Below are 144,179 nucleotides of genomic sequence, written 5' to 3'. Positions count from 1 at the left end.
GAGACCCTGGGCAAGTCACTCAACCCCAATTGCCTTGCAAAAAATAAAAATAATTTACCAGATTTAGAATGGGAAAATCTCAGAACCATCTAGTACAATCTAACCCTACAGCATTTTACACATGAGGAAAAAGGGTCAGGGATATAAAATGATATGATCAGATTGCATAGGTAGTAAGTGTCTGAGGTAAGATTTGAGTCCAGGTCCTCTAACTCCAGAATTAGGACTTTTTCATCCACATCCCTCTGACTCCTCCATGATGTCTTGCCTGTTTAATAGGAACTACTACTATTTGTGCTCTGTTGGTATAGCTTGTAAGAATTCAGAGTTCTTTCTGTGCCATGAAGAAACACTGAAAGAGGAAGTCAGTGATGAATCATAATTTATTATTCATTTTAAGTCATCAGAGTCCTTTTGCTGGCACAACAAAGTGATTATTGCTGTGCTCATCGGTGCTTGCTATGGGATTCTAGCATTGTCTGCATAAACCCAGAGAAAATCTTAGAAAGAATCCATGTGCAATGGGAAGATAAAGGATTAATTTACAACTTGACAGATCACCTTGAAATAAATGCTGGAAATTCTCCTCTTTTTAAAACAAGTTTGGCATTGCTTTTCAACTTTCCTATCCTTTTGTCAAGGCTCTGCCTCTTCCAGAAACATTTTTTATCAGTACAATCTACTAATGAAGAATGTCAGCTCTGTGACTAAATAGGAGGTATAAAGAACAGATCAGGGATAGAAATTAAACAGGCCTCTCTGAAGTAGGGTCAGTATCTGGCAACATCCCAGAAATAGATATTAGGCAGGGTAGGAGCCTCACAGGGAATGGGCAGAAGGCAAGAGTTCCATGCAAAGAGATAATCAGTTTAGGGAGGTCTGGCATCAGGTTATAAGGAAATAAATACAGACTCTACGGTTTATAGACAGAATTTTACTCTGCAGGATGGTGAGTGAAAATAAGGTAAAGTTTACAAGAAACTGGAGTCTAATGCTATTCTCCCTGCTCAAAAATGTATAGTGGCTATGCCCTTATTTGGAATGTAAGGATTTGGCTTTCACAACTGGCATCTAAACTACTTTTGCAGTTTTAATTCATGTTTCCCCTTCTAAAGAATGTAAATTCAATGAGAGTAGACACTGTTTCATTTTTAAACTTATGTTTCTACTATTTATCACAGTGTCTGCATGACCTCTTTGGAGTTTTCTTGATTAAGATACTGGAATGGTATGCCATTTCCTTCTCTGGCTTATTTTTAGATAAGAAAACTGAAGCAAATAGGGTTAAGTGACTTGTTCAGGGTCTACAACACTTATTAAATATCTAAGGCCATATTTGAACTCAGATCTTCCCAACTACAAGCTCAGTTCCATTCATTATACCACTTAGCTTCTGGCACATAGTAGTCATTTACTATATACTTATTTATTGATTCACACATTCTAAGCTCCAACACAAATGAGGGTCATCAATGGTTTACAGATGTGAATGAAAGAATGTTTTTGATAAAGGTGTGCAAAGAAAAGGATTGATACCCATTCCAAAGTTTGATCATGTCTTTTTCCATATTCATGTATTTATCCATGGAGTCTGTCATATCTTTCAGTCAGTTAGCAAGCATTTATTAAGTGCTTACAATATTGGGGTGTGGGGAGTATTTAAGGAAGAGTAGCTTCTCTGGGTTTAAGGCTTGCTGAGACCTTTTCAGGGTTGTTCATCCACTTCTGGTACCCACTAATCATCTAACTCTCATCTATTTATTACAAAGACTGCAAGTCCTTTTATCATCTTGGTGCTTGTTTTTAGTTACTACTAAATACATAATCACATCCTAGCCTATAGTAGATACATGATTCTCTACAGGAAGCTACACGTAGATATGTTGTGTGCATTCCTTTCCTAATTAGGATATTCAAGGTACTCCCTTCCAAGGTCCGGCACACCTCTCCTGGGAACTGCTGTGTCGCTCCTTTGTGTGGGACCCCCTTCCTCCCAGTGCCATCTTGTTCACCCTTACAAGGCTACCCCCAGATTACCTGAGCCGTGCCTATGTGATGTCCAAGGCTGGCGGGAGGGGGGGGGGGTTGCCCAGCCCTCTTACACTCTACCTTTTTTAAATCCAATTCACACAGAATGGAATGGATTGGAATGTCATCATCCTGTGATGTCATTGCTCCTCTTAGAAAATGAAGAATCTATAATAACAATTGTATTCCAGGGACTCTAATAAGCATCAGGGATACAAATACAAGTAAAATGAAATAGTCCTTTCCTTCAAGGAACTTCACTCTAATGGGGCAAAGCAACCCTAAAAAGGGAGCTGAAAACATGGTGGGGAAAGAAAAAGAGAAACAAGCATGGGAGAGTAATGGTTAAATCCAGAGATTCAAGGACAGCAGATCTTGGGCCCATCCTCAAAATGGAAGTTCCAGGAAGAACTCCTCTATGGAAGAAGGGGCATCCAGGAACTGAGTCAGGAGGCAGCTGAAATAGTCCTCCTCTAATGTCTAGTGGATTTCTTTCCAACCGTCAAGGCAGGCTCAGGTGTCATCTCAATGAAATCTTTCCTTGTCCCTTGAGCTAGAAGTGTTCCTCTTCTGCCCAAATCTTTCACAGAATTATGAAAGATTAAGTCTCTCATAGATTTAGAGCTGAGAAGGGATCTTGGAGGACATCAGTTTCAGCTCTCATTTTACAGATGAAGAATGACATCAAGGTGGAGTATTAAGTAGCTATCAAGCTATCAAGCTATTAAGTAGTATCAAAGTCACAGGATCTCTGACTTCAAACTCTCTCTCTGTGTGTTTGATTTTTCCTATGAACTTATATATTCCAATCTGTATTATTTTTATTTTAATTCAATTCAATAAATTCAAATAATATAAATAATAATCAATATAAATCAAATAATGAAAATCAAAATAAAATTTAAAAATAAGTACCTATTAAGTGTAAGGCATTGTGCTTATACAGATCTCATCCATCTCTATAACTATAAGCCCCTTAGAGAAAGACACTGTATAAATTTTCATCTATGGTTACACAGGGCACATGATAGGCACTTAATAAATAAAGGTATATGTGATAAAGACAGGGTTGGTCTCAAAGTACAAGGCAAAAGAGCCCATTTGTTAGAATCAGGTTGTAGGATCAAACTCCAAATTGAATTGGTACTGATCCCTAGAGCTACATAGATCTTGGGGGCTTTATTTATTGCTTGCTTGGGAACATATGTAAAACTGAATTAATTTAGCATTTTTCAGTAGTGTTTGACCCTTCATGACCCCATTTGGAATTTTCTTGACAAAGATATTGGAGTGATTTGCATTCCTTCTCCAGCTCATTTTACAGATGAGAAACTGAGGCAAACAGGGTTAAGTGACTTGCCCAGGATCACACAACTACTAAGTGTCTGAAGCTACATTTGAACTCAGTAAGATGTCTTCCTAACTTCAGGATCTGTCACTATGTCATTTAGCTGCCCTAACAAGAGATTGCAGAAGGAACCCTGGGAATAGAAGCCAAGAGGTTTCAGTTCAACATTCAAAAACCTTTCCACTTTAGTTCTAAATTACTTTTACCAGCTTTATCTTCCCAGTATTATCTTTATGCATTGGACCCTCTAGTCAAACTGAACTATCCTCTTATTTTGTTGATGCTGTACATCCTCCTCTAGTGGACTCCCATCTGGTCCCATTTTATCTGTTAAAATCATCATTCTCCCCCCCTCACAAACCAGCCCATGATTCTTTCCTTGACCTGCTGAGATGAATTCATTTTTTTCCTTGTTAGCTTTTTCATAGTTCTTTTCTAAACATCTCCTTTCTACTCATTTCATTTCCCCTTGGGGCAATCTTTTATGTACATATATTTCCCTTCTTTAGATTCTAAACTCTTTGAGAACATGACTTCTATATCTTTGTATGCCAGCTCAAGACCTTATACGTTGTACACATTTAATAAATGTTTGTCGAGATGAATTGGATCTTACTTCTACAAAGGACTTGGTAGAATCATTGACCCATTAAAAAGTCAGAGCCAGAAGGGACTTAAGAACTATAGACCCATTAGAAGCACAGAACAAAAAAGGATTTCATAGATCAGGAGTTCCTAACCTGTTACCCATGGATCCCTCAATTTATAGACAGATTTCAGGGAGATCATGAATTTGGATAAGAATTAACACCTTCATTTTCATTCACCTCTAACTGAAATCGAGCAATTCCTCCAATTTAAAAGATTAAAAAAAGCCCACACTATTCTAAGAAGGAGGTCATAGACTTTACCAGACTGTTGAGAAAAAAAAAGTTTAAGGATCCCTGCCATAGATCACCCATTCTGACCTTTTACTACACGAAAGAGATGCTAGTTGCCTTCCACAGTAAAGGAGGATCTGTAGCCTTGGTTTCACATGTCCTTCTAGGCTATACCATTCCCTAGGAAACCTAGCTGGGTGACCTACAAGATTGAAGGGAGAACTGGGTTGGAACACTGGCAGCTCCATAGCTCTCTGCCTTGGGCCCTCCTAAATACTCCAAATGCCTGTCAGTGTTAGCATCATTGCTAAGGAACCAGTATTAGAAGGAAAAAAAAAAACAGAGTTGGGAGTTTAGATGAAACAGGGAATCTGTGACCAAGAAAGTAAGTGAAAATTCTAAGTGCATATGAATTTTGGGAGCCAGGAAGTGAATAGGCAAACAGTTCAGGGCTCTACCACTGGTGGGATGAATCATTAAGTATATGGCAAATAGAATTTATAATAATAATTATAATAATAATAGTAATAAAATCCTTTACTAAAATCCTACTACAATGCTTCATTGTAGTGTGGAGTAATCCTGGATTCTCTGCAGCTATAAAGTCTTTGAAAATAGAGGTCTGTCTTTGAGGATTCTGAACAGCTAAACTGAGAGTGACATCACTAGAAGGGAGGTTAAAGGTGGTAATTTTATTCTTCAACTGTTACTTACAAGGACTATTCGCCAAGGCATGGAGGAATTATGATGAAAGGACCACTCACACCAAAGTAATTTGTTGTTGTTCAGTTATGTTTTCAGTTATTATTTTCACGTCTGACTTTTCTGTGACCCCAATGGGGGTTTTCTTGGCAAAGATACTGGAGTGGTTGGCCATTTCCTTCTCCAGCTCATTTTTACAGATGGGGAAACTGAGGAAAACAGGGTTAAATAACTTGCTTAGAGTCATGCAGGTAATGTGAATCTGAGGCCAGATTTGAACTCAGGAAGATGAGTCTTCCTGACTCCATAAAGATGAGACTTCTGGTTTTCAGTACTCTATTCCCTGTGCCACCTAGCTATACCTCCCTCATTCTGCAGATCTGGCATTCCCCTACTGCTTAATCCATGCAGATTTAGACCTTTTCTTACAGGCTGAACTACTTTGATGAATATAAAACTTCTTTAAAACTCATTTAAGCTGTTGTATTAAACCTATTATTCACAACTTTCCAGCTAGCAGCCTACATTGAATATTTTGCCATATTCCTTTTCCTCTCTCCCCTGCATCCTCTTCACCCCCAATTTTTTTCCTTCTGCCTGCTCTGGGAACATTAGTCAAATCAGTGCTATCATTGCTTTTGGAAAGGATATGGCAGTCAAGTTTACAGATTCACTACTGTGACTGCTGAGACCAAAATGACCTTTCCTGGCTTATAGTCAAATATTTGACTGTTGTCTTCCATCATTAGAATGTAAATTACTAGTAATCAACTGTGAAAGACTTAACTACTCAGATCAAAAGAACGATCCAAGACAATTCTGAAGGATTCTGGGTTTAAAAATGTATCCACTCCAGAGAGAGAACTTTGAATCCATGTTGAAATATATTTTTTCACTTAAATTTTTTTCTTTCTTTCTTTCTTTTTTTTTTTTGGCAACATGGTTAATGTGGAAATGTTTTGAATCACTTCATATATATAATGGAGTGTAGAAAGGGAAAGAATTTGGAATTAAAAATAAAAATGAAAAAATGTAAATTACTTAAAGGCAGGGAATATTTCACTTTTTAATATCATCCTCAGCATTTAGCAGAGTTCCTGTTGCATAATAGGCATTGAATAAATGTTTGTTTACTCATTCATTTAAAAATATTTTTTGTTTTTTATATCGCCAGGATTTTCTCAGTTTTTCTCCCCCTTCTCCTCCCAAAGAGCTATCCAATATAGCAAATAATATTCTTTAAGAAAAAAAAAAAAAGAAAAGGAAGAGTCCTCCCCTCCCCCAATCAGTAAAACTGCCCAATACATTGAAAAAGTTTGAAAATATTTACTAGACATCACATTTAAACACCTCCTACTTTTGCAAAAGAATGGGATCAGTCTTCTCATATCTCTTCCTTGGTGTCACTCTTGTTCTTTATAATGTTGTAACATTCACTTTTGATTGCTTTGTGGTTATTCTTTTTATTGACATCGTTATAGTCATTGTGTATATTGTTTTCATGTCTCTGCTTACTTCATTCTGCATAGGATTATTTTCTATATTTCTCTGTATCCATCATATATCCACCAAAACAGTAATTTACTATTATATTCATTTACATAATTTCTGTAACCATACCTTAATGGGTAAGTGCTTATTTGTTTCCAATTCTTTACTACCACAAGAAGAGTTACTACAAATATTAGCTACACATGGGGATTTTTTTTTTTTTCTTATCAATGACCTCCTTGGGGTAAAACCTGCTGGTGGAATTTTTGTGTCAAGGTACATGACTATTTTAGTCACTTTATTTGCATAATTTGAAATTTCTTTTTAAAGCAGTTGTATTAATTCAAAGTATTTTGAATGTATTACTGCACCTGTCTTCATATAACTCCTGCAATATTTATTCCCATCTTTTGTCATCTTTGTCAATTTGCTAGTTGTTTAGTGAAATCTCAGAGTTATTTTGATTTGCATTTCTCTTACTATTTGTGATTTGAAGAATTCTTTCATATAGTTGCTAATCATTTGAAATTTTTGTTTTGAGATCAAATTGTTTTTATCTTTTGACAGCTTACCAATTGGGGAATGACTTTTGTTCCTGTAGATATACACATGCATAGTCTGTTAGTTGTCTATATATCTTAGGATAGCAAATGCTTATTTGAGAGCTTTATTACAAAGATCTTTTTATCTCTGTCCTTTTGTTGTATTTTTCAGTCTTTTTCTGCATCTAATTAAGATAATCATAGTTTTGGATATTTTTCTTTTTAACATGATTAGCTATATTGCTTGCCCCATCCAATAAATGTTGAATGATTGATCAACCACTATCTTTTTCAGTTTCCTCAACTATAAAATGGAGATAGTAATAGCTATATCACTGGCTTATTATAAGGATCAAATGTGATAAAAGTTGTAAAGCATTTAGTAGTTTTGGGGCACATAGTAAATGCTTGATAAATGCTTGTTTCCTTTCTTTCTTTGAAAGTTTGATAGATTTATCATGTAAATCCATTAGTACTTGGAATTGTTTTTGTCTATCCTCTCCGCCCCCCCCCCCCCATTGGTAATTCCTTTGTAGCTAACTCTATTTCCTTTTCTGAAATTTTATTTAAGATTTTTATTTCATCTTCTATTGGTTTATATATTTTATATTTTTGAAGATATTCCTCTATTTCTTTTGTATTCTCAGTTTTGTTAATATACAATGATACATAATAGGTTCCAATAATTATTTTAATTTCTACTGATTTCTACTTATTTTATTTCTACTGATATTCTACTGATTCCAACTTGTTCATTTTCTGTTTTGTTGGTTTGATATTCTTCTCTGTTCTTATTAATCAAGTTGGTTAAGGTTTATCTAGTCATTTTCAAAGGACCAGATTTTAAATTTTTAAATTCTTTTTGGTTTTAGTTTATCTGTTTGTAGTCAATCTCTCTCCTGTCAGGCTTATTTTATGCTTGTTTGTTTGCTGGCTTTCGATTTTTTAAAAAAAGGAATATTAATTTCACTAATTTTCTCCTTTGCTATTTTGTTAATATATGTTTTGGAGTCATAATTTTCCTCATCACTACTTTAGCTGCATTCTGGACATTTTTAACATGTTATTGTTTCAGCAATACTATTTTCTTTCAGATTATTACTTTCTATTATTTATTCTTTGACCCATTCATTTTTAGGTTTCATTATTACATCTTCAAGTTTGGATTGCCCCTTGTTTGGGTTCCCTGAACTAGCTATATTAAATTTTTTTTTTACTTTATTTTATTAAGGATTTATTATTTCTGTCATTTTAAATTTGTTTTCAATATTTCTGTATTCCAATACATGGTCAATTTTTGCATAAGTTCCACGTGATACTGAGAAATATGTATGTTCTTTATTGACATCATAAAAAAAAATGTGATCACAAATTGTATTAATCATAAGATATAGTCCAGAATAAAGAAGGTAGCAGTCTCACTACATTCTATCTCAGTTAATCCACATATGGAACATTATGATTAATTATGAACTGTGCAGTTAGGGAAGGACTTTAATAAACTATAATGCCTCCAGAGGAAGGCAACAAGGATGTTTAGGGGATGAGAAATAATGTTATTCAAAAATTCATTGAAAAAAACAGGCATGTTTATGTTTTAAAATTTTATTTTACTTGGTTACATGTAAAACACTATTTTTCCATTTATTTTTAAAACTTTGAATTCAAGATTCTCCTCCTTCCTCTCCCAAAATTGAAAAGGCCCATGTGAAATTGTGCAAAACATTTCCATAAAAGTCATATTGCAAAAGAAAACATAGATCTCCCCCCGCCATTAAAAAAGCCCTCAAGAAGAAAAAAAAAGTTTTAAAAAAATATGCCTCAGTCTGTATTCAGCCACAATCAGTTCTTTCCCTGAGTATAGACAGCGTTTTTCATCATAAGTCCTTCAGAATAGTGTTGGATCATTGCATGGCTGAGAATGGCAAAGTCATTCACAACTGATTATCCCACAACTTTCTTTTTATTATGTACACAATACATTTCACTTTGTCCGAGCTCATGGAGGACTTTCCAAGTTTTTCTAATAGGATAACTAGGTATGTTTAATCTGGAGAAGAGAAAATTTAGGGAAATTCAATTGACTAATAGAATTTTTGAATCCTAGCAATCAGCTAGCTCTAAGTCCATCTAAATATACCAATATCTATTTTACATAGTTCCATGTTATTCTCAAGAATATCATTTTAAACCTTTGAAGGTTATAGAATTGATGTGAAGCAGGAACTTTAATCAGTCCATTCTACCAGAACTTTAATCATCTATTCCATTATACACAATACATACAAAGACTGAATCCTTCAGATGCTCTTGTTAGCATATCTAAAGCATACCCTACTTTATTCTGTCTCACCATGCAGTTGCTCATGTAAATTGGCCTCCAGTCCCCCTTCCCCCTTGAACCTTTAAAAATCCATTTCACTCACAGCCTGTTGCTTAATCATTTTGATTACATCCATGAGCTTTTTCACATCAATATAGGGCATTCTATGTAACTATGATAAATGTCTATTGTGAATTCTTCTAATTTCAAATCACTCTCCTACAACCTGGTACTTCATTATATGCACCTGTTATTTCTTCATAATTACATAAACCATAAGACTCATAGCCAAGAAATTAAGTGATGTGCCCAAAGTTTTGTAGATAGTAAGGTCAGGGTCAAAATGCTTTTTTGAAATCTGTTCTATGAGGAAATCCTCAATGAGTAAATAGATTATTTTCATTAAGATTTTCTAGAGGGGCAATGCAGTAGATAGAGCACCAGCCCTGCAGTCAGGAGGAATTGAGTTCAAATCTGACCTCAAACACTTAGCACTTCCTGGCTGTGTGACCTTGGGCAGGTCACTTAACCCTAATTGCCTCAGCAAAAAAGAAAAAAAAAGATTTTTCTAGAGAGCATATATCCTGGAAATATTTTGATTCCCTCCCCCCCAATGATTTATTCTAGGGTTTTCATGGCCATGTTTTATGTAATTGCAAAACAAAATAAACAAACAAAAAACAACAATAACAACCTAATAACTTGAAGCAACTTGAGTGTCGCAAATAGAGTGTTATTAATTAATAAATTGTAATTAATTAATTAGGGATATTTTAATATAATTAAGATAAACAAGTTTAAGGAATACAAAGAAATCTGGAAAGATCTTTATGAGATAATCCAAAGTAAAAAAAAAAAAAAAAATGGAACCAGAAGAAATATATACTATGATCAAAGAAGAGGAAAAGTGAATGAGAATAAATGAATGAATAAAATATTCCAAGAGGGACTTAGAAGTCACTAAATCATTTATATGATAATTTATGTATTGAAATTAATTAATCAAAATTTAAAAGCCAGATTGGATTAATGTTCAAGTAAGTTTTTAGTGGGATAGCTAGAGGGTATAAATGATAAGAGTGCTGGAAGTAAAGTCAGGAAGATTCATTTTTCTGAGTAGAAATTTGGCCTCAAATCTTAATGTGTGACCCTGGGAAAGTCCCTTCACCCTATGTGCTTCATTTTCCTCATCTGAAAAATGAGTTGGAACAGGAAATGGCAAACCGTTCCAGTATCTTTGCCAAGAAAACCCTAAATGGGGTCACAGAAGAATCAGACATGACTGAAAAATGACTGAACAACAATGAAAATGTAAACATGACTAAATAAAAACAAAAAGTTTCATAAAAATGTATCTTTAAAATGATAAATATCTTTAAAAAAACTAAATAGTCACAAGGCTTGTTATTATAGTTGCTGATATCTTCTTAGTTTTCTTTTAGGGTGAGTATGAAAGCATAGACTACCATTCTATTATTTTTGAATCTTCCCCACTTTTAGTTACCTTGAAAATTGATCTGTGTGTACATTGATATTTGTGTAGCCTCCAGCATTGACTTCTTCTGTATGTATTTAATTAAGTCTAGCTACTTTCCTCAATATAATCTCCTTATCTGTCATAGTGGAAAGAACAATGCATTGAAAGCCTTACAAAGCACAATTCAAGTCTTAGTTCTGTTATATAACTGTTTGACTTAGCCATGTCATTTATACCTGTGAGTTCCAGTTTTCTTATCTGTAGAATGACAGTTAAAGTAGAGCAGTAAGATTATCTTCCAGTTCTGATATTTTGTGATTCCATGATGTCTATAATATTCCTTTGATCTACTGGACAAGGAAAAGTTTGCCCTGTTCTTAATGAACACTCCTTCCTTTTCTAAATATTTACAAACCATTGCCTTAATAATGTCTAATTGGTGAAAGGGTCATGCTTATCCTTTACTTCCATCTTCATGCCCAGAGCATGCTCCATCCATGGTTCTTATCTTAGGTTGGCTTTTTTTCCCCTAAAGCAATCTAGGGTTAGGTGACTTGCCCAGGGTCACAAAACTAGTAGGTTGGCCTTTTTTGTAAAACGTTCAAACACTGCTGTACCCATAAAGCCTATATATAATGATATGAAAAACACTGAAGAACGTAGGGTCCCAGTGTTCCTAAGGGAGGGTCTAGACTGACAGGTGGAGGCAAAACATAGCTAAACATTTGACTACAATAATAGCTAATAGCCAACTTTATATAATATTCATCAGGTGTCAGACACAGTGCTAAGCATTTTACAATTATTATTTCAATTGATCCTTAAAACTCCCACTTTACAAGTGAGGAAACTGAGTCAAATAGAGTTAAGTGACTTGCCCAGGGTCACAATAATAAGTGTCTGGTGCCAGATTTGAACTTAGATTTTCCTGACTCCAAGCCTGGGGCTTTATACACTGGGCCACTTTTGTTTTCCAATTATTATAGTCATGTCTGACACTTCTGTGACCCAATTTAGGGTTTTCTTGGAAAAGATACTGAAGTGGTTTGCCATTTAGTTCTTTCTCCAGCTCATTTTACAGATGAGGAAACAGATAAACAGGGTTAAATGATCTGCCCAAGGTCATAAAACTAGTATCTGAAGTCAAATTTGAACTCAGAAAGATGAGTTTTTCTGACTCCATCTAGCCACTCTTATCCACTATGTCACCTAGATGCCCCAGTAGAAATGCAGAATTTTGAAAAATAATTAAAGTTTACTGGTCTATAGCTTAAAGAATTTCTCTTTCCCTTCCTTCTCTTTCTTCCTCTCCTCTCCCTTCTTTAGATAATATTTACTTATCTCTAAATTTCGCTATTTTCCAACAGTTTTAAAAGTTTATTTGTAATTGCTTTGAATCATAATTGTACGTTTGTTCAAAGTTCCAGGACACCATTGATCCATACCTGATGACTTGAATTCATAACAAGTAGTAAGATGTTCCCTATACCACTGCCTACCTTATCCTGATTTTAATTCTTGTTAAACATTTTTTGTTTTATCTTTTCTAGTCTTAAAATCAACCTTTTTGGTACAGAAAGCAAAAACAAAACGAGAACTGAATGGGTTTTTTTTCTGCATTGTCTATTATCTCTCTCTATAGGTCTCTTTTATTTTTTTAAACATTCTTTTTGTTATCTTTTATCATTCATTGCAAACCTCCTCTCATTATGAACTTCATAGGATCATGCCAATCTTTGGTATTCACTCTCAAATACTTGATCTTTCTTGTATCTACTGTACCTGCTTTTGTGTGTGTGTGTGTGTGTGTGTGTGTGTGTGTGTGTGTGTTTTGAACAATGTAAGTTAGTGTAGAAAAAGATAATGATAAATGTTAAGGGAATGTAGGGAAAATGGGACACTAATGCATTGTTGGTAGATTTCTGAAATGATCCACCCATTCTGTAGAGCAATTTGGAACTATGCCCAAAGGGCTATAAAACTATGCAGAGGGGCAGCTAGTTGATATAGTGGATAGAATACTAGCCCTGAAGTCAGGAGGACCTGAGTTCAAATTTGGTCACAGACACTTAACACTTCCTAACTGTGTGACCCTGAGCAAGTCACTTAATCCCCAATACCTCAGCAAAATAACCAAAACAAAACAAAAACATCTATACATAATACCCTTTGATCCAGCAGTATCTATACTGGATCTGTATCCCAAGGAGATCACAAAAGAGGGGAAAGGACACACATATGCAAAAAAATGTTTGTAGCAGCCCTTTTGGTAGTGGAAAGGAACTAGAAATTTAGTGGATGCCCATCAGTTGGGAAATGGCTGAATAAGTTATGGTATATGAATGTAATAGAATATTATTTTTCTATAAGAAATGATCAGCCGGCCAATTTCAGAAAAGTTTGTAAAATTTGGAAAGATTAAAAGAACTGATGATAAATGAAGTAAGCAGAATCAAAAAAACATTGTACACAGTAACAACAAGATTATGTGCTGATCAATAGTGATGAACTTGGCTCTTGTCAACAATAAGGTGATTCAAGGCAATTCCAATAGACTTGGGATGAAAAATGCATTCAGAGTGAGAACTAATATCATATTGAATGTGGATCAAAGCATAGTATTTTCACTTTTTTGTTGTTGTGCTGTTTGTTTCCTTGGGATTTTTCATTCCCCTGTTTTTTCCCTTTTTATTTTTCTTGCATAGCATGACAAATATGGAAATATGGTTAGAAAAATTGCACATGTTTAATTTATGTTGGCTTGCTTGATGTCTTGGGGAGAGGGAAGGAAGGAGAAAGGGAGAAAAGTTTGGAACACAATGTTTGCAAAAATGAATGTTGAAAATTATCTTTGCATATATTTGGAAAAATGAAATACTATTAATAAAAAACAAAACAAAAACCCAATGTAAGTCAGTCAAGTTATTTATGAATAACAGCAAAAACTGATACTTGTAAAAAACATTTTAAAGTTTGCAAAGCTCTTTAATCAGTTATTTCACCTGAATCACAATTATCTCTGTTTTAAAGAGGAGAAAACTCAAGTTAATAGAGGCTCATAGAGGTTGAACAACTAGTTCATATTCAATATGTCAGTATTAGACATAGATCTGGAAATCTTTCCAACTGTACCTGTGATGCCACAAGTTTTTTTTTCTTCAGTTTCTACATTAGATTGCCGAAATTTAGAAAGGTGAGAAATTTGTCTAGCTAGTAAACAGCAATGGCAGAATACCTCAGGGTCTTTTGATTATATTCTTTCTCTTACCCATCATGCAAAAGGGAGAAAATCAGAAAAAAGTCCCATTAAATCCTGTAAGGCAGACAGTTGTCAAGGGGAAAGTTTGCATCAGATAAGGCAGATGTCTTAAGCCCATTGACAGTTGGAGTCTGATAATGGTCAACAGATGGCAGCCCAAGCAGTTAGTAGATCATTATTAATATCTGGCTGAGGTCATAGGAGTCTAGCTGGAAACATGGGGGGATTTTTCATTATATTCATTAGAGTCCAAATGCCCTTGATAGTATTTAAGGATTGGCCCTGAACTACAAGCTCTAAGGGAAGCTTAATATCAAAGACACCCAGAAATGAAATGAATCTTGATAAAAAGAAATAGGTATGGTATAAGATAGACGAGGGAAGATGCACTAGGCAAGTGCAACAGGAAAGCAGGGGATAGAGATGAAATAAGAGGATATCTGAATAATGAGTTCTCCATGGCCAAAGGCAGATACATAGGGGTAGTTATTCAGATGAAGAGAGAAAAAGGATTTGAAATGAAGGAAAGAAGGTTAGCAGGTCAGAGGTGAAGCAGAGGTGAGGTGGTACCTATTTCTTTTGCCTTAACTTGCACTTAGTGTATACTTTATAAATGCTCATTGAGTTGAACTGAATTATGGATGGTATTTAATGCTATGTTATAAGGATCAATAGAAAGCTGAATTGGGGAATCATGGTCACTCCCTTGATGAAGTCCTATATAGAGAATAAATAAAACTGTGTCAAATACTTGGACCCGAATTTGCTTGAGTTATTCTATTTCCTGCATGGGGTTGGAATAGTAATAACTCCAGGGAAGAAGATAAAGAACAATCAGCCTCAGACTTTATGATGGAGGCTGGAAATTGTCCAAAGAAGGGGAACTAAGATAATAAAGAGAATTCTAAACCAAAGCTTCTGAATCTGTCAAGTTGCAACCCCATATAGGGTCACATAACTGAATGTGGGGGTCTTGAAAAAATTATCAACAGCAAAAGGTATCAAATATTCTGCCAATATTTAATTCTTTATGTGAAAATGAAACAAGTACATTCATCTCATTAGTATGCAAATTTGTTGTCATTTTAATAAATGGTAAAATTATATGTATATCAAAGAATAGTTTTAAAATAAATTTCTTTGTGATTTATTATCATTAAATACTTGATTTGTGTCTCTATTTTATATATCTATATACAAGGGGTCACATAAATATTTCTCAGGCAAAAAGAAGTTGGGAGTGGAAAAAGTTTGAGAAGCCCTACTCTAAACAATACCAAACAAGGATCAAGGAAATAAGCTGTAAGAAAGTTAGAGGAGATATGATAGCTGTCTCAGATTAGCTAAAAAATTCATATAAGAAAGGATTAGGATTATTTTGTTTGGTTTAATCAGTGACTTAAGACATTCTCTATCCCCTGAATTTCTGGATGGAGGTGAGGAAGGGTCTTCATCTAGCCCCTCATAAAAGGGAATAGCTCCTCAGTTGTTCAATTGTACTGAATCTTTGTGACCTCATTTGGGGTTTTCTTGGCAAAGATACTGAAGTAGTTTGCTATTTCCTTCTCTGGTTCATTTTATAGATGAAGAAACCCAGTCAAACAGGACTAAGTGATTTGTTCAGGACCACTTAGCTAGTAAGTCTCTGCAGTCACATTTGAACTCAGGACGATGAGTCTTTCTGATTCCAGGCCCAGCACTATTATCCACTGCACCACCTAATTCTTCTAGCCCCTCAATAGAGGCCTTTTAAGGCACAAGGATTTGATATCATCCCTTTGATGAGGCTCCTGTTTAGGGGAGGCTGCTTGGGAAATATTCAATGGATGTTCCAGTATTTACTCCAATCTTGGGAAGAGATTATAGGCAAAAAGCTTTGTAGTTACCTTTCTAGGCATAACCCTGACAATAATTGGGATGGCTGAGGGGTTAAGTTGAGATTCATCACTGGCACTATGATCTTTATATTCCTGGTTCCACTCCTGTTCATTATCATCGTTTTGTATCAGGAGTCATGAACTCCTTTTGATATTACTCCCATTGCATGAACTGAACTTTTTTAAAAGAGAATTTTAAATTGCTTTGTGTTTTTGTGTCTCATTTGTATTGTTTCTCCTCCAGTGCTACCTATACTAGGCTTCTTCCTTGGTCAAGGGTCTCAAGACTATTTAAGTAGTTGAAGGTGCCCTGGAGGAGTTGGGAGGACCTTGCCACCAAAGTGGGGGATGTGGTAAGAATAGAATCTGCTTCCATAGACTGGGTTTGTCCCTGTAAGAGGAAAGAAGCCTGTCCTTAGATTCTGTTTGTCTGGCTCTAGAGGACTAAGACTAGAAGCCCTGTGCAGCTTTCTTGTTGCCTGAAGCACAAGATATTATTTCAGAGTTTTGGCAGAGTTCTTACTGCTCCCTCTGGGTCTTTCTGACCCAGGTTTGCCTGCTTGGCAAATGTGGAAATGGAGGGGAGCAGTGTCTACATTTATTGAATTGTTTATTCCCCTATTATAAGTAAACATATTTATTGAATTTGGTGGTTCATGAGTATTTCATCATATTCCAATCCTGCTGCATTAACCTGAGCTAACCTTGGCCCAGAAATATATCCTTTCCTTTATGTAAGCAGCTAGATGGCATAGTCAATAGCATGCTGGGTTTAATTTAGGAAGATCTAAGCCTTCAGTTTAGGAAAATAGTATTTGTGTGACCCTGGAAAATTCACTTAAACTTTTTGGAGTCTCAGTTACTTAATCTATAAAATGGGCATGATAGTGACATTTATCTTACAAAGTTGTTGTGGGAATCAAACTGAACAATACATATGTTATGGATATAAATGTACATAAACACATGCATATGTTCATAGTATTTTGTAAACCTAAAAACTGTTAGTCACTATAGTTAGAGTTCCTAATTTGTTTTGGAAGCATCCTGCTCACACCCACCATATGCTTCTCCCTTGTCCTGTTATTCATTTTAAATTCTTCAGAGATTGTAGTGATCCAAGGCCTCTGGTGAGAAGGGACTCATGACCTTCCAAGGCAGACTATTCTTCCACCTTCCATATCTGTGCTTTTGAAGAGGTTGTACTCCAAGCCTGCAAAATCTTCCCTTTTCACCCTCTTAGAGTCCCTGATTCTCTTTAAAGTTCAGCTTCAGGGTCACATCCTACTGGCAGTCTACCTCGATGTTCCCATTAGTGGTTTCCCTTTCTCCAAGATATTACAAAAGAAAAAGGAAGAAATTAAGGAAGGAAGAAAGAAAAGGAGGAAGGAAAGAAAAAGGGAAGCAAGAAGAGAAAGAGGAAGGGAATCATTAAAGAAGATTTGAAGTTTCCCAGAGGCAATACATTCTGTTCTCTTCCTATATAAATGATTTAGGCAATGGCAAGAATAGAGGGATACTAATAGGTGGGGTGTGAGGTACTAGGTCTGGCAAAAATATAATTTGTCATTTTCACAAGTTTCCCCATCCTTAGCATGATGCAGTGGAAATACCACTGAACTAAGCTTCTGAGGATCTAGGTTTGATTCCTATCTCTGTCACTAATGGGTCTTCAGTAATTCTAGGTTCGATGTTTATGCACTTCTATTCTAAGAGTTTATTTAGAATTATGGAAATCCTCAACCGTGTGCCTTTGCCTCAGAGAGAATCTCTTTGTATGTGCCTTTATCATCTTTCAACAGCACTGAGAAAATATTTAAGGGAGAAAAAACTCTTGAGGTTTTCTGAATCCATTTTTTTTATGCTCCTGATTGCTTTTTGTCTATTAAAAGTTTCACACTACATCTGATTCAAAATAATGACTTTGTAATTTCAGTATTTTATTTTCTTTCTTTCCATTTCCACCCCCCCCTTTTTTTTTTGGAAATGTGTCAGGGAAATACAGACTGGTTGCTGTTGAATGTTGGCTATGGAAGCTCAAAGGAAATAGCACAAGGGCAGAGTCTAGAGAAATGAGGTCTAGTTGTGAGTCTGTCACTAACTTACTATGTGACCTTGAGTAAGCAATTTATTTCCCGCATTGGGATCTAATTTTCCACATCTGTAAAGCAAAGGAAATAATCATAAGAACTAGAATGTAGAGCTGAAAGGGTTGTTGGAGATGACCTAATCCAACCCTCTGGTTTTATGATGAGGAAATTGGGGCTTTCAAAAGGCTGAGGGACTACACTTGGTCATGGGGATAATTAAATAAAAGACTACCTTTCTAATGAGGTCGTTGTGAAGATAAAATGACAGAACAGATATGAAGTGACTTCTTAAAGTTAAAATTATACAAAATCATTCAACAAACATTTTCTGAACATCTGCCTATTATGTGCTAGCCATCCAGTGCTAGCCACTCACAGGGAAATAAAAATTAAGACCAGCTATTCCTGAGGTCCAGGCTGTCCTTTATTGACTGTACCTTCAGTTGCTTAGGGGAGAAAGTGCCAGACCCAGTGCTAGGAAGAGTCGTGTTCCTGAGTTTAAATCTGCCTCAAAGACTTACTAACTGTGTGATCCTGGGCAACTCATTTAATTCTGATTACCTCAGTTTCCTCATCTGTAAAATAAGCTGAAGAAGGAAATGGTAAACCACTCCAGTGCCTTTGCCAAGAAAACCCCAATAGGCTCACAAAGATGTGCCTAAAAAATGACTGAACAACACTTTGCTCAGATTGTAGAATACTCTAGAGAACTGAGATACTTTGGCTTTTTTCCCATGCTCAGTCTTCTAACTCACAGTAAATCCTTACCCTTAAAAAGATCTGTGGCTGCTCTGAATAAGTGTGTTCTAATTTATATATGCAAAAAATTTTTAAGTCCACAAAACTAATAATAAAAACCAAAGATTTTGTCTTTTTTTTTTTTTTTTTTGAAGACTAGTTCTGCCTAGCTTGACCAGTCAGTGGAAGCTCACAGGCCCAATTCCATTACTGGTCACTATGGAAGCTTTGACCCCCTCAGTTGCTGTCCTGGACAAGTCTGTCCCACCTTAGGAAGTTTGCTGGCTCCTGATCCTGAGGGCTCACCATACTGGTGGCAAACTCGATGCTGACACCAATCAACTTTTGCCTTACTGCAGCTCAGAACTCCTGAGCTCAATAATTTACCAGCCTTAGCCACAGCCTCCTCAGCAGCAGAGATAGCAGCATGTACTGTAATATCTGATTAAAAATTTTACTTTTTAAAAGCTATTTGCTTTTAAAATTGATCCTTTCTCCTAGCATTCTACCTAGGTCTTGTTGTTCCCAAAGCAATAACAAACAAACAAAAAAAATAACTACAGATGATGGAACAAAAGTGTCTGGCAGAGGAAGGAGGTATTTTACCAGTCTATAAGTTTGATTTGTGAATCCTGCTTTAAAAGAGTATTGTGTGCAACTATCAAAATAACAAGCATTGATAACTTAGTCAAGTTGACACAAAAAAGAAACAAAACAGAGAGCTAACAATTATATCTCCCATTTCTATGGTGCTTTTGGTCTTTTTACAGAAGCTGTCTCAGATGAAGGAAATTAGTATGGAAGAAAGAGAGAGAGAATAAGGAAAATGCCTACTACATGCCAAGTCCTGGGCTAAATAAGCCCTTTACAAATATTATCTCATTTGACCTTTGTAATAACCCTGAGAGGTAAGTACTATTATTATCTCCATTTTACAGATGAGGAAACTGAGGCTGACAGTTATTAAATGACTTGCCTAGGATCATACAACTAGAAAGTATCTGTATCTGTATTTGGATTTGGATCTTTCTGACCCCACTCTATCTACTGTGCCTACTGTGCTACTTAGCTACTTTAGCATCAAGAGTTACTGGTCACTTTTGGAAAGTCTTTCACTTCTTTGATTGACAGCACCCATTTCTGTCAAACAGGGCTATTAATCCCTCCCATCTCCTTCACAGAATTGATGTGAGACTCCAGTAGAATAATGGATATAAAATGCTATAGAGATGTCACCTATGATTTTCAGAAAGAGAGTAGAATGACTGGTGGTAAGCATACCAGATCCTCTCACAACAAAAGTAACAGCTATATCAATAAACACAACAGAATTGCCCGGTGAGGGGAAAGAATAACTAAAATACTTAAGGTGAAAATCACCAGAAACCAGCTGAAGTGGCACACAACTGTAAACTTTGCTACTAGGAAGACTGAGGCTGACAGATCTCTTGAGAGGAGAGAAAGATGAAAGGAGCAATGAAGGGAGGGAGGGAGGGAAGGAAGAAGGAAAAAGGTGGAAAGGAAGGGAGGAAAGAGGGAAGGAAGGGAAGGCGAAGGAAAAGAAGAGGGTGAAGAGAGGGAGGGAAAGAGGGAAAGAAGGAAGAGAGGAAGAAGGGAGAGAGGAAGGGAGGAAGGAAAGAAAGGAGAAAGGGAAGGAAGGAAGGGAGAGAGGGAGAAAAGAATGAAGGGAGGAAGAAGGGAAAGAGAAAGAAGAAAGGAAGAGAGGAAGGAGGGAGGGAAGGAAGGGAGAAGTGAGAGAAGGAAGGAAGGAGAGAGGGAAGGAAGGAAGAAAGGAGAGAAGGAAAAAGAATGAAGGGAAGAAGAAAGGAAGGAGAAAGAAGAAAGGAAGAGAGGAAGGAGGGAGGGAAGGAAGGGAGAAGAGAGGGAAAGAAGGAAAGAGAGAGGAAAGAAGGAGGGAAGAAAGAAACAAAGAAGATTAAGGGTCAAGCTAAAAAAGCAAAGATGATAATTCTGCATTATTTAGTAATTTTCTCAAGAAGCACAAGATCCTATGGTTTAAGAGTTGGAAAAGAATGTCAGAGATCACTCCATTCAATCTTATTTCAAAGATGAGGAAACTGAGATCCACAGGGGGTAAGTGGCTTGCCAGTCACAAAGGAAATAAAGGACAGATCTGGGAATAAAATCAGGCAACATGATACTAAACTTAATTCTCTTTCCATTATTCCATACCAAACAATATTCTATTTTATTAGTTATATAGTATCTTATTCACTGTCAACATAGAATAAATATTAAATATGAATTATTTTGATAGTAAAAAATCCTATTAACCTATCTGGCTTAAGGATTACAACATTTTAGACAAATTTTGTATATAATCAAAATCTGTTAAAAGTAGAATAAAGATTAGACAATCATTCTAAATACTTGACTTTTGTTGAATTTACCAGATCTTACAATGTCATTATTGAAAAGCAGTTTTATGTACTTATACTGAAAAACATTTTCATAATTGCTAGAAATGTGTCTATACATACATACATATGCATACACACACATATATATTTACATATATTCACATATATACACATACCTGTAATTTCATTGCAACAACTGGGCTTTGTCACTTACCTAATAACCTACGCTCCTGTTAATGTTTTATTCTCTATTCAGATGAAAGATCCTTGAGGTATAGATTTGCTTTTGTATTTATGTCTCTGGGAGCAGTGTGCTGGTCCTGGAGTCTGAAAAACTCATCTCTTTTATTTTAAATCCAGCCTCAGACATTAGCTATGTGATATTGGGTATGTCACTTAATCCTGTTTGCCTCAGTTTCCTGATCTGAAAAATGTACTGGAAAAGGAAATGGCAAATCACTCCAATATCTCTTCCAGGAAAACTCCAAATGGGGACAGGAAGAATCAGACATTGAACCAAGTAGACAACAACAAAAATATATATCTCTAGCACTTAGCATAAATGGTTGGCATATAGTAAATATTCAATAAACGCCTTTTCATTCATTGCATCCATTTAGGAATTTGCAATGTAGAAATTCCCTATACTAAAGCAGATCAATGACTCCCTGTAATTTCTGAAATGTTGTTTAGGAATACTGAGTGGCTAAGTTCTTTGCTCTTATCACATATTAAAAGAACTCCAAGATTGTATCTACCCAACATTGTACCCATTGTACCCAAATTGACAAAGACAGTAAATGTGGATAAAATTCAAAACTTATGCTTCTGGAAAAACATTGCTTGTGAAGCTCTGAATTTATTCCATCTTTTTGGAAAGCATTATGGAATTTTACAGTAAGAGTTAGAAAAATGTCCATACCCTCTCACCCAGTGATCCCACCCTAGGATTATCTCCTAAATCTCATACTTCTGGCATATGAATTTAATGGCTGATTATAGCATTATAAGAAAGGACAGATATGACTTATTCAGAGAAATATGAAATGATCAAGGTTGAAGAAAAAAGAAAAGAACAAGTAACTAAATAAGACAATAACAGCAGTCAAAATAAATACACAGGCAAGTACAAAAGAAGTTACAGAAACCCAAAAAGTTGATTTTGTTACTTTCATTAGTCTAGAAATCTTTGTTCAACAAACTGTTAATAAGTGGAGATTTTGTTACATCATGACATGACTCTTTCCAACAATGGGATGATTGAGGTCAGTTAAAATGTTCTTGTAATAAAGAGGAGTATGGGAACTGAGTGGGGAATCACAAAATAGCATTTTTCACTTTTTTTGTTGTTGTTTGCTTTCATTTTGTTTTCTTTCTCATTTTCCCCCCTTCTTGATCTGATTTTTCTTGTGCAGCAAGATAATTGTGTAAATATGCATACATATATTGGATTTAACATATGTTTTACCATGTTTAATATATATTGGATTACTTGCCATCTAGGGGAGAGGGTAGGAGGAAGGAGGGGAAAATTTGGAACAGAAGGTTTTGCAGGGGTCAATGTTGAAAAACTATCCATGCATATGTTTTGAAAATAAAAGGCTTTAATTAAAAAAAATACATCTACCATCATTTAAAATAATATTTTTTTTCTTTAGTTGATGTTGGGCATCAAGCTAAAATTCATTTTGAGGAGAAAAAAAAGAATAAAAGCTATTATTAATATTAGGTATAGGTCTGTGTTAGAGTGTAGGGACTGAGCACAAATAAACTTTTTCCTGGAGTTGGTTTTGCCCCTCCCCCAGAGAGGAAGAGTACCTGCTCATTGACTTATATGTTAATGTTTCCTCAGAGAGAGAGTTTTCTCGACTCAAAAGTCCATCATTAGCATCTTCTCTACCATCAGGATGGTGGACATTAATCTTCCTCTAGATTCAAAAGATGGTTTTAAGAGATAGCAAGGTAGGATTCCACAGAGGAAAGAGGAACATGGTCACTAACTCTTCCTAAGCCTATAATAAATTCTAATTTATATTTTAATTATTTGTCTATTTCTTATTTCCCTGGGTTTTATTTATACTGTTCTTTATTCTTCTGTGAGTTGGGAAATAATAGGATACTTCTTTTTTTTGCCTCTCAATATTTCATTTTTCCAATTGCATATAAAGAAACTTTTCAACATTTATTTTTGTAAGATTTTGAGTTCCACGTTTTCCCTCCCCTTCCCTCACCCAAAGATAGAAGGCAATCTGATACAGGTTATACATATATAACAATTTTAAACACATGTCCATATTATGTTGTGAAAGAAAAAAATCAGAACAAAACAAAAACCCAAGAAAGAAAAAGCAAACAAACAAACAAAAAAAGTGAAAATAGAATACTTTGATTTACATTTACATGGTTTCTTTCTGTAGATATCATTTTCCATCTATCTATTGGAATTGACTTGCTTCATTGCTGAGAGGAGCTAAGTCTATCATAGTTGATCATCACATAATCTCGCTGTTAACTGAGTACAATGTTTTCCATGTTCTGTTCACTTCACTAAACATTAGTTCTTATAAGTCTTTCCGGGCTTTCCTGAAATCAGCCTGCTCATCATTTCTTATAGAATAACAATATTCCATTACATTCATTATACTCTAACTTATTCAACCATTCCCCAATTGATGGGCATCCATTCAATTTCCAATTCCTTGCCATCATAAAAAGAGTCACTACAAAAATTTTTGCACATATGGGTCCTTTCCCCTCTTTTATAATTTCTTTGGGATACAGACCCAGTAGTGAGACTGCTGCATCAAAGGGTATACATAGTTTTATATAGCCTTTTGGGCGTGGTTCCAAATAACAAGATAATATGAGGAAGGGACTCCATCTTCTAGTCATTTGGGTGAATTCCCATTTGAGAGTTTGCACAGGAGGACAAAAAAATGGCATAGAGTAAAAGGTATGATGAATTATTATTTGAACCATTGGAGGAAATAGCCATTTGCCTAAGGTCACAGATCCAACTGCAGAAATATATTATTCTCTTAGTCAGTGATCATTTTGTGCCTCAATGCCCAGCATATAGGCAGGTTCTTGGTGCTTGGTGAATTGAACTACCTTCTCAGCAATGTTTCTATTTCTTGTATCTCCTGAAAAACTTAAACTTACTTCCTCTAAGTTGAGTTAGAAAAAGAAAGACAATTTAGGAAGCCAGGACATCCCTGCATCTTAGAGTTTTGTCAGAACTGTGAAGGAGGGATCTTAGAAATGTAGAACCGTAGAACATTAAAATTTTCATAGACTTTAGAATAACTAAACATCTTAAGCCAGAGATGTTTAGGAGATGGAACATCAGACTTGGAAGGAATTTTAACATGATGATATATTATATCATAAATTATCTAAACTGATTGGGCCTTAGATTCTCTAGAATAGGGATCATTTTTGGCTTCATGAACAATCTGTTTTAATTGACAGTGTAAAGAAGCCTATAGATCTTCCTCAAAACAGTGTTTTTAAATAATTGAAGGAACTGCTACATTTCAATTAGAAGTTAATGGAAGTATAACTATTTTCTCCCATTTAAGTTCATAGAATCCTCTGATTTCCTTGTCTTTGGATTCCAGGTTAAGAATATTGTTGATTTTTGTGAGGCTCAGTGAGAGTACTGACTTATGCAAGAACATTAAAATTCCCTCCAGGATCTGAGAAAGGTTTGTGGTTTGTGGACAGAACCAAGGGAAAGACTTTTGGGCCCAACGACTTTGCCTTCTGTGGATGGAATCCCAAGGCCTCCCCAGAGGCAGAATCTTGGGCTGGAGGGATCTTGGAAGTGACCTTAAACATTCTCCCAGGCTCGCTGGGTTCCGGGAAGGAAAAGCTCAGTTAGGGGCTGAGGGGTGAAGGATGGGGTGGGGAGAAACTATTAAGGAGAGGGCTAATCATCCTTTCCTCCTCTTCAGTCAGGGCGGGGGAATCTTTCGATGGGTGGGAGGAACGTCTCCACTCTCCTGGGTCCCCTTACCCTCCCCGCAGGGCGGGGCTGTAAGCGACCTAAAGGGAGGAGGGGGGCACAGCTGGAGCTGAGAAGGCGTAGCAAGAGCCCGGCACTCGCCAAGTTGGGGACTAGTTCTCTCTTCGCTTCTCTGCGAAGGCCTAGAGTGCAGAAGAGGGAAGGACAGAAGGAAGAGGTGGAGGCGGGACAGAAGCGAGGAGCGGGGGCAGTGCGGAGCAGGCTGGCCGGACCGCGCTCTGGGGAGCGCCCCCATGGCTCTGGCCGGTTGCAGGGCGGCACTGGCCCGGCTAGTGCTGCTGCCGCTCGCCCTGGCTCCTCTGGGGGCCGGCCCTGGGAGCGCGCACCCTCAGTGCTTGGACTTCAAGCCCCCATTCCGGCCGCCGCGCCCGCTGCCCTTCTGCGAGCAGTATTCGGCCTTCGGCTGCTGCGATGCAGAGCAGGATGCCGCACTGAGCCGCCGTTACTGGGCTGTGACCAGCCGCCTGGAGCCCGACACCTTCGCGGTCTGCGCCGCCTACGTGCGCGACCTGCTGTGCCAGGTGAGGGGCCGCTGCCAGAGCTTCGGGATCGGCTCGAGACGCCCACCTGGACCCCGCCTCCTTCCCTTCGGGCTGATAGCTGGGGCTGTGCGAGGGAAGTGGCGGAGGGTGTGGTCGTTCTGGGAGGGTGGTTAAGTGGATTGGAGCAAATGAAGTGGTAAGCACCAGGGAAAAGGTTATTGGGGAGACTAAGGAATAATGGCATGTTTGGGTCTCTGAAACCGATACTATATCGGATCTCAAAACGGGCTCCAGACCTCATCCATTTTTATCCCCTAATTTACCGTAGAGAAAATGAGGCCCAGAGAAGAATCCTGAAGGTAATAAGTGCCTACTATGTGCAGAACAAATACAGTGCTCTTTACATTGGGTCACAGCTGCTTCACTGTGTGAACTTGGACAAGTTCCTTATTTCCCTCTCACCCCCCAAATTTTAATTTCATCATCTGTAGAATAAGGGGGTTGGACAAGACAGTTTATACGTTTTTTTTTTCTTTCTTTCTTTCTTTTTTTTTTTTTAAGTTTCACTTTCTTTGGTTCTAAGGGTTTTTTCTTTTTCTTCTTTCTAGTTCTAACAATTTTCAGTTCAGTGGTTCTTAGTTGGGGCAGAAGGGGTCCGGCTCTCCTTTGGTATTCATTTGAGGCACAGGAAGTTTCAATTAAATTTGGTAAAATATTCGTTTTAAAGCACCTACTATATGCAAGGCACTGTGCTAAAACTGAGGAAAGAGATCACAGAGAGGCATCAGAAAAGGCTCCATGAAGGAGATGGCATCTTCTTACAGTTGAAAGACAGGAGTTTTAGAAAACATACACAGTAGGAAGCACATTCCAGGAATGGGGAAGATGGCTTATGTAAAAGCAGGGAGATTGAAGATAAGGGTTCCGAGAGAACAATTAGCAGTTCATTTTGGCTGGAAGATGGAATTTATGAAAGGGAGTAGCAGTATGAGTAAGGCAAGAAAAGTGGAAAAGAGCCAGTTTATGGAGAGCCTTAAATGCCAGACCAAGAGTTTATGTTTTATCTAACAGGCACTAGACAATTACTGAAGGATTTTCTTTTCTTCCTTCCTTCCTTCCTTCCTTCCTTCCTTCCTTCCTTCCTTCCTTCCTTCCTTCCTTCCTTCCTTCCTTCCTTCCTTCCTTCCTTCCTTTCTTCCTTCCTTCCTTCCTTCCTTCAGAGGGAAGAATAATATGCTTAGCACATAGTAGGTGCTTAATAAATGGTTATTGGATGATTAATAAAATTCATTAAGAATATTATCTTGTCAGCTATATGAAGGATAGATTAGAAAGTAGATATGATAATGGACTGAGCTGGGATGATGATTGTGTAAATGAAGAAAAGGGGAAGGATTTGAGATTTATATTGTGGAGGTAGAATTGTTGTCTATGGAGCTTGAGGGAGAAAAGAGTAATGCAGATGATTTCAAGTTGGTGACAACAAGGATGGTACTGTCTTCAAATGACATGAAAATTTGAAGGAGGGATGAAGTTTTTTTTTTTTTTTGGGGGGGAGGAAGATAAGACTGTTTTGAATATATTGAGTTTATGAGGCCCATGGAACATTCAAGACAAGATAGCCACCAATACATGATTAGCATTCAAAAACCATTAGGGCTAGATATATGAATTTTTCATTTTCTTTATAGAGGTTATATTCGAAACTATGGAAATTGAAAAAGATCTTCACAAAAGAGAAAGAAAAAGAGAAGAAAGGAGAATAGAGGAGAGGAAAAGAGAACTGAGCCCAAGACAGAGACCTGGAAAGAGTCTATTTGCCTTCCCTCTGCTTAATTCCCTTCCACCACCACCCCGATTTATCCTGAATATCGCTTGATTTGAATAGTTCTGTTTGCATATTGTCTTCACATATTAGATTGCAAGCTTCTTGAAACCACAACTGTCTTTCTCTCTTTTTATGTGCCCAGTGCTTAGCTCAATGTCTGACACATAGTGGGCACTTAGTGACTAAACAAAGAAGCCTGAGAAGTTATGGTCAGAAAATGTAGAAAAGCCAAGATGAAATAGAATAAAAGAAGGAAAGGGTGGAGAGATTGTTAGGAAGAGGGGCTTAGTCTACAATGTTTAGTATTCTGAAAGAAGTTAAGTAGGATGAGGATTGTTAAAAGGCTATGCTATTAAGCAGTTAAGAGACCATTTGGAACCTTGGAGAGAACAATTTCTGTTGAGTGGTTCTTTTTTTTTTTTTTAAATAGTATTTTATTTTTCCAAATACAGTTTAAAATAGTTTTTAACATTCATGAGACTTTGTATTCCAAAATTTTCTCCCTCTCTTGCTTACCATTTGCCTCATAGCAAGCAATCTGATATCGGTTATATATGTACATCTTTTAAATGTATTTCCATAGTCCTCATATTGTACAAAATAAAAAATCAGATCAAAAGGGAAAAAATACAAGAAAAAAAACCCAAGCAAACAAAAACAATAATAAAAGGTAAAAATACTATGCTTTGATCTACCTTCGGTTTCTATAGTACTCTCTCTGAATGTAGATGGTATTTTTCATCACAAGTCTATTGGAATTGCCTTGAATCACCTCATTATTGAAAAGATCAAAGTCTATCACAGTTGATAATCTTCTTGTTACTGTCTGTGTACAATGTTCTTTTGTTTCTGCTCACTTCACTCAGCATCAGTTCATGTAAGTTTTTCTGGGCCTTTCTAAAATTAAGCTGCTCATCATTTCTTATAGAACAATAATATTCTGTTACCTTCATATATAACTTATTCAGCCATTTCCCAACTGATGGGCATCCACTCAATTTCCAGTTCCTTGCCACTACCAAAAAGGGCTGCTACAAACACTTTTGTTCATGTGGGTCCTTTTCTCTATTTTATGATTTTTTTGGAATGCATCCCCAGGAGAGACACTGTTGAACCAAAGGGTATGTATAGCTGTTGGGCATGATTCCAAATTACTTTCTAGAATGATTGGATCATTACACAACTCCATCAATAATGCATTAGTATCCCAGTTTTCCCAATCCCCTCCAACATTTATCTTTATCTTTTCCTTTCATCTTAGCTATCTAAGAGATTTGAAGTGGTACCTCAGAGTTCTCTTAATCTGCATTTCTCTAATTAATAGCGATTTAGAGCAATTTTTTTTTATATGACTTAGAAATGACTTTAACTTCTTTGTGTGAAAATTGTCAGTTCATATCCTTTGACCACTGGTCAGTTGGGTAATGGCTTGTATTCTTATAAATTTGAGTCACTTCTCTATATATTTTAGAAATAAGGCCTTTAAAACACTGGGAAATGAGTATGGACCACAACATAACATTTCCACTCTTTCTGTTAAATGTTTAATGGCACTTTTGTTTTTTTCTTCTCAAGTTATTTTTACCTTCTTTTTAAATCTGATCTTCCTTGTGCAACAAGATAATTGTATAAATATGTATACATATATTGTATTTACCATATACTTTAACATATTTAACATGTATGGGACTACCTGCCATCTGGGGAGGGGGTGAGGGGAAGGAGGGGAAAAGTTGGAACAGAAGGTTTTGCAAGGGTCAATGTTGAAAAATTACCCATGTATATGTTTTGTATATAAAAAGTTATAATAAAAAATAAAATTAAAAAAAAAGAAATGAGGCCTTTATCAGAAATACTAGTTGTAAAAAAAATTTTTCTTAGCTTTCTGCTTCCTTTCTAATCTTGGCTGCGCTGGTTTTGTTTGTGCAAACCCTTTTTAATTTAATTAAATCAAAATTATCCATTTTGCTTTTTCCAGTGTTCTCCAGTTCTCCTTTGGCCATTAATTCTTCCCTTCTCCAAAGATCTGATGGGCACATTATCTCTTGTTCTCCCAATTTGCTTATAGTATTACCCTTTATGTCTAAATCACGAACTTATTTTAACCTTATATTGATATAGGATGTTGGGTGTTGGTCAATGTCTAGTTTCTGTCCGCAAAATTTTTTTAAATCAAATAATTCTTATCCCAGAAGCTGAAGTTTTTGGATTTATCAAATACTACATTACTATAGTAATTGACTATAGTGATTATAAGATTGACTATCTTATAAAACCTAATCTATTCCACTGATTCACTATTAGTAGTTGGTTATTTCTTAGCCAATGCCAAATGGTTTTGATGACCTCCACTGTATAATGGAGTTTTAGGTCTGATTCAGCTAAGCCACCTTCTTTTGCCTTTTTTTTTTTTTCCTCTTCTCACTAATTGTCATGTAATTCTTTTGTTTGAAGAACAAAAGTTCTTCCAGATGAATTTTCTTAATATTTTTTTTCTAAAATTATAATTTTAAATTTCTAAAAAGTAATTTCTTGGCAGTTTGGTTGGTATGGCATTGAATAAGTAGACTGATTTAGGTAGAATTGTCATTCTCCCAACTGTTTAGATCTAACTTTATTTGTGTGAAAAATGTTATGTAATTGTGTTTATGTAGTTTTTGCCTTTGTCTTGGCAGGCAAACTCCCAAATATTTTATATTATCTACAGTTATTTTAAATAGGATTTCTCTATTTCACTGCTGGGTTTGTTGTAACACATAGAAATGCTAATGATTTATGCTGATTTGTTTTATATCCAGCAACTTTGCTAAAGTTGTTAATTGTGTGTACTAGTTTTTTAGTTGATTTTCTAGGACTTTCAAAGAGTACAGTTATATCTTCAAAGAGTGATAACTTAAGTGGGTGGCAAAGTTTATTGCAGTTTTTTATTTATTTTTATTCTGAATTTAAGAAATAAAATAAGTATTTCTGTAGTGCTGAGAGAGAACTTTTGGTTCAGGTTAGAGTGAGAACACTGACACAGAATTCTCTTTAGTCAAAGCTTTATTTTGCAAAAGCAGTAAGCCAAATAGCATGGGTAACTAATTGGGAGAAGAAACCTTATGTATCATAATTTTGGCTCTAAGTCATTTTAGAAATACTAAGATTGCTAAAAAACAGAATCTGTTTCAGACAGTAGCTTAGCCACTGTTAAGCTGTTAAAAGCAGTTAGTCAAAACAGCAATTTTGTTGCCTGGTTTCAAGAAACAGCTTATGGGGCAAGTGTTCCTCCTGTGGACCCAACAAATCTAAACATATATTAGTGATTTTAGAAAATGTTTATGTTAGAAATTTTCAGAAGCTAATCTGAGGCCCAAGACTAGGGTCCAGTATGTCTTCTACAATAGTATTATAGAATAGAAAAAAAAAGATTTTGTACATGAGATAATTTCAGCTTTTTAAAGATTGAGATATATCTAAGCATGTTTGTGAGCAATTGAGAAAGAGCCAAGAGATGGGAATAGATTAAAGATAAAAGAAAAAATGATGGATGATGTTCCTAGGAGAGGTAGGAAGGAATGAGATGGAAGGAGAAGTCAAGACTTAGAGAAAGGTTCAGGGATGACCAAAAGAAGAGATGTTAGGTGAAGACAGGGAGGTTGTAATGTTTGGAATCCAGTAGAAAAGGAAAGTCATGGTGGATAGCTTTTATTTCCTCTTTAAAAAAAGAGGATATCTGTTGAGAGAGAAGAAGGGCAACAACCAGCCAACAAACCAGCAACATAGTGGGAAGCAATTAGATCCTTGAGAATTTTTTGAACATCTACTGAGTGCATTACACATAGTAGGTATTTAGCAAATGTTGAATTGAAAGAGTAAAAATGTTTGGGATTTTCCCCCTTATGCAGCAATGAAGGTATAGTTGAGATTTAAAAACAAATCAGAATTTGTGATTTCATTGATGTGGTGTAGGGAACTACTAGTGCAGAAACTCCTTCCATTGATATAAATGGGCAATTTTGCAGTCACTTACAGTCTTAGAGCATTGTCACAGGGTCACTGAGATATTAAATAGCTTGCCTGTGGTCACACAACTAGTATGTTGGAGGGAGAACTTGAATCCAGACATTCCTGATGCCTAGGCTTTGTCTCTATCCACTGTACCAGGCTGCCTCCTCATTGAGTTTAATTAACATAAATTTGTAATGATACCAATTGGCATAGTACTATGACCTCCTTCAGTGCTCTTCAGTAGGATGGAAGTCAACAGAGAAGAATATGGATGATGGGGAATGTGATTAGGGTTGAGGACTGGCAAAGAATAAAGAACAGTAAGATAGTGGGGTTTGTGGTGTTGGATATTGGATACAGTTGTTCTGATCAGTTCTAGGGTCAAGACTGTAGAGGAAAGTGAGATATCTGGGTAAACAGGGACAGATGGAGAAACTGGTGGTCATGGTGAAGATGAATAGGTTTAGGAGGAGTGAGTCAGAGGGAGAAACAAGAACTGGAGATTTTGATTAGACAGAAGAATTTCAAAGTTCAAAATAATAGAGCTTGTGGTTTGGGGTGGTAGGGTAGGGCAGGGTGTCAGGAAGAAGTGATTGCAGAACCAACTTAGACCATAAGCCTTTAGAATTTTCTGAAATATGATTCATAGGTCAACCTGGGTTGGAGCTGGACTCCAAGGACTGTTTTGGAACCAGGAGAGGAAGGAAGAGTTTCCTGTAAGCCAGATGTTCTTCCTAGTGTTTATTACAATCTATTTGAGAGGATTTTAGAATTTATAAGCCTTGAGTTGGAAAGGATCTTTGAGATAATTTAGTGAAACTCCTACATTTTGTAGATTAGGAAATTGAGACCAATGGGGATTAAATAATATCTAAAATCATAAAGCTGGTTAGTGATAGAGCTGAGTCTAGAGCTTGAGTATAGACTCTTATTTCAGTGTTATTTTTAAGATGTCCCATTTACTCTTAAAAAAAAAAAAAGAAAAGAAAAGAAAAACCCCAAACCCACAAGGCTTTTTATTGATATCTTTTGTCTTTTCATATGATCATCATTTCTCCCAGTATCCCTTTTCCTCTGCCAAAGAGCTATTCTCTATAACAAATAGTATTTTTAATGACAAAAAAAATGAAAAGAGGAAAAATCAGCACAACTAGTCAATCCACTACAAAAGTTCAAAATCTCCCTAAATGTGTAACAGTTATGGACCTCAAACTTCTGTAAAGGAGTGGTTTGAAAGTGTTCTCTCTATTCTATTGACTCTTGATTAGGAAGGAATTAGGGAGAAGTATATGGGTAACCCTTTGGATCTGTGAATTCTGGACTGGCAACTAAAAATATTTGTCATGTTACTTACCATTTTCACCTTGTTTCTTAGTACTGCTGCTGCTTCTTAAAGGCTAATTTTTTTAATAGTAGCTTTTTATTGACAGAACCCATGCCAGGGTAATTTTTTTTTACAACATTATCTCTTGCACTCACTTCTGTTCAGATTTTCCCTTCCCATCCTCCACCCCCCTCCAGATGGCAAGCAGTCCTATATATGTTGAATATGTCATAGTATATCCTAGATACAATGTATGTGTGCAGATCCAAACAGTTTTCTTGTTGCACAGGGAGAATTGGATTCAGAAGGTAAAAATAACCCGGGAAGAAAAACAAAAATGCAAACAGTTTACATTCATTTCCCAGTGTTTTTTCTTTGGGTGTAGTTGCTTCTGTCCATCATTGATCATTTGATCATTTGAATTAGGTCTCTTTGTCATAGAAATCCACTTCCATCAGATTACATTTTCATACAGTATCATTGTTGACGTATATAATGATCTCTTGGTTCTGCTCATTTCACTCAGCATCAGTTCATGTAGTTTTCTCCAAGCCTCTCTGTATTCATCCTGCTGGTCATTTCTTACAGAACAATAATATTCCATAACATTCATATACCACAATTTATCCAACCATTCTCCAATTGATGGGCATCCATTCATTTTCCAGTTTCTAGCCACTACAAACAGGGCTGCCACAAACATTTTGGCACATACAGGTCCCTTTCCCTTCTTTAGTATCTCCTTGGGGTATAAGCCCAGTAGAAACACTGCTGGATCAAAGGGTATGCACAGTTTGATAACTTTTGGGGCATAATTCCAGATTGCTCTCCAGAATGGTTGGATTCGTTCACAACTCCACCAACAATATATCAGTGTCCCAATTTTCCTGCATCCCCTCCAACAATCATCATTATTTTTTTCTGTCATCTTAGCCAATCTGACAGGTGTGTAGTGGTATCTCAGAGTTGTCTTAATTAGCATTTCTCTGATTAATAATGATTTGGAACACTTTCATATGAGTGGTAATAATTTCAATTTCATCATCTGAAAATTGTCTGTTCTTATCCTTTGACCATTTTGTCAATTGGAGAATGGCTTGGTTTCTTATAAATTAGAGTCAGTTCTCTCTCTATATTTTGGAAATGAGGCCCTTAAAGGCTAATGTTGACTAAGTACACTCTCCTCTGAAGTGCAGCATAGAACTAACTGATGCTGGTCGACCAGTAAGAGGATTCTTAGCTTCAGTAGTTTCCTGAAGAACTGGAAATTTACATACCCTCACCAGTAGGAGGGGGTGGCTAGAATCATAGGATCACAGACTGAGAGCTACATTTTTTTTCCTTAATTTCATTTTATTTATCTAAATACATGTAAAGATAGTTTTTGACATTCACTTTTGCAAAACCTTGTCTTCCAAAATTTTTCTCCCTCTCTTCCTCCTTCCCTCTCTCAAAGACAGCAAGCAATCTGATCAGTTAAACATGTGCAATTTTTCTAAATGTATTTCCATATTCCTCATGTTGTGCAAAAAAAAAAAAAAAAAAAAACACAATCAGATCAAAAAGGAAAAAATATAAGAAAGAAAAAACCTAAACAACTACAAAAGGTGAAAATACTATGCTTTGATCCACCTTTAGTCTCCATGGTTCTCTCTCTGAATGTGGATGACACTTTCCACCATAAGTCTAATGGAATAGCTTGAATCACCTCATTGTTGAAAAGAGCCAAGTCCATAACAGTTAATGATGATCTTATTGTTACTGTGTACAATATTCTCTTAGTTCTACTCACTTCAGTCAGCATCAGGTAAGTCTTGCCAAGCTTTTCTGAAAACAGTTTTTTCGTCATTTCATAAAGAACAATAATATTACATTACATTCATATAGCATAACTTATTCAGCCATTTCCCAACTGATGACATCCATTCAATTTTGAAAGCTACATCTTAAAGATGTCCCATTTTACAGATGAAATAAGTGAGACCCAAAGAGGTTCAGCTACTTGCCCAAAAATGTAACAATAAGAAAGTAGTAGAGTCAGCATTTGAACCTAAGTTCTCTGACTCTAAATCCAGTGCTGAGTATTTCTGTAGATCACTGGAATTTTTTTTTTTTTTTTTTTTTTTTACTGTTTTCTTTCTAATCAAAGACAAAAAGAGAACAATCCTTGGAAGAACAGCTTATGACCTGTAATTAAGGACAGTTCTGCCTCAGTGGATCCAGGAGAACTAGAAAGGAACCGAAGTTAAGCTTTCCTTACAGTGGGGGGGGGGGGGAATTGGCAGCCATTAAGGATAAAATAGCACATCGATGAGGGGCAGGCAGGGAGCACAGTAGATACAGTGGAAATTCTCTTTTTGAGTTTAAATCTGACCTTAGACACTTATCGGCTCTGTTATTCTGGGCAAATCACCTAACCCTATTATGTCTCAGTTTCCTCACTGTAAAATGAGTTGGAGAAGGAAGAGAACAAAAAGGAGCACAATGAACAAATACAGTTAACTCTTGATGAAATAAAACAAAATTAGCATGTCAAACATCACTGAAAAATACCTCAGTTGTTGTATGTCTATTATAAGCAAGTGATACAAAGATGGAAAAAAAATCCTGAGGCAATATAGAAAGTACTTTGAAGTCAGAAGACCAGGGTTCAAATCTGCTTCTGTCACTTATTACTTGATCTGAGTTAAGTCTCTTAATCTCACTTTCCTCACTTGTGAAATGAGAGGACTGATCTCTAAGAACTCATCCAGCTCTTTAAGGAATTTACAATTAGGTAGGAAGGCTAAGAATACAAACAATTGTGACACAAGGTGGAATACATAATATGGTCAACAGACCAGCTAAAATATATGCATACATGATAGATAGATAAGATAGAGCTATAAAAGTAAAAAGCACTTAGGATAGTGCCTGACACATAGCAAGCACTATATAAATGCTTATTCCCTTCCCTCTCTCTGAATGGCACAGATTGAGAGAAAGAAAAAGGAGGAAGAGAAGAAGGAGGGGAAGAGGGAGGAGGAAAGGATGAAGAGGAAGAGGAAGAGGAGGAGGAGAGAGAAGAGTAGGGGGAAGTGAAGGAGGGGGAGGAGGAGGAAGAAGAAGAGAAGGAGTGGGAGAACAACAATAGCAGCTAATTGGTACAGTGGATAAAGCACTGGACTTGGAAGCAGGAAGACAACTTTCTGAGTTCAAAATACTTCAAAAACTTACTGGCTGTTTGACCCTAGGCAAGTCACTTCATCCTGTTTGCCTTGGTTTTTTTTTTTTAATCCACAAAATGAGCTGGAGAAGGAAATGGCAAAACACTCCAGTATATCTGCCACAAAACCTCCAAGTGGGGTGACAAAGAATCAGACAGCACTGAAATGATGGAGCAATTTTAACAAAACAATAGCTAATATTTATTTATATATTATTATAAAATTTTTGAAATATCCATTCTAGTACTCAGGAACTTAGTTTGTCCTATACTTGTTCATGGAGAATACTTGCTCCACCCCCACCTACTACCATTCAAGGGATTGTACAGATATCCACTAATGGACAAAGCCTAGTGTTTGTTCCTAATATAAAATACCTGCAATCCTTGCCTGATTTCTTCTCATAGTTTTCCCTTTTTTTCAGTGTTCCTTAAATTCTTTTGATTAGTATACAGTCATAAAATGTAAAAACTGAAACAGGACCTTAGAGATCATCCACCCATTCTACAGATGAAAAAAACTGTTGCCCAAAGGGGAGATGACCAGCTTAAGACCAGCATAGTAAATTTTTAGTTGAGTTAGACCAAGAATACAGGTCTCCTGAAAAAAAAAAGCTGTTGATATACTTTGCTATTCTGTTATATGTCTATCTTCATATGACTTATCCCAGGTCAAGTAATAAATGAGAGAAACAAAATTTGAACCCAGGTTTTCTGACTTCAAAGTACTTCCTATGTTACTTCAGGATTTTTTTTTTTTTTCATTTTTGTATCACCTACTTATAATAGAAACACAACAAATTTTTCAGTGATGTTTGACATGCTAATTTTGTTTTATTTCATCAAGAGTCAACTATATTTATTCATTGTGCTCCTTTTTGTTCTCGTTAAACCACATATATCATGTTCCTTTTGTTCCCAATGAAGGCTGACAAGGATGTCAATTCTTTGAGATATTTCAGGCAGAAATCAAGTCTCCAGGCAGGCGATAGCAATCCCTGATTGGCCAAAGTTTTGCTCGTAGTTTCTAAGACATGTCAATGGAGTCAACTAATACAACTAGATGAGCAATTATGAGAAGCAAACCATGCACTGAGATATTGTAGGGAAAAGACATGTATCTTATGGGAAGTTGAATTGAAGTCATAACAATTTGTTTTTTTGGGTTTGGTGTTTGTTTTTTTCTGGTAGAGAAAATCATGATCATACCAAGTAAGCCAATCCTTTAGAAGGATATAGGATTTTGAGTTGCAGGGGGACCTTGATGACTATCAAATATTCTTGAAGTACTTAAGAAGTGCATTGAATCAGAGAGATTAGAAAAGCCCTTCCTAGAGAAAAAATATGTGGACAGGGAATGGATGGGGAATTGAATTCCTTCATTTCACCTTAATACTCTATATTTTGCTTCCTTTTGACAAATTTTCTTTCATAAATCTTGGTAGCAAGCTAATCCACAGAAAGGCATTTAATCAGGAAGAACATATTTAATGTGTGACCTAATGTCTCGTCCAGGGCAGGGAGAAAACAGTATCTGGTCAACCAAGTGAAAAGATGGGCAATGGGATTGGGGAATGACGTGAAGGGGAGAAAAATAATCCTATTTCTTCTTTTTGGAAGGGATACCAATTTTTAGCTCAGAGTTTGTGTCAATTCCATTTAATCTCATAACTGTTTATTGCATTAGTACTCTATGTTCAGTTCTATTCTGGTTGCTACCTTTGTCAATAATAGTACACTGGGGATGCAGGATTCTATTACAGCTCAGCTAAGAAGTATAGTGGATAGAGCTCTTAGATTAGAGTTCAAATGTTGTCCCAGATATTCATTAGCTGTGTGACTCTTGCTAGTCAACTGACCTCTTCTAGACTTTCATTCCTCATGTACAAAATGATAATAATTATAAAATCTATTTCATAGGATCCTATGAAACAGTATGTGTAAACTGCTTTGTAAACATTAGTTATATAAATGCTAGCTATTATTATATAGTTTCTTGTCAAATAAAAATGACCACATCATCTCATTGGGGGAACATGATTGAAACATAATCTCAGAATATCTCAGCAAGTTTTTGTTTTATCGTTTTTTTTTCCCCTCTGGACTGTCTTTTAATGAAAGGAGGATGGATTGGGTCATGGTATGAACTGACTTCCACCTGCATAATCAGGTTTTTTCTAGAACATTGAGGAATCTCAAAATTCCTTCTTACCCCAGTACCTGTGTTTTATGGAAGAGAAGGAATATTCTTGGCTTCTCTAGAGTCAAAAGTGATCCAGTCTTTCATTTCAATTTAACTTTTTAAAAAAATTTTAGTACTACATTGAAGCAGATTAGAAATAGTGAGGAAGCATCAAAAAATCAAATTAGTCTGAATTCTTTGGATTACTCTCAAAGAAAAACCTCACCCATCTTTTTGATTATCAGTTCCAAAATAATGTCCTGTTCTATTCTCTCTGACCTCTATTAATTTTGCAACTCTAACTAAACTAATATAACTTATTTGGGAGTAGCTTCCTTTATCTGTAAAGTGGGGCTAATATTTCCTACCTTACAGGGTATTGTAAAGGATGAGTAATTTAAGTAAAATGTTATCCAAATTTTATAACACAATGTAAATGCCAATTATTTTATTGTCTGGATTGAAATGATGTGAATCTCCCTGTCAATATAGATGTGGAGAATGGATGGATGTGGGTGGTACTTGCGCATAAAAATGACTGGGGTAGCTAGGTGGTACAGTAGATAGAGCATCAGACCTGAAGTTAGGAGGACCTGAGTTTAAATAGGCTCTCAGACACTTAACACTTCCTACCTGTGTGACCCTGGGCAAGACACGTAATCCCAATTGCCTCAGAAAAAAAAAAAAGGACTCAAAGACTGAAATATTGGGCAAAGCTTATATCCTGATTTTCACTGAAACTAATGTGGAGATGTCTTGACTCCAAATTTAAGTTGACTCTTATTTATTTGAGATATTATATTTGATAGATTTGAGATATGATATAGCTTGTAGAAAGACCCCATTCACCGTTCCTTGAGGGAAGGGACCGTTTCATCTTTGTATATCCTCTCCCAAGCACAGGATTTGGCACAAAGTAGGCACTTAATAAGTACTTACAAGACTGATGATCCTCAACTTCCTCAATTTATTGTGTACCTGATGAGTCCCTTAGTTTGCTTGCCCCCATGATTAATGGCCCTTAAGAGTACCCGGGCTTTGCAAGTTTCTATCTAGAAAAACAAACAAACAAACAAACAAATAAATAAATGATGCATCAGGGGCCATTCTATGGAACATACTTGGAATTGCCTTTCCCAATTCTGATCAATCAGATAGAATCCCTGGGATCTATTTCCTGTCATGTGGGGTGCAAAAAGACTTGCTATTTAATATGACACAGCAAGCCCTGATTTACCCTCTCACAGCCCCTTAAAAGTGATGTAGTCTGGGGAACTGTGTGAGTCAGTTTTGGGTCTAGCTGCTTCCCATGTAACAAAGACTACATTGTTAGTCTTTACAGAGAAATCCTTTTTTCTTCATAAAAGGTTTTGGGAGATGAACAGCTATATTTCTCCCTACCCCTCTGCTAATAGAATCAACAGGGTGAATTTGCACCTGGGCCCTGCCTTTTTATTCAGTTTTGTGTTTCATTTCCCTAGTGGGTGACTGAGAATCATTCTTAAGGTTTGAGAAATTTGAAGGCTTAAAGTTTTATTGTGTTGGAGCTGACTAATGTCCCGAAAAGCTTTTGTATCACAGAAGATGGTCAGTGAAACCCAAATCTGGCTGACTTTTACAAGCAGATGTCTACTGAGTTAATTAGATAGTAAGGAGCTGAGGTGAAATGTGTAATACCTAAGTAGCAATCCTTTCAACTTTTTTATGTTCTGATGAGATTTAAGTATTAGCCTAGCAATACATTGTCACATTAGACCAAAGTTAAGATAATGAATCTTGTTTTAAGTCTTTAGGTTAATATGCACTGAGACTTTAAACTTAGCATTTCTTTTGTGTGCAGGAGTAAATTACCTGCCCTATATCTGATTCATTTTGTATATTGAATATTTTGGAGAAACCCTAAATAGGAACCATAACCTAAATTAAAAGTGAAATCATCTTTAGAGCAGTTTAATGAATTGTAGAATATGTGAAAAGGAAACCTATCCTTTTTCATTAGAAGCCAGACTGTTAAAAGGGACTGAAATCTTTCCAAACCACCCCTGTGGACTCAGAAGAGGGAATGGTACTGCACCTTACCCCCTGTTTGTGCAGTAGTGTTTCCTCAAGTTAAATGAATAACTACCAAGGAAATCAAATAATTAAGAAAATTAGAAAAAGAGTAATATATTAAACACTATGCCATATTTTAATAAATCAGAAATAAATTAATCAAAAAATGTTTATTTCCTGTTCCCTTCTGAATTTCCAGTACTTTTAATGTGGCTTTTTAAAATAAATACATATGTATATGTATGTATTTATATATATATATATGTTGTATATATTTATGTTTGTTTTTTGATGATCATTGTAAGACATCCACAGTCTTTTTATATCTCTCATGTTAATATTTTGACAGCATTACACTATTGAATTATATTTTGTCATAATTTATTCAAAATGAAGTTAGGAAGATTAGGTTAACGTTCTGTCTCTCATCTGTTATCTTTGTAACCATCACTTTAAGACTCTGAGTTACTTGGCATTGATGGAAGAAGTTTTCACACTGGACTAGAACCTTAGCTGGGAGTCTCCCCATGTGGATGGAATTACAGATCCAGACTATCACCTCTTTCCCTCAAATTACTGGATTTTTAGGCTGTTCCCAAGTTTTTGTTATTGCAAATGAAACAGCCATAAATTGAATCATTTCCTAACCTTCCCTGAATCTCCTTCCCACCCTTATTGTCAATGTTTGTTTTCCATGGAAGTAAATCTTTGATCTTTATTGATTTTAAGCTATTTTCGTGGTGATCATCCTTTTATTTCTCCACAAATTTCTTAATCATATCTTCAGTTCCTCCAACCGTTTTTTTTTTTTTTACCTTTTATAAGTTTTTTTTAAAAAAAATATCATTATGGTGAATGTTTTCATGGTTAATGTCATAGTTGTTATTTTCATGTTTCATGTTTTGTTAAAATTTAAGTATTTTTTTGTTGGTTTCTTAACCTTGAATTCAGTCCTATCTGAAACACTTAAAGAATACTCAGAAAGTCTTGTCCTAGATAATGTCATCATTTGTTAAATCTTTATTTTCTAAGCTCAAGGCTTGAGGCAACTTATAGGACAAGACTTCCCAGGAGAAAAACACAACACAGGGGAAAACAAAGTCAACCATGGAAAACTAATCAGGAATAAATTTATAAAGCTCTATTATAGAGATCTCATTGGCTTGCTGTCTTTCTCTTCCTCTGGCTTGCTTTGCAATAAAAGTGAAAAGGACCTGCCTATCAAACGCCAATCTAGAAAACTGAATTCTTCCCACTTTTAACTGCTACTTGTAGACTGCTTTTTTGTTTGTTTGTTTGTTTTTGTTTTAAAGGGAGAGAAAAAGCTGGCACTTTTGATATGACTATGGTCACCAATTGCTCCCTTTTTGGTTTCATAACTAAGCTGTTTCTTGTGTGTGAAAACAACTGTTGTCAGTCTTCTTAGTTTTTCCATTGTTGCCAGTTAGCCCCAAAGAAGAATGGCTAACTGTGTAAACAGACTGCCACCAAGAAAAATACCTATAGATAGGACCAAGAAATTTCCATTTGTCCCAATCGATTTATGTCACAGCATCTCTTTGTTTTTTGAAGGGATAAGATTAAAAATCAAAACACAGAGGAAAAGAACTTCACTCTCTAGAGGGTGCTTGCTGAACTCACTTTCACAAAACAGCTGGGATATGTTCAATGACCTAAACCCTGCCTTAAGAATATAAAGTGAAGTTGAAGTTGGCCTTTTTTTTTTCTTTAAGAAACTCTGTCAGGATGGATGACCAAATATGTCTAGTAATAATATTGTTGTTTGTTTTGAGTGCCCATCTTGATTTGCCTCTGACGAGAAAATTAAGGTCAACTTTTCGAAATAGGCTTAATCACATAACTTCACTATGTCATTCATGATGTGGAAACAGCAGCATCTGTTGAAAGACTTGGCAAAGATTCTCATCCCAATCACAGGGGTTGTCATGGATACTGCTTTTAGGGGAAAAGGTGCTAACAAGTGAGTCACTATGGTATAGTAGGAAAAACACTGGCCATGGGGTAAAGAAACTTGAATTTGTGTACTGACTGACATTTGCTCACTATTTGACTATGAGCAAAAATAATTGTACTTCAGTATCTGAGTATCTTCATCTTTACATTGGATTAATAATAGTCATCTTGCCTATTTCATGGGTTCTTTTTTTTTTTTTTTTTGCTTTAAATTTTTAAAATTATTAAAAAATCCAAAACCCAAAATGTTTTTAAAATTATGAACTTAAACACCAACAAATGAGTGTTGCAATATACAAATTTTTTAGAAAAGAATTATTTAAGAAATTATGAACTTTTAATATAGAGTTTTATTTTTAATGAAAACTTTTAAAATTTAACACTTTAGTAGCAAAACTTAACACATCTGAGCTTCCTTTTGCTCTCTTCTGTTATTTTAAAAATGTTTTAAGACACTCTTTTCTTTCTTTTGTTTTGGCATCAAATGTCACTACTGATCTACTCCTTGTCATGACTTATCTGTTCCTCCCCTCAAATAAAAACTCTCCCGTATAACAAGTATAGTCAAGCAAAACAATGGCAATGTCTGCAAATGCATGCCTCAGTCTTTATTTTTAGGTCTTTACCTCTCTATCAAGATATGGGAAACATTTTATCATCATCTGCTGATGTTATGATTATTCATTACACTGATCAGAGTTTTTAAATCTTTTAGAATTGTTTTCCTTTCCATCATGTCAACTACTGTATGTGTTATTCTCCTAGTTCTGCTCACTTAGCTTCCCTTTAGTTCATATATGTCTTCCCAGGTTTCTGTCTTCATCATTTCTTAGAATGCAATAATCTTCTATTACATTCATAACATAACTTGTTTAGCCATTCCCCAGTTGTTGGGAATCTACTTTATTTCCAATTTTTTGCAACCACAAAAAGTCCTTTTTTAGGACTTGTATTTTTATATATAGGTCCTTTCTTTGATCTCTTGAAGTATATGCTTAGCAGTGATATTGTTAGACCAAAGAGTATTAGTATAAGAACTATTTGAGTATAGTTCCAAATAGCTTTCTAGAACATTGAACCAATTTACAGATTCCACTAAGAGTGCAATTAGTGTGCCTATCTTCTCACAACCACTACAATAATCATCATTTTTGTCATCTTTGTCAAGCTGATGGCTGTGAGATAGAATGTTAGAATTATTTTAATTTGCAGTTTTCTCATTACTAGTGATTTGGAACATCATATTTACATAATTTGCTCTATCTCATGTTTTTTTTTTTTTCCCTCTTGCAAACTATTAGGCTATTTATTTGTTGAAAATTGACCTTTGTTTTTTGTATAGTTGTTTCATTTCCTAATATAGCTTAGATATCAAATCTTTATCAAAGGAATTTTGGGGCAAAGATTCCCCTCCTCTCCAGTTAGTTAATTGGGAGGTTAACTAATTTCCTTAGAAATTACATTGATTTTGTTTTTGCCAGAGCTTTCTAATTTTATGTAATCACAATTTTTCTTTTTATCTTTGGTCAGTATTTCCCTTGTTTCCTTAAGAACTTTCCTTATACACAGTTGTGAAAGATAGCTCTTTATTTGCTTCTCTTATTTATTATATATCTTTTATATGAAGGCCATAGATCCATTTGGAACTTAATCTGTTAAATTGTGTGAGATATTGGGATAAATACAGTTTCTGCCAGATTTAGCGCTGATGTCTTTTGTTTTATTGAATACTATACTTTTAATATTAATTTTCTTCTTGGTCTTGTTTAACTAATTTGATCAACTTTTCTTTTTTAAATTAGAATTTAAATATTTAATACTTTGTAGTATAATTTGAGGTTTGGTATTTATGAATCCCCTTCTTTTCCATATTTTTTATTATTTTCCTTTTTACCTTTGACCATATAATGTTCTTCTAGGTGAATTTCTGTTATTAATTTTTTCTAGTTCTGTAAAGGAAACTTTTGGCATTTTGGTATAGTAAAAAAAATCTTTTAATTTAGAAAGTATAATCATTTTTATTATATTAGCATCCTCCAATAATTAAGCAATATACATCTCCCAATTGTTTGTTTTACTTTATTTCTATAAAGAGTGTTTTCTAGTTGTAGTCATATAATTCTTGGGTCTATGTTAGTAGGTAGACTATAAAAATTTTATACATTCTACAATTATTTTGACTGGAACTTTTTTTCTATCTTTACCTGTTGGATTTTATTGGTAATATATGGGTATTCTAAAAAACTTTTTGTGGAGAAAGAAAAAAAATGACTAATTTATAAGTTGTTATCATCTCCATCCTCATTCTTTCATGTATGAGATGTACATAGATAAATGGAGTCAGATAAATCCATAATAAAGATACAATAATAGATGGGATGGGCATTAACACCCAGAAAAAGGTCACTTAAAGGAGGTAGCCCTTGAGATAAACCTGAAAAGGGAATTACAGATTCCAGGAGAGAGAAGTAAAAAGGGAGAGCGTTCCAGCAAAGGCAAAGAGAGAGGAGGAGGTAGAATACCAAGTATAAGAAAAAGCAAGTGGGCTTATCATGTGGCAATGTCACAGGCATGGGGAATGGGAGAGTAATATATAGTCAGATAAGTTCAGACCTGAATAAGAATTCCAAATATATCTGACATTTAGTTTTCCTTTGGAGACCTTCATTGAAGTACACTAAATCACAAGAGATAATGCTTTTCATTTTTGGACAGCTCTAATTATTAGAATGCTTTCTCTTCAAAATGAAATCTACATTTTTGCAATTGCTAATCATCATTCCTACTTCTTCCCTCTGAGTCTGAGCAGAAAAGTTTAATTCCTTGTCAATAGGATAGCCCTTCAAATAGCTAAAAACGATTATGTCCTCACTAAGTCTTCTTCGAGACTGGTCATTCCCACTTCCTTCAAATGTGACATCCCCTTATCATCCTGACCACTCTCTTAACCTCTCAGAAGTGAATCTCAGAACTGAACATACCATAGCAGTGGGGAGATCTGAGTAGGATGGAAGACAGAGAGCTCATTACCTCTCGATCTAGTTGTTGTTCAATTATTTCAGTTATGCTTGACTTGTCATAACCCCATTTGGGATTTTCTTGGCAAAGATATTAGAGTAGTTTTCCATTTCTTACTCTATCTTGTTTTACAGCTAAGCAAATAGGGTTAAGTGACTTCCCTAGGGTCACATACCTAAGAGGTGTCTGAGGTCAGATTTTTAACTTAGGAAGTTACATCTTTCTGACTCCAGGCCCAGCCTACTATCCACTGCACCACCTACCTCTTTGAAACAAGATGCTTTTAATTAATAAAACCTAAGGCTGATTTATCTTAGTTTTGCAATTATGCTGCACTGTTCACAGAATTTCAGGTTTGGAAGGGATCCAAGACAACATTTAGACTGGCCTGTATCTAACTGGAAACTCCTTATATAGTGTCCCCAACAAATTATTGCCCAGTCTTTGTGCAAAGAGACTTTAAGGGGGAACTTACCACTTCTCAAAACAAATTACTTTCTTCCCTTGGCACATTAGAGAAACGTACATTTTGGAGCTAGTATGTCCTTTTAGTTCAACCCGCTAGTTTTGCTGAGGAAACAGGCTCAGAGAGATTTAATTACTTAGACAAAATTCTAGGTTGTAAGTTGCAGAACCACTTTTGAAATTCTAGTCCATAACCTCCAAATCTAGCTCTCCATTCTTCAGGGATATTGAAGTGCTACTCAACTTTGTGAAAGATTTTTTTCTTTCTGTACTATAAGAGGAATTCTCATTTTGAATCTCTCAATGGTAAAGTGGGGCTGCATATCTGTGTTTTTATAGTGGGCTGGCATTATAGACAGTGATGTCACAAAGCAGAAATCTGATGAACTTGAGGTAAACATCTGACTTTCAAACGTGCACTATGGATATCATGTCTATTGTTTGTTTATGCCTTGGAGCCAATTGGCCAATTTTCCATGGATAAACAAATGCCCAGAGAATATCTTTTCTTTATTGTTAAACCAAGTAATGCTGAGAACAAACCTCTGAATTGGTGCTGAACTTCCGTCTTCTTCACTCTTCTTCTCCCATCCTCACAGATGACAACATCATATCTTTCTCCTCACTATGCTCAAAAAGTTATCAAACTGTGCATACCCTTTGATCCAGCAGTGTTACTACTGGGATTATATCCCAAAGAGATCATAAAGAAGGGAAAGGGACCTGTATGTGCACGAATGTTTGAGGCAGCCCTTTTTGTAGTGGCTAAAAACTGGAAACTGAATGGATGTCCATCAGTTGGAGAATGGCTGAATAAATTGTGGTATATGAATATTATGGAATATTACTGTTCTGTAAGAAATGACCAACAGGATGATTTCAGAAAGGCCTGGAGAGACTTACACGAACTGATGCTGAGTGAAATGAGCAGGACCAGGAGATCATTATATACTTCAACAACAATACTATATGATGACCAGTTCTGATGGACCAGGCCATCCTCAGCAATGAGATCAACCAAATCATTTCTAATGGAGCAGTAATGAACTGAACTAGCTATGCCCAGAAAAAGAACTCTGGGAGATGACTAAAAACCATTACATTGAATTCCCAATCCCTATATTTATGCACACCTGCATTTTTGATTTCCTTCACAAGCTAATTGTACAATATTTCAGAGTCTGATTCTTTTTGTACAGCAAAATAATGTTTTGGTCATGTATACTTATTGTGTATCTAAGTTATATTTTAATATATTTAACATCTACTGGTCATCCTGCCATCTAGGGGAGGGGGTGGGGGGGTAAGAGGTGAAAAATTGGAACAAGAGGTTTGGCAATTGTTAATGCTGTAAAGTTACCCATGTATATATCCTGTAAATAAAAGGCTATTAAATAAAAAAAAAAACATATCTTTCTCCTCACTCTATCCTTCTCATTACTATGAGGATTGTTTTTATAAGTCCATTTTCAAATTCAGAAAATTACCATGTACAAACTGTCTTACACCAGGTCAATTCTGTCTTTGTACATAATATTATATTGAGAGAAAGAGATAATAAGGGAATAATTCAGGGATATTATGGTAAGTGTTAAACAACTGGTTTATAAAAAAAAAGCTGCACAACATATTTTAAGTTTAATCTGCTTTATTAACATTTTTCCATCACTTTCTTGAATCTAAGCAATTAGCAAAACAATAAATCAAGCCCTGGTTTATACTATTTGCTGATTTCCAAAGTATAAATACTCTCAATTAAAATTAAACAATTAACTGGGAACTGGTTCCACCACACCCTTGCATATATCATTGTCAACATATATTCAGCATCAGCTCATAAATAGGGGAAAGAATTATTTTCAGCAAAGGACATGGTTTAGATTTCTGTTCTTCTTCATTTTACTTGTGTAGTCTATGAGCAACTCACTCAGCCTTTGGGATTAAGATTCCTCCTCTATGAAATGAATGTTTTGATGATCTCAAAGGTCCTTTCAGTTTTAAATTTGTGATACTTTTCTGAGCATTTATCAAATACCACCAGTTTGTAGAACTTAGTACTAGGCCTTAAGGAACAAATAGATTTTTAAAGTAATGTGGTCTCTGGGTCTTGAGGATTATAGTCTAGAACTCTCAGAGAGTGCTAGAGTTGGATTGGAATCTTAAAGAACATTTAGACTAACTCCTTTTTCTTTTATGTAAAGGAAGCTGAAGCCATGACAGACTGCTTTTCTCAGTTTCATGACCTTATGAGGACAAAATGGGATTTGAATATAAATCTTCCTATCTAAAGTATGGTATTCTTTCATAATACCACATAGTTTCTCTGAATGTTTTTAAATTTTATTTTAATTTTCAGTTCCAAATTCTCTCCCTCCTTTCTCCACCTATTGAGATGAATTCTTTTTAAAAATTTAATTTTTATTGAAAAAAACATTTCTTCTAACAGCCTCATGAGGTAACCAGAGTGACTGCTGGGAGTAGCAAGGAGGGGAAGAATTGATGTCTTACTCTTATTACTCTTATTTTATGGATAAGGGTACTGAAATATAAGGATACAAAGATTCAATAGGAACTAGTAACTAGTGGAGCCAACAATGAAATCCACATTTTTTGATTCTTGCTCCACAATGTTGAAGTTATTAAAGGCATGGAGTGATTTTAGTCTAGGTTTCATGGACAAATTCTACTTGGGAATTTCTCAACTCTACCCACTCTTCCTTTTCCTTTTTTCTTCTCTGTCTCCCATCCTCCTGGATCCCTTCAAAGATACCCCATATTTTATTTATTATTATATATATTATAACATATATTATATACATATTATATATATTTAGCATCAGCAAAACCACAATTTAAAAGCCCTTTCCCTTCTGTTTCTTTTAGTAAGCAGCAAAAACATTCATTCAAATAAAAGACAAATAGTAAAACAAAGTAAATGATCAGAAAGCTTCCCTATATACTCTTCTATAGATGACCTTACGATTAGTGGTAAAGAGGAAACAAGTTACTAGGTAATTTGGGTGACCAGGGAAAATGTTTTATGAGATCAAAGCACAGAAATTTAACACATAGTAAGTGCTTAATAGTCAATTATTGATTTGACCATAGAGTTTGAAAGGGCCTAAGAGGTCGTCATGTTCAATCCCCTCATTTTGCAGATGAGGAAACAGAGACTTGGAAAGTTGAAATGAATTACCTAACTGTTGGCTGTAATTTGAATTAATTTCCAGTGACTTCATGTTCAGTGTCCTCTCTCCTGCATGTACTCCCTCTTCTGGGGCACACATGTACAAAACACTTCTGTCTTGGGAACGCATGAAAAAGGACATAAATGTAGGCAATAAGTATAGCCAGAGTTAATATTATAGATATTGATGGTATAGAGCCTCGGTTGTGATGCTCCTCAAAGGAGATGTGCTGGGACCTTCTGCTGAGCTGCTCTCTGCTGCCACCTGTTGGTTTACAAATGCTGTGGAGCTTTGTTACATCCTGTGTTGCCTCCTATTGCCACTACTCTGTCTAGAGAGCTTCCCCCATTTGCCTCAGTTTCCCCATCTGTAAAAATGAGCTAGAAAAGGAAATGGCAAACCACTTCAGTATTTGACAAGGAAACCCTAAATGGATCACAAAGAATCGAACATGACTGAGAAACAATTGAACAACAATATTTAAAAAATAAATCAATCTTTTGAATTATTTTTCTCTTGCTTCTGGGATTCTTTCATCCAAATTTATTATCTGGATAGTCTGAAATTCCTTTTAATTCTAACAATAGTAACAACAATATGAACAGCTAACATTTATATAGAAACAATGGGTAACATTTAAATTTTACAAAATCTTTTCCGTATATAGTCCTATTTCATCCTCATTTTACAAATGAGCAAATTGAGACTGACTTGTCTAGAGTTACATAGCCAGTAAGTATTTGAAGAAGAAGACCAATTGAGGTCCTGCTGAGCCCAAGTCTTGTGGTCTATTCATTAAGTCACCTAACTTCCTTACATCCGGGTACTTATCAACTTATACTGGGGATTCTATTTAGGATAACTGGAAAGGAACTGGAATAGAGATGTCCTTTTAGTTTCTCCATAATGATCCTAGTCATTATGAGTATTATTTCCAGAGCAACACTGATGAAAAGACTGGTTGAGCTGATCAGTAACTGAGTTTCTTTCAAGACAAACTGGTTGGCTGTGAGAAGCTTTCCTCAGAAGAAACCAAGTATCCTTTTTTTAGGAACAAAAGAGTAGAATTATAGGACTTAGAGTTCATTTTGCTGTTTTATAAATGAAGAAACTGAGCCTGAAGAAGTTTAAATTATTTGCCTAGGATCACTCTAAGCAGGAGTCCAAAGAGAGGCAGCAAAGTTGATAGAGTGCTGGAGTTGGAGATAAAAAGATCTGACTTTGAATCCTCCAAAAACTTTCTAATTGTGTGAGCCTGAATTGGTCATTTAACTTTTCTCAGCTTATTTTTCTCATTGGGGATAGTAATATCATTTACTTTGCAGGGATATGGTAAGGATTTAATGAGATAAAATATGTAAAATTTGTAGTATATATAGCATAAATGTTATTATTATTAATTTTAGTGTGCTAGAATGCCTCATTGTATTTTCTGTTTTGAAAACTATCAGTTGTTTAATAAATTTCTCTTGAAAAACCAGAATCCAATCAAAAGCTATAGATCTCCAAACTCTTTCCTATCAAAGAATGGCAAATATTCATTCAATAAACCCTTTTCTTATTTTTTATTGATATGCTATATTTTCCTATCATCTTTACTTCTAAAATATTTCTCCTCTCTTATCTAATAAGCCATCTCTCATAACAAAGACTTTTTAAAAAGAGGAAAAAAGAATTCCTCAAAAACCAATTAATATACTCTCTCTGTCAATACATATACTACCATATCACAACTCTCTATCACTGCAAAAAGGAGTGATAGGTGTATTTACTTAACTCTTTTCCAGAGCCAGGTATGGTCATTATATTACAGAGTATTATGTTTAAAAAGCATTCTGTTTATATTATTGTCATTATTTATATATGTTATATGAATATATATATTGTATTCATTATTATGTATACATTGTTACATATATTATATAAATTATATCTATATACAATGTATATATTGTTATATGTGATATCTATGTATACATTATATGAGTATGTTATATTGTTGTCATTACATATACAAAAACAATAAGAATGGAAACAAAATCCAAAAAATAAATTTGTCATATAAGTACACATAACATATAAAACATTATATATTAACATATGTAACAGTTATAGATACATATGTAAATACATCTATATTATTTTTTTAAATATAGCCTTATAGATCTCTAATTATCCTAATTTTATTGCACTCCAAATCAGTTTGGATAAGTCTTCTGATTTTTTTTTTGAATTTTTTATGCTTGTTTTTTATGGATATTGCATTGTATTCATGTATCATGATTTATCTAGCTATTCTTGAGTCAATGGGCACTTATTTTGCTTGCCTAATATTTTTATTCAAGAATACACCTATTGTCCATCTCAGTAAAGGAAAGGAATATAGGTTGTCCTGTGACAATCACAGAGGGATTTCTCTTTTAATAATTGCCAGCAAGATTCTTACCAAAGTCCTCTTTAACAGGCTAATTCATCTGAAAAATGATCTTCTGCCCGAGAGAGAGTGGCTTCAGTAAGAATCAAAGAACAGTTGATGTAGAATTTGCTGTTTCACAACTTCAGGAATGCCTGTAACAGAACAAAGGCCCATACACAGTGTTTATCAATCTAACCAAAACCTTTGATACAGTCAGTTGTGAGACCTCTGGGAAATTATGCAAAATTTGGTTTTCTGGAGAAGTTCACCAGCACTGTATATTATTTCATGATGACATAATGGACGATCCTCTCATGCTTTCCCAGTCACCAATAGAGTAAAGCAGGAGAAGTTCTTTTATCTTCTCTGTGATGATCTTGGTCATTATGTGCATTTCTTCTGGAGTATTTACTCCCATGCTTTTTAGAATGATATCTTCAATGATGTGGTTGAATGCTTTGAATGAGGACAAAAATAGCATCAAACTCAGCTACCACACTGGTAAATTATTTAACTGAAAGGGCTACAAACCAAAACTACTGTGGAGGGAGAATTGGTATGTGACTTTTTGTTCACAGATAATTGTGCATTCAATGCAGCCTATGAGAATGAAATGCAACAAAATATGGATCAATTCTTTGCTGCTTGTGCTAATTTTGGCCTAACAATTAACATCAGAAAAACATGAGTTCTTCACCTGGCAACACCATGCCAGATATGAAACCAGTGGTTCTAGCAAATGGAGAAATTCTGATAAGTTCACTTATCTTGGCAGTACACTTTCCAGGGTTGTCCATGCAAATAATGAGGTTGGTGTACACATTGCCAGAGCTAGCTTCAGTGTTTGGGAGGTTCTCTTCAAAAAGTGTGCAGAGAGTGCAACTTCGATGGCTGGTCACATTGTTTGAATGCCAAAAGTACATTTGTCTAAAAGACTATTTTTATAGAGAATTTATGCAAGGCTCATGTTCACATGGAGGTCAGATGTAGTGATATAAGGAGAGTCTCACAGTCTCTTTGAAGAACTTTGTAAGAAAACGTGATATTATGGAAGATGCTAAAACAGGATTATTTAGCATGGTGTGTGCCCACCTCAAAAAAAGGTGGTGCACTCTATGACAAAGCAGAATTGCAGGAGCTCAAAGAAAACATAACTTAGAGAAATACTAGAGGCTTAAGAGCTTCTATTGGACTAATCAGTTGGACATATTGTACCTTGACCTTAACATAGTGCTGCCATTTTGGTCCTCTTCAAGAGTGAAGGACAATAACCAATCAACGAAATATGCTGCCACCACTATTAGGTGTTACTAAGAATATTTGGGAATACATTATTATATATATTTTTGATGTTATTGTCTTTAATATCATTGGGATTTATATTTAGCAGTGGCATGGCTAAGTCATAAAGGTTATGAGTATTCACTTTAAAAAATTATTTTAAACTTAAATACAAAATAAGAAAAAAAAAGAAAAATATTGCCATGTAAACAGTAGAACATAAAAGAAAATTCATAATATAAAGCAATCAATTTCCATTTCAAGAAAACCTGTATAATAAATATTACACTTTAAGTTCAAAACTGTCCATTTTTTCTGTTTCTTTGTAAGTTGTCTTTTGTTCTCTGCTGTGCACTTCTTATTTTATTTTTCCTTTCCCTTCCTATTCCCTGACTTCACTAGAAGGCTACAATTAAGTGTGAGTATTTTACATATATACACATATACTTATAACATACATATACATCCATCCATATATATAGATATCTATAATCATATACACACATATATACATAAATAAATATATATATGTACACATATATATTTTCATACAAATATATGTAAAAGCCCACTATGCTTATTTCCACTTGATTTTTTTTCTCTGAAGGTGAATAGATCCTTCTTCATAAATATAGTTTTTTCATATTTTTCTAAATCCACCAGCTCATCATTTTCTATACTACAACAACATTCCAAGCTTATACAGTCTACTTATTTTAAATAGTCTGAAATAATGTTGATTAATATGACCTATATATTATGTGGTTTCCCTGTTCTTCTCTTTTGATTAAATCTATTTTAACTTTAAATTTGTCGGAGATCATGATTACTACCCCTGCTATTTTTTACATAATAAATTCTACTCCTGATCATTATTTTGTGTTTGTGTGTTTCTCACATTTTTATAATGTTTCCTGAAAGCAACATATTGTTGAGTTCAAATTTTTAATCTGTTCTCTGTTTCCATTTTATGGGTGAATTTATTCAATTCACATTCCAAGATACAATTACTTTATTTTCCTCACTCTTCTTACCCCATCCCTATCCCTTCTGAATCCTCTACTTCTCCACCCTATTCATTGCCCTCCTTTTCCCTCTCTTATTCTCTTCCATCCTATATATACCCTCTTATTTTTTTTATAAATTTAGAAGACTTTTATACTTCTCTCTCTCTCTCTCTCTCTCTCTCTCTCTCTCTCTCTCTCTCTCTCTCTCTCTCGTTCTCTTTCTCCACTATATATAATATATATATATATTAACCCATTCCTGATGAGATTAAGTTTTCAGCACTACCTGCTCTCTCCCTTACTAGCTTCTTTTGTATTTATTTTTTCCTTTCTCCTCTTCATTTGTAAGAGATACTTGCTCCTTATTATCTCTCCCTACACAGTTTTTGTGTGTGTTATGTATGTATGCATGTATATATGATTGGATGAATGAATCACTTTATCATACTTGGCTCATTCCAAGCCTTTCTTTCAAACTACCTAAATAAAAATGACAATCATAAATAAATTGATAATATTTTCTTATATTAGAAGTAAAACATTTGACTTTATTGAGTCCCTTATAATTAACCTTTAATGTTTACCTTGTATTTCTCCTGGATCTTATATGTCAAATTTTAAAATTAGTTTTGCTATTTTTGTCACAAATATCTGAAAGTCTTTCAGTTGTTAAATGTCCATTTTTTTTCCATTCAGGATTATACTTAACTTTTCTGGGTAAGTTATCTTTGACCAGAACCCCAGATCTTTTGCTCTACAAAACATAGTATCCCTAAACCTAGGGTCCTTCAGCATAACAGCTGCTGTTTGATCTTGTGTAATCCTTACTGTAGCTCTGCTGCATCTAAATAATTTTTTTCTTCTTCTTCCAGTATTTTCTCCTTAGTCTGGAAGCTTTGAAATTTGGCTATGATATTCCTGTAAGTTTTCTACCTGAGATCTCTTTCAGATAGTGATCCATAGATATTTTTCTTGTTATATTGTATTAAGTTTTTTTTATCATAACTTTCAAGCTGTTTGACTATTTTAAAATTATTTTTTTCTTGGTCTGTTCTTCAGATTAGTTGTTTTTCTTCTGAAATGTTTAGTATTCTCTTCTACTTTTTTATTCTTTTGATTTTGTTTTATTATTTCTTTGTGTCTTGGAACATCATTAGTTTCCCTTTGTCCAATTCTGGTTTTCAAAGAATTTTCTTCCTTAAATTTTTGATTATTTATTTCAAGTTGGTTGACTTTCTTTTCATAATTTTCTTGGATTACTCTTTCCCCCCTCATTTTTCCTTGATTTCTCTTATTTGATTTTAAAGTCTTTTTAAAGGTCTCCTAAGAAATCTTTTTGTTCTTGGGACCATTGGTATTTCTCATTGGAAAAGGAATGACTATTTTTTTTTTTTTACTCCATTATCTTCCTCTGAATGTGAACCATAAGATCTTTTGTATCCCCATAGTAGGTATATAGGTTAGGGTTCTTTCTCCTTTACTTACTCATTTTATTTATCTTATTTTATTTTTAGCAGCTATTGGTGTGATCAAGTTCTAGTCCTGAAGTATGGGGAATTATGCCCCAAACCTCAGGTTCTTCTTATTGTTATTTTTTATGGTCTATCTTGGAGCTCAACCTTAGGTTCTCCCCTCCACTCTACTCCTTGCCAAGGTTAGAGCCTCTGGTCATGGTCATGCTATCCTGCAAATGATCCTATTCCCTGAGGTCCTAACAGTGGCTGCAAACTACAAGTGTCTTCTCTTCCTGGGAATTGAAACCAGGGACTCTGCTCCGCTGCTAGCGCCCACAGCCAACAGAGTCCCTGATCTTCTATTGTTCGCACTAGGTGTGTGCTAGCTCCTTCCCCAAAGAGACATCTCAGCCTGGAAAACATCTGGTCAGCACAACTATGCTTGACATCTCTTGGCAGTGGAAGTCCCTTCAATATTCTCCTACTCCACCATCAGACCTCAACACTGTCCATGAGATGTAAGTTTCTAAGGCTAAAGCTTTCTCCCAACGCTGTTTGTTGATTTCTCAGTTGGACTGGAGGTATTTGCACTTCACTCAGGTAGAACTTCTGTTCTTGGAGGTCAGGTCTTCACTGGGATCTTCTTGGATATCTTAGGAGAACAACTTCTTTACCTTGACTTTTGTATATTTCTACTGTTCTACGTTCCTTCTAAGGCAATTTTCAGTCTTTCTCTATGGGGGAAATTTGGAAAGATGAAAAATTTCTGACCTACTCCACTATCTTCCCAGAATCTTCTTATTTTTTTAAAAAAACATAATTGTAAAGTCAACATTTTAAAAGCACCTACTGTGTGTGTGAAACACTGTACTGAATTCTGCGAATATAAAGCTAGAAGCATGATAGTGCAATTCAGACATGGGGGACCATGTCATAGAGGCAGGGGATGTAGTGATACATATGACCAGAAGGGTAAATTGCCTAAAATAGGAGAGTCTGTATGTGAAGGGAAACAATATGAAATAATATTGCAAAAAGAGGTAAGCCAGATTGTGTAGGCCTTTAAAGGATAGATTGAGGATTTTATATTTTTTTCCGGTAGTCAAGAACTCTGAGAATTGGTTTTTATATATCCTTTGATACTTAGAGGTATATATCTTTTCATTCCTTGGAGATGATAAAGACAGGAAATGTGTCCTGAAGATCTCTCTATCCTTCATAGCACCAGGGATGATGGAGGGAAAGTGTATTGAATGAAATATTAATAGATGGCCTTATGATTCTAGGAAAAGAATTCTAGGGAATTTCCAGAACTATTTTTTGCTCAATGCTGTTAACTTCCTTAAGTTTTGGTCATAGCAATTTCCATTATATCCTCAAGTATAAAGTCAGTGATAAATGTGGATTTGGGATAATTGGATACATGATATGCATGTATCTTTTTACAACATTGACATAGTACCTGGTATACAATAAGTAATTAAATACTTGTTGCTGACACTGTTATAATTGGTCTGATCTTAGTTTGGTTTGGGATGTAATAAAGACATTAATACCTCTGTAGTAAGTCAGTTTGTAAAATGGGGATAATAATATTATCTATCTCCAGGGCTATTTTGAGGATCAACTGAGATAATATTTGTAAAGTGTTTAGCACATAGTGAGCAGTCCTCCTCCTCCTATTTCTCCTTCTCCTCCTATTTCTCCTCCTATTCCTTTTCCTCCTTCTATTTCTTCTGCTCCTTCTCCTTCTTTTCCTCCTCCTTTTCCTCTTCCTTCTCTATTATTCTTTTCTACCTCTGCCTTTTTCTCTTTTGTTTTGGTCAAACTTATGAAAATAAACTTGTCTGTGATTCACTTGCTTTGTGACTTCAGGTAAGTCATATTTCCTCACCAGGGACTCAGTTTCCTTATTTATGTAATTAAGAGTTAATTTCTAAAGTTCCTTTTACCTCAAACATTCTATGGTTATGTGTTTATTAGATTTCCTTTTACTCTGACATTCTCAGAAGCAATGATCTTGGGATTCTTTCCAGTTCTAGCATGCCATGATTTTCTTTCCTTCTCCCTTTCCTTGTCTACCTCTCCTTCCCTCCTCAAGCTCTTTCCTTCCCTCTTTCCCTTCCTCCCTCTTCCCTTCTTTACCTCCCTCCTCTCTCTATATGTATGTATACATACATTCCTCCCTCCACATCTAGATAACTGAATAGGATATTTTCTGGGCAATAAGCAAAATGATATTTTTTACTATTTACTTCTTCATCAATTCAATTTGATAAGCATTTATTAAGTGTCTATTGCATGCCAGGTACTGTCCAAGATATTAGGAATATAAAAACAAAAAGCAGTTAAATTAATTTATGAGGAGATGAGTATGGAAAAGTCATGGGAGCAGCATAGAGATAGCAGAAATGGAACTGAACTTGGATTTAAAGATCAAGGTTTGAATGTCCTGACTCTGACATCTACCAGGTCTCTGTGATAGAGAGTAAGCTCCTTGAGGGCAGGGACTTCTGTTTTTGTTTTTATATCCTTGATGCTTAGCATAGTGCCTGATATGAGTAAGCTTCTAATAAATTCTTGTTGAATGCATGGATGCATGGATAAATAAATGAAGTCACTCTCTAAGATGAAAATTTTCCATCTGTAAAATAAAGTCACTCTCTGAAATTAAGTTTTTTCATCTATAAAATAGGTGAGTGAATACTTCTTTTGCTTACTCCATAGAAATGTGGATAATTATTGTGGGGATATCTTTTAGTGGAGAAGAATGTGATATAGTTGAAAGACCACTGGTCTCAATACCAGGAAAACCCAGATCCAAATCCTGCCACTAATATAATACGGACTGTGTGATCCTGAGCGAGTCACATAACTCCCCAGCATTCTTGTAGAGAGTTGCATGTACTTCTTTGAGAGAGAATCTATTCTGGATTGGGAGGGAAGGCTTTATCATCTTGGAGTTCCCTATACAGTGAAATCACAAGTGCAGTCCCTATATTGTGTAAAGTGTCATTAGCAGTTATTCTTTCTCTTTTGAGTAGTCCAGAAAAGTTTCTTGGAGGAAATGGTATTATAGGTGTCATCTGAGAGAAATGGACACAATTTTTTTCTTTTACACGTGAAGAGTTGTTGGCTACGAGGGCTTTGGGGTAAAAATGAAGACCAGTTTCTCTCTGTGTCTGTAGGAATGCTCTCCATATGCTGCACACTTGTTTGATGCAGAGGACCCATCCACACCTCTCCGGACAGTGCCTGGGCTCTGTAAGGACTACTGTGTAGATGTGTGGCACAATTGCAGAACTATATTCCGTCATCTCTCCCCAGACCCAGAGTTATGGGCCCTGGAGACTAATCGGGCCAAGTTTTGCCGCTACTTATCACTTGATGATGCTGACTACTGTTTCCCTCGCCTACTGGTCAACGAAAATCTGAATGTGAACCTGGGTCAGGTGAGGGCTGACACAGAAGGCTGTCTGGAGCTCTGTCTGGTGGAGGTGGCCAACAGGCTCCGGAACCCCGTGGCCATGGTACATGCCAATGATGGCACTCACCGCTTCTTTGTGGCTGAACAGGTGGGGCTGGTCTGGACTTACCTCCCCAACCGTTCAAGATTGGAGAAGCCATTTCTGAACATCAGCGAGGCTGTGCTCACCTCTCCCTGGGAAGGTGATGAGAGGGGCTTTCTTGGAATTGTCTTCCACCCTCAGTTTAAAGATACTGGGAAAGTCTATGTATACTACTCTGTGGAAATCAGTTACGAGGAGATGATCCGCATCAGTGAGTTCAAGATTTCCCCTGATGACATGAATACTGTGGACCACAGATCTGAAAGGTAGTGCCTTTTGGGGAGAATTTAACCCAGAATTCCTAGGGGAGGGAGGAAGACAAAGAAAAAAAAGTGTAATAAGACTCTGGTTGTCTAAAGTCCTCTGGGAATGGCTAATTTGGTTGCATTACATTTTCTAGATAGTGGAAATTCATCCTTTTGAGAAGCAAAACTTTAAAAAAAATTGAATATTTTTCACACATTCCTTTGACATCCTAAAAAAGTTCAGAATTATAGAATGTTAAGATCCAAAGTGCCCCTAGAGATTATAGGATCACATGATATGGTACCAGAAGGGACCCAAGAAATTATTTTAGTCTAACCCATTTTTTTTAATCCCCATCCTTCAGCATGGTCCCTTGAAGTATATTAAGAGCTTTATAAATGCTTGCTAATTAGCTGATTGATCTGTTTTGCAGATGAAGAAATTGAGGCCTATAGAGTCAACAGCAAACATTTATTAAGTCAACAAATATTTATTAAGTACTTACTATGTGTCAAGGCACTAAGTGCTGGTAGTATAAAGAAAGGCAAAAACAACAACAATAACAAGCCTTGTTCTCAGGGAGCTCAGTCTAATGGGGAGGTAACATGCAAACAATTGTGTATAAAAAAGATGTGTATATACAAGATAAATTGGAGATAATTTCAGAGGGAAGGTACTAAAATAAAGGAAGACTGGGAAAATCTTTTTAAAAGAGATGGGACTCTAAGCAGAAGCAGAAATTAAGAGGGACAGAGTTCCAAGTATGGGGGACAGCCAGTGAAAATGCCCAAGTTTGGGAGATGAGGTGTCTGTCATGTGTGAGGAGACAGTGGCATTGGATCAGAGAGTATGTGGAGAGTAATGAGTTGTAAGAACATTAGAGACATAGGAAAGGGCCAGATTATGAATGGAGGGTCATTAACTTCCCCATTGGATTGTAAGGGATAGCTAGGTGGTGCAGTGATCTTGTCATGAAGACTCATCTTCCTGAGTTCAAACCTGGTCTTTAAGCACTTACTAGCTATGTGATGCTGGGTAAGTCACTTCACCCTGTTTGCCTCAGTTTCCACATCTGTAAAATGAGCTGAAGAAGGAAATGGCAAATCACTCCAGTACCTTTGCCAAGAAAACCCAAATGGGGTTACAAAGAGTCAGACACAATTGAAAATGGCTGAACAACAAAATTAGGTTGTAATTTGCAAGTATGTTATTTAAATATTGGTCTATAAATAGTTCTCATTCGGCCCTTCCACTGTGCTGAAAAAATTTTCAGATTTCCCCCTCATTTTTAGCTATCATTTTTTTCACTCTTGTTGATGTGCTTGTTTTCAATAATCATTCTCCTTTTTTCTAGCCAAAAGCTTCTAATCTGTTGAGGGCTGGAAAATTGGATTATTAAGTTTGTTAGGACAGTGTATAAAGAAAGAGTAAAATAGAACAAAATATTTTCTGTTAATTCTCTTGTTTGGAATTTTCCATTTTAACTTAATTGCACTATTCCTCCCTCCCCTCTTAATTTAATATTTGTATCTTTGAAATTTATTTCTTTGTATTTGAATAAATCTATTATGATCATCTGCATCTGGGCCATTCCCCTTTACTTCATCAATTCACAGATTGCCTTCTCATGCCTGAAAAATATGCTCCTCTATTTCTTCCCATCTTTTAGGGCTCAGCCAGTAGTCAACAAGCATTTAATTACTTCCTATGTGCCAGGAAGTGTGCAAAGCACTGGGACTACAAATACAGAAAGAGACATCTACTCTCAAGGAGGTTACTTTCTGACAAAGGGAGGTAACAAAAAGCTGAAAAAGATGGAGAGAAAGGACATAGATATCTGGAGGAGAGGGTTGTTAGAAAAAATCCAAAGTACATCCTGGAGATAACCAACACATGCTAGGTACTCTTTTTAAATAGAGTTCTAGAAGTTATTTAATTGGAAGGGAAAAGTCACAGGGGCAGAGGGTTCTCCCAATATATGAATTTCAGAGCTGGAATGAGGCTTCAGGATGAAGAGGTTTCTGGGGCATGTTAAGGAAATCCACAGTATGAGATGGCTCAGCTTAACCCTTCTCCCCTCGCTAGCCAGATCTCTCTGGATACTTTCTAAGAATCAATGTACCCTGATGTAAAGAATGCTGGGCTTAAATTGAAGAAATCTGGATTCAAATCCTGTTTTCAAGTTATTTACTAGCTGTGTTTTTGAGCTTATCATTTAATTTCTCAAGCTTCTATTTCTATACCTATTTCTATATTTATATGGTGATAATACTTATACTTCCTAACTTACAAGTATTATGATTCATGGTAGAATGTAATATGGGCAAAATACAGAACCAAGTCAAGTGTCATAATAAACGTGAGGAGGAAGAAATCATTTTTAGCATCAGGAAAAGAAGTTTTGAGAAGGATTTGGCACTTGAGTTGGATGTTGAAAATTTCATGGCATAGGTACCAGTTTGAAAGGAAGGCAGGATGAGATTGAGGAATAATAAGTAGTCCAGTAGATAGAGAAAATTTTCAAGCATTTACTATACGGGAAGCATTGTGCTAAGTTCTGGGGAGACACATACTAGAAAACAAAATGGTTCTTACTCTCAACAGGATTACATTTTAATAAGGAGGAAACAAAACATAAAAGGGAGGTATACCAGCAAGGGTACAAGGTAGGATAGGAAGGAGTCAAATGGACTCATGCCAGGACAAATTGCTAGGTGAGGAGGTATAGCAGTCACTGAATGAATGGAGTTGAGCTTGAAATATGGCTGTGCTGGCCAGAAAATCACCAACAGGAGAGTAGAAACCAGGATGGAGTAAGGTGCTCAAGGCTGCTGGGTAGGAGGTATATAAACAGTTTAATTGAACTACAATTGAGTTGAATGCAATCAGTGGGCTGAGTGAAATAAATAAGGCTAGCCAAATCATTTCTCCCTTCTGGGCCTCAGTACCGTTATGAAATGAATTAGTTGGTTTTAGAAAAGCTCTGTGGTTTCTTCCTGCTTTGACACGCTAAATTCTGTGACTCAAAAGCCCCCTCTAGCTCTCATCATCTGTATTAGAATCTATAAGCTAAAATGTCAGTGTTAGAGTGATAGGGTCCTTCCTTCCAGCTGTTTCATTCTGTGATTTCATCCAAATGTGACATTCTGAATTGAGGAAACTTTTTTTAAAATTAGGATAATTTTGGAAATTGAAGAACCGGCATCTAACCACAATGGCGGACAACTGCTCTTTGGAGATGATGGGTATCTTTACATCTTCACTGGGGATGGAGGAATGGCAGGAGATCCATTCGGGAAGTTTGGAAACTCACAAAACAAGTAAGAGATTCTTTTTTCTTGCAGGAAGGAAGGGGTTTGTTCCCATTGAACCAGGATACCTTGCTAGGATAATATAAGGGCACTCCTGCTGGAAGTGGTAGGAAGGAGGAAATGGACTTTTTCTGCTAGGTTCTGCCCATGACCAGGTTTTTTGAGCTTAGAACATCAGGGCTGCTTTTATTCCTTTTTTTAAAAAAAATTGACTGTGAGAGTTGTTAGTTAATAATATACATCAAGGAGAAGCAGTGTTGAGAATGTGTGTATTTCTCTATGGGTACAAATTTTCTTAACTTTAGCATCCAAAGAGGATAATTTGCTGAAAATCTGAGTTTAGTTTAGAAGCTCCTTCCAGAAGATGAATCAGAGAGTCATTCCTGGATGTCAGAGACCTCTAATTGTACATAATCTTCTCCGGAGTTCCCATCATTAGCATGGATAATTGAGAGTTGACTTTATCCATTTCTTATAATTTAATAAAACAGGTGGTCCATATAAATCTACTAAATATAAAAACAAAATCGGCATCTAGTTAGTGTAAATAAGGACTCTGGATTTTCAAAGCAGCTGGCTTGATTCCCTTAATGAAATGAGAGAAATCTTTCTGAGAAGGCAAAGCAAAAATAGAGTACATTGCTAATTACAATAATTAAACCTCAATTAGTGATTTTTGCTTTCATATGGTATAGTGCAAGGACCTTCTGAACGCACTAATTTTTTGGATGACTAAAGGAAAATTTTAGAAAATAGAAACTTAAGGACTCATGGTGGACAGGGAAGAACTTTATTTAAAAAAAGACAACAAGAATATTAGCTTTGTACCTCTACTGTCCACATTATGTAAGGATTATCTCACTATTTAAAAATAATGAAAGTTACGTTGGGGGAAGCATATAATAGTCTTTGAAATTATGTATAATAATGTTTGAAGTTTAGTTCCAGTTAAATTAAAAAGATCTCTTTCGTTCTCTTCATCAGCAAAAAATTTTGGAAACTAATTATCTAATTTCCTCAACCTGGCATTTGAAACAAAGTCATATCAATTTAGACTCCTTATCCAGCTGTAAGATGACAGTACTAATAATCATCACCAAAGGATGTGTAGAATTCCATTGGTACTTTCTGTTTTACCCAGGACTTTTGAATGTATGTTATCTTATTCAATCCTGACAACAATCCTATGAAAAAGCCAGTGCAGTTATGTTTTTCCTGTTTAACAGATGAGGAAACTGTGAGATCTAGAGAATTAAAGATGACTTGACCAAGATCATCCAGTTAATAAATGGCAAATTCTTAGGATTTGGGTATCCTGACTCTTGATCTGATGCTCTCTGGCCTCTATTTCATCATATCCTATTATGCCCTTTTATATGTCTTAAGTTCCTGATAAACCCATTATCACCTTCACATGCTTCACTATTTCCCACCTTAAGTCTTTTTCTTGGCAGCTAGGTAGTGTAGATAGAACATTGGTCTTGGAATCAGAAAGATTCATCTTTATGAGGTCATATCTGGTCTCAAGACAATTACTTGCTGAATAAACCAGAGAAAGTCCCATAACTCTGTTTGCTTCAGGTTCTAAGCTATAAAATGAGCTGGAGAAGGAAATTACAAACAACTTCAGTATCATTGCCAAGAATACCCCAAATAGGTCAGGAAGAATCAGCCATGACTGAATAACAACTGTTTTCTTCAACTATTGCTGTTAATTAAAATGTCTTCCCCTCCCCATCTCTATTTTTGACATTTGAAATCTTGTTTATTTTTCCAGGTTTGTTTAGAAATGGCTTCTTCTCTGCAGCCTTCCTTGATTTTGATGGTCAGAACCTTCCTCTGAACTAATAAAACATTTATGTCTCTTAATGTACTTTCACATTTGGCTTTGCAGTGCTTGTGTTCTATCACCCTCTTAGACTATAAGTTCTAAGGATGCAGAGATCACACTTCCTTCACCTTGATGTTTTTACCCCACTTCAAGCATAGTAGAATCTTATCAGGCTAATATGGAAATAGGTTTTGCATGTATATTGAGCATTATATTGCTTACTTTTTCAGTGGATTGGTGAGAGATTGAAGGGGGAGAGAGAGAGAATTTGGAACTCAAAATTTAAAAAATAAATATTAGATTTAAAAAACTTCATGAAGGAAAAAAACAGTAGAATGTTGCAAATAATTGGCAATCTGGAACAAATAAATGTTTGTTCAGTTGAATGAAAAGTTTGGGGTGGTTTTAGGTGTATTTTTTTGAATCCAATTTGTATCTGCCGCTCACTATAATATTGAATAAGCCCTCTTACCTAACTGGGCCTCAGTTTTCTGATCTAAAAAATGGTACTTTTAGATCAAATGAGTTGACATGGATCTTAATTATCTAAAACTATGTCTGTATTGCTTCTCCCCAATAGAATGTAAGCTCCTTGAACACAGGGACTGGTTCATTTTATCTTTGTCTTCCCAGAGTCTAGCACAATGCTTGACAGATAGGTAGACAATAACCAATAACTATTGAATGAGTCAATTACCTGAACTTATGAATTCATAAGTGGTGGTCAGGAAACATCTTTGTAAATATTAAAAACACACACACATATATATGTGTATATATAAACATAAATATATATGTATGTATGTGTGTATATATAAATATAAACATAAATATACATGTATATAAATGTGTATATATAAATATAAATGTATATATATATATATATATAAGAAAGTGTGGAAAGCAGATTGAGAATGGGTCTTGGAGTTAGGAAGGCCTGGCTTCAAGTCCTGCCTCTGACCTTTATTGGCTGTTTGACTTTGGACAAATTACTTAAACTCTCAATGTGCCAAGTGAATTTCTATGATGGTAAATTAAAGAGCCAATGCTGGTCTGCATTGGTAGAAGGACTTTCCTCAGTGGGAGTTCCCTATATCCATGAAATCACAAATCTCTTTCCCTGTTTTGTTGAGTTCTATTTTCTCTTCTCTCATTGCATCCAGGTCAGCCTTACTTGGCAAAGTATTGCGTATTGATGTGAATCACAATGACCGAGGGCCTCTGTATAGAATTCCTCCCGATAATCCTTTTGTTGGCGACCCGTTGGCCCGACCAGAAGTCTACGCCTATGGTGTGCGGAATATGTGGCGTTGCTCCTTTGACCGAGGCGATCCCATCACCAAAGAAGGGCAGGGGAGACTCTTCTGTGGAGATGTTGGCCAGAACAAATTTGAAGAGGTTGACATCATAGAGAAAGGGAAGAACTATGGATGGAGGGCTCGGGAAGGCTTTGAGTGCTATGACAAAAAACTATGCGCCAATTCTTCACTAGGTAACTTGTTTAAGCCATTTCTTTCTCTTGCCCTTTTCCTATCCCTAATCCTCTGTAACTTAGTAGGGATGATTCACAGACTCACAAAGCATCTCAAAGTGGGAAGATCCCTCAGACCACATCTACCTTCCAATTGAAACATTGATCTCTATAGTAGGAATAGGGAGGGACTAGACCTGTAGTTTTACTGGTATAAGGAACTCCTGGTTGAAGAAGCTCTCTCTACCAATCTGAGCCAGCACCATGTCTGCAAATCTTCACAACCTAGAGGAACACTGGGAGGTTGTGACTTAGTTAGCTAAGTCTCAAAGTCATTATGTGTAAAAGACAGAATTTGAATCCAGCTCTTTTTTGCTTTGAGGTTAGCTCTTCAACCACTATATACCATTTTCCTCTCTTTTTCTTCTCTAGTTTTCCTAACAAAGATCTTTCTGGCTTTAAAATTCTGTGATCTCTTTCCATCCTATAGTCACTGATTGATGTCTTCCAGTGATGAAGATGTCACCATCTTCCAATGCAACATTCTCCAAGATTGTATAGTTATGGTTATTAAGTTCTTCCTTATTTTAACGTTAAATTAGATACTCTCCAGGTTCTACCCATTAGTAGTTGTGTCTGAAGAGGCCTAGCAAAACAAATTTACTCTTTGTTTTATTTGGGTGTGGTACAATTGAAAGACCATTGGATTTGGAATCAGAAAACCTGGGTTTGAATTCTGTCACTTTACTTTTTTGGGCCATATTTTTATCATCTGTTAAAAAAAATTGGATCATTAAAATCCCCTCTAGTTTTGGCACTAGGTGAGTCTGTGAAATATTTAAAGACAGAAATCAGATGTTTCTCAAGTCTTCTCATCTATGAGTTAAATATTTCCAGATCTTCAGCTGATCTTCCATGGAATAATTCTTTTGTTGAGCTCATCTTGTCCTAATTAATGAAGTTCCATTAATGAACATTTGGTCAGTTTTAGTACACAATTTAATATGTGGTAGTATTAAACTCAAATGGGGGAGATTACTGAAATGTATACAAGGATCTTTTCTGGCTGCACATTGACTTAGAAAGTCATGTATTAACATCATCAGTGTTCTATTGTATTTTTATTTATTTGTGATAAATATTTCCCAATTATATTTTAATCTGGTTGGGGGTGCTTGCCAATATGTTTGCCACCTCTGGTATAAAGAAACCCTATGTGCTAGTTGATACCATGACTATACTTTCTTTTAGTTTTTTAGTTTTAAGAGTTTTATATAGTCATTTCAATTGAAAAGAGCTATCATAGGATTGACAAGTCTTTTCTTCTCTAGGTTAATCATTCTGAGTTACTTTGAAAAATTCATATATTTCATAGCTTCTAATCTCACTATCCTGGTTGTCCTCTAGATCTTCTCTATTTTGTGATTCTCCTTTCAAAAATATGATACATAGTACAAAGCACAGTACTCCTATTGTAGGCACTGACCCACTAGGTACTAGGAGCTTTCCTAGAAATTATGATTTGGCAAGGAACAAATTCCTTCTATTCCCACTTTCCTTATTTAAGGGTGATAGGTTATGATGTACTAGCTACTAACTGAAGAAAAAAATAACAGAGAGCCCAATAATAGTTGCAAGAGACTAATATTACTATTTCCCAACCCTTGTTTTCAATTTTTTTCCCAATTGGAATTCGTCATGTCAGTGCTACTTTTCCTTTTTTCTCTTCTCAGATATTTCTTTGCAGAAAAGTCCTTTGAAGGATTTGGGATTGGAATTTTTTTCTAAATTATCTATTTTTTTTCCCTAAAATTTCCCCTAAAGACATAAGAGCTGTCACTTCTGAATAGAACAGATGAGTGCTTCCTGAGAGCATAATTAACTTTCTGAACCACAAAGATGCTACTGAGTATTTGGGCAGAGGAACCAAGCTCAGGTGAAGAGTAAGCAGAATTATCAGGGGATCGAGAGAGATCTTGTATTAAACTCATTTTTACCATATGATTCATGGTCCATTTTGGATTTTGATATTTTGGGATAAAAGATTAAGTTATTGGGCTGTGAGATGAAATTCAATATGCAGAATGGGCTTCAGAAGGTATTGGATATTGCTAACTCGGGTTTTTTTCAAGTCATTTCCGAAATCTGGATCCCTTGACCTCTGAATGTAAAGACCTATGACCTTTACATAGACTGCAGGGATAGAAAGGGGATTCAGAAAGGATGATCAAATATCAATTGTCAAGTGTCATCAATCCTGTGCTACCAAGTTGTTATTGGCCATGGATGTCCTCTGAGTCCAAGGTCTTATGCACTGATTTGTTTCAGACAAGCTGCTATGTGAGACATTCCCAGGGAAGGACATACACATCACAGGAGGATATAGACATAGACACACAAAGAAAGTTACCCAGAAATTTAAACAATCCAAAGCAAGAACACTCTATACCAAAGAGGTCTGTCTGTCTGTCTGTCTGTCTGTCTCTCTCTGTCTCTGTCTTTTTGTCTCTCTGTCTCTCTCTCTCTGTCTGTCTATCTCTCTGTCTCTGTCTCTCTTTCAACAGTTATATCCTTTAATCATTAAAGGTAAAAAGGATCATTAATGAAGGTGACTGGAATGTACTAGCATTGCTGTCTGCTTTTACTCTAAGAATATGTATAGGACAGTGAAGTTTTAACTCCCCTCCACATTTTCCCCTCTGCTGAATTTAACAGGCATTTTATTTTTATTCAACTTCTTTCACAGACTGTTCTTGTTCTTTTTTTTAACATATAAAAACCAAGATTTTTTTGTTGTTATATGCATACGTTCATTTCTTATCTATTTCCATATGACCATTAGATATGAAATATAAGATATTCAATAAGGTGGCTATTCCTTTAGGACAAAACCGCATCAGAACAGGAGTCCCTACCACAGCATCCGTGACAAATGCCTACTGCCTACTGAACTAGTCCATTCCATTTTTAACTAGTTTCACCTAAGAGCTGGCTAAATGACTAATTTAATTAAGACATCCTTATATTGAGCCAAAATTTTCTTTTCTTTTTTTTTTTTTTTAAATAACTTCTAATTACTCCTAGGTCTACCTTCTGGGTTCAAGCAGAGTAATCCTTTTCCCATGTGATAGCCCTTCCAATATTTCAAGCCATTCATTTTGTCTGGTCTACTTTCTAGGCTGGATGTAGCCCAGGTTGGTAGCCAAGTACATGAGAGAAAAACAGAAGCTATTTGTCTTCCCCTACAGATGATGTTCTTCCAATCTATGCATATCCACACAAGATGGGAAAGTCAGTCACAGGAGGCTATATCTACCGGGGCTGTGAGTCCCCTAATTTGAATGGGCTGTACATATTTGGGGATTTTATGAGTGGGTAAGTAAACATGCTGGTCAAGGCACTAAATTAACACCTTTGCTTGTATATGTCATCTGTTTCACCTGTTGCCTCATGCTGGTGCTTGTCCAAGTCTAACATTCAGTGTTCACCATAACTCTCATAAATACTGGAGATATTATTTTGATTTCTTTATGTGGTGATTTTTTGGGGTGCCTCTTATAGGGTCTAATAGCCATAGATCTTTCTCTCTAACCGACTAATGCCAGAAGTTCCATCATTAAGACACTGTTAGCAGAACAATGCCTTCTTGAGGATCTTCAGAGTGTGAATGGCTCTTATAATTTCATCCTTTTCCTGACTTAGTGAGACTGGTTGAAAAGGAAAAAAAACAATATTTCCTTTGTTCTAAGGTTTTGATAATTGTTAAAATGCACCCCCATTCTGAGATTCTAAAGTTCCTCGTTTCTATCCATGAATATAAATATATATATATATATATATATATATATATATATATATATCTGTTTGACCTAATTCCAGGAAATACCTATTGCCATAGAAACCTACATTACTAAAATATTTATAAGCCCTAGGTAAATGACTTATGTATTTCAAGCTGTTTTTTATACAGCTATCTTTGAAAACTTGGAAGGGCCCTAAGAGCATGCTAGGATAGCCTATAACCTGTGGTAATAAAAAGGAACCCTATATGCTTCAAACCACACTTAGTATGAGTTACGATTTACTGAATGGAAGGAGAAGACTTGCAAGGCAGACTTAGGTATGTTTCCAAATGCCCAAACCACAAAGCAGCCTATAGGATGATTCTACAATTCAGTGGTTATCAAGTGCTTGCTATGTACTAGACACAAAGCTAGATACTGAGATAACAAGACAAATTTGAAAAATTTCCTGCTCTCAAGGAGCTTACACTCTACCTGGAGGGAGGGGGATATAACATCATGTAGGCAGGTAAATGTAAGATAATTTGAAAAAGGGGAACATTAATAACTGGTGGGGGGAGAATCGGGGAAAGCTTCATGGAGGAAATGATACTTTAACTGGGTCTTGAAGAAAAAGATAGGACTTTGGATAGTCAGAGACTGGAAGAAATTCCAATTCTATGATTAGGTTATGATTTAGGCAAATGTATGGAGATGGTAATTGGAATGTTTATTTTGGAGGACCAGAGAAGTCGAGTTTTGTTTGCATGTAGGATAGATAAGAAGGCAGCTAGGTGACACAAGGGATAAAAATTCTGGCCAGGGAGTTAGGAAGTTCTGAGTTCAAATATGGCCTTTGATATTAAATCCTAGGCAAGGCACTTAGAACCTCTGTTTGCCTCGGTTTTCTCAACCATAAAATGGATACCATAATAGTACCTACCTCACAGGATTGTTTGGAGAATAAATGAGTTAATATTTGTAAAGCATTTAGCACAGTTCCTGGAACATAGTAGGCACTTAACAAACTGTTTCCCTTCCTATATGAGGGAAACTTATCTGGGGAGGTAGGATACTACCAATTTGTGTTGTACCTTAAGCATCAGGCTGAGAAGTTTCTATTTTGTCCCAGGTTTTTCAGTGGGGAATTTCATGATAAAAACCTGTGTCTTAAGAAGATTCATTTGACAACTGCATGGAGGATAGATTAGAGAGAGAGAAGATTGGAAGGAGGAGGTTATTGCCAGCATCTAGCTGAGATATAAGAGCCTGAACTAATGTGTTAGCTCTGTGAATTAAGAGCAGATGAATGTGAAAAACAATGGATAGAGAATATCCAGGAAGGAGAGGTTGGTCAATAATATTACCAGATTATATGATAACTTTGTTCTATATTTTAAAAGAATAGCAAGTTGTACAAACTAGATTTGTAGTTTCATGTGAAGTCATATTTTTAAAAAAATTCTACTATGTTATGGAAATAATTTGTGTTATTTCACAAATAAAAAAATGCAAGGAAGTCAAGAATATGAGGACTGAGAAAAGGCCATAAGAGTTATCATTCTTTGGATGATTAATAACCTTGGCAAGAACAGATTTTAAAAAATATTTTAAGTTCAGTTTTATTTTATTTATTTTTAGGTTCACCCACAACATAGCATTTCCACTCTTTCTGTTATTGTTTGCTTGGATTTTTGTTTTCCTTCTCAGGTTTTTTTTTTTTTACTTTCTTTCTAGATCTGATTTTTCTTGTGCAGCAAGATAACTGTATAGATATGTATACACATATTGGATTTAAAATATACTTTAACATATTTAACATGTATTGGACTACCTGCCATCTAGGGGAGGGAGTGGGGATAAGGAGGGGAAAAGTTGGAACAGAAGGTTTTGCAAGGGTCAGTGTTGAAAAATTACCCATGCCTATGTTTTGTAAATAAAAAGCTATAATAATAAAAAATAATTAATTAAAATTAAAAAACATAATTATTTTTAGATCCACATTCTCTTCCTCTTTTCCCCCCAAGAAAAATAAAATCCATTACAAACAGGTATGGTCAAACAGACAAATTGCCACATTGACCATATCTAACTCTATATATCTTGATCTGTATTCTGAGTCAATTACCTATCTCACCTAATTATGGGTTTGGGGTGGTTTTATAAGATGAGGCTTGGTAGTCTTGAGATGACTATTAGAGTTTTCCTTTAAGCTAGGGTATAGTTTATAGAATCTATACATGGAAATCATTGTTGCAAGATGAAAACTTGTGGTTTTGAGACCAGAATAACAACTTCTTAAGGAAGGCTGAAAAAGTTATAGAATATACTTATGGAAAAAATACCTACAACAAAATTTTTCAAAGATTAAAATATCTATGTCCCCAAATAATATTTTATCTACTATCAGCTTGTCTTTTTTTTTAATTTAATAGCGTTTTATTTACAGGTTATATGCATGGGTAACTTTACATCATTAACAACTGCCAAACCTCTTGTTCCAATTTTTCACCTCTTACCCCCCACCCCCTCCCCCAGATAGCAGGATGACCAGTAGATGTTAAATATATTAATATATAAATTAGATACACAATAAGTATATATGACCAAACTGTTATTTTGATGTACAAAAAGAATCAGACTCTGAAATATTGTACAATTAGCTTGTGAAGGAAATCAAAAATACAGGTGGACATGAATATAGGGATTGGGAATTCAATGTAATGGTTTTTAGTCATCTCCCAGAGTTCTTTCTCTGGGCGTAGCTGGTTCAGTTCATTACTGCTCCATTGGAAATGATTTGGTTGATCTCGTTGCTGAGGATGGCCTGGTCCATCAGAACTGGTCATCATATAGTATTGTTGTTGAAGTATATAATGATCTCCTGGTCCTGCTCATTTCACTCAGCATCAGCTCGTGTAAGTCTCTCCAGGCCTTTCTGAAATCATCCTGTTGGTCATTTCTTACAGAACAGTAATATTCCATAATTTTCATATACCACAATTTATTCAGCCATTCTCCAACTGATGGACATCCATTCAGTTTCCAGTTTCTAGCCACTACAAAAAGGGCTGCCACAAACATTCGTGCACATACAGGTCCCTTTCCCTTCTTTATAATCTCTTTGGGATATAATCCCAGTAGTAACACTGCTGGATCAAAGGGTATGCACAGTTTGATAACTTTTTGAGCATAGTTCCAAACTACTCTCCAAAATGGTTGGATTCGTTCACAACTCCACCAACAATGCATCAATGTCCCAGTTTTCCCGCATCCCCTCCAACAATCATCATTATTTTTTCCTGTCATCTTAGCCAATCTGACAGGTGTGTAGTGGTATCTTAGAGTTGTCTTAATTTGCATTTCTCTGATTAATAATGACTTGGAGCATCTTTTCATATGACTAGAAATAGTTTCAATTTCTTCATCTGAGAATTGTCTATCAGCTTGTCTTAATAATGAACTCCCCAAATAATATTTTGTCTACCACCTAATTGTTTTTTTCTTCCCTGACCAGCTACAGGGAGCTTACCCAAAATTAGAGTATAAGGACCTATCCTCAGAAGGGTACTTTGAAATTCTCCCTTTCTGCTGAATGGGCCCATCTGAATTCCCAATGCAGCGCTACCGTTATATAAATTATATTCCATATTAGTGTGATATATAGTTGTATGTCAGGTCCTTTCTCCCCTATCCTTTCTTCCCTATTGTTTGCAATAAAAGCTTTGTATTGAACTGATTTCTTTTGTTTTATCACCTAAGGTCACAAAATAATTGCTTTCCCCAATGTCTCTGGCTGACCCATAGGCCCTTCATTAGACAGAAACTAGGCCCTGAACAAGGACTTAATCTATTGACAACTGAACCTAGTCTGGGGGAGAATGACACTGTGAACCCAGTTATAGAAAGCAAGGGTCAATAGGACAATTCTATCTTCTTGAGAGGGATTTCCTTATGTCAGAGCATTGTAACAAATCAATGGGTAATATGTTTTGTCCTGAGTCCTTTGGGATTGTAGTTGGTCACTGTGTCAATTATATCCCAAAGATTTGTTGTTATTGCATATATTATTCTCCTGGTTCTCCTCACTCTGCCTCAGTTCATATAAGTCTTTTGACTTTGTGGAGCACTCAGCAGTCATTGTTGTATGATTTCTTCCAACTACATTTAACATCATAGGAGTAAATGTAACAGGGTATGAGCAATAATAGTGTAGGATAAGGAGCAACGATATGCTTAAACTTTACTAAGAAGGGAAAAAAGAAAGGCAAAAGCACAACATGGATTAGAAGAATAATTATAGAGTCATTAGAGGTCATGGTGAGGAGAAAAATGGTTCAAAAAATATGAGATGGAAGGCGAATTGGAAAAACAAGAGGTCAGAATCATGGCAGTAGCATAGATATGGGTCATGATAAAATCCTGTAGGTGGTCAGATTGGCTAAGATGACAGGAAAAAATAATGATGATTGTTGGAGGGGATGTGGGAAAACTGGGACATTGATGCATTGTTGGTGGAGTTGTGAACGAATCCAACCATTTTGGAGAGTAGTTTGGAACTATGCTCAAAAAGTTATCAAACTGTGCATACCCTTTGATCCAGCAGTGTTACTACTGGGATTATATCCCAAGGAGATTATAAAGAAGGGAAAGGGACCTGTATGTGCACGAATGTTTGTGGCAGCCCTTTTTGTAGTGGCTAAAAACTGGAAACTGAATGGATGTCCATCAGTTGGAGAATGGCTGAATAAATTGTGGTATATGAATATTATGGAATATTACTGTTCTGTAAGAAATGACCAACAGGATGATTTCAGAAAGGCCTGGAGAGACTTACACGAACTGATGCTGAGTGAAATGAGCAGGACCAGGAGATCATTATATACTTCAACAACAATACTATATGATGACCAGTTCTGATGGACCAGGCCATCCTCAGCAACGAGATCAACCAAATCATTTCTAATGGAGCAGTAATGAACTGAACTAGCTATGCCCAGAAAAAGAACTCTGGGAGATGACTAAAAACCATTACATTGAATTCCCAATCCCTCTATTTATGCCCACCTGCATTTTTGATTTCCTTCACAAGCTAATTGAACAATATTTCAGAGTCTGATTCTTTTTGTACAGCAAAATAACGGTTTGGTCATGTATACTTATTGTGTGTCTAATTTATATTTTAATATATTTAACATCTACTGGTCATCCTGCCATCTAGGGGAGGGTGTGGGGGTGTGGGGGGGTAAGAGGTGAAAAATTGGAACAAGAGGTTTGGCAATTGTTAATGCTGTAAAGTTACCCATGCATATATCCTGTAAATAAAAGGCTATTAAAAAAAAATCCTGTAGGTGACTAAACTGAAGTGAAGAAGTCTTAGAAGATGTAGAAGTTGATGATTAGGAAGCCAGAACATTAAAGTGAGGATCAAATGATCCTCTTTAATCCTATCATACACACACACACACACACACACACACACACACACACACACCTCCTAGAAAGAGGGCAGGGGATGAGATGGAGATCAAGAATATGAATCCAGTACTGAATTCCTTAAGAAGAGTTTGAATGATTTGGAGAGTAATGGATTATAGTCACAAGAAGCTAGACATTGTGATTGATATAGACAGATGAAGCAAACCCCAAAAGAGGAAAAGTTGCAGAGGGAGGATCTGTAAAGGTCAATAGGTAATAAAAAATAGAATGACTCCTCATGGTTCTAGGGCAAGAAAGGAGAAACTCACTTGTTTAGAAAGAGTGACCAATGATTAATACAGTTTTTCTGGAGCATGAGAAGATGGAATGAATATAAGATGAAAGGTCCAGAATGAAGGATAGCTTGGTAAGAGTAGAGATTCCAGAGAGCACAATGTAGTGAGAGGCAGAGGAGACTATGGGTAGGAATGAGAGTATTATAAATACCCAAATTGACTATAAAGGATATATGAAGTAAGATGCTGTCTGTATCCAGAGAAAGAATTGATAAATGGAAGTAGGAATAGAATAGTTTTACATATATGTATGTGTATAAAATTCACATATGTTTATATATATATGGATACATAGACATATATATTTGTGTTTAATGATGGCTATCTCTAAGTTGGGGAGATGCAGAGAGGAGGAAAGAAAAAATGGGAAAAAAGAACTTTACATGATAACTTTATTATATATTTAAAAGGAATTGCAAATTACTGCAAGATTTGTAGTTTCATGTACAATCTTTTTTCTTTCTATTTTACTATGTATTAGAAATGCTTGTTTTATTTTTTAAGCTCAAAATAAATACTTTTTCCTAAAAGTGAGGGAGGTCTGGGGGAAGAAGGCTATTCCCTTGAATGGACAATAGACATATACTTTCTATAGTGCTTCATTTAAAGAGAATTCACATACAACACCATGGTACAGCATGCATGGATCCCTCTTCAGTGGGTTGATTCAGATTGTGACTGAACATTTTCTTATCTGAAAGGCTATTATTCTGCAATGGGAAAGAGTCTTGGACTTGGGAGTTAGACAAGTATGCTAATGTTAGTATTCATACATATACAATTTACTCTCTCTAAGCTCAGTTTCTCTCTGTATAAAATGGAGATAATAAAACTTGTGCATCTTGCTCAAAGGATTGTTGTGAAGAAAGTATTTTGTGAACCTTTTGGTACTATATAAATGGATTATTATTTTCATGTGTCTTCATGTAGCCCTAAATGAGAAATAGGGAAAGAATTTATTAGTACCCAAACATCTGTGAGTAAAAAGGGAAACTGAGGACTTCTCAGGATAATAACCTTGGGTAATTCAAGACTCAGTACCAAGGATCTGTCAATCATTAGGCTCTGGGAAGAAGAGCAAACACTTGCTCTTCCAGAAGATAACATTCCAGAGGTAACCCCCTTGACCTTTATTCAACTGCTTAGAGAAGAACCTGACTAATTATTTAATGGCCTGGAGATATTTGAGAAGCCTTCAAACTGGCTAATCTCTGTTTGTTGATTGAGAAAAGCTTGAGGTAAACCAAAATCCTTAGTTATTTTAGAAATCTTTAACCCCTTTCTGGCTTAATTTATTACTTACCTCTAAGTAAATCTCCTTATTGTGAGGAATTATATGGTTTCTCATAAAATCATTAACAAGGTAGATTGAACCTATAACCTAAATTTTAATATATGAAAGTCTGATAAGTTTGGGAAAAATGAAACTGTACAAATATTACAATGGAGTGCTCATATCAGCTCAAAAGCATTTGCAAACATTGGAACAGGCTGACCACAATATACTTAGCCATACACATCTGCAGTAAGTCAACTAGATTGGCTTGACTAGAATTTAGCAAACCTTTGCTACTTCCACTTAAGTAGACAGTGAAAATTAACCAGATTGGGGGGGGGGGGGGGGGGGGGGAAACGGGACCATGGATTCCTGTGGTTTTTGACTATTTAAATCACCTCTTAGCCTTTGTAAAATTGGCTTTCCTCTCTCTGAGAACTCAGTGAGCAGACTGCCTGCTTCTCATGAGATTCTAATAAAACTTCTGATCTTCACTTTGAGAAGTCTCTGAGTAGTCATTTTGAGTCAGAGGTTTCCTTCCCATACATCTGGATTTAACTTGTTTCCTATGGCTACCTTACATAAACCTGATGTTTCAGGCAAAATAGCCTGACAAGTATTTTTTTCTCAAATTTCACATTTCCTTTCCTGTCTCTCCACCTTTGCATAGCCTGTCACCCATATCTGGCTCAATCCTTCTCCAGTCCCTACTAGATTCTCAGACTTTCTTCAAAATTGAATTCTAATGGTACCTCTGATTTTTTTTGATCTCTGAGGTTGTTAAGGCTCCTTCCCTTCTCATATTATCACTTAGTTTCTTATCTCTGTTTCATCCTAGTATAATAACAATATTATAATAATATATAATAATATATTGTATATTATATATAATAGTTAACATTTATATAGTACCAACTATGTGTCACTGTGCTAAATGCTTTACAAATATAATCTCATTTGATCTTCAATACAACCATGGGAAACAGAGGTTATTATTATCCCCATTTTACATATGAGAAAGCTAAAATGAACATCAGTAAAGTGACTTGCCCATGATCATACAGATAATAAATGTCTGAAACCATATTTGAACTCGGATCTTCTTGATTTCAGGCCTGGCCTGCCAACTACTGCCATAATCTAGCTATAAATATAAGCTCTTTTTTTTTGTTGTTGTTGTTTTGGCTTTTATATCCTTAGGGCCTAGCACAGTACTTTGCTCTGTCTGTTTTTCTTTCTTGAAGAAGACCATGATATCAGGGGGGTGATGGAAGTGAGGGAAGGCTGTTCAAGGACACCTATCTCACTTTCCCCTTGAAAGCAATCTGGTCCAGTGGTAAGATATAGGATGATTGGAGATGGCCATGGATGTAATGGGAGACTTTGGCTTTTTTAAGCTAAAATCTTAAATGGACCAGACCTTAAAATCAAAACCAATTTGATTTTAATTGGCCACCAGTAAATCCTTGGTCAAGCCCCATTTGGTCATTGTTTGGGTCCTGATTGACTCAGAATGTAAAGAGTAGTCATTTCAGTTTTGACTAGAAATTCTGAGGATCTTCCCCTCTCAGATTTCATTCATTTATTTATAAATGTATTTTTTGACAAGGTGAAAGAAGAGATTCTTTGACTCAATTTCTATTAGTCCTTGCTTTACCCTAAAGAGATAGTCAACAAGCATTTATTAAATTCTAATTCAGTGTGCTAAATGCTGGGATACAAAGAAAAGCAAAAAAAGGATTCCTGTCCCTTAGCAGTTTTAAATAAGGGGAGACAACATGTATATACAATATGTATACAGAGTAGATGGGTGGTAATCTGAGAGAAGAAGGCACTAACCAACTATAGCAGGGGAGATTTGCATTTAGTCTTGAAGGAAGACTAGGAACCCTTGAGGGAAATCATTATAGTTATGGAAAATAGCCATTGAGAAGGTATACAGATAGGTGGTGGAGTATCTCTTTGAGGAACTTAAGGTAAGCCAGAGTTACTAGAGTGTATGAAGAGAAATAAAGCCTTAGATGAGATCAAGGTAGCAATACCTAGTTTGAAATAAACTTGTGACAAATTCACAATGGCTGTTCTCCTTGCCAAAAGGGATATTTATTTAGGAGAAGAGATTATGGACAAAATGAAGATGTAAAATAGACACCAGGCTAACCCAAACGGGATTTGGCAAAGATGGTGTAGGCTATGGACAGATTTATAGGCAAAATTGTTTGTTATAACTTGTTTTACTGTTTAGATACAGTAAGTAGGGTTACCCAAGACCTCCACAAGGGGCAGGTCTGTAAACTTGAGCTGATCCCCATCATATCCTTCCTTGTTTGCCTCAGGGAGTAATCTTTTCAGTACTTCAGGTTTTCTCTGCCAACCCCACCTAGTGACCCACAACCTCATCGCTTAGAAGACTGGAAAGGTAGGAGGGGGCCAGGTTGCAGAGATCTTTAAATGTCCAACAGAGGCATTTATGTTTAATTCTTTGGATAATGGGGAGCTATGGGGAATTAGAGATTAGGGAAATGACATGGTCACATCTAAGCTTTAGAAACATCACCTTGGGAACAGTCAGATGGTGCAGTCAGGAGGACCTGTGTGTAAATCTGGCCTCAGACACTTACAAGCTGTGTGACCCTGGTCAAGTAATTTAATCTCTTTGAGGCAATCAAGAGTTGATGTCACATAGATTTGGGTTCCACACTTAGTTAGTGCCTTTTACTCTGTTCCAGACTGTGCCATCAGTGACTAGTATTAATGCCATTTGCTTTTCCTCTTTAGGCGCTTGATGTCACTCAGGGAGAACCAGGCCACCAGACAGTGGCAGTACAGTGAGATCTGCATGGGGCGTGGGCAGACATGCATGTTTCCAGGCATGATCAACAACTATTATCAGTACATCATTTCCTTTGCTGAAGATGAGGCAGGTAAAATCAAGTTTCACTGTAGTTTTAGCGACAGAGGCTGATCTTTTTTTGATATCTAGGAGTGGTTTGACGTATTTTATAGTATCTTCTAACAAAAAAAAAGAAGATAAAAAGAAAAATTATTGATGTCTTTAAAAGAAAATAAGCACAGAATTTCTCAATATGCCTTCTTTTACAACAACAATGAAGAAAAAAAAATAACCACCAGTTAAACAAATATGGCTGGCAGAATGACTATATTTATGTCTTTATCCAATAAAAAAGTTTCAGTAGAACAAGATATGAAGCCCAGATGCTATTTATAGGCTGGGTGGGAGAAAGTTGTTATTTTTGTGATCTTGGACAAATCATATCATATTTCCAAATCTCACTTTCTTTTTCTTTTTTTCTTTCTTTTACAATTTTTTAAAATTTCCTTTATTTTTTTCCCCTTGCTTTTTCTTTAAAGTAAAGGGATTGAACTATTATCTGTGAGGTCTTCTGGCTCTGACATTTTTCATTATCTGATAGGAGTCAGAAGACTTAGGTGCTGGTCTCCTTTTGGCATTGTGATTTTGGCAAAATAATTTCATCTCCCTTGTCTTCAGTTTCCTCAAAGAGAAAAGGAAATAACATGACTGGAAATCCTTTTGAGGCCTCTTCCAGGCTTGTGATTGTAAAGCATGTGTGGGATGGGTGCCAGCTCTCCTTACCCAAATTGATCAGAGACATCTTCAGATACATAGAGAAATTTATTTGGTCCCTGCAGAGAGAGGCCCAAGCACACCTGGGAGGCATCTTGGCCTCCAACAAGATTTAATGTTTGACTCTTCTGCTGTAGAGGAAACATGGTATACTAGAGGGAAGTACTGGACTTAGAGTGGGGGTTCATACTCAGGTGTGATATTCAGTAGGCACCACTTGAGAACCTTAATTATCCCTGAGTTTGTTTGTTTTTTAGTCTGTAAAATGGATTCATGTAGAGGACCACAGATATTGGGGAACTCTGAGAAAAGTATACTTGAAGCAAAGATACTTACAGCAAGATGTTAACTCAGTGTGATTAATGAGATGATGGTTCTCTAGTTCACATATACTTAGTACTTAGCATAGTGAAATGGTTCTCTAGTTCACACATACATAGTGTGCTGTAATGATGTAATCATACTGAAGTATTTAAGGGCTGAGAGGAGTGGAAATGAGACATTCCATCTTTGATCATCCTTCTGGTGGCTCTCCTGCCTCCTCCACTCTTCCACTAAGATCAAGGCTAGTCCCAAGATCCTCCAGAGAACTAGTCTGGACATTACAGATTCAAAACAAGAGAAGTGATAAAACTCCTCTGCTTTGTTGTGGTCAGAGCACATGTGGCATACTGAGTATAACAGAATGTAATACTGTTCTATTTTTTCATTTTATTATTCTATGTTAGAAAGGATACTAAGAAATTGGAGCTCATGCAGAGAGGAGTGACTAGAATGATACAAAGCCTAGAGAGTGTTATAAAAGAAATAAGGGAACCGAGGGTGTGCAACCTAATAAAAAGAAGATTTGTTAGGAACCAGAGTGAGGGATATGAGAGTTGTCTTCAAGTATCCAAAGGGACATCATTAGAAGAGAGATGTAATTTATTTTTCTTGTCCCCAAAGGACAGAACATAAAAGCAAGAGGGGAAATGAAAAGAAAGCAAATTTTTCCTTGAGATACAGAAAATGTTCAATAATCAGAGCTGTTTAAAGGTGGATGTCTTTAAGTAGTAAGTAGTGAGTAGTAGTCTTTAAGGTAAGAATCACCTGTTGGGAATATTAAAGAGGGGATAATGATTCTTCAGGAAACCTATGGCTAGTTGCCCACTGAGGTCATTTCTGGTCCTGAGGTTCTCTGGAATAGTTTTGTGGGATAGCGATACTTTCATGAGCTACCTAATAGAGTTGTCTTGAGGAATAGACTTGGAAAATCAATAACGTGTTTTACAGCTATTATAAGATGACATTACTTAACAGAAATCTTCTCTGAGAGATTTTTATCCCAGATAGTAGAGATGGGTAATTCATCTCTACCCCAATTCCTCTACAATCTCCCTTCTTGCCCCCTTTTAACATTTGGTCCAATTGGGGATGAAATTTATGTTCATGGAGAGAGAGCAAAGCTTCTTAGACAGGATTAGATCCAGAATGTTGGCTTCTATCATTAGCACCCTGTCTGGGCCAAGTAAAGATGGATGGACACCTGGAGAATAACTAAGACCTAGGGAAGCATAAGACACTAATATTACCAAGGCCACAGACTTCAGTAGTTGGGTGTTTTCCGTGTGAGCACTTGAGCCCAATTCATGTGCTGACTTTACTAATGCAAAGATTAAGAAATGAGAACTGAGTCATTTTCTCCAAAGGACCAGGACCAAAGAGTTCATGGCTATGCTAATTAGGCCTATAAATTGTGCCTAGTACAAATGAAGGTCTTTTCCAGCTGATTAAGACAATCATCCCTTTAAATAGCTGGCAGTGCTTTGTGCTAATTAGGCTTAACACTTGTACATAATTCCTCCCACAGGCATTTCTAGACCTTTTCCAAACTGTCCAGGCAAGACTCCAGAGGATGCCTGTAAGAGCTGTTTGTCCTGTCTTTTATGACTGAAGAGGCTGAGATGAGGGAGGGTCATGAGTCTCCTGTGTTAATACCAGGAAGAAACTATGAGGGCTTGTGTTCTATGCTTAGAGTCATCTCTGAAATATAATTATTTATAATTGTGGGAAAGGGGGGTTAATTTTGATGTCTTAAGACAAAAAAGAGGAGAAAGATGGAATGATTAAGCAATAGGCCTGTCTTAGAGATAGGGGATTGGGTTAGGATTTGACCTGTGGCCAGGATTAGGGTCAGTTTGTTATTCTCGAATAGAGGTTTTTTCCTTGTGCTAAATTACCAGATGGGGAAAAAATTTTACTTTTGAGTTTCTTAGCTTTTTGCTTTAGTGACAGTCTCTTTTACAACCCCATAAAGCGACTCAGGCTAGAATAATAATATACAAGCCCATAAATCAGTAGGGATGTAAATATCTTGCATTGTTGTTGTTGTCTTAAGTGAGGAAGGACAGATCTAAAGAAATTATATCCAGAGGCTACCGAGTACAGACACTGAGGTAAGGAGATAGGTAATAATGAGGAAATGGCTTTTTGTTTGGTTGCTTTCACTCATTTATTTATTCATTTATTCAATTATCTATTGATTTATTTTACTCATCCATCTGTTTATTCATACATTTATGTATTGATCTAGTTATTCATTCATTTATTTGTTATTGATTTTTATTATTATTATTATTCCCATCTCAAAGGGGCTGGAAGTATAATAGTCCCAGTGGCTTGAATTCAATACTGACCTTTTTCTGATCTGGGCCAGTTCACTTCTTAGAAGATAGTCTGGGCTATACTCCTCAAGGGAGTTAGCCATCTCCCCAAGGGCTCACTAAATTGTACCAGACTCAGGGTGGACACTCAATAGATTTCAGTCCTACTGTTCTTCATAACTCCTGAGCTCAATGTACCTACCAGATTCGGCCTTTCTCAGTAGCATAGTCTATATAAGTTTATATCACTGTGCCTCACCTCAAAGGACCATATATTTTAATAGGGAAACAATATGGAAATAACTAGGTATATATAAGATCTGTATGGAGTAGATGGAAAGTACTCTGAAAGGTGAAGACACTAACAATTAGGACAGGGCAAGACCTTTTGCTGATGATGAGCTTTGAGTGTCATTTTGAAGGAAGCCAGGGAAAAGAAAGTGAAGGTGAGGTAGGTAGGAGACCAGTCTAGGTGTGGGGGTCCAGAAATAGGAGTACCATTTTTGAGGAATAATTGAATTTAGAATGATTGCATGGAGGGAAGTAAGGTATTTGAAGAACACTATTAGAAAGAGCTTTATATGCCAAATGGGAGTTTCTATTGAATCCTAGAAATTATAAAGAATCACTGGAGTTCAATGAAAAGACAAACGATATATCAATTATGCATGTGAAATCATACAGAATATATTTCCTCAATAACTATATTACAAAAAAAGACAAGAAAAATAAAGAAAGTCAACAACTTATGCTTCAATTTGCATTCAAATTCCATCAGTTCTTTCTCTGGAGGTGGATAGTGTTTTTCATCATGACTCCTGGAATTGTTCTGGACCACTGTATTGCTGAGAATAGCTGTCATTTTACAGCTGATTATGGTATGATATTGCTGTTAGTGTACAATGTTCTCCTGGTTCTATTTTCTTTGCTTTGCACCAGTTCATATAAATCTTCCCAGGTTTTTCTGAAATTATCTTGCTTGCCATTTCTTAAAGCACAGTAGTATTCCACACAATCATATACCACAACTCATTCATTCCTTAATGGATGGACATCTTTACATTTTTAATTCTTTGCTATCCTGGTTCATTTTTTGTCTAATATTCCTTTCCAGGAGCCTGTCCTGAATTATCATAAATATCCCACCTAAAAAACTTGGGTATCCCCAAAGTCTTTGTCTTGGGCTCATTTTCCTTCTCTCTGACTCTCTAGATCATTAGTATCAAAGTCAAATAGAAACAGGGGTCATTAATATGTACTTAAGAATCCTAATGACCTACATATTGGTTTAGTTTTTTTTAAATGTAATCATTATTTTTTATTGCATTCTTATTTGTTTTATTAAATATTTCCCAGGTGCATTTTAATTTGGTTCTCGCGTATTCAGGAGTGTTTAAGGCCATATGTAGCTGCTAGAGGATCTATCCAATGTCCATCCACTTTCTATTCTAGATGATCTCATAAGTTTCCATAATTCAGTGATCATGTGGATGTAGTATATTCTCATGGTTTGTAGAGCTTGCTCTAATTATACTCCTGAACTTCAATTTTATATCTCCCATTGCTCTTGAACATCCACATCTGTATTGGCATCTCAGATTCAGTGTTCAAAATATCTTTCCCTCCTGAATCCCTTCCCCCTTCTCCAAGGGATAAGGAAGCCAGTATCTTTCCAATCATCAATAATTTGTAACCTCATACTTATCTAGTGTCCAGAACAGTGCTTGACACAGAGTAGTTACTCAGTAAATGCCGGTAGATTGAATGATACATGACTTTTCTTTCTTAATCATGTATCACATTCAATGCCCAAGGCTTATTGATTCCTCTTCCCTGGAATTTCTTACTTTCATCTCCTTTTCTCTTCTCAACCACTCCCCTAATTTAGGTATTATAGCTTCTCACCTGAACTATTGTAATAACCTCCTATTTTGGTCTCTCTCCTCTACCATCTATTTTCCATACAATTGGCCAAATAATCTTCCTGAGGAACAGAAAATGTTAGTTCCTTTCTTGAAACACTTTAGGAATTCTCCCATAATCTTTGGGATAAAATCCTAGCTCCTTAAACTGATATCTTTGATCATTTGGAATCTGACTCCAATCTTAATTTATGACATTTTTTGCCTACCCTCACATCCCTTTTTTTTCCTTCACTTCCTTTTAGATGCTTTATGCTCACATTAAGCAACTACTATCTGTCCCCCAAACTCAACTGGCTACCCCTCCACTTCCATATCTCCAACAAGCCATGCCTAAAAGGACCTGCTTGCCATTTCTATCTTGCAAATTCTTACCTTCCTTCAAGGTTTAGCATAGATTTCAACTCTGTGAAGCTTCTCCTGATTCTTCCTTCCCCAATTTTTAGGGGATTTTCTCCCTTTCAATATACTTTGTATTTGCTTATTTGAATACTTGTTGTGTCCCCTAGTAGAAGAAAAGCTTTCTTGAAGGGATAGACTATCTCATTTCTGTTTCTGCCTCCAGCATTTAGCATAGGGTTTTATATATTATAGATAGTTGATAAATGTTGAACTGAATGTTCAGATCTGCAAAGTATTAATTTATTTTTGGCAGCTGTGTAAAAGATAAATGGGAGTTGTGGGACAGGGAAGGAGACACTAGAGATAGGGAAACTAATTAAATAATTGAGACTGGATTGGGATAGTTTAGATCAGTGCCTGTCTGAAGGCAGGGGGATATATTATTTGACTTGTCAGAAATCTCTTTCCCTTTTGCTGACTGTCCTAAACAGCTCCTCCAGCATCTGCATAAACACAGCTGCATAATTGATACTGTTGGGGTGTGTGTGTGTGTGTGTGTGTGTGTGTGTGTGTGTTACCCACAGTCTCGTGCCTTTGCCCATAGCTCCACACCTCACCTCCTCAGTCAGTCATCATACTCGATACTTACTCTGCCCATCCTTGTACTGAACAATGTTTAAGGAATTCATTATAATTCTGGAGACAAGGTTAATACTCTGAAACAATAGCAAACAATACCAGACAGTATATAATTACCTAACTACTAAATTGCATAGGATAGCCTATTCACAGTTGCTCAAAAATAGAATGGATTGCCTCAGAAATTCCCCATTCCTGCAAATGTTCAGGAAGCCAGAAGACTAGACATTCAGAATGTTGGAAAGGATAGATCATTTGATCAGAAAATATCCTTTCCAACATTCAGGATGTTGGAAACATCCAACATTTCAGGATTTTCTGAATTTTTCCTGCTCTTTTACAGTGTAGAAGAAAGAATAACAGGATGAGGAGTCAGAAATCTTGAGTTTGAGAGAATATTAAAGTTAGTGAGGAAAAGGGTTTAGAAGAAGCATTAAAGGAATATGGCACGAAGTATGAGTGTGCCATTGACTAGCAGGTTAAATCTATAGAGGAGTTTAGCAGACTAACCAGAGGGAGAGAAAACCACATAGTGGACTTTGTCCTAAAAAGGGCTTAGCAAAAGTCTTCATTATAAGCACATCTTTTATAGGGGAAATATAACCTTGGGATCTTCTCAGGGGACAAAGGGAAGTACAAGGAAAAAGTTGGGGAGATAAGGGATGTATTTTCAGATATTGTAATTGTCTTAAAGATATTCTGTGAAAACTTGGTTCCTATCAGAGCTTAATAAAACAGTCTGGAAAGTTCCCACCATAGGTATCCCTAGAGGTAGTTTAAAGATGCCATTCAAGGTTATCTGGGCACATTATGGTTGCTTTAACTGTGGTAATAAAACAGTCTGGGAAACTAAGTTCACAGGATGAGTATTTTAGTATTTCCTGAAAATGGGAGAGAATAAACTGATTTTGGTATTCACATCATCTTGAATAGCAGGCCTTTTATCAAAGAAATTTTCTGCAAAGACTTCTTAGTCAATAATTTTCCTTCTATTTCTGACTTTATTGATCATATTTATATAAAAGCTTTCAAATTTCCTCTAATCAAATTTGGTTCTATTAGATCACTTCTCTATTTCTTTTCTGCGTCATCATCCATGTCATGCTCTCTATTTATGGGTGTCCCACAGAGGTTCTGGTTTGGACCCGGATCTCTTCTCTCTTTATACTACTTAACTTGGGGGTCTCACTAGTTCTGATTGATTTAATTACCATCTCAGTACTGATAATTCTCAGTTCTGCTTTTCCTGATATAACCTCTTCTGCTGATCTCCAATCTTACATCTCCAACCACCTTTTAGACATCTCAGAGTAGATGTCTAGTAGACATCTTAAACTCAGTGTGTTTAAAATTGAACTCATTATCTTTCCTCCTACACTTCACCCTCATCCCTTGGACAACATCATGCTCCCAGTTCCTCAGGCTCATAACTCAGCTCCTTACTCTCTCTCATCCCTTCCCCTCCCCTCCTGCCCTCAAGGCATTTGTTGCAAAGACCTATCAACTTCACCTCCACAGTATCTTTTGAATATACCTTTCTCTTTCCTCTGAAATTGTTACCACCTTGGTGCAGCCCTCATTACCTCACATCTGGATTATTTCAATCAACTTGCTTCAAGCCTCTCCCCAGTCCAATCTATTTTCAGTTGTTAAACGTGGTTTTCCTGAAGTGCAGTTTCAATCAAGTCACCCTTATCTCCCTACTCAATAAACTCCATTGGCTTCCTCTCGCTTCCAGGATCAAATAGAAAATCTTTTGCTTGGCATTCAAAGCTCTTCATAACTTAGTCAACCCATACCTACCACTCTCAACCACTGTTCTTCTATTGTACTCCTCACCATATATTCTTATATCCAATGAACCAGTCTCATGACATTCTTTTTCTCAGGTCTGGGCATTTTCCCTGATTATCTCCCATGTCTGGAATTCACTCTCTCTTTAACTCCACCTACTGACTTCTCTGGCTTCCTTCAAGTCTAAATTAAAATTTTTTCTACAAGAAGGCTTTCCTAATCTCTCTTAATTATAATACTTTTTCTCTTTTAATAGCTTACTGTTTATCTTATACATAACTTGCTTATACATATTTGTTTGCCTGTGCTCTCCCTCATTTCATTGTAAGCTTCTTGAGGGCAGGGGCTGTCTTTAGTCTCTTTGGATCCCTAGTACTTGGCACTTAATAAATATTTATTAATTGACTATTCTTAATTTTATCAAATCCTTCACAGAAGTCCTAGTCTCAAGCTTCATTGTGATGTATAAGTAAACCTAGATTTTTGAAAGTTGTGTTAGTGGAGCACAAGGTATGGCAAGATATCTCATGCTAGACTTTGAGTAAGGCACTAGGAACTGAAGATCAGCCTACTTAATCATGGAGAAGCAAAATACAACTAGTCCAGCCATTTGGTGATAAAACATTTTTGGCCATGTCAAATGGGGAAATGGGGAAAAAAATAACTCTTGGTACTATAATATCCCACTTTGCTTCTACTATAATGATGGCACAATGGTGAGGAAGGGAATAGTGGGAATTAAGAATCACAATTTTCAGATTCTCATTGTTGGTATTCTTCATGTAAAATCCAATAAGTATTCCTATTGCTGAAGGAGATGAATCATATGACTCTTGACATTCTTGCCATAAACAAAACGCTAGGAAAAAAGGAAATTGTAGCTAAATAAAAGGAATGCTTTATAGGAACTCTTTTGATAAACAAAGAAAAAAGTAGGAAGAATAAGTGATAATATGCCCCAAAGCTACAAAGAAATATTATTTCATGGTACATTTGCTCATCAAATATTATAGTATTAATGAAAAACATTTACAAAAAAACCTAATATATCAATATTAGTTGCTCAGGATGAAGTAGTAGAGAAATTCTATGAAGAGCCTGATAAGACTCTCCAAATCAAATTAATGGGCAAGATAATGAGATGATGAAAAATGCTATCCATATACAGAGAGAGAATTGATAAAGTATGAATGCAGATCAAAACATAGTATTTTTCACTTTATTTTTTCCCTGTTTTTTTGTTTTATTTCTTCTTTTACAACATGATAAATATAGAAATGTTTTATATGATTGCACATATATAACCTATGTCAAATTGCTTATTGTCTCGGGGTGGGGGAGGTGAATGAGATGGGAAGAAAATTTGGAACTCAAAATTTTTAAAAAATGAATGTTAAAAATTATCTTTACATGTAATTAGAAAAAAAATAAAATACTATTAAAAAAGAAAATGATGAGAGAAGGCAAAAACGTGTAGGTTTTTCTTCATGCTTCTATATCATGAGCACTTTCTTTAAAGATAGAATTGAAAGGTGCTAAATGTGGCAGCATCAAATATGATCACTAAGAATGAATTTGATGACATTTTAATGGAAAAGAAAGGATTTATTATAGACACAAATATTATCACTAAGAATGAATTTGATGACATTTTAATAGATAAGAAAAGACTTATTAGGGACATGTTTATTATTCCTAAGTCATCTGTTTATGCATAGACCATTGATTTGTCAGAAATAAGATCAGAAATAATAAGAAACAAGATAAAAAATAGTAATGAAAAAAGATACTATGTTAACTTAAATTATTCAAATAAGTTATTTTGAAAATAAAAAAATGGAAAGTAGACAACAGTGATGACATTGGCATCTACTCTAGTGTGAATTAACTGCTATAAAAAGCCCATTAATCAGAAAACATTTGTTTCAACATCTCAAATGAGATATTTCTGAAAAGGCACTTAGTATGTCTGACAGGGTGGCTAGGTGATGCAGTGTTAGAGTGCTGGGCCTAAAGTCAGGAATAACTCATTTTTATGAGTTCAAATTTGGTCTCAGACACTTACTAAGTTGTATGATTTCAGGCAAGTCATTTAACCATATTTATCTCAGTTTCCTCATTCATAAAATGAGCTGGAAAAGCTTGTGACAAACCACTCCAGTATCTTTGCCAAGAAAATCTCAAATGGGGTCATAAAGAGTTGGATACAACTAAAATGACTAAAGAACAACACAATACTTGACATGTAGTAGGTGCTATATAAATACCTTTTCCATTCCCTTCTTCTCACTTGCAAAGAGGCAACTTCCAAAGTCATTAATGGGCTAGAACTTAAACTTATCTGTAAAATTTCTCCTTGGAAAAGTTTACCTCAGTTCCTCATCAGTAAAATGAGCTGGAGAAGGAAATGGCAAATCACCCCAGTATTTCTGCCAAGAAAACCCCAAATGGAGTCACAAAGAGTCAGGAATGACTTAAAAACGAGTCAACAACAACAAATTAGATTTAGCTTCATATTTGTTGCTTTGGATTCTGACCCTATGGTCCAAGATATTTATAATTCTCTCTCTCAGCTTTTCTGCACCTTGCTGCACCTGCATATTATTTAGTACCTTTATTCAAGTCATTTATTAAAATGTTTAAGAAGCTCCAAGTCTAGGGGAGATATCTAGAGAACTTCACTAAAGACTTTATTAGTTGATGTTGAATCTTTAATAACCATTCTTTTAAGTCTGGCCATTCCACAGCTTCTGAACCCATTTAATGTAATTAATCAATAAATACTTATTAATACTATACTCTGGGTGCTGTGCTAAGCAATGGAGATATAAAAAAAAGGTAAAAGAAAATCCTTGTCCTCAAGGAATTTGCAATCTAATGGAGGAGATAACATGTAAACAAATACATACAAATTAAAATGAACAGGATAAATAGGAAAAAAAAAATTAAAAAGAGACACTTGAACTTAAGAGGTTTTGGGAGGGGCTTCCTATGGATCATGGGATTTTAGTTAAAATTTAAAGAAAGCCAGAGAAATGAATGGGTGTAATTCAGGAGGGAGAATGTTCCAGGAATGAAGGATAGCCAAAGAGAATGCCCAAATTGGAGAAAGATTAAGTGTCTTATTTGGAAAAGTGAGAAAGCCATTGTATGGAAGAATGTGTGATGGAGAGTAAGGTGTAAGAAGACTGGAAAGGTGGTTATGGTCATGGTAGTAGGTTTTAAAAGGCTTTGAACATCAACCACAAGATTTTGTATTTGATCCTAAAAGTGATAGAGAGCCACTGGAGTTTCCTGAGGAGAGTAACATGCTTATCTTTTTCCCCCCTAAATTTTTTCAACTAGTTTATAGGGATAGCATGAAAGACTTTGTAAAAATGAACAAACTAAGGTCACTTTGCTGAAATCTTGAATGGCATATATAAAGCATTTTTCTGGTAGCTTTTGTCAAAAAAGGATCATATTTTTGATGAAGCTGTGTTCTCACTAATTACTATTTACTTTTTAAAATGTTCTCTAGCCATTTGCTACCTCTGAATGACTATATTGGTGAAATTGTATTTAGCCCAACATCTTCGTGCATGAGAAGCAGACTTAGGTCCAGGGACAGAGTATTTAAGAAACCAAATACTATTAGCATAGAAAGATGAAAAAAAGTTGGAGAGGCTGACTGGAGTCAGATTGTGGATCTTTTTGAATACTCGACTAGGTATGGAAGTTTAAATTTATCTAGTAGATGGTGGGGAGTCAATGAAGGTTCTGGAGCAGTGGAATAACATGATTAGGATTGGGTTTCAGGAATGTTCATCTGTTGATACCATATTAAGTTGTATAGAAAGGAGGCAAGAGCCAGCTCATATCAGCTCTTGAATGGATGGTTACATTTTTAGTGTGAGCATTTGCTTTTCAGAAATTGGCAAATGCAACAAATTGAGATTTGACTTATTGTTTTGTTGATGGTCTAAACTTTATAATTTAGATTAAATTTAAAAGTGTGTTTTATATACTTTTTTTTTTTTTTGAGAACTGATTTTTCATTTACCATTCACACTCTTGGAGTGAGACTCCAACTATCATTAGGCAACAGACTTGAGATCTGAGGAGCCTCAATTGAGATTGTATAGAGGCGTGGCTCCATGTAGGTATCACATTCCTCATGATCTGAAAGGGAGTGAGAAAAGTGTTTGGGTCCAAGGAAATTAGCAATCAGGCTTCTCCTGTCAGATTATGAAACAAAGAGGGATTTTTATTTTTGTTTTCTTTACCCTACACATCTGACTTACCTTTTAGTTGTTGGGTGACCTCATAGCTCTACAAATGCAATGTTTCTCTCTTCCTCCCCCAGCTAACCATCCTCAGGACATTTTTTCAAGTTTAATAACAATCCTTTTCCTGCCTTTCTCTCTTTTTTCTAAATCCAAATATAAAATCCCCTGTGCCATTGCTTCAGTGCCCTGTTTTCACAGAGTGATTCTTTCTCAAGTTTGCATTTTAATAGGGGACTCTTAGAGATGTTGTGCTTAATGGTGAAATTTGTGATACTTTCGTAGACCAGCAAAAAGTTCTATGGCAAGATGACTTTCTAGCACTCCTCAAATAATTTCACAAAGGCAGGGATTAACTCTGTATATGCTTTAGGCCATAGAACAAAAGCATGGTCATCTAATCGAATCTTCTTGGTTTACAGATGAGCAAACTGAGGCCCATAGATGTGAAGGTATTTGCCTCATATCGGTTAAATTAATAGCAACTACTTTTGGAACTAGTTTTGCTTACTCCTAGCTCCACTATGCTGTTATGGGGGAATGGGGATGAGGAAGGTTTGGCCTTTAGAAATTTGGATCCTTAAAAATAAAACCAAGTAATTTTCTTTGGAGAAGAAACCTTTGAGGTTTTAAGTTTAGAAAAATGTGTAACAAAGGAGTGGGGGAAGGCAGGGATCTGTGAGCTGGCTGAGTTGGCTGGGGCCTCAGGTCTTTGTTTCCACTGGGAGAGCCATTCACCAACAGTCAGGGATTGTCATGGGACAAAGCCCATTTGGGCCATTCAAAGCTGCTGAGAATGCTTGGCTAGGTTACCAGGCAACCCCATGCACCCCTGTGGTGATCCCTGCATCCCCATTCCCTACCCCAGCTCAGTGCTTGATGCCAAGAAATCTCTACAAGTTCATTCCTTCAAAGCTTTTTCTTTTCCTTTGACAGTTTTACAGGTTTTTTGGATCCCATTCTGGCTGAGCCAGGTGAAGATGGGCGACTAATTTCATTATGTATTTTCCAAAGAGGCAGGGCATCTATTCCCTGGTCTCCAGAACCCACTAGTGCCAGAAAATAATCTGAGAAGCGCCCCAGTTGGAATTAGCATGCCTGTGGCTAATGGGAAGTTTTCATGGTATTTGAAATTCTTTGTTTTCCATGAGGATTAGAGGGTTAATTTATTCTGCACCTCAGTCCTGTGAGGATCAAATGAGATAAAATATGCAAAGTGCTTTGAAACTTTAAGAATTATATATTATATATAATAATAATTATTAATGCTAATAAGAATAATATTAATAACGGTTTTGTGGGTCTGAAATTAATTACAAGCTTCCTCTTGCCTACTTACAGAATCGTTTCCCACATTTATCCATTGGGCTTTTTTTTCCTCTTCTTTCCTATCTTCTCCTTATCCTTCTTGTCTTCTCTCCTCTCTTCTGTTCTCCTCTCTTCTCCAGATTACACAATGTTGAAGCTTCAAGAGACTTTACAATCAGAAGTATAAAATGTTACAGCTGGAAAAGACTTAAAAATTATAGAATCATAGCGTGTCATCAGAACTGTAAGGAGCTTTAAAAGATCATCTTTAATTCACACTTCTTATTTTACAGATGTGGAATTGAAAACTCAAGAGATTAAATTGGATTTAAGGAAAAGTATAGGGTAGTGACTTGGTGTCAAAAAAGCTGGATTTAAGTCACATCTGTGCCATTTATAGACTATGACCTTAGCCAAGTCGTTTTCCTTCTTTACATTTCCATTTCTTCATCTGGAAAATGAAGGAGTTGGACAAGATGATTTTTAAGTCTCCCTTAATGTTTTGTGATTCAATGGAGTCAATCCAAAGTTACAGAGATAAGAGGCTTAGTCCTGTAAGATTTCAACCTATACTTTCTGTGTTTAAGTAGAGTTCTTTCCATGACACCAGAAATTCACAGAGCTTGAATATGTTGTAAAAACTAAAATGATAGCTAGACATATGTGTTGTAGTGGAGAAAAGCACTCAATATGTCAAAAGATCTGGGCTTAGTTCTGGCTTGATGAGTTGCTACTTGCATGACTTTGGCTAAGTTCCTTAAACTTTCTGAGCCTTAGTTTCCTCCTTTGTAAAACAAAGGGTTTGGTTTAAATCAAAGGTTCTTAACCTAGGGGAGTCCACAAACTTGTGGTTTTAAAAATATTTTTATAAATATGTCAATATAATTGGTTTCATTTGTAATCCTATGTATTTTATTTTATGAATTTAAAAATATTATTCTGAGAAGCAGTTCATGGGTTCCAGCCAGACTGCCAAAGGGGCCATGATATAAAATTGTAAAACAAAACAAAACAAAACAAAAAAACCCTGTTAGATCTCAAAATCCCTTTCAACACTTAAGTCTTTTGATCCTAAGATTTTTTAATATTAAATTTTATTTTATTTTCAGATCTACAATCTCATTTCCATATTTTCTTTCACTAATTGAGAAAACAATAAATAAATAAAGCCCCCTTAATAACCTTTATAGTTAAACAAAAATAAATTTCTAAAAACCCATTTCCTCTCAGTGAGGAAGTGAATAGCATGCTTCTTCTTGAGATTTCTGGAATCTTATTTAATCAGTTACTGGAATCTTCATTAATCAGTTACTAAGCCTTAAAAAGATGATTATTTTCACAATATTGTTATTGTAGAAATTATTCTCCTGGTACTGCTCACTTCACTCTATATCAATTGCTACAAATTTTCCCAACTTTCTCTGAAACCATATCCATCATTTCTCACAGTACAATAATGTACAAAATAATACATTTATATACCATAATTTGTTCAGCCATTTCCCAAATAATGAGTAGTACCCTCTCAGTTTCCATTTATTTGCCAAAAAGAATTGCTACAAATATTTTCATATGTATATTTTCCCTTTTTCTTTGTTCTCTTTGGGTTATAGGCCTAATAGTACTATTATTGGGTCAAAGAGTAGTTTGGTTGATCCTAAGATACTGAGGTTTCCTCTTCAACCAGGTACATTCAGAAGATTCTGCAATAGCTTGTATGGCCTTGAAAGTTTGGGGGAAGTCCAAATAAAATGAATCCTCTAATATTAGTAAAAATCAATTTCTTCTAATTTTATAATGGGTTTTTTACAAATTTTTTGAGTTTTTTTTATTTTTGGTCTATGTTCATTTTTTATTAAAGCTTTTTATTTTCAAAACATATACATGGACAGTTTTTCAACACTGACCCTTGCAAAGCCTTGTGTTCCAATTTTTCCCTCCTTTCCCCCCCACTTCCCTAGATGGCAAGTAATCCAATATATATTAAACACTGTAAAAATATATGTTAAATCCAACATACGCATTTATACAATTATTTTGCTGCACAAGAAAAACCAGATCAAAAAAGAAAAAAAAATGAGAAAGGAAATAAAATGCAAGTGAACAACAAAAAGAGTGAAAATGCTATGTGTGATCCACACTCAGTTCCCACAGTCCTTTCTCTGGGTGTAGATGGCTCTCTTCATCATAAGATTATTGGAACTGGCCTGAGTATCTCATCTCAATCACATCCATCAGAATTGATCATCACATAGTCTTGCTGTTGCCATATATAATGATCTCCTGGCTCTACTCACTTCACTTAGTATCATATCATGTAAGTCTCTCCAGGCTTCTCTGAAATCATCCTGCTGGTCATTTCTTACAGAACAATAATATTCCATAACATTTATATACCATAATTTATTCAGCCATTCTCCAATTGATGGGCATCCACTCAGTTTCCAGTTTCTTGCCACTACAAAAAGGGCTGCCCCAAACATTTTTGCACATGTGGGTCCCACTTCCTTCTTTAAGATCTCTTTGGGAAATAAGCCCAGTAGAAACACTGCTGAATTTGATAGCCCTTTGGTCATATCTCCAGAGTGTTCTCCAGAATGACTGGATCCATTCACAACTCCACAAACAATGTATGTGTTCCAGTTTTTCCACATCCCCTCCAACATTCATCATTATTTTTTCCTGTCATCTTAGCCAATCTGAGAAGTGTGTAGTGGTACTTCAGAGTTGTCTCAATCTGCATTTCTCTGATCAATAGTGAATTAGAGCAGTTTTTCATATAACTAGAAATGGTTCTAATTTCTTCATCTGAAAACTGTCTGTTCATATCCTTTAACCATTTATCAATTGGAGAATGGCTTGAATTCTTATAAATTTGAGTCACTTCTCTATATATTTTAGAAATGAAGCCTTTATCAGAGCCTTTACATGTAAAAATGTTTTCCCAGTTTAATGCTTTCCTTTTAATTTTGTCTGCATTAGTTTTGTTTGTACAAAAACTTTTTAACTTAATATAATCAAAATTATCTATTTTGTGTAAGAAATAATGAACTCCAGTTCTTCTTTGACCACAAATTCATTTCTTTTCCACAAATCTGAGAGGTAAACTATCCTTTGTTGGACGATTTTCTTAAAAAAATTGTCTATATTTTTAAAGAAAAATTTGTAGAATATTAGTAATCCTAAGATTTTTGCATTGTGATCTATCCTCCATGCTTTGTCACTTTATTCTATATGTTTTCCAGTAGCTTGGATAATTTTTTAAAAGGCCTATATGAAGATGTTTTTTGATTACCATTTATTTTCCTTCATAGGAAATCTACATTTTTTTTTTGGTTCTGGGGATTTTTTGTATTTTTTTAAATCTCATTTTCTCTCTATCTTTCTCTGCCTCTGTTTCTCTCTCTCCTGTCTCTGTCTCCACTTTTCTCCTTCCTCCCTGTGTGTGTATTTTGATGGGTGTGTTAAAGAAAATGGTTCTTGTCAATTTGTTCACTTCTCCATCTTGAATCAGTTTCTTCAGAGTTCTATACCATTTTCTTTTTCTTTTAAATTAATATTTTATTTTTCCCAATTGCATGCAAAAGCAATTTTTACCATTTATTTTTAAAAGATTTTGAATTCTAAATTCTCTTCCTCCACTCCCCTTTCCCTGAGAGAACAAGCAATTTAATACAGGTCTTATAGCATCTTCAGATCACTGTATCTATTATCTCATTTGTTCCTCATAACAACATTGTAAGGATTCAGGATAGGAATTATTTATCCCCATTTTAGAAGTGAGGAAGTTGTAGCCCAGAGACTTCAAATGACCTGAGTAAAGTGATACAGCTAGTAAAGGGTAGAGAAAAACATGAGAAGAAACCTTGTGAAACTGATACAAACTGAAATAGCACATAGAATAATATATACAGTAACTACCATAATTATAATAGATGAAAAGGCTATATGAGTTCAGACCAATTTTAGGCTTAGAAAATATTTAAAGAAACATTTCCTTTCATTAGAGAACTGAGGCAGGCAAGGTAAGGTAACAACCATTTTTAAGAATCAATTTTGTGACAGACACTTTTCTAAGTAAAGGGAGACAAAAACAAGCAAAGAGAAAGACAGTTGTTGGCCTTAAGGAGTTTGTATTCTAATGAGAGAAGACAACACATGAAAGGATGCTGATGGAGGAGAACTCAGGGTACTCAGAAGCATAGGCAAGATAGGAATGAAGCAGGACCAAAATAAAGGCCTTGAAAGGAGGGGCTTCCAAAAAATGATTATAAAAAACAAAAGCCATCAATGGGATAACAGAGTTCAGATAGTGGAAAAATTTTGCTGACAGGAACTGAGAGAAGTTCCAGGATGAGGGAAGAGTTGGATAATTGTGGTGATGTCCTTAGTATCAGAAGCACAGCTGAGAGGAGGAATGAAATCAAGCTGATATAGGCCTTGTCCCCAAAATGAAGGCCTTAAAAGTATTGCACCAATGAGATGGGAAGGGATGGCATGGTGGAGGAATATTGTTGGATGGAACTCTCCTAGTCTTCCAGATGCTTAGAAACTGGGGGTGCTGAATGTTACATACACTGTCAGATAAAGTTCCTTTTATCATTGGTTTTGTTTAACTTTTTTTTCCTAAGGTGGTTTGATTAGGTGGGATTAGAATAGGAGAGAGTATATGTATGGAATGGAGGGGTAGGAAATGTGGAAAGGAGGCTAACATATTAAAAAAAAAAAAAACAGGTATCTATGAAACAACTAAACAACATTCTCTTGATGTTCCCCTTTAGGGACTGTATTTAAAATGTTTAAACAAAAAGGCAATAAAAATATTTGTAAGGAAAATTTTAGAGCCAGTTTTTCTTCTTTCCTCCCCATCCCTCCCCCTTTTTTTCCCCACATGCAAACTCCAAGCTCCTGGGTGCATACATATTAGTTACCAGCTTCTTGGATTGTGAATTATGATCCTCAGTGGGTTTCCTGTCTCCCAGAGACAGAGAATCAGGCAAACTGGTTGCATCTAACAGTGCTAGATATTTAGAATACCCTCAGGCAAAACTTGGTTAATTAGGTATAAGGCAGCCAAGCTTTTTATTTTAGTTTAGTTTTAGAGGGGGAGGCAGGTGTGCCTTAACTTTTCTTGAGAAAATCTGCCACTCATGTTATGCAGGTGGTATTCTGAAAAGATCATGGAAGTTAGAAAACCTGGGCTGCCATCACTAACTTATCATGTGATTTGAGGAAAAACCATTTCACTTTTCTGGGATTTCAGTTTTCATATATATAAAATGGGGAGAATTATTTCTGATTTGTTGACTAAGATTATTTGAACCTCTGTTGAATTTCTGATAATGAGTATATTTGAGGATGTGAAAATATTATTTTTTCAAGATACAGCTCACATCCCAGCTTTTCATGTAACCTTCCCAAATTCCCAGAAATATTTAGGAAGTAAGATGTAAAGCTTTTTTAGATCAGCTCATTCAATTGTCTACTTTAATAGATAAAAAAAAAAAAAAAAAAAAAAAAAAACCTGAGGTCTGGGACTTGGGAGTACCTGGAACAATGGAGAAATCCTTCTTCTGGCTGAGGTATTTGTCCTTAGTCACAATATCTAGAGCCTTTGCTCTGGAAAGATCAATGCTCCCAGCCCCCACTGGAAATCCATATTTCAGCAGCCTGACTGAAAGAATATTGGATTCTAAGTTAGGAGACCTGGGTTCCAGCCCCTTCTCTTAAAACAACCTTGAATATTTCTTTTGTCACCTATTTCAACTGGTTTCTTTTTTTAATCAATAAAAATTAATTAAAAAAATAAAAGCTTCATATCAAAAATAGTCACATAAGAGAAATGTTAATATGTAATATAGTCATTTATGTAAACAACTTACATTTATGTCTTATTCCCAAATAGCTAATACATATTTTCTTGACTATTCTTTGCAGTCATACCCATGAGCCATATTCAAGAAATTAAATCATTTATTCTTTTAATTGAGGGAAATTTTCAACCAGTTTCAAATCAACCTAACTGTATCACTGCCTCATTTATATTCCTACATCTTTGCTATAAGGATAACAGGAAAGACTTTGTCAAATGGTTGACTGATTTCTACATATTATTTCTACAATCTTCCTTTGCTATACAGGTCTAGCAACCTTGTCTGAAAGGAAAATGTAGTTAGTCTGGTCTGACCTGTTCTTGATAAAGCTGTGCTAATTCTCAGTGATTACTGCTTTCCTTTCTAGATGTTGACAAACCATCCCTTTAATAATATGTTCTAGAATTTTGCCGGGATTAAAATTATACTTCCTGGTCTACAGATTCCATTCTCCATTCTTTTCCCTTTTGTGAAAATCAGAACATTTACCCCTTTTAAGTTCTGAAGCATCTCTCCTATTCTGCAAGATCTTTCAAAGTACTCAGTAATCCCATCCCCACGTTCTTTCAGCACCCTGTCATTTGGGGCCTGATGGCTTGAACTCACCAAGGGCAATTAGATGCTCTCTTATTATTTCCTTAATTACCTTGGCCTTCATCTCCCTACTTGCTGATTTTGTTTTGTCCTCTCCATTCCAAAGACATTTCATCCTGGCAGAGAGAAGAAAAGAAAAAAAAAAGAGCAGTTCTGTATGTCATCTATTATCAGCCCATCTTCCCTAAGCAGCATTTCCATCCCTTCTGTGATCCTCCTCTTTTTGCCAGCATAACTACAAAAGCCCTTTTTGTTGTCCTTAGCATTCTTCCCCAGACTCAGCTCATCCTGAGCTTAAGACCTTCTCATTCTTTTTCCATTTGTCCCACAGGTCCTTACTTAAGAATAACATCTCAATGAATATTCAGTTTGACAGGTTGGTCATCTGCTGCTGTGCTCAGAATCACAGAACTGTCAGGGCTAAAAGGGAGCTTAGAGATATTGATTTTAACCCTTTCATTTTATCGATGGAGAACCTGAGATCCAAACAAGTAAAGTGAGCCACTCGACTGCATAACTAATACATGACAGATTCGGGACTTTTAACTTGAATCTCATTCCAGGTTCAGTTCTTTTTCACTGTCCCATGGCCAAAATGTAATGAATAAGTATCCAGGTTTTCAGATATCATAATTAAGGCTTATTGAGCAGCAGGAAAACCCTTCTGAGCATAATTGAGACTACAGAAAGTTATGGGTAAGCTCAGCTGTCAGGAGAAGGAGATTCAGATAAGTGGGCAGCCACTGATAAATAGCAGTGGTCAAAAGCTGAATGCACTATCATCTAGGAGGCAGAATATTATTTCTTGAGAATCTGGCAGTGTATTGATAATAGGTGACATGGCAACTTCATAGGCAAGAAAGAATCTTCTTAGAAATAAGCTTCCTATCATTGAAAGTCTTCAAGCAGAGACTAGATGACTGTTAGAGTTTTTGTAGATGGGGTCCATGCTTCATTCAATTCAACAATAAATGTTAACTATCCACTATGTATAGGTTACAAAATCAGGACTGTAAGAAATAACTTAAAATATCACAATTTCTAGCTGCAACAAATTTATAATTTAATATGTGTCTATATGGAAGATATGAAATGTACACAAATATATGATACAGATTAGGATGTAATTAAATACAAAGAAGATGTCCTGACACAGGGCTCTAAAAAATTTGAGGATGGAAACAAAAATTGCATTTACTGAGAGGTTTGGGGGATGGAAGAAATAGTATGGGAAAGTTTCCTGGAAGAGGTAGTATTCAAATTCAGCTTAGAAAAAAGGAAGGGATTTGAATGGGCAGAGATTGAATGGGCAGATGACTAGGAAAGTCTATTCCAGGTCCAGGGGAATGATTTAAAGATTGGGAGAATGGGAAAGAACTGGACAAAGTACAGACTAGATGAGCTGGAATATAGGGTCAAGGAAGGGGGATAGTATGAAATAAGATTAGTAAATTTAAGTGCGATCATAGAAGAATCATAGGATTTAGAGCCAAAAGGGACCTTAGAGATCAAGCCTCCATATTTTTACAGATGAGTAAATTGAGACCCAGAGAATTAAAGTGACTTGTTCAAAGTTATACAGAGCTGGGCTGCAAACACAAATCTAATGCTTTGTTCTCTACAATCTGTGCTACCTCTCTCCAAAGCTAGGCTAAGGAGTTTATACATTATTCAGTAGGCCGTGGGAACTGCTGAAGGCTTTTGAGGAAAATGAGTGATGCGATTAGAGCAGTCGATTAGGAAAATTCTCAGGCCTTAGTGTGAAGGTTGGATTGGTAAGGAAGTAGACTGGAGTCTGGGAAATGAATGCAATCAATACTTACACTGGAAGCCTTGCTTGTGCTGGGATGACTTCGGTGATCCTTTCCAAATTTAAGATTCTGTGATAGGGGAGAGGCAAGGCCAAACCACTGGAAAAAGTTTACTGTTTTTAACTCAGACAAACTGAGCAGTAACTTGGGTATGGAAAGGATGATATTAGGGACCCAGATATTGAGAATGGAACAACAAAGTTGCACTTGATCATATGAAGGAAAGAGACTGGCCACTGGATGTTGTGTGAATTCTGTGATGAGTCTAAGAGCTCTTGGGCCTGGCTTTCCATCAATGTTCCCAAGCTCAGGCATAGATTGAACTCAGTTTGGAATGGGTAGTTAAATAGCTATACCTAAAAAATTAGAAGAATAAAGGATGTGCAAGGAAGCAAGAGATGGTCACTGCACCAGGTAACATTTTTTACATGTTCCCTTGTTTTTTGTTTTCTCAAAGGGGAACTTTACTTCATGTCTACTGGAGTGCCAAGCGCCACATCTGCAAGTGGAGTCATTTACAAAATGGTTGACACCTCTAGGTAAGGTCAAAAAGTAAATATAATATCCATGCTCTTGGCCATGATACATTTTTTGGCAATTGCTGCCCCAAAAGTTTTGTCTGAATAGAAAATAAACATAAACTCTATTCATGTTCACTAATGCCATTCCCTCCCTATTGCAGATTGTGCTCACTTTAGAACCCTTCAGCCTCATAACTGGCAGAGAGCTAGAATGAACCCTTGAGTCACAGAGCATTCTAGAATCAAAGCTCCATGGCTTTCTCAGGATGTTTCTTCTTCAGGCAGGCTAATTGAGCTGTCCAGGATTTCATGATTCACAAACAGTTTGCTGTGGCTTTCTGTTGCTCAGTCTTGTGCTCAATTCCCTGGTAACTATCTCTTGTGCATTTATTTGACACAATAATAATTGATACAGGTCACTCATTTCCTGCTCCTGTGCTACCTCGGTTACTAGGTTATTGAAAAGAATCATCAGGGAAAGGCTTAATATTGGCATATGGTGGTGGAGAGCATAATGGTCTCCAGAGGAAAGGCTCCTTTCAGTTACCTAGAAGCTCCTTTGGGGCAATGCCCAACTTGATAAGGAGTCAGCTTTATTGTTAATAGGGGTGAAGTATCTCCCAACAAAGAGCATAGACAATCCTTTATCTGGCATCTGAAGGCTTTAATATGATTTTGATTCATCAGAACAACATCACTGCTCTTACCCACAGAATCATATTTGTTCTTGGTTGAGCAAACCTTGAGAATGGGTAAAGACTAGCTCCCTGGTGCTAAAGGGAATTCAAAGGTAAATACTCTTGCATGTTTCTAATCTTCAACTGGATCTGTGAGCTCAATTTCTTCAGTTCCCTCTTGTAATGCAGATTGCAACCCATCCATCCTGTACAATGATAATAGTCTAGGAAATGGCCTTTTTCCTGATCTGGTGGCCCCTGCTTTATTTAGCACTTAAAGGTATTCAACTAGGGAGAGCTTCATGAATGTGCAATCTAAAGTCTATTGGGGAAGACAATAATAAACATACCCTAAAATCAACCCAAGCAGGTTATGAATCATGACATCTTTTTTTTTTTGAAGCTAACTATTTTTTTTTTTATTATAGCTTTTTATTTACAAGATATCTGCATGGGTAATTTTTCAGCATTGACAGTTGCAAAACCTTTTGTTCCAACTTTTCCCCTCCTTTGCCCCACCCCTTCCCCCAGATGGCAGGTTGACCAATACATGTTAAATATGCTGAAGTATAAGTTAAATTCAATATATGTATACATGTCCAAACAGTTATTTTGCTGTACAAAAAAGAAGAGGACTTGGAAATAGTGTACAATTAGCCTGTGAAGGAAATCAAAAATGCAGGTGGACAAAAATAGGAATCATGACATCTGATGTGGGAGAGATCACTTCTCCATGTAGGGCCAGGGAAGAATTCATAAAGAAGAAAGCACTGGAGTTGATTTTTTAAAATGACCAGGTTATTAACTGTCAGAGAAAGAACCTTAAATGAACCCTGCTCTGTGGAAAACCATTGTGGTCTAGTGGACAGAGTCCCACTAGGGTTATGCGTCAGGAGACCTGGGTTTGAGCCATGGAGATTTGACATACATCAGCATATATGGACTGCTCAGTTATTGCTTTTCAGTTATTTTTTCAGGCATGTCCAACACTTAATGACTCTATTTGTTTTGTTTTGTTTTGTTTTGTTTTTGGCATTTCCTTCTCCAGCTCATTTTACAAGTGAGGAAACCGAGGCAAACAGAGTTAAGTGTTAAATTAAGGATTTGAACTTGGGAAAATGAGTCTTCTTGATTCCAGGCCCAGCACTTTATATGCTATGGCACCACCTACCTGTCCTATGTGACTATAGTTAACTTATTTTAATCTTGTGAACTTCAGTTTTGTCATTTATAAAATGGGAATTATAATACATTCATTACTTACCTTACAACTTGTAAGGAAAGGGCTTTGTATAATATATATATAAACATTTTTATATTATATGTGTATATGTACATTATATATAAAACAATATACACATTTTATATATATATTTATGTATATAGGTACATGCATTCATGTTTTATAATTTTATCATATGCTGCTGAACAGAGCTAGAGGAAATTCCCCAAACCTTATCAGTTGGTGTTACAAGAAATTTACATTTGCTAAATCAAACTGGGCCCTCACTGCAACTCTTCCTCAACTGATTTCTCATTCCACTCAAATTTTAAACCTCTGATTTTTACCTTGAACTTCCCACATCCCATGTCATTTGCTGCCTCTACCTTCTCTGGTGAAAACCTTAAGTCGGGGATGGGAAACTTTTTTTCTTCCAAGGGCCACTTGGATATTTATCACAGCATTTGTGAGCCATACAAAATTATCAACTGATAGAACTCAAACAGCGAAGGTTGTTGTAGCTAGCTTTCAGCTCAGGAAATTTCAACCTGCAGTTGCCTTAGCAAATGACTTCACAGGCTTTATATGGCCTTGTAGGCTGGATGTTCCCCATTCCTGTCTTAAGTCATATTTTACATAAAAAAAAAATTATGGCTTTTCACTAGGAATTCTCTCTTCTCATCTCACCTCCTTCCTGATATCATCTGCCATTCTCTCTTCCCTTACCTGATGATGTCTACATATAGAGGGCCAAGGTCGAGCTCTCTATGTAGACATGATCCCATCCACTTCTGTCTTCTCTAGTAGATTGCTCTCATCATTAACTCCTCTCTCTATTTACTCATTCCTTTCCTGCTGCCTGCAAACACTCGAATCTTTCCACCCCTGAAAAACCTTACTATGATGGTATTGTTGTGTCCAACTCTTTATGAGCCTGTAGACCATAGCATCCCAGTGTGATCCATGGAGTTTTCTTGGCAAAGATACTGAAATGGTTTGCCATTTCCTTCTCCAGAGAATAAAGCAAATAGAGCTTAACTGACTTGCTCAGGGTCACATAGTATTTATGCTAGATTTGAACACAGGTCTTCTTGATTCTAGGCCCAGGACTCTATCCATTGAGCGGGCAAGCTGCCTCCTATCATGCCCACCTACTTTCCCAACTGTCTTTCTCCTTCTCTTCCCAATTAAACTCTTTGGAAATGACTTTAAAATTGGGGCTTCCAATTCCTCTCTTCTAACTTTCTTCTAAATTTCATTATTCAGTTGAAACAGTCCTCTCCAAAGTAGAGTCTTTTAATTACCAGATCAATTGGCTTCTTCTCCATTTTCATTCTTCTTGACTTCTCTGTGACATTTGGCACAGCTTACCAACCTTTTCCTCGTGTGTGTTCTTTTCTTTCTGTATTTTTTCCATTTCTTTTCTTTCTCTTTCTCTTTTCCTTCCTTCCCTCTTTTCTTTCTTCCTCCTTCCTTATCTCCCTTTTCCCCTTCCCTCTCCCTCCCTCTATCCTTCTCTATATTTTTCCCTTTCTCCCTCCTTCCCTCCCTCCCTTCATTTCTTCCTTCCTTTTCTTCCTTCCTTCCTTCCTTCCTTCCTTCCTTCCTTCCTTCCTTCCTTCCTTCCTTCCTTCCTTCCTTCCTTCCTTTCTTTCTTTTTCTTTCTTCCTTTCTTTTTCTTCATTTCTTTTTCTTTCTTCCTCTCTCTCTCTTTCTTTCTCTCTCCTTCTTTCTTCCTCTCTCCACCCTCCTTTCTTTATTTTTCTTCCTTCTTTCTCTTTGTTTCTTCCTTTCTTTTCCTTTCCTTCTTCCTCCTCCTTCTTTCCCTTTTTTCTTTCTCTTTTTTCTTTCCTTTCTTTTCTCTTTTCCGTCATTCCTTTGTTGTTTCCTTCCTTTCCTCCTTCCTTCCCTATTTTCTTTCTCTTTTTTCTTCTTTCCTTTTTCCTCTTTCTTTTCCTTCCTCCTTTCTTTATCTTCTTTCCTTTTTCTTTCTTCCTTTTTTTTCTTTCTTTTTCACTTTTCTCTCTCAGTCTTCTTATTTGTCTATTCTCTCTTTTTTTTTATTGGCTCTTCTTCCATATCATGTTCACTGAATATGGTTGTCCCACAATAATTTTTACTGAACTATCTTCTCATTTCTATGTTTTCCCCTTGAAGATGTTATCAGCTTTCCTAGAGTTCAGTTTTTATTTCTATGCAGATGAATCCCACATCTATATTTCCAGTCTCTACCTCTCTCCTGAACACAAATCTCCATTTCCAACTACCTAATGAATCTTTCGAGCTGGATGTCTGTGGTCATCTCAAACCTATTGGGATACAAATGTATCCCAAACAAAACTCATCTTTCCAGTCAAACTTTCTCCTTGTCCCAAATTTTCTGTGATTGTTAAAGGTTATCACTATCCTCCCAGTCAAGCAGGTTCACAACTTTTGACTTATCCTTAACTTATTCTCACTTATCCACATATCCAATCTGTTGTCAAATCTTTCAGTTTCTGCTTTCACAAACTCTTGTAAACAGCTTCTTCTTTCCAACTACTCACCATCACCTTTCATTATCTCATGCTTGCTCTTTGGCAGCAGCCTTGGTTGGTCTCCCAGCTTCAAGTCTCTCTCCCTTCCCCCCACCCCCAATTCTAATCTGTCCTCCATAAAATTATACTGTGACCATATCATTTCCTTACCCTCCTATTCCCTAAACTCCAGTGGTCCCTTTTACCTCCAGAACAAACAACTGAAAAAAAGAGCTTTATTTGGTATTCATAGCTCTTCAGAACCTGACCTCTTCTTAATTTTTCAGTTTTATTATATTCTACTACATTTCCTGTACTTGGTGATGCAGCCATACTGGCTTCATTGCTGTTCCTTGTATTGTACACACCATCTCTCATCTCTGTTTCTCTGTACTACCTTCTCTCTATGTCTGAAATGCTTTCCTTCCCAATGCCCAACTCTTAGAATGCTGGGCTTATTTTAAAGACTCAGCTCAAGTAGCAGTTCCTTCAGGAGATCTTTCCTAGTGCCCAGCTACTTGTGTTATCTTTAAAGTTATTTTTCATTTACTCTCTGTGACTGACTGATGTGTGTTTTCTCTCCCATTGCTGTGTAAACTTCTTGATGGGAGAGACTGTTTTGTATCTGATAGATTCTTAATAAATGTTCGCTGACTTTTATATACATATATATATACCTCTCTCTGTGTCTCTGTCTCTGTCTCTCTCTGTTTTTCTGTCCCTGTCTCTATTTCTTTCTCTGTCTCTTTATATATGTGTGTGTGTGTGTTTGTGTGTTGTATATACACACAAATATTGGTGTATAAAACTATATACATATATATACATCTATATGTGCATATATACATACACATACACACAAAATATTCTGTACAAATATATACTGGGATAGCTATAGATAGTGTTACAGTGCTCTGCCAGTTTGTCTTTGTGCCACTTCTATTATACTTTTTATAGGAACTTATAGTGACTTATAGGGAGGTAGAGATGGCATGCTTATTAAATTTGCAGATAACATGGAGAAGAAAAATGGATTTTTCTCAAGTCATTAGGTGACAGAGCCAGAATCCAAAAATATTTTAATAAATTAGAATGGTAATCCATTAAATCAGGATATATTTAAAGTCCTACACTTGGATCCAAAAAATTTTAATGATACCAATGGAAGAAGGGAGAACATGGCTGGCCATAGGGCATGTAATTGTATTTTATTGGATCCCAGTTAGGTGATAAAGTGGGTAGAGCATTGGATCTGAAATCAGAAAGACCTAAGTTCAGATACGTTTTCAGACACTAGCTGTGCGACCCAGGGCAAGTTATTTAACCCTATATGCCTCAGTTTCCTCTCTTTAAAATAAGTTGGAGAAGAAAATGGCAAACAACTCTACTATATTTGCCAATAGAAATTTTAACAGACTAGGTATTTTGGTGGATCCTAGATATTCAATTAGAAAACAGTATAATATGGGAATCAAAAAATATCCTGAGATCTTAGGCTATAGTAATATAATTAAGGCATTCAAAATAAGTGAGAATAAGAGACCTTGTGGTCTTCTACCCTGGTCAGACGTTATCCAGAGTACATTTTTAGTTTTGGCATCCACATTTTCAGAAGGATATTAACAAACCAAAGTTCAAAGGAGAACAATATGATTTTTTGGGAGATGGGAAACTATACTATACAAGGATAAGTTGAAACAAATGATGTTTAAGTCTAGAAAAAATAAAGAAAACTTTCAGAGGGAAAGAACCGCATTTAGAAATTGCAGAGAGACAGATTGTCACTGGGTGTAAGAAAAAACTTCCTAATAATTCATTGCCAAACCATGAAATGGGCAGCTTCAATAAATAAGGTTATCCCTCTTACTGGAAGCATTTTCAATTAAAGACTAAACGGCCAATTCTCAGGGATGTGGTAGAAAAGATTTCTGATCAGATCTATAGTTAGGTTCAACTAAATGAGCTCTGAGATCTCCTCTGAAGCAGAGATTCGGTGGTTCTGTGATTCCTCCTACCTGTCCATCTTCTGCCTGTCCTGTGGGACTAATAAAAGTAGCCTTCCCTTCTTGTTTTGCCCCTCTCATTCATATCTATCCATATGCAGCTATGTATTTTATCACTGCTCAGCCTGAATTCCTCCCTGGCCCCTTCTGGCTAGTATAACACACTCTGTTGCCTTTACAGGCATGCTGTCATGCATACTAATATATGGCTTGTCCCATTCAACTGATACTTGGCTGTCTGGAGTGTCTCACAATGAGTCCTGCCAACAGGAGGAAACATTGTGTTTTGTAATTATAGTAATAATTGATATTTCCATATCACTTTTTTAGTTGTTGTTGTTCAATGTTTTTTAGTCATATCTGACTGAATATCAGTTTTCATCACCTCATTTGCAGTTTTCTTGGCAAATACCAGACTGGCTTGCTATTTCCTTCTTCAGCTCACTTAAAAGATAAAGAAACTGAGGCAAACAGGATTAAGTGACTAGCCCAAGGTCACACATTTAATAAGCGACTAAAGCCAGATTTAAACTCAGAAGAATGTCTTCCTGACTCTGACACTATCCAGAGTTCCACTTAGTTTAGGAAACACTTTATATGCATGAACTCATTCGAATCTCAGAACAGCACTGTAGGATATAGTAATAAAGCTATTTTGCTTTTTTTCTGAAAAGAAAGGCTCTCTGGCCACCATCATATGTTTGCAGGGAATGTGGATGTGGAATGGGGAAGTCCAAGAAATGGTTTATACAAATCTTTCGAGCCTCAGCTGTGTTCAGGATCATGTAGTAGGTGCTGCAGAAGATAGTGAGCCAGTATTTATTAAGTACATACTATGTGCTAGACATTGTGTTAATCACTGCAGAAAAACAATCTCTACTGGAGAGGAGCTCACCACCTAATGGAAGAGACAACATGGAAATATAAAAATACAGGATAGATTAGAGAGAATCATCCTGGGGAAGACACTAACTTTAGTGGGATAATAGTATTAAATATGAATAGGACACTGCCACTGCCCATCCAGTCTAGTTATGATAATGGGGATGGGGTTTGGCTAAACATAGACATATTCTTGTATGAGAGTGTAATAAATACCATCAAAACACTTTTGGTAGTTTAGTTTGGAGGAGGGAAAGATCACAGGAGCTCAGAGAGGTCTCTGAGGGAGGCCATCTAGTCCAACCTAAAACTGAACAAGAAACTCCTCTACAGCCACCTGATCAGTAGTTATCCAGCCTTTGCCTATAGATCTCTAGTTAAAAGAACTTACTACTTCCAAAGGTAATGGCGTCCAAGTCTGCTTTGGGATAACTCCTAATTGTTAGAAAATTCTTACTTGCAATAAACTTAAGTAGCTAGGTGGCATAGTAGATAAAGCATTGGAGTCAAGAAGATTTGAATTCAAATCTGGCTTTAGAGGCTTACTGTGTGACTGTGAGTAGGTTACTTAAGCTTTGCTTGCCTCAGTTTTCTGATCTGTAAAAGAAGATAATAATAGCATTTACCTTTCATGGCTATTGTGAGAATAAAAAGAAATAATATTAGTAAAATACTTTACAAATACAAATCTTCAATTGCTATCATTATTATTATTATCATGCCTAAATCTATGTTTCTGGAACTTCCATTACTTCTAATATCGTTCTGGGGCCAAGAAACAACATTTAAAGCATCTTTCTTCCCTTGTTGCAATCTCAGAGACTAAGAGATTGTTTTTGTGAGGTCAAGAAGATGGAAGAAGTGTGAATAGAAGAACATAGTATCATGGATTTAGAATTGAAAGGAACCTTAGAGGCCATTGGGTGAAACCCTCTAATTTTACACTTAAGAAAATTGAGGTACAGAAAGATTAAGTCTTTTGCCCAGGGTCATACAATTATTAATTATCTGATGGAGGAGTTCAACCCAGATCTTCCTGACTCATAATCCAGATCCTTATCTAAGATACCATGATATACTTCTCACCTCTCATGAGGTCAAATATGAAAAGTGGGTTGTTAACAATAGAATGGGATTACTAGAGGGTACAAAAGAATATAGGAGTGAGGAATGCAGAATTTAGAAGGAATAATGATAAAGTGAATGGGGATGATTGTGCTGAGACTAGTAGCAAAGGAAGGAGTTTCCGCCTAGACACCCAGTAGTGACTCTGAGTATAGGAATTCAGAATTTTGAAATCTCTAGGACAATAGGTTTTACTGTCCCAGTAAACAATGTTCCAGCCTTTGTCTTAAATGTTGATTTTCTATCCAAGACCTCATAATCCTATGTAGTGTAACTTAGATTCTTCTGGCAGTATCACTATACCCACCTGGATCACTAGAAGTGGGTAACAGTTAATCAGGTTTGATAAGTCTTGAGTGGTTCTCTATTATGTCCTAAACTCATGTCCTGAAAGTTTTATTGAGTTGAATTCTGGCTTGAAAAATCGGGGAATGCTTCTAGTTGAATCAGGTTTCACTAAGAAGGAGTCAATATAGGTCAGGATGGAAAAGCACTAAAAAATACAGGGAATGGTCTAAACTAAAAGTTGCAGAGATAAGAAGGTGGCAATCTTTCTTCATATAACAGTGACTAGTCTAGTTTGAAATATGGAGTACACAAGTGGAAACAGTGAGAAATAGAACTGCATTGGTAGATCGATATCCCAAAATGGAAGACACTAAATGTCAGACAGGAACAACTTTATCTGCTCTATAGAAGAGTCAATGAAAATTATGGAAAAGTGAAGACATCCAAAGTTGGCTGTCCTACCAAATCCTATCATAGTAAGATAAGAGGAAGGATGACATAGTCCATGAAGGAGAATCCAGAAGAGCACTAGGTATTGCCAGAAGAGCTGAATTTAAATACTAGCTTTGATGCTTTTTAGTTGTGAGATGTAGGTGAGTCACTTCTTTCTTGCCCTCATCTATAAAATCTGAAAGTTGAATTAGGGTTTTTACTGACAGTTTTTTATAACAGCATGAGGGTGATTTTATTGATTAGAACAGGTGCTGATTCTTCCTTGCAGGAGATTTTTCATGGAGCACTGGGTGTCTCACAATTTAATAGTCCAAACAATTTCCTCATAAAATGGGGATAATCCTGCCTTCCTCTTCCAAACTTGTAAGCTATTGTAATCATTAAGATGAAATGATAGAGGATAAAGTGCTCTGTAATTTCTGTCACTGTTCCAGTGAGGGGTTGTTTTTATGATTAGCTCCCTATAGCTTTTCCACATGTATCTCCTGGGCTGCCATGTGGAGAATACATTTTGCCCCAAACTTGGAAGCTTTGATAAGATCTTGGCCTCCTTTGGATTTATGACCCCAGAAACTCTTCTCTGCTCATCATGTGCTCTGGCTGTTTGATGATTTTTTCATGCCTCAGCAGCCTGGTGCTCCCAGCTGATCACAGTGCTGGGCAAGGATTTCAAGGCAAGATTGTTCTCATTCTCCACGGTGAGATGATTCAAGCTCTCATCTTCCTTGTTACCTGATGAGAATTTGCCTGAAAAAACAAACAAACAAACAACAAACTACACTGGTTCTCCAGAGTATCCTTGGGAAAGCTTTTTTTCTTTTGAATGAAGGAGGTTTTTCCCCCCTCTCTGGGTCGTATTGGTGTGTGTGTGTGTGTGTGTGTGTGTGTGTAAGAATGCCTCTCCTTAATTAAGGAATTAGAAAATCATAAAACATTGGAGTTGACAGAGACTTTTAGAATCAGTCTTACCCAACTAGCTTTTGAACAGGAATCCCTTCTGCAACTTACCATTCTTACATGTGGTCATTCATTCTGTACTTGAGATAAACTTACCCACCCCAAGATAGGGAGCTCATCACATTAAAAGGGAATCTATTCTCTTCTGAGCCAGCTCTGAACTTCTATGGACTATGCTGTACAATTTATCACCCAAGTCACTTTATTACATTGTCTTTTGTTGTTTGCTGTTGTTTTGTATGTGTTAATCTTATCTCCCTTGAGTACCTTGAATGTCTTTATCCCTTCTCTCTCCATTGAAGTTCACTTTAGCACTTCAGAGAGTATCAGGAATATAAGGGAATTTAGAAGTCTAAACACATAGATTTTTTTAAAGTAGTATTTTATTTTTTCCAATTATACGTAAAGACAATTTTTAATATTTATTTTTGAAAAATTTAGTTGCATTTTTTTTCTTCCTCCCTCCCTCCCTCCCTCCTTTTCCCCTTCCTAAAATGGCAAACAATTTGATTTAGGTTAGATATAACATATAGATTTCCCCCCCCAACGGTATTTTATTTTTCCAAATACATATAAAGATAGTTTTCAACATTCATTTTTGTAAGACTTTGTGTTCCAGACTTTTCTCTTTCCCTCTCTTCTTTCCCATCTTCAAATAAAGCAAGCAATCTGATTTAGATTAAATATGTAAGAGCCTCAGAGACTCTTGGTTCTGTCTCTCCTTCTGACTTTCCTATCAGCTTTTCCCTTGTTCCATGTCCGGCCTCCTATCCTGTATTTCATCACTGCTCAACTATAGCTTGAGACATTTGGGTTGGACATAAGGATGAGTTCATTGAAATGGGATGAGATGCTAAAATGGTGACTGGGGCTAGCTTTGGAACCTGATTTTCTCCCAAATGAGATGCTCTGGTGAGTCCAGCAGACAAGAGGGATGGACAAGGTCAGCTTTTCAGCTGTAGGAGATATTTCTTGATTTCAACCCTTGGTATCGTTGCACTGAGGATGCCTTCTCATGGCCCCTTTTATGTGTTGGCAGGAGAGCTCCTCCGGGCAAGTGTCAGATCAAGGCAGCCCCAGTGAAAGTGAAGAGTCGAATCATCAGCTTTGAACCTAAAGAGAGTAAGTTTTGCTGCTTCTTTATGTTTGGTATGCCAAGTCCAGAGTCATAGAAGTCTGAACTGGGAGGGATGATCTAGGATGAGGTATTTATCTTCCAGAAAAGGAAATCAGTGGTGATGTGCCTAAAATTATACATATGATAAATACCAAAGCCTGGATGCAAATACCAATACTCTGGATTTAAAGCCATCACCCTTTTATTATAACATGCTATTCTTTGGTGATGGGCATCTCTCAGCCCCTAAGATGAATGTGGGAGGCTTCTAGGGTTGGTTTCAACATTACAGGACTCCAAAGGGTATAGCAATGATGACACCATGACTGATACAGATAGTGTGGACATGGGGAAGCTTTATATTTCCCAAATTGAGCATGGCTTCTGGCTCCAAAAAGAGAGGGAAGCAATTGAGTTAATCAGTATTTCTTGACCAGCTGCCATGGTCAAAACATGGTGAAAGAACTAATGAAGAAGAAAAATATTTTATTTTTTATAAGATTTTGATATTTAGATGGTGCAGCAAGCTGGCACAGTGGACAGAATGTGGAATCTGAAATCAAGAAGACTCATGTTCTTGATTTCAAATCTGGTCTTGGACATTTACTACCTGTATGACCCTGGGAAAGTCACTTAACCTTGAAGAAGGAAAGAGAGAAAGAAAGAAAAAAAGAAATAGAGAGAAAGAAAAAGGAAGAAAGGAAAGGAAAGAGAGAGGGAGGGAGGAAGACGAGAGAGAGAGAGAGAGAGAGGAGACTGAGAGAGAAAGAGACAGAGAGAGACAGAGACAGAGAGAGACAGAGAGAGAGAGGGAGACAGAGAGACAGAGACAGAGACAGACAGAGAGACAGAGAGAGAGGGAGACAGAGAGAGACAGAGACAGACAGAGACAGACAGAGAGAGAGAGGGAGACAGAGAGAGACAGAGACAGAGAGACAGAGACAGAAACACACAGAGAGAGACACAGAGAGAGACAGAGAGAGAGACAGAGACAGACAGACACACACACACAGAGAGAGAGAGAGAGACAGAGAGAGAGACAGAGAGGAAAGAAGGAAGAAAAACTTGCTGTTTATTATGTGCAAAGCATTGTGTTATATATCTTCTGGGGATATTAAACCCTTTTTACCCGAGAAATTTTTAATGCAATCCCAGGTATATAGGCTTTACATGACAAGTAAAAATGTGCATACAGGGAACTACTTAAGAGCTTCTCAAATATGATTTGATCTGTGCTTTAAGAATATCAATTTGTTGAGTCAATCAAAAAACATTTATTTAGGGCTAACTATGTGCTAACTACTAGGAACACAAAAAGATGTAAAAGACAATATGCTCTCAAAGAGTTAACAATCTAAATGGAAGAGACATGCAGATAAAAGCATTCCCTTAAAACGGGGTTTGTCCCACCTATCTGCTACCTGCTTCCTATGATTGCCATCAGGAAAATAATTTTAAATTTGAAAACACTCTAGAAGGATGAATTATTATTATAATCCCAGAGTCACTCCTTAACTATCTCAGTAACTCTGGGCAAGTCAGTTTCCTTTTCAAGTCAGTTTCCTTTTCTTGATCTGTTTTTTTCATCTCTAAAGGGAGGGGGGCGCTTTGTTAAATACTCCCTAGAGTCTTTTACACTTTTAAATGCTAAGGGGTTTGCTTCCTAAGGCCATGAGCTAGTCGCTGACATGTCCAGGACTAAGAAATCTGACCTCCTGACTCTTTGACCAGGGTTGCTTCCTCCACACCAGGCTGACCCCAGCCATGAAGGTTGTCAGAAATGGAAATCTTTGCAGTCTTATGGAATTTCAAAGCTGTCTGGGGCCAAGAGGAGTTGGGGGAGTGGTGGAGACGTCACGAAAGAAAGTCTTCTCTGTTGACTGGGTTGTCATGGCAACCTGAGCTGTTCTCACACATTCCAGTGATGGGGGAAGGCTGTGGGGAGAGATGCATTTGGAGTTCTTTTGAGTCTAGTACCTGGGAACAAGGAAATCAGGGGAAAGGAGGGGCTGTTCAGTTAGCAGAAGAAAGAAAATTAAAAAGTAGTAGCACGGGCATTGTGACTCAAGTGAAGATGCAGGGCAAGAGGGAGAGTCAGATGCATTTTTTTTGTGGCTGGCAGCGACCCCTGCCTTTGAGTTGATTTCTTCTCCAATCTTCCCCTATACTTATATAGGGAAAGAAGCAGGAAAAATGGGAGTAAACTCTACTGTCTCTCAGCTCCCCTTTCCTTGGCCTCAGGGAGGCCCTATTTTCCCTTTCTTTTGGGGTGGTGCTGCCAGGGGATTTCTTCGATTTCCCAGACCTGGTCTAGCACACTCTTACTCATCCTTCAGGGCCCATTTCAAACCCATCCTCTTCTCTGAGATTGTCACAGATACTCTCAAATGACCCCTTTATTCTTTTAGAACAATGCATTGCTAGCTTTTATTTTTGCATCAGGACATTTTTCTGCACAGCTAAGTGGCACAGTGGATAGAATAACAAGCCTTAAGTCAGAAAGACTCATCAACCTACTAGCTGTCACTTCACTGCATTTGCCTCAGTTTCCTCTTCTGTAAAATGAACTAGAGAATGAAATGACAAACCACTCCAGTTCTTTGCCAAGAAAATCCCAAATGGGGTCATGAAGAACCAGATACAACTCAACAAAAAATTTTCCCTTTGTTTTTTCCTATTTTCCCTAATACTCCAAAGACCACTCTGACAGAGGCTCCTCAATCCCATTTGCTAATTCGTTCAATTCCCTAGGATTTCATTCATCTAAATCTTAATCTGGAATAACCAAGGGCAACTCAGTGCTGTCTTGCTACCTTAGTTTTCTACTCCCTGCTAATTATTGTGCTCCATCAGCACAGTTAGCTCCACAGTGCAGTGTAATAGATTATTCCAAGCACCCGTCCAGAGCTTCAGATTCTCACTAGCCTTATCTATTGCCTGCAGGAGACTTGGAAGACAAAAGGCTAATAATTACTTCTAAGGGCAATGACTGCTTCCTTTAACTCCACAGATAAAGTGCTCCACCTGTCTGATTATAGAGATGCTGGTATATTTAATTCTATTCTTCCCTTTTCTACTCTTTTCCCAACATGTACTCTCTCTGTTGATTCAACTCTTTATTGAAAACTATCTTTGAATTTTGGTCTATGACAGCAATTCCCAAAGTGTTATCTGGGGGCTCCTGAGAGTTCTTGAGACCTCTCAAGGGATCCATGAGCTTAAAATAACTTTAATAATGAAACTAATATGTCTTATGGTAAATATCAATCAATATAACACATAACCAAGAGCCCTTTGAGATCTTTAATAATTTTAAGAGTGTAAAGAGTAAGGCAGTTAGGTGGCCCAGTGGATAGAGAGCTAAATTCAAATTCAGCTTCAGGCAATTACCAGCTGTATGATCCTGGGCAAGTCATCTAACCCTGATTGCTTCTCCCTCTAAGAAACAAGCTTAAAAAGCAAGAGTTTGAAAAATACTGCTTATGGTATTGCTCACTATTCTGGGCATAAAGTTTTAGGAGGAACATTAAAAAAAATGGAATGTGGACAGAGGCAGGTGGCAAGGATGTTAAAGAGCTTCATGGTTTTGATGAATTAGCATGTTTAGACCAGAGAAGAGAAGCCTCAGACAGAGTTGCCATCTTCAGTTATCTTATAGACCCTCATATAGAAAAGATATTAGAAATATTCTGAGCAGTTCCTAGGAGACAAAACTTGAACCAGTGGATTGAAATTATAGAAGGTGACTTTCCCTGAGTCAGGTACTTAGATTAAAATTACAGTTTTGGGGAGACATGAGTAGATAATGGTTCCTATGAAAAGTATCTGGAATTTTTAATAGATTCTGAGATTAAAATGTCAGCCATAATATGAATCAATAGAATGTTATAACAACCTAAAAAGTTTAACATTATCCTAGATGGTATTTAGAGAGTTATAGTGTCCTAAAATTGGCAGATAATGGCATTGTTATACTCTGCCCTCCATGAACCACATCTGGGAGGGTTGTGTTCACTTCTGTTTATCACCCATGATAAACAGGACCTAGAGCCAGTAAACTTGTGAGAGAGTGACCAGGATTAATGTCATGAGAGGATTTGTTAAATGAATTGCTATCTTGAACCTGAAGAACAGAAGACTAGTGAAGAAAATGAAAGCTTCACGTATTTAATGATAATAATAATAATGACAATAACATTTATATAGTACTTATTATATGCCAGGCACTGTACTAAATGTTTTACAACTATTCTCTTATTTAATCTTCACAGCAACCCTGGGAGGTAGGTGCTATTTTTATCCCTGTTTTATAGAAGAGAAAACCGAGGTAAACAGAAATTAAGCAATTTGCTGAAGAGCATACAAAAGTTAGTAAATGCTGGAGGCCATTTGGAATTTAGGGCTTTCTGATCCCTGGTCCAAACTCTATCCACTATGCCTGAGGATAGAATTAAATTTAAGTTTAATATAAAGAGAGCTAGAAAGCTGGAGGGGGGGGAGAGGGAAGAAGAAAGGGAGGAGGGAAGAGAGAGTAGGAGAGAAGGAGGGATGAAGGGAGGAAAGGGAGAGAGGGAGAGGAGAAGGGAAAGGGAAGGAGGAAAGTGAAGGATGGAGGGAAGGAGGGATGGATGGAGGAACGGAGGGTGGTAGGAGAGGGAGAAAGGAATGGAGGGAGGTAGGAGAGAAAGGAAGGAAAGGGAAGGAGGGAGGCAAAAAAGGGAAGGAAGGAGGAATGAGGGAGAGAAGGAGGAAAGGGAAGAGGGGAGGTGAAGGAGGAAGGATATGGAAGAAGAGAAACTAGGTGGTACAGTGTGTAGAGTACTGGCTGTGGAGTTAGGAGAACTTGAGTTCAAATTTGACCCTTAACCACTTACTAGCTGTGTGACCCCGGGCAAGTCACTTAACCCCAATTGTCTTCAAAGAAAAAAAAGATAAAACGACAATTTTAGAAACAGTAGAGTTTCTAGAATAGTTTAGTATATTATAGAGTAGTTTAAAACTAGAATAGGCTCCGAGAGATATTCAGGTGGAGAGTACAGGACCGGTTTCTGCTTTTATTATAGGTTGAACTCCATAGCCTCTAAAGTCTCTTGCAAATATGGCATCCTGTGATTTTCTGAGAAGCAGGTATTATCCTATGGTGGAGTCTACTTTTCTGAATAAGTTTCTGTGTTTGTGTTACCTAGATTTTGTGTATTTCTGGGAAGAATTTCATGTATTGTGCTGGGCTGTGAATTGCTTGAGATCTTAGAGATGTAATGTACCAAAGGGATTGGCAATGGCCATGCTGTTTCCCAAGGCCAGAAACAGCCAAAGTGATGAAATCTCCTGAGTCCTTCTGGTTTTATTCTCTCAAAAAGGTCTGTCAAAGGCTCCATCCAGTAACATACCACAAAAGGCCAAAATTAGAAAGTTGCTTTTTCTCACTTTTCTCTTTCTCTTTAAGAGTTCATCTCCAAAACCGTAACTGCAAGGCCTAAGCCGCGAACCACCACCAAAGCCCCACGACGGAGCACTTCCACAGCTCGGCCCACACCTCCTTCCACCCCTGACTGGGCCGAGCAGATTTTGCAGCTCCTCCGAAACCGCTCAGTCACCCCGACTACACCTATTCTGAGCTCTACTCGACGGCCCTCTGGCCGGAGAGGCGGGAGGAGAAAGGGAAGGCCCAGCACAGCCTCCCCCCCCCTCCGAAATGGGGCCGTCCGACTGGTCACCCACCAGTCCCTAGGGCGGGACCGGGGCCGTGTGGAGATCTATGTGGGCAGGCGCTGGGGCACCGTCTGCGATGATGTGTGGGACTCCAAGGCTGCAGCCGTTGTCTGCCGCCAACTGGGCTTCCCCTACGTGGTCAAGGCAGCCAAGAGGGCAGAGTTTGGTGAGGGCCGCTCCCTGCCCATCCTCCTGGACGACGTGCGCTGCACAGGCCAGGAGAGAACCCTGCTGGAGTGTTTCCATGCTGGGGTGGGCAAGCACAACTGCGACCACAAGGAGGATGCAGGCGTGATATGCAGCCATCAAGATCCGGATCTATAGACACATGGGGGGGGGGGGGGGTTGGAGCTGATGCTGAGGGATGATGAGAGTCAGAAGTGGCCTTGTGGGCTATTTTGCACTGTGCATGTGTGTATGTACATGTGTGCCCATATGGGCAAATATGTGTAGTTGAGATTTTCCTCCCTCCCTTCCTCCCTTCTCTTCCTCCCTCCCTCCCTCCCTCCCTTCCTCCCTCTCTCCCTCCCTCCCTCCCTCCCTCCCATCCTTCCTTCCTTCCTTCCTTCCTTCCATCTTTCTTTCTTTTCTTTCTCCCTCCCTCCCTCCTTTCCTTTTTCCTCTAAATACTCAGAGGAACAGCAGGGCAAAATTTGGAAAATCGAAGCTCATCACTCAAGTTTGGCAAGGTACAGAATTGGAGTCATTTGTTTTTTTTCAGCTACATTAATAAAAGGCTAGTGTTTGGAGTAATAAAGATAAGGATCTTGACATCTGTTTTGTTTGTACCATATGTGGGATATTTTGTTTATTTCCATCCATCTTAAGAGGGATTTTGATAGACTAGAGTGAGAGAGCAGTGGCAAGGATGAGGATTGGAGACTAGACCAATGAGAACCAGCTGAAATAGCTGTAGGTGGTTTGTAAGAAGAAAAGCTATAAGAGTGACTTGATTGCTTTCTTCAAATAATTAAGGAGCTACCATAAGAAAGAAAAAAAAGATAAATTCTTTATGACTCCAGAATAGTGTCTGGAAAACAATAATTATTTAATACATTCTTGCCAATTATCTGAGTGTTGACAGATTCCAGAAAACAGAATAGGTATAAATGCAGGAAGGACAATTTTGGGTCACTATCAAGATCCTTTGTTTCAATATTAAGATACAATCTGATCATTGAAGCCATCTAATAATGGAATAGGGTGACTTCTATGATAGTGAATTCTCCATCACTGGAAATGATTCAGAGACTAGACAGGCATCTGTTAAGGATGCTATAAAGGTCCTTTATTTCAACTGAACAAATCATTTGCTACATGCCTGCTCAATAGGTCCCTGGGCTAGATATTGGAAATATGAGAATAAAAATGAACAGTTCTTTCTCTTCACATTCTGTTGGAGTTCTCTTATTAGGTAGTTCTCTTATTCTCCCTGTAAATCCTACAATTCTTTGAACATCATATCAAAAAGCTCCAGTCTAGTATATGGAGTCAAAAGTTATTGTGTACAAAACTGGTTCCTCTTTATGTGACCATAGGTAAATCACAACCTCTCAATGCTTCAGTTTCCTTATTTATAAAAATAAAATAGTATATAAAGTCCCTTCTAGCTCTAAATCCTCTGACCCTATAAATCAGGTAGTCCCAGTCCCTGCCCATGAGCACTGACCAAGTAAAGCAGTCATAACTTCATATTTTAGAATGTAAACTCATTTCAAGTAGGGATTGTTTAGTAGTCACTTAATAAATTCTTCCTCATTGGTTGATTGATTGAATAGTGTTCTATGAGCTTCCTTTTTCCTATGAATCAAAGTTACTCATATGAGGTGGACCAAGTTTGGCCAAGGGACATGAGGAACGGTTTCTGCTTCCTCTAATGCAGGTAAATGAGAAACCCTTATCACAGAAACTATATATTTGCCTTGACTATTCCTGAAGTCTTCAGTTCCAGCTTCAAAAACTACTGGGTGGGACAAGCCCTATGGTAGAATGATTTTCCTTTGTGATTGTGAATTTGTCACTTCCCTAAACTCCATTTTTTAAACTTTCAAGTGAAAGAACTAGACTAAATGAGACAACTCTAGCAGTTGTATCTATGGAGTGACTTCTAAGTTAGTAAATTCTCCATCATTGGAATGATTCAAACAGAGGCTAGACAGGCATCTGTTAGGGATGCTATAGACGTCCTTTAGTTAAACTGAACAAATCATTTGCTAAATGCCTGCTCTATGTCTCTGATTCTGAGGTTGCTTCCCACTCTGATAATCTGTTTTATGATTCCAAGGCCCCTTCTGACATTGACGTTCTAAAGTCCTATGGAATATCAGAAAGGGAAGGAAGTATTGGCTGAAGTATTCCTATCTTAAATGCTATATGTTGAATAAGAGTCTCAGGAAGCTACTATGCTTGTACTATCCCTGCTGAGTCAGCACCCTTTGGAATCCAATTAATTCATCAATAAACCACTTATTAAGTATCTACTATATCCCAAATGCTGGGGATAGAAATACAATAATGAAACTATTCCTATTTGGAAGGAAATGAAATTCTGGTAGAGGAGTTCTATTTACTCTAGAGAAAGGAGGAGAACAATCAAATTAACTTGAGAATCTGGCCTTTTGATGACAACTTATCAAGTATGAAATTATCATATAGACTTCCTGAAATCTTCTGTAGAACCATTGATTATTATTGATGAACAAATCAACAACAGTTTAGTAAACACCTCCTATATGAAAAATACTTTATTAGATGGTGGAGGAGATATAAAATTTAGATAAAACATGGCCCATGGCTATAAGGAACTAGTCTGGTATGGGGGATATCAGTGTAGTAAGGGGATAAGTAATATATCTATAGTTAGCACCTTCAACTTTAAGGATCGGTAACTTTTTGGGGAGGGGGACATATTCCTTCTCTTACTGTGGATCCCACTAATAGGTGATTTTCATGAGTTGCCATGGCTAAAAAATGCATTATTCTGTGGTGAGCCTAGTGTTATGCCTTTCTAAAAATATATCATCATATTAAATGTGCATCAAAAATTAAAGTACTATCTCCTTGGAAAAGGTCATCTCCAATATGACTCCAATCTCTTGGAGTCAATTTGAGTTAGGTTTTAAAGGATTTAGCAGGCAAAGATAGAGAGAAAATACATTTTATGCATGGGAAAACAGCATGAAGATATGGAAGTGTGAGAGAAATTTTTATAGTTCTAGAGATTTGTCTAATTCTACTATAGCATAGACCTTTTTTGGAAGTCCTTTAGCCAGTTCTCTCCCTTTACAAAGAGAAGGGCAAAGAAAGCTCAAAGTTACATAGCAGATTCTAGCACCCAAATTTTCTGACTAATATTGCCTCTTTCTCCAGAACATTCAGTCTAAAAAGACCTGATCCAAATTAGTTTTACATCATATTTTGGCATGTCCTTATGACAGGAAACTGAGATGGGTCAATAAATTTCTCCAGGCTTTGTCATGGCAGTCTATGAGACTGGATAATTGGGCTATGACCGCAACCAAATGTTTCCCTGTGTCTGAGGGCCCTGCCAAAATCTGAGCTTCAGAGAACAGAATGTATTGGGAGCTGGGAAGAGATGTCATCTTTGCTGCCATATTGCAACATGCCCCTGATAAATGCTGAATAATTGAATCTACTTTGTCTTTTATTGTTTCACTGAATGTTTTGATTCTTCTTCTTTGAAAGTATTATAAGCAATAATTCTATTTTCCACACCAGAATAAGCTGCATGTATTGACGGACAGGATATTTTGGAGATACAGTACAAAATTGACAAAACTGTAAAAATATAAGACCATTTATTCTTAGAATCTCTTATAGTGAGAGCCTCAGACTAACCCTGTGTGGTAGGTAATACAGATGCCTGAGTTCACACTGCAAGTAAAGGGTGTAGTTTAGACTTTATATCCACATAAACACATATCTTTTGATTCCAAAGCCAACACTCTTGCCACATCATGAAACTTTTGCAAATAATAACGCACTATATGTAAAACATCTTTTTACCTCCTTTTAGCAACAAATAGCTTCCATTTCTATAATCCTTTACTATTAATAGTGTCCTACAAAATAATCTTGCAGTATACATAGGACAAGGATTATTACTTATAGTTTGTAGATAAAGAAATTGAAGCTCAGAGAGATAAAATGCTTTACTCATGGTTACCCAGATCTGAGTCTCAAAACCCAGGGATTCTGACTTTTTCTACTGTTCTTTCTATAGGTTTCCTTACCTTATTCTTCCTTTTCCTGGTACAATTCTCCATCTTCATCTTCAGTAATTTATGTCCCATTTGTTGTCCATCATTGCACAAAGACCCTTCCAATGGTACACTCATCTTCTGCTTTCTGTCCCCTAATGGTGTCCCATGCTTCTGATCCATACTACCCAAATCATCTGGTTCCAATTCAATGTCTTTCCACTCCTCTCTCTCGAATTTGTAGTTAAAGCAACTGAGTTCAGATTAACATACTGTGATCTTGGGCAAGTCATTTGGGAAAGCCCTAGATCTGAAGTTAGAAGATCTGAGTTTGAATCTTTTTACCTCTTCACATGCAGTAAAAATTTACTAATGAGGTAATTAAATGAAGCATACTACAAAAAAAGATTCTAGATGTGACTTTTTGTTGTTGAATCATTTCAATCATGTTCAACTCTTTGTGGCCTCATTTGGTAATTTTTTTTTAGCAAAGATACTGGAGTGGTTTTCCTTTTCTTTTTCCACTAAGTGTGATTAGTAACTCTTCAGATATGTTATTGAACTTGCCATGACTAAGTATTTAGTCATTATAATATTTTCAGCTAAAATTCCTATTGGATCTTTTGTCTTTGAGACACCCTTTTTAAGTTTCACATTCATTGTGCAATCTTTTTCATAATTCCTAACTAAACCTTTTATATATTTATTTTTACTTTTATAAAGTAATGGTGCGAGGAATATCATTTGAAATTTTGTTATTGAAATAAACACCTAATTTGATTTTATTGTAAGAGCTAGGAGTGATCTTTGGCAAGTCATTTAACTTTACTCAATGGGCCTCATCTATAAAAATCCAAGGGAGTTGGATTAATTGACCTGTAAAAAAGGAATCCAGTTCTAGATTGGTGATCTTGATGGGACTAAGTATTTCAGTGGTGAAATATTTGCCAGTACACTTATCCCTTCCACATTATGCATGTTAGGGTTGTATCACCTTCTACCCCTTGCAATCTGGAAAATCCAAGTAAAACTTTTTTGGTCCTCCCTTCATAACAGAGAAAAGTCTGAATTATTGTGATATTAAAAGATAAAATGTGTTGATGTTATACAATACAATATATATGTGTCTGAGTTTCTAAACTTCTGTGTTGTCTACTAGCCTTTGTATATTATGTGGCTTCTGTAAAACTCCCCCAATATTTCCATTTAATTTCTTATGACAACTCATGATATATCAAAACTGTGATGGAGAAAATCACAATGCGAAAGGGATAACTGTAGTTCTAAACAAATTTAGAGATGTCCTTGGGAAGATAAGTCTTTGATCCTGAATTAAGATGATCCTTCACAGCCAGGAGGGGAGAGTCCTATATAGAGGCTAAGGATGGATGAACCAAGCTTGGTTTCACAAACTAAAGTCTTGTGAAATGATTTCAAGGAATGTATGAAGGGTGATAGTGCTTACGTTTTAGAACTCTAGAAAAAAGTCCAATTAAAGACTGGAAGGGGCAGCTAGGTGGTACAGTGGATAGAGCACCAGCCCTGAAATCAGGAGGACCCGAGCTCAAATCTGGCCTCAGACACTTAATGCTTCCTAGCTGTGTGACCCTGGGCAAGTCACTTAACCCCAATTGCCTCAGCAAAAAAATAAAAATAAAGCCTGGAAAATAGTGTGAAAAACTTATGCAAGGAAAGAGTGGAGACTGAGAACGAAAAGAGTAGAGAAGATATGCTTAATTATAGGAAGGCCTTGGAACTTAGAGTAGGAGGTATGTTGAAAAACACGATATAAACAAGCATCCTTTGAAGGAAAAATTGTTTTTAGTTTAATCATGTCCAACTCTGTGACCTCATTTAGGATTTTCTTGGCAAAGATACTGGAATGGTTTGTCCTTTCCTTCTCCATCTTATTTTGCAGATGAGGAAACTGAGATTGGGTTAATTGACTTGCCCAGGGTCACCCAGCCAGCAATTATTTGAGGCCAGATTTGAATTCAGGAAGATGAGACTTTCTGATTTCAGAACCCATACTCTGTCCACTGTACCATTTAGCTGCCTCAAAATTGCTAGGTATGAATTTAACTTTGACTAATTAGGTTAGAGGGAGGCAGGTTCAGTCCTATAGAGAGAAGAATTTCTAATCAGTACTGATCTTCAGTGAAATGAGCTGTCTCAAGAGGAGCAGGGAGAAGGGTGTTTGTCCAAGCAGACTTTGAATGGTGACTTGTGAAAGATGCTGCTCAGATTCTTATATCAGCAGGGAATTAGACTAGATGACTTCTTAGTACATTTCCAACTCTATGTTTTATAATTCTGTAAGTCCCCTGAATTGTAAAAAAACAAAACTGTGATAAGACTGAATTTGAGCCACTGCCTCAGTTTCCTAATCTTTAAAATGAAAATATTTGATACTTGTTTCCTTAAGCTCACAAGAGCATGAGGATCCAAGGAGGTCATGAATATGAAAATGAGTTTTGAAATGTAAAGCATTGCATAAAATCTACTTCAAATTAGGTAGGCTGCATGACATAGAACAAAGAGTGCATGTTTTAGTCAGAAGGCTGCTCTGGAATTCTAACTCTGCTTCTTCTTCACTGTATTATCTTGAATAAGTCACAATTGCTATGGGTGACTTTTAATAGAGTTAGATTTCTTAGCCTTTTGAAATACAAGCCTCTTTGGAAGTTTAGTAGAACCTATGAGCAGATCTTTTTTTTTTTCAGATAATGTTTTTAAATGCATAAATTAAAATGCACAGGGTTATTAAAAAAACAATTGTCAATTTTTAATATTAAAAAAGTTTTCAGACTCCAGGTTAAGAATCCTTGGATTAAATAATAATAATTAGCATTTTTATAACACTTTAGGATTTGCAAAGCATTTTATAAATCTCTCATTTTATCATCACAAAAACCCTTTGAGAGGGAGGAAAATGGTAACAGAATAAAACTTTCTCTAGTACCTAACTATATACCAGACTCTAACCTAAGTGCTTTATAACTTTATCTTTTGTTAAGAAATCTGAGAAAGATAGAAGTTTAGTGATTTGACTCACTAAACAGCTAGTCACATAGTGTTGCACAGTAAGTGTCTGAGGTTGAATTTGGATTCAGGTCTTCCAGATTCTGGATCTAGGGTTCTATTCACTATTTCACCTAGATTGTTTTCACAAAGAGATATCAGAGGAAGACTTTAGGGAAGATAAAAAGTGGATTTTTATTTTGTTTTATAATGGTAAACATGGAAAAGAAGAAAATAACTTAGAATGAGTTTTTGATTCATTGTACATTCAGAAAATTGTCTATTTTCACTGTGGTGTATATATATATATATATACAGTAACACATTGTGATAATTCATTATTATGAATTAATAATTCACATTTATATGCTGTTTAAAGGTTTACAAAGTGCTTTCCCCACAACAATCCTGCCAGTCTTTTCTCACTGGGATCTGTGACAAGTTAGGCAGGCTCGACTGAAATGCATCTTTATACTATCTGCCAAGAAAAGATTTGCTGAACAAATTAGTAACAAACCCAACTGTAAGGATATTTAAACTACTTTAAAGAACTCATTGTTGAAGATACACTTGATTTGATAGATAAAATTTTATAAGATTGACTTGCTGATTGCAAATCACTATTTATTAACACAGACCTTAGTTTAGGATCATACTTTGTAATTTAGAATTGCAATGAATCTTCAGGTTAGTAGCTTTGAATTCATGTTATTGTTTTTAAAAAGATTCATACATTTATTTCTTTTAAAATTTCTTTTAAAATTTTTTAAAAAAATTTCTTTTAAGGCAAGTCATTTAATCCTGATTGCCTCTAAAAAAGAAAAAAATTCTCAAATCCAGTCTTTTTTCTTGTGATCTCTTTCCCAAAGTAAATTGTAAAAATCTTAGTAATAAAAGGACTCTTTGATATCATCTAGCAAAATTCCTTTATATACATGAAGAAACTTAAGACTGACATAGCACCTGAAACCATAACACACTTTCATGTTAAAAAATTCTGAAATTCCTTGGCAGTGGTGCCATCAGTGGGGCTGAACTCAGGAAGATCTAGCCCCAGACACTTTCTATCTTTGTGATCCTCAGCAAATCAATTAACCTCTGACTGACTCAGTTTACTTAACTTTAAAATGGAGATAATATCACTTATTTCACAGCATTGTTGTAAAGATCACACATTATATTATTTGTTAAACACTTAGCACAGTGCCCAGTATGAGATAGATAGATACTTAAATGTGTGTTTCTTTCTCTTTCCCCCTCTGATTTTATAATCTTCTATTATTCCATCCCTCTCTATACCTTACCTCTTAAATTTAATCTTTATTATCGTTCTGACTTCTAATATCTCCTCCCTTCAGTATTTTCTTAGACCATCATCCTCCCTTCTCAATCTTGATTCCGTAGTGAATCAGTTCATCTTTGTACCATCCTCTAGTCTTACTCTTTTGTCTTATCACCACTCATCCTCACCCTGGATTACTCCCATCATTCACACCTTTCCCTCCAATAATCTAATCCAAAAAACATTTATTAAGTACCTATGTGTGTCAAGTATTGTGGTAAGCACTTTGGCTACAATTTATATAAATATATAAATACAAGTAAAGATGGATAGATAGACAAACAGATAGTCTTTGCCCTCCAGGAGCTTACAATCTAAAGAGAGAGATGATGCATGAAAGGAGATAGGAAAATACAGGGGGTGAGGAGAATACCAGGTGTTGAAACCAGTTAGAACAAAGATATAAAGTGGAGTGAGTTGGGATCCAGTTCCTGCCTTCTGAAGGAAGGCATTGGGAAGAGTTTGGTATTCTGCACTCCAGTCAGAGGGGAAATGAGGTTGAAGGAGTTTGAGCAACATAGTGGTGAGTTTAGAAATGAGGAGCTGATCCTGGGAGGGGCATCTTATTTTAAGGAGTTGGTTCAGGATAGTAGATGCACAATGGTACTCCTAAATCTAAAGTCTTTAAGCTTCAGGACCACATCAAAAACTGCCTATTAGGCATTTTGAACTAGATATTCTGTAAGTACCTAGTATTCAACATGTCTAAATCAGAATTCATTATCTTCCTGCTGTCCCCCACAAATGCTTCCCTCTTATAAACTTCCTTATAGTTTTCACCACTTTCCCAGTCAACCAGATTCCCAACTTCAATATCATCACTGACTCTTCACTCTCCCTCACTCCTACATATTCAATTAGATGCTACACTATGTCTTTTCCTGCTTCCACAACATCCACAACCCTTTACTTTTATTTATGCAGGTACCGCCCTGGTTTAGGTCCCCATTGCTTCTCATCTAGATTATTGCAAAATTGCTCATTGACAGATCTTAGCCTCAAATTCCAAACTATCCTCTACATAGATGTCAAAATGATTTCCTTAAAGCAGAGGTCTACCTCTTTATGATATGCTAGGTGGTGCAGTGAATAGAGCAGCAGCTCTGAAGTCAGGAGGACCTGAGTTCAAATCTGGTCTTTAACACTTCTTAGTTGTGTGACCCTGGGCAAGTCACTTAACCCCAGTTGCCTCAGCAAAAAATCAAACAAATAAAAATGAAATTCCAATAATTTTTTTCATTCACCTTTTAAAAAAAGCAGAAGTCTATGTCTTGCTTCCTCTTCCTTTAGACTCCAACATAAACTCTGTTAAACATTTAAAGCTCTTTTCCATCTTGTCTACTTCCACCTTTCAAATCTTCCTAATGCTTCACTCCTTTTCCTATACTCTGGGATCCAGCTACACTGGTCTACTTGCAGTTGCTCTTACATGACACACCATCTCTCACCTCCTTGTCTTGTATTAAATGTTCATGGTGCTTGACATGTTCTCCTTCTTACTCTTAGAATCCAAATGGGTTTCCTTTAAGATTTAGTTCAACTGCTACTTTCTCCAAGAGGACTCTTATGGTCTCCTCCTATTTCCCAGCTACTAGAAGTTTTCCCTCTAGAATTAAATTGTTTCTACTATACATACATACATGCATATATATGTATATATATAATAGATGTATATATTTTATCCCTATTAAAATGTAAAGTCCTTGAGGGCAGGACCATTTTTCAATTTTTCCTTTGTATTCCCAAGGCTTATCACAATGCCAGCAATGTCATAAGTGCTCAGTACAGTTGGGGGGAAGGGTGGATTGATGGATAAAATTCATCAAATTAGCAAAGATTGTTGTTCATCTTTCATTCTAGAACAGGACCAATGACACCATGAGGGTGATATCTTGACTTATATGGATGGAATTTGTCGTTTGTCCTTTGTTCTCAAAGAGGATCATGATACCAGAAAGGTGATGCCGTGACATTCAAGTGGATTTACATTAGGGAAAACTGTGCAAGATCATCTACCTCACTTTCTTCTCTGGTGCCATAGTGTCCAGGGGTCAGATATAGGTCAAGATGGCCTTGGATGCAATGATCTTGGCCACTTGGCCTTGATCACCAGCCTCACTCTTTCCTCCAGAGTCATTGGAATCCAATGGCTAGATGAGTCAAGACTCATGACCCAGGAAGCCAGCAAAGATAATTAAAGATTTAAAAAGTGTAATTTGTAATCCTGAAGAGAGTTTATGAGGGAAAGTATGCTATTAGATAGGATGGTGAATTGGTAATTTGGAAATAACATGGGATTATATAGTGAGAATTATAAAGATGTTAAGCCCCTTTGACTGACTTATCCATTTTTAGCACTACATCTGTTTTTGTAAAGAGCTTTGTTTTTTTCCAATTGCAAGCAAAGATAGTTTTCAGCATTCATTTTTATAAAATTTTGAGTTCCAAATTTTTCTCCTCGTCCCCCTCCCCAAGACAGCAAGCAATCTGATATAAGTTAAAGAAATATGAAAATATTATGCTTTGATCAGCATTCAGACTTTATAGTTCTTTCTCTAGATGTTCCCAGAAAATATTTTCCATCATGAGTCTTTTGGGATTGTCTTGTATTGTTGCATTGCTGAGAAGAACTGAGTCTATCATAGTTGGTCATCACACAATGTTGTTACTGTGTACAATGTTATCTTGGTCCTGCTCACTTCACTTAGCATCAGTTCATGTAAGTTTTTCCTGACATTTCTGAAATCTGCCTGCTCACCATTTCTTGTAGTATAATAATATTCCATCACGCTCATATACCATAACTTTGTCAGCCATTCCCCAGCTAATGGGCATCCTCTCAATTTTCAATTCTTTGCCATGACAAAAAGAGCTTTAGCACTATATCTTAAGTGTTGTGTGATAATAGATTTTGACTTGAAGGACCTTAAAGATCATCTAGTCCTATTTTCTCATTTTATAGATGAGGTAACTAAAGCCTAAAAGGGGAGGGATTTGCCCAAAGTCTCAGAAGGAATGAATGCAGATCTGGGACTTAAACTGTTAGTAGGGAGGAAAAGAGTTCTATTCATACAAAAAAAAATTTAGCAGTAGTATTTTTAAGAATAAAAAGTCTGGATATAGCCTATCTGTCTTGTGACCAAGAAATAAATGAAATGTGTGACTTGTATTAATGAAATATTGTTGCACTATAAAAAATTTCAACTATGAAGATCAAAGCTTGCAAGAAGCAAAAAAAAAAGTGAGAAAGTAGAAGTGACAATATGTATGATGATTACAACTATGTGAATAATAATAGTAACAAGAACTGGAAATATATTTTTAAAAAAGAGGAGAGGGGAAGAATTTTGTATTTGTTCAGAATCAATTTACATATTTTAGTTAATCTGAATATGATAGAAGTTTGTAATTACATATTTTCCACTTTTGAATGGTTTCCAGTTGTTTAAGAGTGTTAAGTTTTTAATAAAAAATATTTTTGTTTCTAAAAAATGGAAACAAGGCATAGAGAAGTGAAGGAATTTGCACTCAATTTAATAACTGCACAAAATAGTGGAATTTCATTGGAACATAGAATCCTAATGGGAACTTGGAAGTCCAAGGTGTACCCTCCTCAGAGAAGACAGATCCAGAGAATAAAAATTCCTTGTTCAAGTCCTTGCAGAGCTAGGAACACCCTCCCCCCCCTCCAATTTTTCACATTTTTATTAAATGTATTGAGTTCCAAATTCTATCCATGTGTCCTTTCCTTCCTGAGCTGGTAAGTAATCAGATATAGGTTATACACATTTAATTATGTAACACGATTCCATATTAGTCATTTTGTTCAAGAAGACTCAAATAATTGAAAAATTGAAAAGAAAAAGTGAAAAATGTCATGCTTCAATCTGTATTCAATTAATACCTTCTTTCTTTGGAGATAGTATGCTGTACCGCTGGTCCTTTGGGATTGTCTTGGATCATTGTATTGCTGAGAATAGCTAAATCATTCACAATTTTTCATCGAATAATATTGCTGTTACTATGTACAATATTCTCCTGGTTCTGATAATTTCACTATGCATCAGTTCATTTAAGTCTATTCAGATTTCTCTGACATTCTACTTGTCATTTCTTATAGCACAATAATATTATAGCACAAAAAATAATAATCATATACCACAGCTTGTTTAGTCATCCCCCAATTAAAGGGCATCCCTTTGATTTCCAATTCTTAGTCATCACAAAAAAAGAGTTGCTATAAATTATTCTATGCAACTAAATCCTTTTGCTAAGTCCTGTTCTCTTTTTTGGGATATTCTTGGGGTATAGACTTAATAGTGTTACTGCTGGATCAAATAGTATGCACAGTTTTACAGACTTTTGGGTATAGTTCCAAATTGTTCTCCAGAATCTTTGGATCATTCACAACTTTTCCAATAGGATATTAATGTCCCAGTTTTTCCACATCCCCTCCAACATCCAAAATGTTCCCTTTTTGTCATATTAGACAAGTTATAGCTGTGAGGTGGTACCTCAAAGCTATTTTAATTTGCATTGCTCTGATCAATAGTGATTTAGAACATTTTTTCCTTTGATTATAAATAGCTTTGATTTCTTTGTTTGGTAACTACTGTTCACATCCTTTGATTATTTATCAATTGAGAAATGACTTGTATTTTTATAAATTTAACTCCATTCTATATATATTTGAGAAATGAGGCCTTTATCAGAGATTCATGTTGCAACATTTCCCCCCAGTTTTCTGCTTTCCTTCTAATTTTCAGTTCCAGGGATCTTAGTGTGGAGCTGGTTAGAGAATAAATGTCAACATTTCATCTCAGTGACAACAGTTAAATGAGTATTTACAGCATATCCTAACTGCCAAGAATGTTTGCATACACACACATCTGCTTGACATCAATTGAAGCTCTTGGGTAAACTCCTGATGTATATTAGTGCTTTGAGTTCCCCTGCATGAGTCATAGAGATAATTGCTGTGGCAGCCTCCTTCCTCCTCAGTATCTTAAGGTTTAGGGAGGCAGACACCACCAGCTGCTTCTGTTTCATCTAGCCACAAAGCTCTTTGTCAGACATAGAATATCACTCTGGCAAGAAAGTATAGAATCAACCACTCCCATGCTTATCTTCACAACTTAGGAAGCTCTTCCTGGTCTGGTTCCCAGGTAAGAAGCAGGAGAAGCATCAGAGGGTTGAGGGCTGGAAGAGACTTTGGTGGCCATCTTACCTATCCCTTGTATTTTAGAGATGAGGTGACAGCTGCAGAGCAAAGAAGGGATATATTTTCCCCAAAATAGTGGTAGAACTTCATGAAAATAAGGGCTGGTATTTATATAATGCTTTGGGGCCTTCAAAGGTCTCCATATTATTTCATTTAAACTTCACAACACCCATTAAGATAATAAATTCTTCCCAGTGTAGCCTATACCATCATGCCCTCTGGAGGCTGTTTAGAGGTATTTTTAATGAATCAGAACTGAGATCATTTTCTCTCTCAAATAAATTTGAGAAGCTGAGAATTTCAGAGTTAGAGGAGAATTTAGAAGTCAAGGAGTTACCAAACCCAGTCCCTTCCTAAAGTATGAATTCCCTCTGTAACATCTGAACAAGAGGTCATATTGCTTCCTAGTTACCAGAAGCTCACTACCTAACAAAACTTCACATAATACTTGGGGGTAGCTCTGAGAAGCTAGGGAAGTTTTCCTTATATCAAATTGAAATCTTTCCCTTTGTAAATTGAGTTTGTTATTCCTAGCTCCATTCTTTAGGACCAAGAACAATAAGTCTTGCTGTCTATACTTCTATGACCTGGTATGGGGACAAGATCTCAGTGGGTTGAATAAAAACAAACAAGCAGACAAACAAAAATCCTATTTGTATTTGGGTTGAATTCAAGCAAACTTTTTTATTCCTTAAGGAAGTCATGATTATCAGCTAGAAAGTATACACTGTGGATTTGGTATACCCAGATGCAGCAAACATCTCTGGAGTTTTGCCACTGAATGTGGAATCTGTACAAAATGGTGAATAAAACACTAGGCTTGGAGTCAGGAAGACTTAAATTCAAGTCCCTCCACACATATCAACTGTGTGATCCCAGGTAAGTCATTTTGTATAAAAGTAAGGGGTTAGACTTGATGGTCTCTAAGGTCAAATTCTAAATTAATGATTCTAGAATTCTTTGGGACTAACTCTAACTTTCTCAAAGTTTGCTGTTCAGTCATTTTTTAGTCATGTCCAACTCTGGGATCCCATCTGGGGTTTTCTTGGCAAATATCTGGTGTGGTTTGCCATCCTTTTCTCCATTTCATCTTACAGGCGAGGAAATTGAGGAAAACCGGGTTAAATGTCTTGCCTAGGATCATCCAACTAATAAGTGCCTGAGGTTGGATTTGATCTCAGGAAGATGAGTCTTCTTGAACGTCAGGCCTGATATTCTATCAGCTAGCTGCTCACTAGAATTTCATTCAAAATATTGGCAGAATATTGCAGTAGGCTGGTGCTCAGTTTGCTTGAATATTCCAATAATCTGTTTTTCCAGTATGAAAGCCTAAAAAAAAAGATAATGTATAGGACTGGCAATGAGCAACAAAAAAAGCAGTGACTATTATTGCTCAAGGGTGGATCCTTGGGCAAAACCAAGGGAGAGTTTGAATTTGGGTGACTCTATAATGCCTAAAGATTGGAAGGTCATTTTAAGAAGCAGCTCAATGTGAGAATGCACTGATTGCATGAGTGGAATATGGAGTGTCCTCAAGAAGCAAGTGTCATGGGACCAAAGATTTAGAATTGAAAAGGAACTTAGCACCTATTAAGTCTCATGCCTTCTTTCAATGCTGTGGGGTGAAAGTGACTTCCTGGAAGTCTTACAGGTATAAGTAACAAATCCTTTACTCCAACCTATGTCCTCTGATTCCAAATAGATTTAGATCTAGGAGGGACCTTAGAGGTCATTTAATCCAATCCTTTTGTTTTATAGAGGAGGAAATTGAGAACCAGACATATTAAATGGCTTGTCCAAAGTTACATAGGTAGCATAGATGAGGAAACCGAAATCTGGAGATATTAAATGGCTTGCCCAGAGTCACATAGCATAATCTTTATTATTTGTGTTATATTGTTTTATGTTGTTATACATTTCAATATAAATATAATGCATGTTTTATATAACATGTAAGTATATATAAGTATGAAATGTGTATATTTGCACATATATGTATATATAATAGATTAGCACAAATAATTGTACTTCATTCTTCTATATCCTTCTACCTCATATCTATTTTTCCTATGATAGCTGCAGCTTTTTTATATTAATTAGATCATAGATTCAGGGCTAGAAAGAAGATTAAAGACTTAACACATTTTATTCATTAAATTGAGGCTCAGAGAGGTTGACTTGGCTGTAGTCACATGGGCAATGTCAAAGAAAGGTTTGAGTTAAAAGTTTCTGTGCTTTAGGACCAGGCAGTCACTGCCCACTTTTGTAATACCATTTCTCCTCCCCAACACTGAACCCACCTTGAATTGCTACATTCTGAATAGAACATCATTTATTCCAGCAAGCTAACAGGATGGCTTCAGGGGAGTCTCACAGTAAAGTATAAGGACTTTCTGCCGTTATGTCAGGTTTCAGAAAAGGATTTGGAATAGTCTACAGTCTCGCCTACCTCTGTCAACAGATCTCTCTCCATCTACTGATACTCTGCTTGGACTTTTCCCCAATAAGTGCTAATATTAGAAACTACTCTGTAGCCCTCGGGCTTATTCTAGGAATACTTAGAACCCAAGGAGGAAAAATAATAGCCACTTACTGAGGACTGACCAGTCAGTTCAAGAGGAGTTGGTAAATGATCTCAGACTGCACCATTTCTTCTTTAAATAATTAACAAATATGAATGGGCAATTCTTAAATCTCCTGAGGAATAAATTTGTATGCATATTTATATTTATTTCAGTTCCTTACTTGGTTATATCATTATCTTGGTTATATCTTTATCAGAGGAATCTGCAGTAAAGATTCCTCTACATACCTCCAGATAATTGCCCTAATCCTACTGTTAGAATTAAACTATCAACAAAGGAATAAAATGTTTGCAGCAGATTTTTTTTTGATAAAGGTATGATAATATGCAAAAGCTTTTTTCAATTTTACATGATTTAAATTTATCCCTTTTTCTTTTATGATTATCTACATCCTGTTTCATCATTTCTATCATTGCTCTAATTCATTTATGATATGTTGCAACGGTCTAGACTGAGAGCTCAAAATATGAGTCCTTTGATTTCAGAAGCAAGATGAATGAGGCGGGAGACTTAGAATGTGAAAAGAATTCCAGTTTATTATGCTATTCAGCCCTGTTAATATACATTTTTTGCAAGTGTGATCAGCATATGAACAGTAAACAACCCTCAGTCACCATTCAGAGAAGCAGCTCATGGGCTTTGCACATGCATGGTATCTGCCAATGGGAGGAGAGCCAATTCAGCCATGTTAGCAACTTGCTCACAGGTGAGAGGCCCTGTCAAGACTCTGCTTACAAGCAACTACGCTGTGACCCTCAGACCGATTCCTTTCCCATGTTACACATCACTTCTTGTTCAACAGGGGCATTTCTGCAATGTGACAGAAAACTTATGTGTATCAAGGATCGAGGTGGCCTCTGTACTTCCTTTTGGCAGAATCCCATACCCTAATAATTCCCCCTTTTTATCTTTTAGATAAAAAGGTCTTTCTTGAGCTGCAACTTCTGAAAGGATGTTAGAGAAAGATCTATGAAGATATCCTAATATTACAGAACAAAAAAAAGCAAAAACATAGGGTAATCCGTGATTCCAATTTTAACTACCATGAAGAGTTATTGACAAATCAATTTATGATTTTTTCAGCAGTTTTGTCTGGACTCCAATATTCATGAGAAACTTTGTCAGATGCTAGTTTATATAAACTTTCTATGTCATCTTCAATTGTGTTGTTGAGAAAAACCATTCAAATGCCTCTTGATATTTTTCCCCCCAATCATAATCTTGTCCTTTAATTATACAGCAAAGGGGTTACAAACTTTTATATCTGTAGTTACTTTGTAATTGAGCCTGGAGTTTCAATAACTCCACTTCTGCTCCTATTTCCAATGATACTTCCCCCTTAAGTCTTATCATCTGATACAATTGTTCATCTATCTTAGCTTGTTGGGCAAAGCCCACTAAGACATTCTTAGCTAGTTCCTCTATCTAGTTTTTACTTTACTGTTTTGTACATTAGATATGCACATTGTAAGAGACTGACGAAACTATAAATGAAACCAACAGTGTGATACCTAATGACACAGCTGATACATCTTTTTTTCCCCTAACGGGACTAAGGTCTGTTTCCTTCTTTTCTATTATGGTATTGAACATATGATCAGTCTTAGTACAATACCATTTTTCACTTTATATAACATTGCTATATAAGCTCTAGTAATAACAAATCACAAATGATTTTCAACTCCATTCTAATACATTAGAGATGCCCAATTGTGGGGAATATATGGACACTTCATTCTGCTTGGTGGCATCAGCAAACACATTAGAGCTTTTAAGTGGATGTATTTTTGTTTGTGGGAAATATCCATTTCTACTTTTCATAGAATGAAAACTGGATCAGGAGTTTTCCTGCTCTTACCTCTCTTAACCCTCACAAAATGGTTCAGGTTTCCTGAGTAGCAATCCAACCTATCCTTATCTATGTTAATCCATATCATTCCTGTTAATTGTATAATTCTGAGCAATGTTTTCCTCACCATTTCAGTTGTCATGTCTAAATATGGTTTTAGTGACCTTTGTCTTTGAAATATATAGCCATTCATAAATCATTGTTTTGATGTGTAATTCCTATGGGTTATACATGAGCTAATATAACAGAGCCATGTAACTTTTGTGGAAGTACTTTGCTTGCTTTTTCTGTTGTTATCCGCCTTATGCTATCAAGGGCTTCAGGAGTCCATTTCCTGCTGGAGCATAATCAAGGATCACCCTCAAACATTTTATACAAAGGAAACATCAGAGTGTTGCATATACAAGTTCTGGGTCTAAGCCACTGAATGTCCCCAATCAATTTTTGGACCCGATTTAATGTGTGTACCTGATCAGTCTGGAATTCAGGTGATTTGATGTATATCCTCTGGCTGAACAGTAAAACCCAAATAGCTAAAAGTGGGGTGTCACTGAATTTTTTTGATGATATTATTAAACCTGTTTTAATTCTCTTTCTGTCATTTGTAACATCTCTAAATCCCCAGGCTGTGGATGACCAGCCAAGATCCATATAATGGAGAATAACTGCATCGAAGTAATGTTTCCTTATCTTGCTAATAGCTTTATCAACATACCATTGGCATATACTTGGGCTATTTTTCATACCTTGTGGCAATACTTCCATTGAAGTCTCTTTACAGGTCCTTGAAAATTATGTATTGGTACCTAGAAAGCAAATTTATCCCTATCCTCAGGGTGAAGGAGAACAGAGTAAAAGCAATCCCTAATATCTATTGTCCTTCAGGGCCATTCCCTTGGGGATCAAGTTTGGGAATGACAAATTTATATTTAAAGAATCCATGTCTTTCAGGACTGAGTTTACTTGTCTCAAATCTGTCAACATTCTCCATTTACCAGGTTTTTTCTTTATAACAAATACAGGTGAGTTCCATAGGCTGTTTCCTCAATATTTCCTAATTCAAATTGTTCTTGTACTAATTGATGTAGAGTAGCTGTTTTTTCTTTAGTCAGGGGCCATTGTTCTGCCCATACCAATGTGGTGATAGTCCAAGTCATTTTTGGAGTGATGGAAGCCACAGCATCAATGATTCCTCCTAAAAAATCTGTTGTGATTTTCATCCCCAATTGGTGTAATATATCCTTGCCCCATACCCATCTATTATTAGGGGAAATTAGTTCCATCTCTGCCAATTTACTGGTTCAATGGCCATAAAAGCTCCTTACTGACTCCTACCCATGTCACTAAGTTGCTCAAAATATGAATTCATATTTGCTCCTGAAGCAACCTGAGTGGCAGTCAACCAAGTCTGTTCTAAAAATTCCGTCATCCAGATTTCATTCTTAGGCTTTACTATTAGGAGAGTCTTTGAAAGGCTGTAAATCTGGACAGACAAGAGTAGGGAGAGGCTAAAAGTGGTGGAGGGGGGCATTCAATTCCTCAGGGTCAGGAGAGACATTTACTGCTAAGAGATGGGCCTGTCTGTACTCCAACTAAATTTCCTGACCTCTTTCCATTTCTGATTTCAAACTTTAATTTAATGAGATCATATATGGTAAAATGTATTTTTTTGTATTTCTCTTGAGCATTGGCAAACAGCTCACCGCTTATGTTAAGCAAAGACAATCTCTTTCACAATTATAACAGCTCTCCTCAGGTAACCATGGAGAAGCTTTGTAAGCAATATCCAAGAATTTCCTAATATTTCCTAATTGAATTGTGCATCCTTGCTCTTTTATACATTTATATATAGTCCTGACACATGCTTCCCTGTCTGAAGCAAGTAGAGTGTCTACTTTCTGCCCCATGAGGTTACTTACAATGTCTGCCACTCTCTGCCTGGTCTGGAAACAGCATAGCTTGGTGGGCTCTCCCTCTGGAGTCTTCTTGGAGGTTATCTTGAAGATGTAGCAATTCTTGACCATGCAGTGATCGCTCTGGCAGTTTTCTTTTCAAGAGCCTGTTCTCAGGCTCCAGTTGTTGTGGCAGTCCTGATTGAGAGCATCAAGTATAAGAATCCTTTGAGTTTAGAAGTGAGATGACTGAGGCAAGAGACTCCGAATATGAAAAGAGTTCCAGTTTATTATGCCATACAGCCTAGTTGATATATATTTTTGCAAGTATGATCAGAGTATGAATCGTAAGCAATCCTCAATCACCATTCAGAGAAGCAGCTTGTGGGCTTTGGGTCTTCATGGTATCTGCCAATGGGCCACGTCAGCAACTCAGGGAGAGGCCCTTCCAAGGCATCCTTGCTTGTGAGCAGCTATGCTGTGATCCTCAGACCAATCCCTTTCCCATGTTGCACATCACTGTTCCTTGCTCAACAAGGGTGTTTCTGCAGCATGACAAAACTTATGCATCAAGAGTCGAGGTGGCCCCTCTACTCCCTTTTGGCAGAATCCTATACCCTAGTAATATAACCTTTATAATTACATCACATGTTCATTTGGAGTTTAAGGGACAGGTCAATTCTGAGAGCTCCACAGATATGGATCATAACATCTGAAGGAGTTGTAGGGCAGCCTTTGCTGACACAGGTGTTACAAACTGGGAATGAGAAATTGGAGGCAGAGGGAAGAGGAGAGAGGTTAGAGAACAATAACAGCCTCTCAGTCTCCTTGTATCTGCAGGTTTGGGTTGGATCTCCAGCATCCATTTGACAATGGCTCCCGTGTATTCTAACAGCTTCCATGTATTGCAACAGGAGTTTATTGTGAATCATCAGTAATCTTTCTGAATTCTGTCAGATCCACAATCTCACTGACATCCTAATATCATATGAAATCTCCTGAAAAAAAAAACCAACAACAACAACAAAGAGGCTTATTTGGTTAAAGAATACTGATAAAGAGAGGATAATGCCCCAGGCTAAGCTCTAAGTTAGTCTCTTCTATAATTCTGAGTGCTCTGGGTACAATCTGCCATCTAGTGATGGTCTAAGGTCCTGTGAGGTGTCATCTTACTGAAAGTCTGAATTCTTTGGGGGAGTGAATTTGCATCAGTAGCAAGTTAACAGCTGAGAATCTTCAGCCAGCCTAGAGATCATAGCACAACAATATAGTGATTTTTTTTTCCCTCCCAGGAGTGGGGGTGGGGTCCCTCTAGAAGACAGGGATGAAGTATGATAATGTAAAAGACACTGGGTGTACTAAGGGGACATTGGGTGTACTGAGAATATATTGAGGTTGGTACCTCAATTAGGAGCTCATTTGTCAGTAGTTGCAGTTAGCTGGAAGACATTAGGGAGCCGATTCAATTAGGTCAGTTTTGGAGGGGAAGTTGCTGTTGGTAAAACTGATTTGGTTTGTCTGTTGTCTGGGAGTGTAAGTGAAGTGGTGGGGTTCAGAGGTTGACATAAGGGGACAAAAGAAATACCCAGTTTGGGCGCTGGTGATAGATGCTATGGCAGGAGACCCCAAAGCATATGACTATGGAAGGAATACCATTAAGGGATTGTATGATTTTTCAAGAGAACATCCTACTTAGCTGCCTATTAGGGGGCAAGTCACACAAAAATTTGGCTCTACAATCCCTTTGGACAGACAATGCCATCCACATCCAGAAAAAGATCTAAGGAGACTGAATATAAATCAACAATGCTATATTCACTTTTTTTTTTTTATTTCTCATGGTCTCTCCCAACATGATTCATAAAATAAAGTATTAAATTTTTTTAATAAAAAAAAAGTTTGGCTCTAGAGCTTATATGATGGTGGTAGCTTAGTTTGGAGTGGTTCTTGTTCCATAATCCAGCACACTTCTATTCTGGACTGGCTGGTGAGGACTCACCCACACCTTTCCAGAGTAAAAAATGATGAATCCCATGTAAACAAGTCTCATTCATTATAGTGACTGTGTAGAGCTCAAACTCTTTTCCACTTATGGCCCCCTTTTGCTTGAGAAATTTTAACATGACTGGGTACATAGATATATAAATCAAACATTTACTGATAATAAATCATAATTTCATGACCCCCACATTCAGTTATGAGATCCCACATGGAGTTTATGTTTAAGAATCTGGATACTAGAAGGCTATCCAGTTCTAGCTTTTCATAAAAGCAGTGATTAGCAAGAAATATTTATGCAAAAGTAGATCACTGGACTCACTTCATCACCACTTATATGTGGGTAGACTTCAAACATTTCTTATAAAAGCAAAACTATCTTCCATGAACAGGAAGGTATGGAGCCTTTCACTGCAGAAAGACTTCTCATTTTTTGAATCCTGCAGCTAAGCAGGTGTTGCTAGGTAAGTGTCATTGCCTGGAGAGCAAATTTCCCCCTTTTTCTTTTTGCTGCAGATGTATCCTGTGATTGACAATCCCACTATCTGCTCATAGATACTCCTAACTACTGGATGAAAGCAAGGAATCAGGCAACAGTGTGAGTAGCAACAATAGGATGAGAATAGAACCAAGGAAGGAGAGTGCCCAATGCCATGAAGTCAGGGCTTTCTGGAACAACTTCCTAATTTCATTAGCAATGCTTTTAAGGTCTTATTGATCTATAGAAGCCCGATACATGTCCTGAATGATTTTTTTTTCCAAAGGTTGCCATATCAACACCAATCTTAGAAGATTAAAAGCTTCAAACAAATGAGCTCTTACATGGTCCCAAGAATAATCAGATTCATTAGCTTTAACAACAGTAACACACAAAGGGTAAAATCTATAGTCATATTTCAGTGTAAATCTCCTTTATAAATAGTCTACATGATCTTTTAAAGCTAGCAAAGTATCTCCCGCTTCTGTAACAAGTCCCGATTAATAGCTTCTTGTTTTTGCAATGAAAGGGCAATATTATGCTGTAAAGTGGTTACAAATTGAGCTGCCTGTTCATTCTCATGGACAGCTCATATGGAAACAGCAATGGAGGTTGCAGAAGCAATAAGAGCTGTTAGGAGCATTACCCCTAAAATAATACATGAAATATATCTCTTTTCTTTTAAGCCTAAAATAATACAGATTTTCCTGGGTAGGAGAATCATACCATCATGGAGCTACTACAGGGAGGATAGCAAAAGGAGCATGGCTGACAACATAGACATGGATATGTATTTTGGGCCAGAAGTTATAATTACCAAGAGCTCCCCTAGAAGGTTGATAGAAGGAGGTTGAGCTAGGTTGGCTAGACTTGCTAACAGTCATCAGGCGCATATTAGTGGAAGGACTATTTGGAGTCCTCGAGTAAGGATAAGCGTTTGGCTGTGAATGCGTTCGTAGTTTGTGTTGGCTAGACAAAAGTATTGAGGAGGTGAGACCGTGGGCGATTATTAGCGCAGTAGCGCCCATGAAGCCTATAGGAGATTGTATAAGGGCTGCAATGATTACTAAACCTATGTGGATGACAGAGGAGTATGCGATGAGTGATTTAAGGTCTGTCTGTCGTAAGCAAATAGAGCTTGTTATGATCATGCCTCAGAAAGATAGAATTATAAATGGGTAACAAAGTTGATGTAGTTGGTTCTGTGAATGCTGTGATTCGTATAATACCATAACCGCCTAGTTTTAGTAGAATAGCAGCTAATACCATAGAGCCCGAGATAGGGGCCTCTACGTGTGCTTTAGGCAGTCAAAGATGAAGGCCATACAGTGGTATTTTTACTATAAATGCTATTATGCAGGCATATCATAGTAAGGAAATTGATATAGAAGTGTCCAGGGTAGGTGATACTAGTGTTATGGTAAGTATGTGAAGGGAGCCTAGACTGTTATGTAGGTAAAGTAATGCTACTAGAAGGGGGAGGGAGCCTACTAGTGTGTAGAAAAGATCTTGGGCTTTGGTATACGTTTCACAAGATAAACGTTGCAAAAGCACACAATCCATACAAGTCACATCCACAATCCCTGGCCATTAAAACTAGAATCATAGTGAGACTGTGAGAGACTGTGCTGGACCATCCATGCATACTATTCTAGATTGCCAGGGCCATACATACCAGTCTTCAGGATATCCCGGGATACACACAAAGATGAGCCAGTCTCCACGTGCAAAATAGCCTCTCTTTATTGGTAATCTCAGCAGGGTTTAGCAGGAAGCAAAAGCAAGAATGTGCAAGTACAGGAGCATATATGCCTGCATCTCTTTTCGAGTTTGACTCAAAGCTAGCTATTTATATTTATTCCCTTCTGGGATTACCCCGTGCCTAGCCCACTCAGCACTGCGTAGGTGAATCCACAGAAGGGAGACACCTGGAGCTAGTGCTGTGTCCCAGGTGGAGATCCAGCAAGAGAGCATACCCCTGGCCATCTCCAAGAACCTATTAGTAGTTCCTTTAACACCTGAAAGATACAAGCTCAAGAGTGAATGGAGAAAAAAACTGCTTGGTCAGGGAAACACCATATGAATCAAAAGTTAAAAAGTTAAATAACAGCTATGCTAATCATACCGCTACAGAGAGTGATTGCACATGCCCATTAACTCCCCTTTTTGCTTTTGCAGATAGGCTTTGGTGTCTCAATGAAGGTGCTCAACAATTGCTTGACCCTGGGGGTTGTGAGGAATTCCTGTAAGATGATGAATATGGAAGGAGGCATAAAATGTGTGAAAAACAGAAGTATATGCAGGACCACTGTCTGTTTTAAGAGAAGCTGGGACACCCAAGGAGAAAATGAGCCTTGACCGCTGCTCTGTTCTCAGAACCATGTGTAGAGGTAAAGTGAAAGAAGAATAAGTATCTATAGAAACATGTACATAACGAAGGCGTTCAAACACTGAAACATGAGTAACCTCACTCTGCCAGAGATCATTAGGAAAATGACCATGGGTGTTAAAAGAAGAGGAAGTGGGGAGAATGGGAGACAATCAGGACAATTCTTTACAATCTATTGAGCTTGCTCTCTTTTAAGATGGAACAAATGGCAAAATGCTTTAGCTGAAAGATGTGAATGTCCAAGTTGAGCTTCCTGGAGAGTACCTAGAAGAGAATCAGCCATGGTATTAGATTCAACCATTGGTCTGGGGAGATTAGTGGGAGAGCGGAGATGGACAATATAGAAATGATGAGGACTGAGAATATTAAGGCCTGAAGGTCAGAAAACAGTTGAAATACATCATTAGAGCCTCTGTAGTAGATAGCCGTCTCTAATTGCCAAACCGCATTCACTGCATATTGACTATCAGAGATAATATTTAAAGAACCAGGAATATAAGTTAATGCAAATTGCAAAGAGTTCATTAGCCTGAGTAAACACAAAGGATTGAGAGAAGTCAGGCAAGGAAGCTCTATTATGCTTGTGGCATCTGTGTATGCATGAGGAACCAGTGATAAGAGAGA

General features: G+C 36.5%; 1 protein-coding gene across 3 annotated transcripts; it reads left to right on the top strand.

Moving 5' to 3' along the window:
- The first annotated feature begins 25,106 nt into the window (after positions 1-25,106).
- On the top strand, positions 25,107-119,331 carry HHIPL1 (HHIP like 1). Of its 3 annotated transcripts, XM_031953280.1 has the most exons (9): positions 25,398-25,685; positions 58,219-58,865; positions 62,022-62,165; positions 65,151-65,479; positions 68,707-68,833; positions 79,069-79,214; positions 101,545-101,626; positions 112,771-112,853; positions 118,295-119,331. In XM_031953280.1, the coding sequence occupies exons 1-9, from the start codon at positions 25,398-25,400 to the stop codon at positions 118,882-118,884; spliced, it is 2,436 nt and encodes an 811-aa protein (XP_031809140.1). In that variant the 3' UTR covers positions 118,885-119,331. The 3 variants fall into 3 exon arrangements, with proteins under 3 accessions (XP_031809142.1, XP_031809141.1, XP_031809140.1); XM_031953282.1 differs by lacking the exon at positions 112,771-112,853 and having other exon boundaries at positions 25,107-25,685; positions 118,295-118,575; XM_031953281.1 differs by lacking the exons at positions 79,069-79,214; positions 101,545-101,626 and having other exon boundaries at positions 25,107-25,685.
- Positions 119,332-144,179: the final 24,848 nt, after the last annotated feature.

This window comes from Sarcophilus harrisii, chromosome 2 (genome assembly GCF_902635505.1).
Source record: "Sarcophilus harrisii chromosome 2, mSarHar1.11, whole genome shotgun sequence".
Taxonomy (NCBI): Eukaryota; Metazoa; Chordata; class Mammalia; order Dasyuromorphia; family Dasyuridae; genus Sarcophilus; species Sarcophilus harrisii.
The sequence above is the reverse complement of the archived record's forward strand: the minus strand, read 5'-3'. Positions and strand labels throughout refer to the sequence as shown.

What these genes read in the sequence shown, in the direction of transcription:
- HHIPL1 (XM_031953280.1), top strand. Translation starts at nt 25,398, where the DNA reads ATGGCTCTGGCCGGTTGCAGGGCGGCACTGGCCCGGCTAGTGCTGCTG. An exon ending in AAAATGGTTGACACCTCTAG is followed by an intron (nt 101,627 to 112,770) that starts GTAAGGTCAAAA and finishes ATGTGTTGGCAG; the next exon opens with GAGAGCTCCTCCGGGCAAGT. An exon ending in CAGCTTTGAACCTAAAGAGA is followed by an intron (nt 112,854 to 118,294) that starts GTAAGTTTTGCT and finishes TTTCTCTTTAAG; the next exon opens with AGTTCATCTCCAAAACCGTA.